Here is a 138,444-nt window from a genome sequence, read left to right as displayed (position 1 = left end):
GAGTCGGTGGCAGCACTGCTCATGACGAAGAGAACACCAAAGGGGTGAGGTTGATGTGGGGAGCATGGCAGAGACAGCACAGGAAGCAGATGACCCTGCCTGGAGGGAGTCAGCAAACCCTCCACCGAGGAGGTGCAGAGATTCTGGGCCTTGAAGAAGGAACCGAAGAAGGAACCCACTTTTCTTCGTTTACACTTTCCCACTTTCTCAGCCGAAGAAGGGAAAGGGCATGTTCCCTAGTCTTAGGGAACAGCATATGCAAAGATTCGGATCAAAGTTAAGAGACAGCATAAACGGGTGAAGATGAGAACAAGGGCCACTTATTTTTAGAGCACTTATTTTATTTGTGCTCTGTTCCAAAAATTATCTTTCTTTTAAAATATATACCAGATTTAAAAAAAAATAAGTGAGTGTCTTAATCCATTCAGGCTGCTGTAACAAATCCCTCCAGAATGGGTGGCTCATAAACAACAGAAATTTCTTTCTCAGGGTCCTGGAAGTGAGGAAATCCAAAACCAAGGTGCCAGCAAACTTGGTGTCTGGCAAAGTCTGCTTCCTGGTTCATGGATGGCTGTCTTCTTGCTGTGTCCTTACGCGACAGGAGGGATGAAGGAGCTCTCTGGGCTCTCTCTTATAAAGTTACTAATCTAATTCACGAAGGCTCTGCCCTCATCACCTAATCACCCCCAAAGGCCTCACTTCCACATACCATCACTTTGGAGACTGGGTTTCAACATGTGAATTTGGGGGACACAGACTTTCAGTCTATAGCACCAACGTATCACCAAGCCCCCCTCCGATGAAGAATTTGGTGCTCCAGCTGCAAGGAGTGCTTTAGGTAGACACCCTTGCGCTGTCACTCCCTTCAAGGATTGCCTCAGGAGGGTCAATGTCACAACTCTTCCTGAAGCATCTAACATCTAATGATTGGTTGCTGGAGGAATATAAAGACCTGGCTCTTCATGCCCAACCTAGGACTGAGCTTGAGGGGCCATTCTAGCTCCAGAGCTCCCCTTGAGATCAGCTGAGGCTGTCATTGGAACTGCATCAAGTCCAACTTCTCCCCCTCCCCAATCTTGATTGCTCTTCACTCGCTTCCATAGTGTTGATTATAAAGTTACTCCTTAAGAAACGTTCTGCACCTTAAGTTGTCTCAGAGTCTACTTCCCAGGAAGTCCAACCATATTGAAAGTAAGTAAAGGCATAGGGAAAGAAGAAAACAAGACAGGAGGAATAGTCACCAGGATGAGGTGAGTAGGCAAAATCCATGCCACGAGGTTCTATTCACTAGCAAAAGGTAGGCAAGGTTCAGAGCGGACTCCGTGCTTTCCTGCGAGCAAATTTAAGAGAGATGCTCAGTCAGATTCATGAGTCAGTTTCCCAGACTAAATATAAACCAGGTACCCAGAGGAAGAAAATACCCCCAATACTGACACCCTAGAAAATTTTCCCATAGGTCCTAACAGAGAGAAGCCTGCAATATGTCAACAATGACCACTGCAGCAATTTCTTGCTGGACATGTCTCCAGAGGCAAAAGAAACAAAAGGAAAAATGAACTATTGGGACCTCATCAGGATAAAAAAGCTTGTACACATCCAAGGATACAATTAACAAAACTAAAAGCCAACCTACTGAATGGGAGAAGATAGTCACAAGCGATACATCAGATAAAGGGCTAGTACCTCAGATCGATAAAGAACGTATCAAACTCAACACCCAAAAAACAAACAATTGAGTCAAGAACTGGGCAGAAGACATGAACAGACATTTCTCCAAAGAAGACCTACTACACAGGCCAACAGACACATGAGAAAATGCTCCGCATCACTGGCCATCAGGGAAATACACATCAAAACCACCGTGAGATCCCACCTCACCCCAGTGAGAATGCGGAAAATTAGTAAGACGGGAAACAACACATGTTGGAGAGGATGTGGAGCAAGGGGAACCCTCTGCACTGTTGGTGGGAATGTGAACTGGTGCAGCCACTCTGGAACGGTATGGAGGTTCCTCAAAGAGTTAAAAATAGACCTGCCCTACGACCCAGCAATTGTAGCACTAGGTATCTATTCAAAGGATACAAAAATGGTGATTCAAAGGGGCACCTGCACCCCAGTGTTTATAGCAGCAATGTCCACAACAGCCCAAATATGGAAAGAATGGATGGATAAAGATAGATAAAGAAGATGCAGTGTGTGTGTGTGTGTGTGTGTGTGTGTGTGTGTATGAGGGAATATTACTTAGTAATCAAAAAATGAAATCTTGCCATTTGCAGTGATGTGGATGGAGGAAGAGGGTATTATGCTAAGCAAAATAAGTCAGCCTGAGAAAGACAAATACCATGATTTCTTTCATATGTGAAACTTAGGAAACAAAACAGATGAACATACGGGAAGGGCAAGAAAAATAAGATAAAAAGAGAGAGGGAAGCAAACCATAGGAGACTCTTCAGTATAGGGAACAGACTGAGGGCTGCTGGAGGGGAGGTGGGCGGGGGGATGGGGTAACAGGGTATGCATAGCCTGTCATTTATCGTGAAATTCTGCAAAAGAGAGCCAGCCATAAGCAATAATACAATACGCTTCTTTAAAAAAAAAAAAGGCTCAGTGGGGAGTCTGCTGGTCTCCTTCCTTCTCTTCCCCTCCCCCTGCTCATGCTCACCTGCTCCTTCTTGATGAAATAAATAAATAAATAAATAATAAATATAAATATACATATATATATTTTTTAAGAAATCGCTACTTGTTGAGTTTTGAGAACCATACCAAAGAAAGACAGAAGAAGTTGTTGAAACGTTCCTCCCTTCTTGGGTTCCATAGCTGTGTGAGTGGGTTTTCTTCACCTGCTTCCGTCAAAACAATGCACCGCAAAAATAATAATAATAATAATATAAATAAATAAATAAATAAAAATTTAAAAAAAAAAAAAAAAAACACTGCACTGCAATACACCGAAGGCAGAAACAGACTCCAGCTGTCTTCCGTTCAGCCAGCCTTACAGATGTTTGCAGAAATAGAAGACAATTCCACTTTTCTCACTGAAATTTTTTGTTTGGAAAAATATATTTTATAAAAAGTATGTTTCTTTGTGTTAACATGTAGCAGGCTTATCAGGCTTCTGAAAGGAGTTAATAAATGCATTTTTAATTTCTCGGTTTTCTGGAAGAGTACATGTTGACGGATATAACCCGCATAAACAAAAGCTCTTCAGCATCCTCGGTAATTTCTAAAGGTTTACAGGGTCCTGGGAACTGAATGCTTAAGCACCGGTGATGTTGACTATACCCGAGAGTGGAATTGCCGGGTTGTAATTAATCTTTGCTAAGTATTTCCAAACTATTCTTCAAAATGATTGCATCTAACTTCCCATTCGCACTATATGAGAATACCCCTTGCCTACATGCTTACCAGCATTTTGGAATTGTTTCAAGCTTAAATCTTTTTATATCTCATAGGTGTCAAACTGTTGTTTTGATTATATTTCTCCGATTATTGGTGAAACTATGCATTTTCCCTGTATTGTCTCTACAGATTTTTCTTTTCTTTGAAAATCCTGCTTATGGTTTGTGTTTTTGTTTTTGTTTTTTGCACGTTCCTCTATTGAATTGTCTTTTCACGTTAATTATGGGGGGAAAAATCACATTTTCCAGACACATATCCTAGTTGGTTTCTCTCCTTTTTTCACCTTTAAGTTTTTAATTTTGTGTTGAGATGTAAACTGCATGTAATAAAGTGCACGTATTGTAAGTGTTGAGGTCATGAGTTTTGAGAATTATATAAGCTCATGTTATCAACACCCAACACAAGATACAGAATATTGCTCTCATTTCAGAAATTTCCTCATGCTTCTCTGCAGAGGCAACCACCATAGATTAGCTTAGTCTTTTCTATGAATTCAGATAAACAGGGTAATATCTGATGAGTTCCTTCGTGTCTGGCTTCTTTCTCTCAGCATGTTCTGACATTCCTCCATGTGGTTATGTGTATCAGGAGCTCCCTCCTTGCTATTGCCTGATACGGTTATCATATAAATTTACGCAACTTCATTTATCCATCATTCAGCAGATATATATTTGGGTTGTTTCCAGTCTTGGGCTATTATAAGTAAAGCTGCCATGAACATTCTTGTATATGTTTTTTGTTTTGTTTCATTTTGTATTTTTGGGTAAAATAACAAGGAATGGAACAAAACACTTTCTAAATGTGTATTTGAGCTACAAATGTTATCTTCCATGTGCTTTAATTTTTCTTTTCTTTTTTTCCTTCTCTTTGGAGATGTCATACATATGCTCTTTGTCATACATAAGCTCTTTGAATTTATCTCCTGGCTGCTTATCACATATACCAAGTTTTCATTTCAATGATTGTATTTTCATTTCTAGGGCTTCTCTTTCACTTCTTTTTTGAATCTTCTAGATATTTTAAAGTAGTATCTTATTCCTTTCTCTTACTGGTTAGTTCATTATTTAGTTATTTATTTATTATTTAAAATAATTTGTTTAAAATATCTTGTACTCAATATTTTCATTTCCTGACTTGGGAGGAGCTTTAATCACATTGTTACTGTTTCTATTAACTCTCAGTCTTAGTAGGTTATTTCCTCATGGTTTATAAGCTCATGTTGGTAAAGTTTATCTGTAGGATTTAAGCTGTTATTTTGATCATGTAGGTATATGTGTGTGTGTGTGTGTGTACATATCTATCTATTTTTTTTTAATTTACTGTTTTCCATCCCATTCTGAAACTGGAGATGCACAGTGATGCTTGGAGCCTGCCATAGGCAAGACTCAATCCGAGCAACGGGTAGGATTTCCTAGAGGTTCTCTACATCCTGGAAGCTTTGTCCCTGGTAGTCAGGGAGAGGGGGACAGCGGGGAGACCCAGCTGTCTCTTTGACAATGCTGGTACCCATCATAGTAGCTGACCCCCATTCTGCGCACTAACCTGGATTCCCTGAGAACCTGAGAGATTTCTTTGTTGAGAGAAGGGAAGCTTGGGATCCGGCCCCTTTTGAGGGTGGAGGTGCCCCTATATTTGAGTTTGGGGATGAGAAGCCCATTGCACTCCTTCTCCCCTTTGCCTCTATCCACAATGTGGGGTCACCACACTCCACTCTTCATGGGGCTGCATCAGGGTGAGAGGTGACCAGAATAGCCTTATGGGGGAGTCTTAGGGGAGAGCAGAGAAGGGAACCCTTAGCGAGCATGTATGGCTGCCAGAAGAAATTTTTTTCACTTTCAAGTTCTACCAATTAGCAGAGGAGCTAACAAACAAGAACCACTTTATTTTAATATCTTAACTTAGGATTTCTGACCACTCAGTGTATATAAATTCAAATCTCAAAATCATGTATAGGCACATCTGAATTCTTTTTTTTTCTTTTTTTGACCCAGAGCCCAGGTAAAGCAGGTAAGGTCTCTTGTGTTTTTTCTTTGCCTGGACATCTTTTTTCCGGTGGTATAGGTGTTTGAGAGTCCTAGAAATTATGTAGAGCCTCAATTCTACCTCCCTTCCAGCTTCAAGGCCTTGTCGTTTGTCCCCACGTGTCAGAAACCCAAAAGGTCACCAAATGTCCCCAAAGTAGGGTTGGGGCTAGAATGACCACCACCTCATCACTTTTGGTGTTTGGAAGTTTCTCCTGTTTTCCTAAGAGCTTGATAATGTTTTTATTTAAATTTAAGTCAGTTAACATACAGTGTATTATCTGAGAGGCTGATACTTTAAAGATCATCAGTTACATTTGCTCCATCATTTCTAGGCATTTTGTTTGGATTGATTCTGCAGGGTACCGAGTCTGTTATGATGACAGAAACAGAAGTGTGGGAGTTGTTTCCGCCCCCAAAGTCATCAGTGAACAATGACCACTATTATTTCTGCAAGTCAGAAATCAACTGCTTTATGATTAGGAAAGGGACACTATCCAGATAACAGAGACATACATCTTCCCCAAATCTGAGAAGCTCCTTCCTAATTCCTTTACTTTATCAGGCTCTAAGGGTTCCTGGATTACTGAAAAAGTTGATAAATATGGAAAGCATCCTGTGGGAACATTCCAGGAAGCTTAATTGGGAACAGCACAACATGGGGCCATTTGAAGTGATCCCAGATCTCAAGCAAATCCCATGTTCTTTCAATGTAAGAACACACTTGCACAAAGGTATACTCCCATGGCTTTTTGTTTTGAGTCAAAGGAGCAGCTGAGCCAAAAAGAAAAAGGAGAAAAGATTAAATCCTAGACTTACCAAAAAAGTCATAATTTTCCTAATAGCTCTCATAAGACAGAATTTGGGAAAGAGAATAATATTAGTTTGGAGAAAGAGTGCTCTGCTGAACTTAATCATCTAGCAACATGCTGAGGATGAAGACTGTGCCATTTGCCTATAATCCGCACCCCCACATGACATGTTTCTTTCCTAATTATTGTTTCAAAATCAAAACTTCTGTGTTAAAGGCCTTTTATGAAATGGCAAAATAAGAGAACAAGCATAAACAAGTGGTCAGAGAAGAATAATTTTTGAAAGTCTCATTTACATAGTTCTAGAGAAAAAGATCAAGCCATTTGTGGCACAAAAATAAAAAACAAAAACAAACAAACAAACAAAAAAACCCAAAACCCTGTGATAGTGGCTACTTATTGATAGGAAGGAAGATTCCCTATGATGACCAAACACTGAGTTAGACCTGAAGAATTTTCAGGGGTGGGAGATGAAATGGGAGGAAGGAGAGTAATGTCATGAAAAAGAGTCACTCGCTACAGAGTACATCAAAGCAGTGGTCCGCCAGGAATCACACGCTGCCCCAGGCTCAGCTGGGCAACATTATGATGCTTTGTTCCTGGCGAGCCACCTCTGCCCATGCAGCCTTTCTTGCAGTAATTCTCCTTGGGGCCCTCCTCACATACTACTTCCTGCCCCACCCACCCCACATGCCTGCCTCCTACACTAGAACACTCTGTGTGCCCCCCGGGGTCAGGCAGAGAGGCTGGGCAATGGGGGAGGTAATCTGGGAAGATCCAGCAGCTGCAACAGGAGGCGGATGGAGAACTTTATCAGCAGGATCCCAGAACAGAGAATAGGCAAAGGTTTGAAAGGTAGACAGCTCTGCAGTCAAAACGATGGCCCCGCCAAAGAGAGTGGATTCTGAGACTCTGATCCCTGGGAGGAGCGGTGGTGAGGGAAGCCTGGTGGGACCCCAGTTCAGAAAACAGCAGGATGAAGCAAGAGCAGAGGAAAGGAACCAGGAGGACCAGAAGGCCGTTAACTGAAGTAGATCCCCTAATGAGTAGAGTGATCACAAGGATGGAGACAGCAGTCTAGACGCCAGATCAAGGATTCGTGTTGCAGGGAACTCTCTGAGACGTTAACAAAGGCTCCTCCGGAGCATCCTTCCCCAGGGCTTCTTTCTGCCCATTACTCTTTATGATTCAGCAAGAACAAAGAATCAGATTCTTGTCCATGAGTTCCAAAATAGGCTTTTAAAATTCACAAGAGAAATGATCTTATTAAAAGCCAAGATATTTTCACTTGTATGAATCGGACTTCTGAGAGACAAAAGATTGTTTTGGTTCCAAAAGCTTGGCTTTGAATATCAGGACCCAGTGGTCTGAACAAAAAGTTTATACTATAGTCAAAGTTTGTACTGTAAACAATAGAGCTGGAGAGATTGTGGGATGATGACTAAGCCATTTCCTCCTCCCACTGCAGCCACTGCCTCCACCCCCAAGACGGGGGGGGAAATCTCACAGGTTGGAGGAAAGAAGATACTTGGGGAAAGCGAGCAAGACATGAGTCGTCAATATGAATTCCTGCGAAAGGGGCCTCTGTGTCTTGCACATCCCAGGTTCAAACCCACGGTGCTGTAGTCAGGACCTCTAAAAGAAGTCCCAGATGGGTTTTTAGGAGCGCCTGAGAGCCCAAGAAACTTCTGCCTCACTTTTCAGGTAGCAGCCCAGGGACATGGAGCAAATGAAGGCCCATGGCAGGATCACAAGCAGCCGCCAGTGCACAAGGATAAGGACCGGGCGGATGGAGTTGTCTGTGGATGCCAGCGGAAGACGGATGAAGAGGGCTGTCCAAAAACTCACTCTCTTCCCCAGGGCCAGGATGAAAGAGAAACCATTGTCACCCCAGCACTCAGCTTAGATCACCTGGGGGAGACAGAGATACCACGAATTGGTTAAATCCTTTGTCCTGCCACAGGGTGGACATGGCGTGCAAGGGTGAAACTAGATTTAGGTACATCTTTGTCCCCTGATTTTTATGACCAGTATTTATACCTGTTAAAAGATCTAGATACAAAGTAACACTGATTTAACGCTGGGTCTCAAAAAAATAAAATGAAATAAAAACATTTAAAAAATTGCTGGGTCTCCTAGAGTTTAGGGAACTACACATGGTGTCTAAACTGTACAGGGTCCAGACATAGACCTAACCATACACCAGAATTTAACATAAAAGCTACAGTTCAGGGGCGCCTGGGGGGGTCAGCAGTGGAGCGCCTGACTCTGGCCCAAGGTGTGACCCCGGGTCCCAGGATCCAGTCCCACGTCGGGCTCCCTGCAGGGAGCTTGCTCCTCCCTCTGCCTGGGTCTCTGCCTCTCTCTCTCTCTATGTCTCTCATGAATAAATAAATAAAATCTTTAAAAAAAAATAAGCTACAGTTCAGACCAGTGAGGAAAAGATTATTCAGTAAGTGGAATTGGCATAACTAGGAACCATTTAGAAAATAATTAAGGAAGATCTCCATCTTGCTCTTTATAACAAAGTAAATTTCATAAAGATCAAAGATTTAAACTCTGCAAAAAAAAAAAAAAAACACCCCACAAAATAACTATGATAACACTTGAAAACTGGGTATATTTATTTATAATATTAGAATGGGGAAGACTTTTCTGAGAATGACACAAAGATTGAAGTTTAAGGATTGATAAATTTGACTGCATTTTTAAAAATTTCCGTACAATAAAACATAATGAACAAAATCAAAAGGTAATTGGTAAATGTGGGATATTATTTACAACCCATATTGCAGGGCTAATTTCCTACATTTACAAAGAACAGCTATAATCAGTTAAGAAAAAGATGACCATAGAGCATTAAACAAAGGACATGAACAAGAAAGGCAGAAAAAGATACAAATGGCTAATGCATATTTAAAAGAGGCTCAACCCCATTAATGATTAAAGAAACGTAAACCAAAATAACGTTTTTTTTTTTGGCAACAGTGATCATTTTATTCTTTGTAGGTACAAATGAGTATAGGCGCACTTAGAGGAAATGGAGAAATCAGAAGTTTTTATTGCTAATTTTCGTAACTGAGGCATTCTAGCCAAGCAAGCTTACAAACACAAATGATGATAAAAACTGAGGAAAGATTTACGAATCTTCTAATTAAAGGTAATTTAATTACCTTTTTTGACCAAAAAATGTTACACTAAAAAAAAAAATTTTTTGACCAAAAATTTTGGTCACATTTTTTGACCAAAAAAATGTTACACTAAAAACAAAAAAAGTTACACTTCATTTTCACATTTTTTGACCAAAAAATGTTACACTAAAAAAAAAAAAGTTACACTTCATTTTCAAAAAAGCATATTGTGGGGATCCCTGGGTGGCGCAGCGGTTTGGCGCCTGCCTTTGGCCCAGGGCGCGATCCTGGAGACCCGGGATCGAATCCCATGTTGGGCTTCCGGTGCATGGAGCCTGCTTCTCCCTCTGCCTGTGTCTCTGCCTCTCTCTCTCTCTGTGACTATCATAAATAAATAAAAAATTAAAAAAAAAAAACATTTAAAAAAAAAAAAAGCATATTGTGAATGCATTCGTATTTGAAAATAACCTGCTTACTCTGAATTTCACAATGTTACTAAGGAATCAGTGCAGGGCTCCCCGGTTTTGCTGCTCTGCCACAGCTCCCAGCAGTTCTCTCAGGAATCCCTCCTGCCTTCTTTTTTGTGTCTATGCAAATTATCAGAGTCTTGCTCCTGGGTCATTGATATTTCCTTCTGAAAGACGTACAGAAAAAAAGCTCAATTCTAATGAGCCAAAATAACCTTTTCTAATCAATGTAATTGGCAAAAAATCTAAGCTTGATAATACTTTTGCTAAGGCCACGGACCCCAGACATCTTCATACACCTTTGATCTAAGAGTGGTTGCTATGATCTGTCAACGTGTATCCAACGATTTAATCCATGATCCTTTTTATTCAGCAATTGCAGTGCTAGGAACCTACACTACAGATACACGTGGAAAAGGTCACAAAATAGGTTCATTGCAGTATTGCTTTCAGTTAAAAAAAAAAAAAGAAAAAACAAAAAGAAAATTCTCTTTAAGTGGGGATCTAGGGAAGGGATTGGTCAGGACAGGCCACGCCATTGCAGGAACCTGGGGGGAGGAGAGGGGTCACATCACGGACAGTAAACTTGACTCACATCAAAGTCAAATTCATTTTTTTTAATATTTTATTTATTTATTCATAGAGATGCAGAGACAGAGAGCGGCAGAGACACAGGAGGAGGGAGAAGCAGGTTCCATGCAGGAGCCCGACGTGGGACTCGATTCAGGGTCTCCAGGATCAGGCCCTGGGCTGCACGCGCCACTAAACCGCTGAGCCACCCGGGCTGCCCCAAAGTCAAATTCAATTCTGCTTCTCATCTAACAAAATGACCCCCCCACCATCTTTTATTTGTGCCATGAGGTTTTTGTGTTTTCTTTTTCACTTACTCAGCCCCAAAAATATGTATTAGAATCCTACTACGTTCTACACCTATTTTATTGTGTCTGTCGTGGAGCTGGAGTTTGAGGGATTGGTATAATCTGAACAAGGAGAAAAGGCAGGAAGGTGATTATAGGAGGGGAAACAAACAGGAGGCCGTGGAAGTTTATGATGCGCTTGACGAGCGAAATATGGCACATCTGAAATACAGCCTGGGAGGAGGAGGGGTAAGATGAGAGATCAGCCTGTGGCCAGACTGTGCGACAGGAGCCGTTGCCTTAGCAGCAGGTGATCGTGGTCATCCCTGCAGCCAAAGGCAGAGGGGAATGAAGAAGGAAGGAGGCAAGGAGGCTAACTAGCTGGTTGATGCAAGAGGTCATGAGGTCAGAACAAGGTCAACAGTCATCGGAATGGAGGAGGTCAGCAGGGTTGGAAACCATTTAGAGATGGGAGAGAGGAAGATGCCTGCTTCTCAGATGTGGAAAGGGGGGCAGGTGAAGTCAGTTGAGGCAGCGCTCGCAGAAGCTTGGGGTTGATAGAGGTGGGAGGCCCATCGCAGAGGGCGTGAGCCGCTCTACTAGCGTAGGCTGCGAAGGGTGGATGTGGTTAAGCTACAGAAGGAGCCTGGGAAGGAGGCACTTGGGCTGCAATCCGGGAGGCCCGCTAGGCTGGGCAGCCCCACAGCTGCTCCTCGAGTTCAAGGCCCGACAGTCCCCGCAGCCCAGGTCGCTTCCTGAGGTCAGCAAGCAGGTCACCCTTCCAGCGTCCTTTGCCTCCTTTCGTGTCCCCACGAGGGCACGTTGTCCTCTCGCAGCATCAGAAGAGGGTGAGTATGGAGAGAGCACCTCCACGGGGCTGTGCTCCCCGTGTGTGGCCATAATCCTTTATCACCCTCTCGTTCGTCTCTGTGCCTAATTTATGAATTCAGCGTTATCATGGGTACGTGTGCATGGCGGGGGAGAAACGTAGTCCATAGAGAGTTCAGGGCCGTCTCTGGTTTCAGGCATCCACTGGGGGTCTTGGGGTGTTTCCCACGCAATGAGGGGGACTACTGTATTGTTCATCTTTTTATATAAAAACTCTCAAACGTTTTCTAAAAAAAATAAGCGCTATAACCCCCTTTGTCCCAGGATTCACAAATACAAAAAGTTGCAATTTCCTTACACCCCTTGGCGAGTCCAGGGCAACGGAGCTCGCAGTTCTTCGGGCCTTCGTCCAAGGCCCCGGCAGCCAAAACCTTCCAAGCAGATAAACAAACAAAAGCAACAAAATACACCAGAGTTGACAGAAAGTCATGCAAATCGAATTACGTTTCTTTTTCCATATGAGAAAACTTGCTTCTGACAAGAATATTGAGTTCCTTTCCTCCGTTTCACAGCAAAATGTTCCTGTTCTTTTTTAAATGTCCTAAGAGTTTCCCAGCAATTTTTGTGCTCCCTAAATCCTGACAAAGCCAAGGACATTCCTCAAGGCTGGCTTTAGTTAGAACACCGAGGGGATGGTTTCTAGACATTTCACTGATATTTTTTGGGGGGAGGAGGGAGTCCCTAAATGTTTAAGCATGCAATTAATCCTAAAGCCCCTCTGATTATTTGCTCGAGGGGAAAAGAAATGATTTAGATTGCAGTGAGACTCGTAGACACGCCTTGGAATTTCTATAAGAAGCCAACAAGTTATTACAAAAATGATATAAACCTGTGTATTGTGACTTAAAGTGGCCAAAACCAATAAACTTAAGATGCAAAGATGTTCTTAACGAAGAATGTTTTTAAAAACCGCTGCACGAGATGTATCCAAAACAAGAGTGTTGTATTAAAGAGTAGTTTTTTTTTGTTGTTTTTTTTTAAAGAGTAGTTTTTAAAGTCAGAAGGCAAACCAGGTCAGCAGGTGAAGGAAATGGTTGTTTCCTGAAATAAAGTACTGAGGACCCTAGAGCCTAACTCGGGGAACTTTTATCATTTTGCTTTAGAGATCCAACTTTATAAGGAACAGTTCTCACATTTTCACAAGCTGTCGGATATCTTAATAACCAGAAAATTTAATTCTGAGCTGATCTAACTTAGAATTGGCTCCATTTGGTGTCGGTGTAATAAGGGAGACTCTGGGAAATTTAAATAAATTGAACGACCCGTTCACTCAGCTGCTCTGTCTGGAGGGAGCCGCTGTCGTCCTCCCCACGGGTCCCAGGCTCTGGGGCGAGTGTCTCCAGCTGCCCCCTCCCTTGGCGCCTTTGGGTGGCCCCTTCCTTCTCTGGCTCACCCGGAAACTTCAGTTCTGTCTGTGTGGGGTCTCTCTGTCTTGGAACCCAATGCACCTGCTCGTGTCGCCCCAGATCCGCCTCTGGGATCTCCTTTCCCCCGTTCCCTTCAGCAGACCCCCCCGGCCCCACTCTGTCCGGCCACCCCCCCCAGGCTGTGTCCACCACCACCCTGCTCACCGACCCGCCAGTCACATCCTGGACCTCTGAATGCTCGCTCCCCCTGAGCTCCGCAGGTCTGGCCGGCCCTCCCGGGACCACAGCTGCCACGTGTGGACCTTGGAATTAGATCCACGATCTGGGGGAGCACTAGATCCCCTGCGTTTCCGAGATGGTGAGGACAGGTGGTGCTGCCAGGGAGGCCTGGCGTCGCCCGTCATAGCTCTCGATCCTCGGGGGCTGCTCTTAAGGTTCTCAGCCTCCGCTTGCTCACCTGGAGAATTGTCCTGCTCCAGGTAAGGCGTGAGGACTAAATAAGAAAATACCTGTCGGGTTCTCAGGAACCGTTACCTCCGCCCCTTATCCCAGCTTCCCAATGACCCCCTGGTCTCCTTGCTGCCTCCTCTTCATTTCTCTGCCCTAAATGCGGGTTTCTCCCAAAGCTTCCTGCCACCTCCTCTCTCCAGGCTCTCCCTGAGACACCCCATCTCCTCACGGTTTCCAGTGTGACCACTGCATTCCCCCCCTCTAGTGCAGGTAGGACTTCACCAGGCTCCCCTGGCCCTACTGCACGCCCTGCCGTGAAGCACCTTCCTCCCCGAGTGGGCCGTCTTGTCTTCCTCAGATTCAACTCCTAACCAAAGGACTTGGTCTGCTCCGTCCTCCGACTCCTATCAGTGCATCACAGATGTGGGACCTCAGAGTCCTTAAATCGTTCCTCTTCCACTCCTCCCCGCCCTTGATACACCCAATATCCCGCTTTTATTTTCTAATCTCTCTTGCTTCTGCTTATGCCTTTGGCTTATGCCACTCTGGCCTAGGCCCTAATCTCCTCGCAGCTCAATTGCCTTTCAGATGGTCTTCCTCCACCATGGACAGATTCACTTCCCTGAAATGACATTCCCTGAAATGACAATTTAATCATCTCCACTACTCAAAACCCGCTGACCCTCTCCCCCCACCCACCCACACACACCATGGTCTACAAGATGAAATAAAATTCTTTAGTCTTGAATTCAAAGTCCTCCACATGCAACAAAAATCAACCTTTCCAATTTTGCCTTCCAACTGAAATCCTCCAGGTTAGAAGGTATGTCTCATTCATCTTTGCAGCCCCCACGTAAGTCATAGTCCCAGTCAATAAATGTTTGCTGAACCGAGCTAATATGGCTGATGTCTTCCCCCAATGACAGGCAGTTGTTGATTGACTGTTAAATTCATTCTTCACCCAATTCATTTAATACTTATTGTCAGAGTGCCTGAAACTACTCAAGCACTATAATTATATGATATTTATAATAAGTAGGCATATTGATCAAGATAGGCCACTTTATGCTGTGGTAACAAAGAATCCCAAACCCACAGTGACTTCACAAACAGTATGTTTATTGCTCCCACAAAGGTGGGCAGGTGACCTTCAGTGAAACTGCCTTCCCTATGGTGTCCTGGGATTTCTGCCTAGTTTCATCCAGTGATGTCCGTATCGAAGTATCCTTCCTCAATCACCATGGCCAGAAACAACACAAGGAAAATCATGTGTTGGCTCTCACATACCTCTACCTGGGAGGGACACACTGCATCTCCATTCACATTTCATTAATTAAAGCAAATCTTATGCCTAATGTCAATGAAAGGAAGAAGAGAGATCCTTCCATTTGTCCAGGAAGGGGAGAAGAACCAGAGGACTAATGAATGTATTAGGAATGAGGACAGTGGGCCGGTCGATGAATCAGAGTTTAATACGGCTGCTGTCCATCTTCTGTGTGTGTCTGAATCACTGCAGTTTGTCAAATCAGAGATCACTAGGCCTCATCCTCAGAGTCTCTGATTCAGTAAGTCTGGGTTGGGACTGGAAATGTTGCATTTCTAGCAAGTTTCCAGGAAATGCTGATGCTGCTAGGCTAGGGCCTCCCATTGAGAGCCACTGGGTCAGAATAGATCTAAGCAATCTTTTCCTATTTTAAGTGGTCCCTGCTTTCAAAGAGCCCACAATTTAAATTGAGTTTGAATGAGAAGAAAATGTTCCTAGTGAACAGACCTAAATATTGGCTTGAAATGTTCAGGATCGTCCTAGAACAGTAAAAGCAACAGCTAGAGCTGTTGCACTCCACACCTTCTTCCACTTTCTGGGCTTCCACCCTCTTTTTCACTTCTCCTTCCCCATGCTCCCCTCTGACAGGGCATTTCTCCCTGCCCTTCTTGTTCCGCCCTCCCACGGATCCATTTCTAGAGTCCTAACTTCCTTCCCAACTGATCCCCTTTTTCTCTCAGTCATCATGAGCTTGTGTTTTTGACATTTATTCCCACCAATGACCATTTGTAAAGTGTTTGCTGTTATCGTTGAAAATCTAAAAGAGGACATCAGCCACTCTGATCAGTACAGCCTGAGGCCCAACTGGGCGCTTCTGCATGAGTTTCTATGAGTCACTTTTTCCAAAATATTAATCCCTTCCAACCAGTGTGGCTCTCCTTTGGGAAAGGTGGGTCCAAGATGGAGGAAATATGAGAGCATACAAAACTCCGGACCTGGTGGCAGGGTGGGTCGGAGACCACTCAAGTGAATAGGCCATCACTGCTGCTCCCATGACACGATCCAACACTAATCTGGTGGACCAGATATTCTGTGGTCTTGTTGGGGGTTTTCCCTAGTCTCCCTGGCAGGCATGACTCTCCAGTATCAGCCCAAGCTCTGGTCCTCTTTGCAGGACACAGGTAGTCCAGGTAGCAATGAAAACTTTCCCCACATCATCAATGAGGCATCATCCATGTGCCTCAACACTGACCTGGAGGACCTACCTCTGGGCTTGACCAACCTGCACCAAATGGAAATGCAAGTCTTCTTTCCCCGTGTTATGTGACTGAACTGGATTCTGTGGAGCCTGATGCAGCCCACCAGAGATAAAAAGCTTTTGAGTCTAATTGAATCATTCCACATTTGAGTTCCCATGAACTTGCTTTTCCAAAATATTTAGTTGGCTGCAAAATCAGGAGTCAAATTTTCAAAGTTTGATGAGAGCTGTCAAATACCTAAGGTAGAGTTTCAAATTAAATCTGCCAACAGGGGCACCTGGGCGGCTCAGGTTGTTAAGCTTCCGACTCCTGGTTTCAGCTCAGGTCATGATCTCAGGGTCCTGGGAAGGAGCCTTGTGTCCAGCTCCATGCTCACGGGGGTGTCTGCTTGGAGATTGTCTTCCTTGGCCCCTCTCCCCACTCATGTGGGCGTTCTCTCTCTCTCTCAAAAGAAATGAATAAATCCTTTTAAAAATAAATAAACAAATCCACTGCCAATATCGACCTGATCCATAAGGAACACCCCAAACCCTTTCTGCTGCTAGCCACTCAAAATCTATCTGTAGAGTTGTTGAAGAGTCAGCAATTCCAAATTTTAAGCAATTTGTAAATTTTAGGTTTCCACATTATTATCAACTTTTGATTTTTTTAATTGTAAAAGCTTTTTTATGTTCAGATGTCAACATTTACTTACCTTTTTTCTGTTTTGTCATAAAAAGATAATAAGGGACTACTAATGTATTTTGCTTTGGTTCTGCAATCTCAAGAATTTCTTTTAAAAAATGTAAAATATGGGCTAGAAAAGAAATTGAGGGGAAAGTATATGTAAATCAACACTTTTATGATCTTAAAAAATAATATTCTCCAAGCCAACAAGTAAAATTTTACCATTGTATTTTCAAAATGGTGACACATGAGAGAAAATCTATCCTGGTGCTAGTGGCTTGTGTTTACCTTATGGCACGTGGATGGCTTTTTCTGATTTGCCCAAAAACTTCATATACAGCTCCAGTAGTCCTTCCTCTTTCTACAGATTCAAGCAATAAGGATACATACAACCAGGAAACCAGACCCTGTCCTCCACTCCCGGAAGTAACCCCTATTAATACTTTTGTGCAAAGGCCTCCAGATCTTTTTACTACCCAATTATTATATCTGAATGGGTCTATTTTTTTTTTGAACCATACTGAAATAGTCTCCTTCAACTTTTTAAAAAAATATGTCAGGAACATCTTCCCTAGAAACATGTTTCCAGGAAACTCTAGACCAGGCATTCTTCTGGCAGCGAGGGACATAAAAGTGAAAGTTAAAGGAGAGCCACTGGAAAGTGTAGTTTTTGGAGCAGGGGGCAAAAAAAAAAAAAAAGCAAAACAATAGTAATAATGATAAATTGCAGTTAATAGTACGTGTTATGAAAAAAATAGTTAAAGGAATAAAAAAATGGAGAGGAATGGTTTTTTAGATAGCATGGTGTGTTGATCAGCCAGCAGGAAAAAGAACTTTACCCTCAGACGATTCAAATGAAAAGATTTTGACAAAGGGACTGTGTACTGAGGCATGAAGAGGAGCACAAGGCCAAAGAGGGAAGAGGATACTACCCCAAGAGCTTAAGGGATAAGACAAGGAAGGAACAGAGCCACAGGACATCCCAGTGCAACTGGGGCATGAAGGAGGGGCCCCTGGAGTTGTGGGGATACAGATACTACTAGAAATATAGGCCTGAAGCAGAGGGGGAGTGGGGAAGAAATACCCTAGCCTTTTCTGCTTCCCACTCACTGCCATCCTGCTGGGGCCACTCAATAGTGCAGGAACCTGGAGAGCATAGGAGATGCTGAGAAGTGATCCAATTTCAGATAATTTGAAGGTAGAGCCAATAGCTGGTTGGATAGGGGGAGTAAAGGAAAGAAAAGTACTAGAGGTGACACTAAGGTTTTTGGCCCAAGCTACTGACTGAATAGAGATACTACTGTTGAGGTGAGGGGGGCTGGGGAAGAAGCAGATTATGGAAGTTAAAAGTTTGGTTTTGGACAGGTCTGATTTGAGGTGCCTATTAGATGTATAGTGGAGATGGCCAGTAGGCAGATGGTGTATGAGTTCAGAGCTCAGAAAATATATAAATTGGGGGTTTATCTGCAAGCGGGTAACCATGGGGCTGGTTAAGATTGTCTAAGAAAGGGGGCGCCCAGGTGTGTCAGTCGGTTAAGCATCTGCCTTCGGCTCAGGTCATCATCCCAGGATCCTGGGATCGAGTCCCACATGGGGCTCTCTGCTCCGTGGAGAGCCTGCTTCTCCTCCCTCTCCCTCTGCCTGCTTCTCATCTTGCCTGTGCTTTCTCTGTGTCAAATAAATAAATAAAATCTTCAAAAAAAATGGTCTAGACAGGATAAGACAGATCTTATCTAAGCAAAGAGAATCAAGGATGCTGTCCCTAGGGCCCGCCAACATGTAGAGGTCCAGGAGATCAGATGGAACCAGCAGAGATGGGGAAGTGTCCAGTAAAGTGGGAAGAAGCTGGGAGAGAACAGTGAACTGGAACCTCAGTGAAGAGAGTATTTCAAGGTGAAAGGAGTAGTCAGCAGGGGACAAGTGACCTGGTAAGGTCCGGTGACCTTGAAGAGAATATTTTCATGGAAGCAGTAGGGATGAAAGCCAGATTGGGGGCAGCCCAGGTGGCTCAACAGTTTAGCACCGTCTTCAGCTCAGGGCATGATCCTGGAGACCCGGGATCGAGTCCCACGTCGGGCTCCCCGCATGGAGCCTGCTTCTCCCTCTGCCTGTGTCTCTGCCTCTCTCTCTCTCTCTCAAGTAAAATCTTTTAAAAAGCCAGATTGGAGTGAGTTTTAGGGAGAATGGAGGTGAGGAAGTGAAGACAGCAACTACAGGCAACTGTTTGAAAGAAGTTTTACAATGCAAGAACCATAATGGAGGAGAACCTGGGTGGAGAGAAGGTTTTTTAACGGGAGAGATCACACATTTGTATGCTGAATGATCTACTGAGGAGGTAAAAATTGATAGTGCGGAAAAGAGAGGGCATGATTGCAGAGGCAAAGCTGTCAAGGAGGCAGGACAGTGACTGTGTACATGGTGAACAGGTGGTCCTCGCAGGCACAGAGATGACTAGACCATAGGACAAGAGGGAAGATGGTATAGACATAGAGGGAAGCAGAGTTGGAGGTGGGAAGAGAAGTTAGACCTCTCCTGACTGCCTCTGTTTGTACAGTGAGCTAAAAAGAACATCAGCAGCTGGGGAGGAGGTGTTGGAGGTCTGAGAAAGAAGGATCCATGAAAACGAGCTGAAATGCTCAAGTCCTATTAATCATAACAATCTAAGATTCAATTATATGTTTGTATTTGGAGGATTTGAGAATTCATTTTGAGAGAGCATGCAAAATATGGGGGGGTGATGACATCATTATTATGTCATTTGATTTTTAAGATTTATACTAAGAAGTAAACTTTTAAGTTTTAAAAATTTAATTCCGGGATCCCTGGGTGGCGCAGCGGTTTGGCGCCTGCCTTTGGCCCAGGGCCCGATCCTGGAGACCCGGGATCGAATTCCACGTCGGGCTCCTGGTGCATGGAGCCTGCTTATCCCTCTGCCTGTCTCTCTCTCTCTCTCTCTCTCTCTCTCTCTCTCTCTCTCTCTCTCTGACTATCATAAATAAATAAAAAAATTTTTAAAAAGTTTAATTCCAGTGGAGTCACCATACAGTGCTCTATCGGTTTCAGGTGCACATTGTAGTGGGTCAACACGTCCATATTAGGACGTATATGTCAGAGGTAGAGGTCAGTGATTCATCAGCTGCATACAACACCCAGTGCTCATCCCATCACGTGCCCTCCTTAATGCCTGTTCCCCAGTTACCCCATCCCCCCTCCCCTCCAGCAACCCCCAGTTTGTTTCCTAGAGTTAAAAGTCTCTTATGGTTTGCTTCCCTCTCTGTTTTCTTCTTTTTCCTTCCCTTCCTCTACTTTCATCAGTTTTGTTTCTTAAATTCCACAGATGAGTGAAACCCTATGGCATTTGTCTTTCTCCGACTGGCTTATTTCGCTTAGCATGACACCCTCTAGCTCCAACCACGTTGTTGTAAATGAAAAGACTTCATTCTTTTTGATGGCTGCGTAATATTCCAGTGGATATGCATACCCCGCCTTCCTTACCCATTTATTCTTCTCTTCCCACATTCTGTTGGCTAAAAGAAGTCACATGACCAAGCCCAACATGAATAGGCGTGAAAATATAATCTGTGGGAAGCACTTCAAATCTCGATGGCAGATCACATGGATATATCATGATGTTATAGGAGACGGTGAAGAATGGAGAACAACTCTCCTGACCATTGCTTATAGGATGACTTCTTGTCATTGGGAACCACAGAGTTCATAGACAAATGACCTGAGTTTCACACGTATGAGAATTTGATATTATTTGTGATACAGTCTATCTGAAATCTCCTTCTGAGTTCAGAATGACTAGTTAGTGGTCTGCACCCCCATCCATCCCTTTTCAGCCTCCTACACTGATATTGAGTCATTATCGAATGGGCCCCAGTGGTTCCATATTAAGGAACTGAACACAGGTTGGCCCTCACAAAGGCTACCCTTCTTTCCTAATCTGGTTTTGTGCTTGGAAACATTCCCTGTTTAAGATCCTTAAGCTCTATAAATTTAAAAGAACTCAGTTTCCTCGAGCAAGCATTTTTAATTCAGATACAGTTTCAGAAGGGGGTCTGCCTGGAAATGGTCCAGGAGGTGAAGGGGGGCGTGGGGAACAGGGCCTGACGGGGAACGTTGCAGATGACTTCAGTCCCGAGCATGAGGCGGTGGCTCCCAAAGTCCATTAAGCCATCATCAGGTACAGCTCTGTCACCAGGTTCCTAAAGACTCAAAAAGAAATGAAAGAGGAAGAAAGAAAGAAAATGTTTCTTTGACTTCTCAGAGGTGTTTGCTTCTGCAAGCCAAAGTGTTACTCTCGTCTCTTAGCAAAGAACTCTTTCGATCCGTTCATCACTTTAGTGCTTTTCTGTTTCCCCAGAACTCGAATGGGGGCCTCATTCAGTGGGTAGTAATCTTTTTTCTTGACTGTTTCCAGAGACTGCGATCTTTTCATCCTTGTGCATAGTTTCCTTCAGTTCATTCGCTTTGATCCTATTATTTGTTGCTTTTCAAGGATTGTTGGATCCTTGAAACTGTACTCTGACTCTGTTTAATGTTTCTAAATACACACATTCATATGCAAAGAAAAGTGAGATGTATTTTGGTGATGAATCACTAAAGTTATCGTTGGTATTTTTGGTCGTTTTCCTTTTCAGGGAGCAACTGTAGCCTCCTAGATGCTGCGTATTCTCCAGAAGCACTTACTTGGGATAACATCTCCAACTTTCTCGTTGCATTACCAAGTATAAGACCTCTCACTTCTCTTTTGGTCTGTGAATTTACGAGATGACAATTCCAGAGCCATGTCTTTCATTAAGGCCCTACAAGTCTTCCATATTATGGTTAGTAGGAGTCCTCAGCCAGAATCCTAAAACAGTGCAAGGCTAAGCCAGTCACAGACAGAAAGCCTGTATTTTCTGCTGTGATTATTTAGGAAATTGCTTGGCTTCTTGAGTTTTAAAAGAAAAAGAAAGTAATGGGCTTGTGGCCATTGTCAAGCCTTTTGACTTGAGGGTATTCAACTTAATTTAATCTGACCTTGTTACTACTTTTTTTTTTTAATCTATGAAAATAGACCTTGGGTATATAGATACATTTTTGAAAATCCAGTTTAGTAGCTAGATATTAAAATTCTCAGACAAGGCATTGGATTTACCAACATTTTAAAAATTAACTTGAGATGTTTGCCATATTAAGAATTTTCATCAGTAAAATTGTTATTTAGTAACCCTAAGGCAGCCTAGCTCCCAAGTATTAGAAAAACATTTTATTTAAGGAACGCTTAGTGTCTTTTTACTTAAGTGGAAAGGATTATTCCTCCTCCAATATCTCCCTCCAGATATAATTTCTTGAAGGTAGATATTTATATACTATTCAATTAACATCCAGTATAATATCCTAGGACAGTTTTATTAACTCAGTGTTTATTCAATTAATAATTAGTAAATGCATTTTTTAGACTCAATCACTGATCACTTGATAGTGCTTACCCCAATAAAATTGCAAAATGGAGTCAGAAATAACTGTTTGACTTCATCTGGATTAAATCAATAGGGTTTACAATGCATTTCAATGGACAAAGTCAAGGATAAATGCCTTTGGGGAAAACAGCAGGAGGGTTTAAAGGGAGCAGTGTTGACCCTTATTTTAAACTATAATAGCTTTACAATCTAGTCTCTTCACCAATAATTGTTAATTCCCAATATTTTCCAATCCTTCTGGGCATATTAAAAAAGGGGAGGCTGTATATTGAAAGATACTTCCCTTCTGGCCCCAAGTAAGAATATAAATAAGGAACCTAAGTCTAATTACCCAGAGTTACATGAGTCCCCAGAAAAAAATAAATGTAAAGCTTAAAAACATTTTAATCTCTTAATCGTTTTAGAAGACCTAGAGAAAACCTCACTTCTTTTTGGCATGGAAAACAGTGTTTGTTGTTTTATTTCCTTCAAATTTCAGAATTTAAAATAGAACTTACTCTTCCTTTTCCTCCTTGCCCCCTCCCTTGCATGACAACTCAGCCTCAAAGCCATGAAGTGAGGCAGAGTCAAGTGGGCATCGGCCCCTGACAGGGGGAGCCACAGCGCCCCAGACCAGGGTGCCAGAGATCAAACCCAACAAGAGGTCGACCACACAGGATGACTGCCCCATGTGGGTGTCAGAGTCAGAGCTGGGGAAGAGGTGGTCCACAGAAAGGGGGTAGCCTGGTGTAGGCGGTCAGAGGATGAGCAGGGTGAGGAAGGCATGCAGGCCTGAGGGCTGCCCAGCACGGAGCGCTGGAGCCCAAGCAGAGGAAACACATGAAACACGTGTCCTCGAGTGAGGTGACTGCCCATGTGGGCAACAGTATGGCAGTGGAGGTGGGGTGACATAGGAGGAGATGGATGGAATAATAAAATAAGGATATTAAGAGTCAGCTTCCTCATTGTCAGAGAAGGGAGAAAACTAGAATGAAACCTGCGGTGTTGGATTGGAACTGAAGGGTTTTAGTGTGAACTTATAATTTTCAATATATATGGGTATAGAGCTACAGAAGAGCATATAGATGCATGCAAAGGTGTCTTTATGTAAAGATACAAATGCATCTTTATGCTTTATATATACTTTATCGAACCTAGAAGTCTAATCATAGCAACTTAAACAGTCTTAAAAGACGTATATCTAACGTATCGTATGTGCTCAAAAATGCTTGTGTACGTATGTATGTATACACACATATACACATATTTACATATATATATATATATTCTCTAGCTCTGTCTACTGAGAGGCCCTGGGAAATAACCAAATTCCAATAGCAATGAGCACACCCAGCAACCAGATCTTGGTTATAAATATGATTCCCCACTAACAGCAACCTATATTTCTTGGGGATATGGATGATTCGAGAACTGGAGCATGGAGACGATATGATGAACTGATAATATCTTATTATATCAGAAAGCAAAGAAGTATGCAAAGAATGACGGGGAAATGACAAAAGGATACAGAAGCCAGTGTGGAGGAGCTGCCACTGCCCAAATCAGGGATAATTTGAGCATCAAAATAAAAATCATAACCTATTGATTAAAATAGGAAACCGTGAATCTAAACATATTAAAATAATGAATGAATTGAAAGTCTGATGAGAAACATAGTTTCAAATGCCAAAGGGAGTAAGAGTGACTTTCGGTGGAAAAGCCAGGCGGGCACCATCTTAACCAGGTGATGGAAGTGAAATTCATTAGTAATGGGACAAACCTAAATTGTACGTCACAGACGCAGAGAGAGGTTTCTGCTGAAGATGCAAAACCTGAGTGTAATCATGAAGAGACATCAGATAACATTAGGGGACCTTTAATAAAACAATTGGACTATGATCCCTAAAAGGTTAATGCTGTGCAAGTGAAAAGAAAAAAGAAAAACCTGAGGGCCTTGTCAAGGCTGGAGGAGACTAACGTGACAGCTAAAAACGACGTCAGATTCTGAACCAGATCCTCTTGCTCTAAAGTACATCATTAGGACAATTGGTAAACCTTACATGGGGCCTGAGGATTAGAAGTTCATGATGACTTAGTGTTCGTTTCCCAATTTTGATGGTTATTTTGCGGTTATGTAGGATTATGTGCTCGTAGGGAAATGCACACAAAGTATTTGGGGATGATGAAACATCAGGTCAGCAGCTTCCTCTCACATTACTCAGGAAAATGAAGAGTTTTCTGTCCTGCATTCTGCTTGCAATTTTTCTAAAAGTTTATCACTTCTTGTCCCAAATTTTTAAATATGTATACAACTTTATAAAATAGTTATTTAAAAAACGTGGGCTCTTTACACGTTTTATTTTTTTTACCCTCAGTATTATGCACAAGGCACCTGGAACTTCTCATTGGTAAAGACTGCATCTCCATCAACATCACCCCCAAAGTGCCCAGAACGTAGTAGGCACTCAATGGCGTTGCCCAGACTGAGAATGAAGAGCTCTCTGTTGGCCACTTTAATTTATGCTTTCTTTCAATTGTTACTTTTTCCTGTCAACTTTAATGATGCTTCAGGAAAAATATATTAAAATGGCAATGTTCCAAAAAATATTTCTCACTTTTCTCCTATTGCCTCAATACATGTCTCTTACCCCAAATAAAATTAAATTAGGGAATAGCAGCCCGTATCCTAAATAATGAAAATATCCTTACAACTTAATCATTTTGTTGTAGTGGTGGCTTAGACTTCATCTTTAGGCTCTTACCGCTGTCCCTAATCCATCTTCTTGAACGCATAGTCCTCTACTTTCTTAAATTCAACTTCCATATAACTCACATTTTTTAACATACTTTATACACTAGGGCCCTCAAACTAGGGATTGTTGGCCACATTCTGAATTTTTTTCTTGGCTTCCAGACAAACATTTTGAACCATGATATGGGGAGCTGCCTGAGGCCAGCCAGCCACTCACTTTGACCAGCATTTGTCAGTGGATAGTGCTGTCAAAAGAGTTTGACCGTTCTATTATATTTTGCCATTAGCATTTTGTAAAAAGTAGTGGAGAATGAGAAAATGGAATGGTTGATATTAGTGAGAAATATAGGCTTCATAGAAGTAATGCTATTGAGACAAAGATGGAAATCAGTGAACATGCCAAACGCTGTAGATTTCAACCTTATTCAGATGTTCATTGGACTCAACCCAGTGTGTTCTCCTATAAGAGGAAAACAAGATAAAAATTTGAGGATACACATGCTGTATTAAAAATATACTTTTTTTAGAAATATACTTTTGAAGGTTGTGTTTAAGTTGCTGTAATTAGACATATATTGTATGGTTGATAATCCGTTTATTTTCCTACTCTTAGGATGGCTCTATATGCAAAAGTAGCAGCAGATTCATGAGGAAAAAATGTCCACTTGTCATAAAATTCAGACAACTTTCCATGGCTGTAATTGTTAGCAGCCACGGCCTGGGAACGGAAGGACAGTTGCGAGCAATCATGGAGGTGGCCAAGATGATCACTCCCACCCTCAGCAGTGACACGGAATTATAAACCACCTACCCATAAATCTTGTATGTAAGTGACCAGGAAAAAGGACATTTTTTTTAAATTTTTAGCTTTGGCCCTCAAGTCAAGATTGCCATAGATTTTATATAACTTTTTCACTGGGATTCAAAACTCAAACTCCACTCTAGAGGCTGTATCCTACCTTCGTTTCCCCATTTTAACATGTCTAGAATGTAGGACACATAAAGGTAGAGAAGGAGCAGAGGGAGGGAGGAGAAGAGGAAGAAAGAGAGGAGGGAGATGAGGAGAGGAAAAGACAGAAAACAAAAAGTAGAGAAAGAGGAGGGACATGCTGATAAGGATAGAAAAGAAGACTCCGAGGAGTACAGATTTGACTTCTTAATGTCTAGATTTTGTTGCCACTTTGGTGTGTTCCTTCTAATTTCTCCTCTTTTTTCCTCCTTTTCCCCTCAGTATTAAAGGGTCGAGAGTACATAGTCAAGACCCTGGTCTTTGGGTTCTCATCCAATTTTTAAGCCACTGTGTTAGTTAACGAGGATAGTAGCACTTGCGTTTGTACAGTGCATCCTTCTTTCTGAAGCACCGTCACTTTGGTACCATTCGAACTTTGTGGAAAACCAAGACCTAAAAGGTTTTGATTTTAAAAATGGGGGAGGAGGAAATGCCAGTTGTGAATGTCAAGTCTCTGGCCTCATATGCAAAGCTTTATTTTCGTGTTTTTCTTACCATTCCACAGTATCTTAGGAGAGTTCTGTGTTTTCAAAGTAAATCAGTTTCAGAGAAAATTAATAGTTTTACTTAATCGTAAGTAGAGAAACTGTGGTGCTAGTTTCTAGGTCTGTGGTTAGGTGACCCTCATAAAATTAAGAAACTAAGCCAATGTATACACTGCATAAATAAAGACACATTATATATGCACTTCAAAGTTATTGCTAGATGGTGAGATTTGAGGCCATTTATTTCCATATTCTCTATATCTTCTGTACTGAGCGTGGATCACTTTCATAATTTTTTTAAGATTCTAAAGCAAACACAGGAAAGAAATTTTTTAAAAACCTCTACTACCCTCTTTCCTTTATACACATACTAGATAGTGTAAGATATTCAAATAACACCGAGTAATAAGCAAAAATAGCTACTCACTAAAAGAAAAATTATATTTCTGGGATTCCAAATATATATGCAATTTTTCAGTTATACATTGGCTATACATCAGCTGGCAAAGTATTATTACCTATTCTAATCTAAAAAGACAATATGTGGCCATCCTCCTCCTTCAAAGATTCCCCAGTCATGGTAAACTTAAGCAGCTCCACAAAGGGAAAACAGCTACCCGTGGAGGCGTACCAGGCAGCCTCATGTGGGACAATCGCACGAAACCTGTCACCGTGCTTCCTCAGGGGACACTGCAGAGGGCTTTGTGATTACTTTACAACACCCTCTTTATGAGAAATTCCTCACCGTTCTTAGAATTAGGAGTGGTTTTTCTCCTGCTAAGTCTCCTATTAACTGCTGAGAAGTTCAGAGCAGAATTTGTAGCCCAGCAGGAGCAGAGACCCATCATTATGACAGCACAGGTTGTGCATACTGACCACGCTCATCTTTAGCCACATTGTTCCCACCCTCAACGGGGGCTGATACCCTCATTATTTGCTTTGTTTTTTTTCTTTCAATCTCTCAGTATTGTGTATATTTTGGAGAATCCGAAATCCTTTCTGAGATAAGAAAGGCCATGAATAAACATATGTACACATTCGGATTCATATTTTAATTGTGAATATGTGAAGCATTGATCTTGGCTGTGTCAGTCATGTTTTTCGCACTATGTCTACCTGCTGTAGATAATGATCAACGATTCAAATACGCTACCCTAAATTCTTGTTATTTATCATCTTTGCAGCCCATAAGCCTTAATATGTCATAAACAATTAGTGGCAAAGTCATTTTATATCTAGGGTAACTGCTTCAAGATCTGAATTCAACCATATGATGATCCCTTTGTCTTTGCTGGACTGATTCATACCTCTTAGAGTGTTAGAATTTGCTAGATTGCCCTCAAGAGGAAATAGAACTATTTCCTCCCTCAAGGTACTCCTTGACTATAAACATCCATGGTTTGTTTTCAAAGTTGGAGGTAGGGGAAGAGAGGGAGCAAGAGCAAGAGGGAAACAGGGAGAAAGAGTAATTTTGGTATGATTCTATCTAATCATAGAAAGACATGTGTAACTATTTCCAGTTTTTGAAAAAGAAAATCAGATGCTAGTTAGGTAATAGTAAAATTACAAACCATGTTTACCATATTAGTGAGTCAGTAAGCGTTGACATGGGGACTGACCGCAGGAGACAGCATTTTCTTGCAATATTCCAAACAGAAACGAACAACAACAAAAGTGTGTGTGTGTGTGTGTGTGTGTGTGTGTAATAGGGCAGGACCAGCCAGGGGAAATGAGGACCAGAGGACCAGTCAAAACTTGTTGTAACACAAAGCCCTTTTTTGACTATAAACAAAATAAGGAAGATCCTCGGCTTGATATTCATGAAGAAAATGTTTTCCAAGAAAAATATGGTTTTGATTTTTTAAGCTCTGATGATGACTCCTACATGGAGCTAGATTTATTTCTAACCAGTCTTCATTTAAAATGAATGTTTTTGAAATGCTTCAGCTCACAGGGAATATAAAATTGCGATCTTAAACCACCTTCTTGAGATGTGGCTAAGGAAAGATTCCAAGAGAAACTGCTGACATTGCAGGTAGTGGCATTTGCTTCTACTTCCAAAGCCTCGAAAGCTGTCCTGTTTTGTTTTGTGTTGTTTTTTTGGTGGAATCTGCCCCTGACATCAGGGCTCAAGGACAGGTAGTACAAAATGAAATCTCCGCGCTTAGCGTGAGAAGGTAAACCTTGAATAGGCACAACTAAATCGCGTTTCCTAGAATCATAAAAACAGGGTGCAGAGGGAAATTGGAATCCCAGAATTCCCACTCAGACATTCAAAGAAAATGTTAAAATATTCCAAGAAAATGTCTAAAGATATCTTACAGAAAAATGTCACAATCTGTTCTGCGAAGCAGAGAATGAAATGAGCTTAAATTTCCTCTAGCAATTAGAGGCCACAGGCTATATACATAAAGAAGGTGTTGGGGTGATTAGTATCACCTGGCCTAGCACACAGCCCTAGGCACCCCCATCTGCTCTGAGGGTTAGCTAATATTCACTGTACTGTTACTATGGGCCTGGCCATAGTAGGGTTTGAGGGACACAGAGATAAGTAAAACTCTATCCTCAAGGCCCTCATAGTCTAGAGAGAGGGGGAAAAAAAAGACAACCATAATTAATGCAACAGGCAACAAACATAGTGACAAAGAGTGTAGATGTAGAAGTCAGATAACCAAGTTCAAATCCTAACTTTGGTCTATGGCTTATATTGACTGTGTGACTTCGAAAAAGTTAATTTCTTTGCATCAGTGTTTTATGCACACACACTCACGTGCATTATGCATTCAGCTACACACACGTCAATACTTCTGTGGTGGTTGTGAGAATTAAAATACGTTCATTGCTGGAAACAATAAAACAAAAAGCCTACGAATGGGAGAAGATATTTGCAAATGGCATCCAATAAAGGGTTAGTATTCAAAACATACAAAGAACTTATACAACTCAACACCAAAAAAACAGATAATCCAATCAAAAATGGGCAGAAGACATGAACAGACATTTCTCCCAAGAGACCTCCAGATGGCCAACAGACACATGAAAAGATACTCAACATCGCTCATCATCAGGGAAAGGCAAATAAAAACCACAATGAGATGACACCTCACTCCTGTCAGAATGGCTAAAATCAAAAACAAGAAACAAGTATTGGCTAGGATGCAGAGTAAAAGGAAACTCTCGTACCTTGTTGGTGGGAATGCAAACTGGTGCAGCTGCTGTGGAACACAGTTTGAAGATTCCTCAAAAAATTAGAAATCAAACTACCATCTTATTCAGTAATCTCACTACTGGGTATTTACCCAAATAATATGAAAACAATTCTAAGGGATATATGCACCCCTGTGTTTATTGCAGCATTATTTACAATAACCAGCCCAAGTATTCACCAATAGATGGATAAAGAAGTGAGAGGTATATGTACATATGCACACATGATGGAATATTATTCAGCCACAAAAAATGAGATCTTGCCATTTGCAACAACATGGATACATCTAGAGAGTATCATGCTAACTGAAATAAATCAGAGAAAGACGAATACCACATGATTTCACTCATATGGGAAATTTAAGAAACATAAAAAAGGAAGAAAAAAAGATAAACCAAACAAGAGACTCTTAACTATAAAGAACAAACAGGGGGTTACCAGAAGGGAGGTGGTAGGGAGATGGGTGAAATAGGTGAAGGGGATTAAGAGTATACTTACCTTGATGAACCCTGAGTAATGTATGGAATTGTTGAATCACTATACTGTGCACAAATATAACACTGTGTGTTAACTATACTGAATTTAAAAATTTTTTAAATAAAATGTGTTCACTCTAAGAAGATCGCCTTGCCCTTAGTAACTGCTATATTTGTTAAATAACTAAGTCATAAAATTTAAACAAGGTACATAAGAGAACCATGCGTGGCTCTAAGAATGAAAAAGGGATATCTCCACCCTTTCTGAATCTCCATTCAGAAATGGCCTCTCAGAAGATGCCAGGCTGGATCAGAGTCTATATTAACCTCAATAAGAACAAGTCCGAGTTAAATGAGACACATGGACCTTCTTAAATCTTCCTCCAGCATATCTGAGACAGCAAAGGAAGCCAAACTAGAAACAGAGCAACAGTCCCACCCAATTTACAGAAGAAATTTTCTTGTGGTTATAGGCCTAAAATTTAAGGGGATCTTACATCCTCTTCCCTCACATATTCATGTTTGTTCCAAAATAAAAATAATGAAAAAAAATAAAAATAAAAATAATGGCCTTTATGTCTTCCTACTGAGTAAAATTGATGTTGAGGCCGATGTGCCATGCCTTTCCTGGGGATAGATGTGCCCGGATCTGAGAAGCAAGTGGCAGAAAGATTAGAAGATGGAACAGTGTGGAATTATTAGAAAGGATGACATATTCAGAGTCAGTATTAGAGGGAAGCCAGCTGAGTATTTGTGGTTATGGAGCGAATGGAGGACCTCCAAGCCAACGCCATTGGCTATACCAGAAGGAAACTCCATGGCAGGCATGCTCCAAAAAGCTCAGGAACTGCTGTGGGGCAGGGACAGGGAGCCTGCTAGAGACAACTTAGGATGATTTGAAAAATCCATGTAAATAGATTCTCTGTACCTTGGCTCTTAGTTTTGAAAGCCCGGCTAAGACTAGAAAGAAAAATTATACTACAGAATTTGGTGCAATTCTAAAAAAGTTAGCAGTCGTGACAGAGCAATTGGATGATGTTTCTCAGTGGTTTCTAGATGATCTTCATACAAACACAGAAACATCGTTTTATTAATACTCTGGGTATGAGGTGTCCTCTCCGACTTTGGCTTGCATTAACCATGCTTACAGAAATATCTAAATACAAATTGGAATGCTAGTTCATCAACTTACCATGAGAAAAAACACTTTGCTCAGATTGGAGTACAAAATAATTACTGAGAAAATGATCTACCAAGCTTTACAAATTTTATTGTTTTTAATTCTCAATCTTACAAGGTAGTTATTGAGGAAACTGTTAATGCTCATCACTATCTTCGTACCTCTCTATACTCCTGCCTCCCTTGCAGCTCTACTGGACAATAGAATGTGAGCAATTTTGTGAGTCACTTCTGAGCAGGGTGGGTAAGTACATGATGTACCTTCCCCATGCTCTCTCTTTCCCAAACGTGCAGCTGGAAGCAAAGGAAATGGTGGCCCAACAGACTCTAAGAAGAGGAAGGTGTTAAGGAAAAGGACATCACAATGAGATCCAGCCTGTTTGTTACTCTAAATTCACATTCTTAAGGACCAAGTGTGGCCCAGACAGGATTCTGGACCCCCAGTGAGCAGAGAGAGAGAAGAAAAAGCAGCAGCTAGAACAGACTTTCCACAGGCTACACAGAGAAGTGCCAGAGGTGGAATGGAAAGAAGAACCATTTTGGAGGGGTTGAGAAATGGGGGAGAGGGTGGTTGAAGGAGAAGAGGTCATGTGGCTAAAGGGAAAAAAATGCAGGGGGTGGGAAGTATTTCCAGGTGATGACAAGGTCTAAGATATGAGGATACCAAGAGTTGGCAGAAATGGAGTAGAGGCTTTTGGAATAGTCAAAGAATGATGAATAAAGGGTTTGGATGGTAATTAAAATATCAAAATCTTAAACCCAAGCCAAGGCCTTAGGCTTATGAAATCACAAATCCATTCTTTAACATGTAACATACACAAACACGGACATCTGAGACACTTGGAATCCTGCCTTAATTTCATTAGTGACTTTCTGCATCATACCCATGTGTCATCCAGGCTGGTTTGTTTTAAATCCTATAGGACATAGGTTTGATACAAAACTTTAATTCAATATACTTGCCCTTGTCAGCAAGAATAAATCATATGGAAACTGACAAATCTTTGGAACAAATTTAATGACTTGATATTTTGACTTTGAGATATGCAATCGTGAAAACAAAAACTGTGCTATTGTCTTCATCCCAGTGTTTCCTTTTTAATTTTACCAAGGAATAAGGTGATGTTTCACAAATATAATAAAGCCATTCATTCTTTCAAAACAATGTTCTTAACTAGTCCAGACGTTTAGCATACTCTATTTTCCAAGTTTGCTACTTTTTTTTTTCTTAAATGCCTCTCCCAGTATTGTTGAGATGGAGATACTGAGGAGGAGCTATGTTACTAACTCAGTAACATATGCTCTGCAATATTGCCAGAAAACATGCTAGTGGAGACTTCTTGGCTTATGTCATGGAGCAGACAAAAATTCTATTAATAGCTGACCATCTCAAAGTAAATGGATGAATTTCCACTTGATCAACTGAAACGCTTCACTTTTTTTGTGCCTAACTTACATAAAGATATATTTACAGACAAAAACCATCAACACTTCCAGATGAAGCAAGCAGAACTATACTAGAAAGGACTATTTCCAAAAAAAAAAAAAAAAAAAAAAAAAGTTCTTCTTTATCCTCTTTTGACTTTGAAATTCCTTTTACTAAGGACAGAAATTATCTTTCATAAAGAAAGGGAAGGCTTAAAAATACTTCTGGAAGAGGTAATATATTGGCTGAAAATTACAAATTTTATTCTAGAACATTCTAAAGAACAGGTTTAAAAAAAAACACAAAAATTTTGAGCTGGTAGGAAGGGAAAAGAGACCAAAAATATGAAATAAGGTAAAGCCTTGTTGGAGTCACATTTCTAGAGTTATTTATTTTGACTAATATCTTTATATTTACATACATTTCTCCTTGATTTCTGTATCTCTTACCACCTACCAGTCCCATCTATCACTCAATAATGCTCCTCAAAGTCACTGCGGTTCACTATTCCCACTTACATAAAACAGCACTCTAATAGCAATGCTATTTCTTGAAAAATTTCTAAGATACTTAGACCAAAATCGCTATGAAAATGTTAAAATATTATAGTGGCAGATATGCTGTGGTAAGATTTATTGCAAGGTCAAGTCCCCCCAAAGAGGTGCTCCATTTGAAACTCCTTTCTTTTGTGTTTTTAAGATTGCTGCCCCATGACCTCAGGTCCAGTTCCCCAGAACCGTCTGACGTGCCCTACCTCAGTGCTGACCAATCCTGTTGGTGACACTTTAATGTGATGTAAAAGAGACAAAAGATACAATCACATGCCAGAAGAGAAAGGAGGATTCTGGGTAGGCGAACTGTGCCCTACTTTTTCGGATGTAACTTATTGTTCATGTGAGTTAATGAACGTGTGGGGTGGGTGTTGGCAAAGGTATGCGACTAGATGCGTGTGACCTGGGCACAGGCATGTTGAGGTGGCTCTGAGTCTAATACCACCACAGCACACTAGAGACTGAATCCGCCCAGTCTTCCTTCTGGGTCCTCCTCTTTTTATTTCCTTTCACGATGCGTAACTCTGGTTCTCTCTCAAGGACTGTCTTATAATTAGCGAATTCACTGATGATCTGGTAATAAGTAGGCGACCTTGAGAACTAAAGCACACCCTGACCATTCTCTTTCAATTTTGAATATGAGGAGTAATGGAAAGGAAGAAGGCAAAAGACAAATTAAAATGACTAAAGTGCGTATCCAGAGAAAACATTTCCTAATGGTGAGGTACTCCTCAACTAAGTCAAATAATCTACCAAAATGATGCGCGTGCGCGCGCGCGCACACACACACACACACACACACACACACACAGTCCTACCCCTTCCCAGTGTTGAGACTGGTCCTCCGTGGGTGAAGTCACCTCAGTAAAGGATTCATCCTAATTCACTTGTGCCTCTAAACGAATGTTTCAGACTTCTATATTTGAATTACCCAGATAATCAGCTCACGTTTTCACTTTACTTTGCACCTATAACACATTCTAACGCATGATTTTACTTTTCTATTCTTTTGGTCACAATAAAATAATGTACGTGATATTTCAGAGTACCTTTGACTTTGTCCAAAGAATTTTTGACACAGCCTCCAGAAAGCCTTCTAAACTACTTCTATGACTCCGTGCCTGGGATCATGAGTCCTAAAGTATTTGATACTCTTCCTGAACATCCCTAGATAGTCTTTAACTGTGAAAGATGCCCTCAGTGTGGCTGCAAATCCTCTGTTCAAGCTTTAGAGTGAACCACAGAACCTACCCTAAGACGTAAAGACAATGCATTTTATAAGTTCTGGAGCTCTTTCTCCTACTTTTGTACACAGAACAAAAGATTGTCTTTATCCCCCCAGAAACTATAAATTTACCATTTCCTTCTTCCTCCTCTTCTCTTTTAACCATATGGAATTTTATAATTTTCTTATGCTGATATTTAATCCTTCAGAATTCCCAGTCTGTCTCACGCGGTTGAGCAGAACGTTCAGCATTTTTGTATATTATGCCTCATTGGGCAAGTAATCAACCAAAATAGGCATTTATGATAGATTTAAAGTTCGCTTGTTTTAAGTAAACACACACTCTCAACTTTGTTGTAAGCCAGACTTCTAAATGTTCACTAAGAGTTTTACACTAAAAATAGACCATCAGAATAAAAAAGAAAATCTTGTGACCCCCGTGTCCTCTAGCCAGGGCTGTCACAAAAGGCAGTGAGATCAAACTCGAAGGGAGTCAGAGCCACACAGCAGAGAGCTTGAAATCACCGGGACCATCATACGTAAAATTGGACCTTCTAGGTAACTGAGCAAATCGTCTGAAGAAAGAACTGTGAACTCATTGAGGGAGTTAGAGCACGGCCCCCACCCTGCACCCAGCACCGTGTGGCTGGCCCAGTGCAGGCTGGCCGGCGGCGGAGGGGGCGGGGGCACCCAGTAGGGGCCCAGGTACCTTGAGGCTCCGAAGGAGACTCCATGCCAGTAGGAGAAACAGCTGGGGAACCTGGAGGCAGTGCGGCAAGTGCAGCACCCAGAAGTGTCACGGCAAAGGCACAGCGGGGAGGGGGGCAAAGGGGGGTCTGACAGCAGCGTCCAGGGAGACCGGGGGGGCGCCATGCCAGATGCCACAGGAGACCATCCAAGATGCTCTCTAGTTACAGCCCCCTCACCCCAGGCTGCAGCCCTCCTGGCAAACCACCGTGCCCTCCTCCCCGCCCCTGAGCCCTCTTCATTCCTCCTCCTCTTCTCTCCTTCCAGCCTCTTGGCTCTTCCTCCTGCCCCCTCCCCTGCCTTCTCGTTTCTTTCTCTGCCCGCACACATGGTCCCCGGGCCTGGAGATGGGGGCAACTGGAGGCACCTGGGGTAGGGTCAGCCTTCTCACGGCCGCTGTCACTCGTGCACCCGAGAGATTGTGGCATCGGGCCTTCCTGCGAGTGACAGACGCATCCCCGCAAGCCCCCTGCTCTGGACTTGGGTGTCCCCACCGCCATCCATGTACTGAAGCCCCGACGCTCGAGCCAATGCTGGTTAGGAAGTGAGACCCTCAGGAGGTGATTGGGTTTAGACGGGGTCTTGGCGGGGCTCCACCCTTGTGAGCGCCTCTAAACTTAAAAGGATCCTTATGAAAAGGGGAAGAGATGCCAGAGTGTTCTCTCTCTCTCTCTCTCTCTCTCTCTCTCTCTCTCTCTCCAAACGAAGACCCAGTCAGGAGGAGGCAGCCTAAAGTCAGGAGGAGGTTCCCACCAGGAGCCAAGCCTGCTGGTCCCTTGAGCTTGGACTTCGAGTCTCTAGAGTCCTAAGAAACTAGATTCCCGTGGTCAAGCGCCCGGCCCGTGGCACTTTGTTAGGCACCCGGACCTGACCAACACCTCTGGCCCCCGCCTCTCGAGGCTGCAGGCTGGGCCGGGGCGAGGGGAGGCACAAGCTTGCCGGTTAGGAGCCGGTCAGCTGCTCGGCTTCAGTCTCTTCCAGCCAAGTGAGCAGCCAGCTGGAGGTTCAAACTCCCTCTGAGGTGGGTCTCTCCTCCCTCGCGCCTCTCTCTTCCCTCCCAAGGTGGGGGCGTGGGCGTAGGGCAAAGGTCACATATCTCCAAGGGCAAGGGGAAGGGAAGGGTGAGCCCAAGGCTGGCCTCCTCAGAGGTGCCCCCTGTACCTCCCGGTCACACCCTGCTGGTGACACTCAGGGTCAGGTGTTCTGGCAAAGTGGGAGCCCCAGGGGTCTCTCCCCCCGTCAGCTGGCTCTGCGCTAGCTCAGGCTGGCCCTGTAACCCTCTGCGGTCTCCACCTCCTCCTCCCACGGTGCCTGAGAGAGGCCTGAGCTCGGGGTCCTCCCTCCCGGCTGCCACAGCCTTAGCGGACCTACGCTTTTTTGTTTTTCATTTTTTTTTTGTTGTTTTTTAATTGAAGCATAATTGACGTACAAGATCCTACTAGTCTCAGGTGGTTCAATATCTGTACGTAACTAAGTGATCCCCGTGACACCTCTTGCTACGCAAAATGGTCACAACGCTGTTGACAGCGTTCCCCGTGCTGTACTTTATACCCTCATGACAGTCCCCTTCACCGATCCCGCCTGCCCCTCCGATCCCTCCTCCCCCTGGTAACCAACGGTTGGTTTCCTGAATCTATGACTGTTTCTGTTCCGTTTTGTTTGTTCATTTATTTTGTTTTTTTTTTATTTTTTTTATTTTATTTTATTTTTTATTTTTTTATTTTGTTTTTTAGATTTCACATGTAAGTGAAATCACATGGTATTGTCATTGTCTGACTCATTTCACTTAGTTTAATGCCCTTTAGGTCCATCCACGTTGCCACAAATGGCAAAATTTCGTTCTTTTTTGTGGCTGAACAATATCCCGTCTTTATTCCTGTCTATCAGTGGACACTTGGGCTGCTCCCATATCTTGGCTGTTGTAAATAATGCTGCACTGAACATCAGGGTGTATGTATTTCTTTCAACTGGTGTTTTCGTTTTCTTTGGGTAAATACCTAGAATTGGAATTGCTGGATCTTATGTTGGTTTTATTTTTAACCTTTTGAGGAACCTCCACGCTGTTTTCCAGAGTGGCTGCGCCAACTGCCGTTCCCACTAACAGTGTAGGAGGGATCCCTTTTCTCTACACCTTCTTCACCAACACATGTTACTTGTTTTTGTCTTTTTGCTAATAGCCATTCTGACGGGTGTGAAGTAATATTTCGTCGTGGTTTCCGTTTCCCTTTCCTGGATGATCAGTGACGTCGAGCATCTTTTCATGTACCTCTTATCCATCTGTACGTCGCCCTTAGAAAAATATCTATTCAGATCTTCTGTCCATTTTTTAGCTGGATTTTTGTTGTTGTAGTAAATTGTGTAAGTGCAGGCCTCTGGTTTCAATTGCTGCATCAAGGCATGGAAGAACTTCTGGAACTTTCCAAATCCTACACAAACTAAAGGATTCTAGGGATTCTCTATTTCACCCTCTCTGTGCTTAAATGCTCCATCTTTGGCCATTTCTACTTTGCTGCCTGGATGGTTCCATATTGGATGTGATGATTCTTTTAGAAGGCTTGACATTTTCCCAGTCGTATCTAGGGAAACTAGAAACAAAACTCTCTGTTCTGGGAAATACCACCCTCCCCCAGTAAAAAAGGTGGGGTTATTTCTAACTTGCTCTCTCCTTTGGACATGAAGGTATGAGGAAAAACTCAGAGCCCACTTATTTGACCGTTATCTCCCTTCCTCCTCCTGTGCTCTCTCTCTTTGTCCGGGGTGTGTGAGTGTGTGCACATGCGTGTGTCTGTCTGTCTCTCCTCCCACCTCCCCCCACTCACAGCTTCCTAGAAATGAGAAGTATTATCTACTTTCTCTTCCCGTTGGGTGGGAAACACTGTCACAGTTTCCTTCAGAACTTCTTTGACACTGTCTTTTCCAGCCCTGGGAAATAAGCCGTAATGGTGAAGGGTGGAAAAATTTAAATTATATCAGTTCTTTAAAGACATTCCCATTGATTATATACTTATGAGGTAAATTTCTCTCTACTCAGTGGTGCATAAATATGAAATGATCTTTTTCCTAATCCCTGCTGTGATATTGCAATTTATAATAAGAAATATATAATTTCGTCTTGTCTAATTCCTGGCACGGAGTTCCTAAAACCCTTGGAGTTTCTTGAGTGATGGGAGCCATAAAGATGGTTTTTATTACATTAATGGTGACTTTGGGAAAGCACGTCTGGATGGGGCTAGTTACTAGGGGAACCAACCGTGTGATTAGAAGATTGGAACTTTTAGCACCCACGCCCTACTTGCAGAGAGGGGAGAGGGACTGGAGGTTGAATCTATCACCAATGGCCAATGATTTAATCAACCGTGCCTATGTAAGGAAGCCTCCATAAAAACTCAAAAGAATGGAGTCGAGAGCTTCCAGAAACAGAATGCTTCTGTGTGCCGCTGTGCTGGGCTCCAGAGTCTACAGAAGTTCTTTTGTCTAGGACTCCACCCTATGTCTCTCTTCATCTTTTAACTCATATGTTTTAATATCCTTTGCAGTAGACCAGTAATCTAGTGAGCAAACAGGTTTCCTGAGTTCCGTGGTCCATGCTAGCACATTATCTGAACCCAAGGAGGGGCTTGTGGAAAACTCTGATTTATAGCCGTTGGTCAGAAGCACGGAGGACAATCTGGACTTGTGATTACCATCTGAAGTGGGGACAGCCTTGTAGGACTGAGCCTGTGGAATCTGATGTCATCTCCAGGTAGATAGTGCTAGAATTGAGTCGAATCGTAGGACACCCAACTGGTGTCCAGAGCATTGCCCGCTGGTGTCAAGAAAACCCACACACACAAAAAAAAAAAAAAAGAAAAAGAAAAAAAGAAAAAAGAAAACCCACACACTGGAATTAGCGATCAGAATTGTCCCTGCCTTCACCTTGAGAGTTTCCTTCGCTATCACTCCATTGCATCCCGGGCAGATTGTATCACTTCCTATAAACTTTTGGTTATTAAAAAGGGTTCATCTAAAACTTCAATTTTGAGCTCTATATAAATTTCATCTCCTCCATAGCCCACCTCTCCAGAGAAGGTATGAGTTGGGACCTTGACTATTTGAAGTGAGATGGGGTTGGAAGGGGTCTTGGCTCTGAAACACCCCTTCTTTCCTGCCCCAGGCCTGGGTCCTCTCAAGTATGGGAATCAGGAAGAAGGGGAAGGAAAGGGAGAGCTGTAACCCTCCCTCTGTTGGCTACTCTGCTTCTCCAATGAAGCTGAGTGTGCACGCCAGGATCTGAAGTCTCTTGGGGAGGACATTTGAGATTTAGTCATAGAGGTATCCCCACAACACAGCACCCCATAGGAAGGATTCAGCTCTAACTGGACCCCTCCCACTTACCCCCTCAACTACCTCAGTAATATACCCCATGTCACAGTGCACTGTTGTGCAGGGGGTGGGTGGTGTGTGGAAGGGGCAGTGGGGAAGGGGATTGTACAGTAAGGTAACTAAAGAACAGCTGTCTTCCATATGTCCTCTTGTCCTAAGGGATTTCGCGCACCCTGGCCATGATACATAATGGACGGGCAAACTGTTCCATTGTCATCTCTTCCACCTTGCCAGCCAGCTCTCCCCAGTTTCTGTCTTCCCTGCTCTGGAAGGAATGGGCAGCCCAGTAAGTCTGCTCTCTAAGCAGAAGTCCCCAGAGGCAGCCCCTAAAAGCCATTGTCTTGCATCCTCTTTATTCTCTTGGCAATGCCAGTCAGGAGACTCTCACCAATGGAAAGAGGAGAAATTGCCCGGCTCAGTCCTTGCCCGGCTTTTTTTATAGACCAGTAAGTGGGTACTAAGGACCTATACTCGAGGACTGATGCTCAGTGCTTTAGCCCCTTCAGAAAATTTGGAGAAAAATTGTCAGACCCCAATTACTGCTTTTAGTTCTGGGCCTTACTGCCAAACAGAGGTCACCCCATCGTCCATATAATTGGATTTCCCCTATCATGCTGGAATCTATTTCTTCCTAATTCCTTGAAAGCAGATAGATTCACTTCCCTAGATGGATGCAATGGGTTCTGGCCTGCAGTCCCTGAGCTGTGTCACATGATATTGCAAGGTCCCTTCTAAAGACCATGTGCTTGCATGAAAACAAGGAAAGAAACAAGTTACATTTACAATAATTGAATCATGCATTTCACCCTTCTTGTACTCTCCTCTCCAACTCTGTATTTTGATCAGTGTCTTTCCTGCCAAAACAGTTCCTACCAATTTGGCAACCATATATGCTATTTTTCATTTTAGATGCATTTGATCGGAGGAGGATTTCGATTTTATGACTATTCCAATATGCAAAGCTCTGGTGACATCTAGGAATCTGTGCCCTGAAAGGTTTTTGGATGTGTATGATTAGGTAACCTACATTTTTAAAGGAGAAAGAAAAAAAAAAAAAAGTACTTGTTAGAACTTTGCAGAAGCATCAATTTAATAGTAAAATGCTGCCTCCTTCTGGATACATTGTATTAGGCACGATAAGCCTGTAAGACTGCTACAGACATACACCGTTGTACGAGCAAAAATTCTTTTAAAGAATTAGGGCACTACATTTTTAAATTAAAAAATGAAATTAGAGGACTCGAGTAGACCTTGAAAGACCACCTAGAGTCTGCCTTTGGGGCTGTAATACACCTAAACTACTTATCCTAACTAGCTGATTTGGTCACTGACTTTCTTTTAAAGATCTCTGAACAGTAGCTGAGAAAGCACAGAATAGATGACAAACTTGCAAGTAGAATAATTTTCACTTTTACATTAGGCTACCTTATCTAACATTCCGTTGGCATGGTCCTTTATGCATGCACAAATTCTCGTACTACATACTTGGGAAGGTGTGCGTGTGCGCACGCGTACGCAGGCCTGTGTGCATGTGTGGATGTGAATGGATGCGATGACAGGCCTAAGTGTTCTCGTCTTAATCCTACAGCCTGTAGTCATGGGACTTTTGCCACCTACCCTGAATCCTAGTCTTCTTATCGTTCCACCGAGGATAATAAACTCATTGTTCCCAACCTCAAAAACACTTTGTGAGGCCCAGTGAAATCCACCAAGCCCCTGTGAGGTATTAAACCCATTTGTTATCTTTAAGGTTTTAAATGGTCACATGCCCGAAGTGAAAGAATAGAACCAGATTTCTGATCAACGAGAAGAAAAACATGTAACGATGTCCTATTTATTACATCACCACAGCTAGTTTGGTGACACTCAAATCAATCCACTCTCTACTATCTGGAGTGCAGACTGGAAAACAAGGTTAGAGATAACCCCAGGCCACACTGTTACAAAAGTGAATTCTACTGTCCGTTCTCCAGGGTCTACCCAAAGATGATACGCTCAGGAACCCAGAGCTCAGTGTCACCCTTGGGTCAACTCCACCCGCAACCCTAGCCCAAGATGATCAAGGGTTACCTGTGCCCTGGTTCTATTAAAGGGACTTGCATGATTCTCCAAGGATGCTTCAACCGAAACAGTGTTAACCAAAACCCAACCCAACTGTGAGACCAAAGGGCACTAAACATTCTGATTCCTAGTCAGCCTCTCAGTAGTGGGTATATGAGTTAGCCACTCTGTGCCTCAATTCTGTCTCTAAAATGGGTATTAAAATAGCATCTACTTCATCAGGTTGTTGTGAAGGTCAAATGGGTTAATACAAGCAGCGCACTCGACCCCTGTTAGCCCAATACATGTCAGAAGCTGTTACTGCCACCACCGTGATGAACGTCACACCAATGTGCAATGTGCATGTCCGTGCCATTCACTCATTAATAAATGCTGTGTCTCTCTCCTAGCTCTTCAACTTTCTAGACTGAAGATTGATCTTTTAAATTCTCTGGCCGTCAATATTTAGAATTTTGTTCTTCTATCGGTCATTACAGATATACTTTTTATTTCTCAATTACAAAGTAATAAATTATAATTACCGGTGCTATTTAATCACGTAGTAGCGTAACTGGGCCACAACTCCGTTTCACAGCCATACAAACAGAGAAAGCCGGCATAAGAGTTGGGACTTGGGCACGTTTCAAGCTGTGAAACCTTTTTTTTTTTTATGATGTGGAAATATTCTAGTTCCATTTCAGTCCAAGAGCAGAAGCAGCTATAATATCTCCGACTCAAACACTATTTAGTAAATCGCCCTAAGAAAAATATTCAAAGGCACCAGAACCATCTTGATTGAAGACTAAAAAGACACTTGGCCACTAGATGGCATTTGAATTACCTAAGCCGTTCCAGCTCACACTTGATCTATGTGAGACCTTAATCGGTTTGCACTTGGCTCAAGCACTGGCGATTCATATATTTTGACACTGTGGAAACTCTCAGGAGTTGGCCAAGTCAACGTTTAGGAGCATCTCCAGTAGGTTCTTCAGATACAGATATAAAATCCTTTTGGGGTTAAGAAAAGAGGAGTAAGTTTAAATTTCTGCCTAAAATATTTAGATCGGGTTGTTGTTGTTTTTGGTTGGGTTTTTTTTTTTTTTTTTTGTAAATTATTGAGGGTAAGATTGAGAGACTGGATGACTATGTCTTTTCAATTCACCTCTGTGACACGATGTATTAATAACGACAGAGCAGCATAATCCACGGGCCGCTTGCCTCAGCTGGCCACAGGAACCTCCCAGCCTGGCCTCTACCACTTGACCAGCTCTAGCAGCCTCATCATATCTGTCATTTCCTTTTCAGTTAATTCCTAGGAAAGGCCAGCCATGGAGAGCGAAACATCCCAGAGGAGGAAGAAATAGAACCTAATCTTCACTGAATAAAAAGGCTGTTAAAAGAAAGGAGAACAGGTCAGTTATTTTTTCATCTCTCATGAGGATATTAGTAGAGAAACCTTTCAAATTTCAACTGCTGAGACTTCTAGATAAGCATGAAGATGAAATAAAATAGGCACTAAAATAAACTACAACCTAAATGTGTGCAGGTCCTTTCCATGTGACAGAGGAGAGACCCTTCTAGGTGGGGAGGTTTTGCATAGAGACACCGAGGAGGTGGTAAAGGATGGTCTCTAGCTCTCCTGGGTTTCAGAAAGCACCGGGTCAGATTTCCAGCCGACGGCTCGAATTCAAGCTGTCCGCTAGATGGCCCTAGGACCTACCGGGGTCCTTTAAGCCGAGGACCGTTTGTTCCGGCAAAGCAATAAAGTACTGCGGATTCAACTACAGGTGTGATTGAAGGAGGCCTCTTCTAAGGGAAAACTGTGCAGTGATTGTCTAAAAAGTCTAATAACAAATTATTAACTTACCTAAAGAGATGGAGGGTTGAACGCCTGCTCTCTATCTTTACTGTCTCCCAACCTACACTCCCTTTAAAGACCAAGAACAAAAGCAGAATTGTAAATCCATAAGGAAGTGAAGAAGAGGGAAGATAAGAACAGCAGACCAAGGCACATTCCTAGGAAGGTGACAACCCAATGGCTTAATGTGGCTGGTCCGGGAAAAAGCTGAAACTCAAGCACCAACAGAGGGGGAAACCAGTGAGAAGGAAGTCTATCCCACCTAAAGGGGTGGGGGGTGCTCAGAAATCAAATGTGTTCCCCTGCCCTGGGCAGGGGCAGGGGCAAGGAGTGAACGGAAAACAAAATAAAATTTGGGGAACTATGCATCTTGGTCTGCAGACCTCTCAGCCCCTTTGCCTACTCATTTCCCAGATAGGTCATCAGTCCAGGCTGCTGTGCTCTCTCCACGGCTAGAGAGTGGTGGGTCCTTCTGTGGTCCAACACTGGGGAAAGGCCTCTACAAACTGATTCACTCCAGGCTTGTTAAACCTCCAGTGAAGCTCACCACCCATCAGGCTTTCCCCTTCCCATCAAAATCAGTTTTTTCCATCCTGGCTCTTAGATACAGATAGACAGCCAAGAATCACCACACATTTTAGGAAAGTTTCCAACAGAAGGGCCATAGACCAGACAGGTGAGGGGAAGGGAGCAGAACTTAGAAGAAATAGAGATAATGGAGACAACAGAAGAAAATTTCAAAGAAACTAGTATCCTTGTAAAAAAGAAGAAAAGTTATTGGACCCATAACATAAAAAGAGGTGACATTAAAAGTCTTTTTTTTTTTTCAAAGAGAAAGAAGCAATCAGAGAAAAAGAAGGTTTTGGAAGTTAAAAGTATAATAACCAGGATGAAAACCATTTCAATAGAAAGGTTAGAAGAGAATCTTAAGGAAACTGCCCATTAAATAAAACAAAAAGCGAAGAAAGAAGAAGAAGAAGAAGAAGAAGAAGAAGAAGAAGAAGAAGAAGAAGAAGAAGAAGAAGAAGAAAGAAGAAGAAGAAGAAAGAAGAAGAAAGAAGAAGAAGAAGAAGGGGGAGGGGGAGGGGGAGGATGGAAAAAATAATAAGGCAAAATAATAGGAACATTAGGAGGTAAATCTAGTCTAACATGAGACTAATGGAAGTCCTAGAATGAGAAATGAGAATAAGCCAAAAGGAAGAAATTATTGAATAAATATGAAAGAAATGGGTAAAAGGAATGATTTTCCTTATTGAAAGCATCTACTTAGGACCCAGTTATTGAATTAGAAAAAAAAATCTACAGGCACCTGCGTGGCTCAGTCAGTTAAGTGTCCAACTCTTGTTTCTACTCAGGTCATGATCTCAGGGTCCTGGGTTCGAGCCCTGCATCAGGCTCTGCACAAAGCACGGAGTCTGCTTGAGATTCTCTCTCTCCCTCCGCCCCTCCCTCCTCTCTCTCCCTCTCCCTCTTTAAATAAGTCTTTTTTAAAAATCTAAGGCATATCACTGTACAACTTTAGAACATAAGGGATGAAGAGTTAATCCTAAAAGCCTTGGGGCAATAGTTACAAAGAACAAGTAACCAGAACATGCTGGGTACCTCTACCACAGTGGAAACTAGAAGCTAATAGAACAATGCCTTGGAATACCAAGGATAAATCATTTTTACACCTAGAATTCTATACCCAACCAAACTCTCAATAGAGTTTGAAGGTGGAAGATAGGTCTTTTCAGACATGTAAGTCCTTAAAGAACCTACCTCCAATGCACCCTTCCACAAGAAGCTACTGGAAGATGTTTTCTACCAAAACAAGGGAGTAAATCAAGACAGAGGGAACCTGATATCTAGGTTCTCATGGAACCCAACCTAGGAGAAAATTGATGAGAATTCTTGGGTGGTGGTGACAGGAAGCGCCAGGAGAAAGCTGTGTGGTCAGGCTCTAATAGCATCTAGAAGAAAAAAATATGGCATTAAGAGATTTTCTCATTTATTTGACCTTGCTGAGAGGCACTTTTCTCTTGAAAATTATGGACATGGATTAGTAATAGAAACATTGAAAACTAAGCAAATTTTTAAAACAAGGTAATGTGTGGTCCTTCATTAAATCATTGATTTAAATTTTTTAAGTTTTTTTTAAGGTTTATTTATTTATTTATGATAGACAGAGAGAGAGAGACAGAGAGACAGAGACACAGGAGGAGGGAGAAGCAGGCTCCATGCCAGGAGCCCAATGCCGGACTCAATCCCGGGACTCCAGGATCATGCCCTGGGCCAAAGGCAGGCGCTAAACCACTGAGCCACCCAGGGATCCCTTTTTTACAGATTTTATTTATTCATGAGAGACACACACAGAGAGAGGCAGAGACACAGAGGGAGATGCAGTTTCCCTGTGGGGAGCCCGATGTGGGACTCGATCCCAAGACCCCAGGGTCACAACCTGAGCCAAAGGCAGATGCTCAACCATTGAGCCACCCAGATGCCCCTAAGTTTTTTTTTTAAGATTTTTATTTATTTATTCATTAGAGACAGAGAGAGGCAGAGGAAGAAGAAGGCTCCATGCAGGGAGCCTGACGTGGGTGGGACTCGATCCTGGGTCTCCAGGATCACACCCTGGGCTGGAGGGTGCACTAAACCACTGAGCCACCCGGGCTGCCTGCCCCTAAGTTTTTTTTTTTTTAAAGACATAAAGCCATTACTAGAATGGTTGGGGAAATTTGAATAGGAAATACATATTAGAAAATACTGTGTCGATGTCAAAATTTTTAAGTATGCTAAAGGCTGTGTTATTGTGGTTACGTGTATGTAAAATCACCAGTATGAGTGATAGAGAAAAGAGGCTACCTAAGGAAAAAGACTTTTCACCAAAAAAAAAAAAAAAGTGAATGAACATTTCTAGGTGGAAGGAAGAGCACTCCTGGCCAATGTCATTTGCTGGAAGGCCCAGGGCCAAGATGAAGCATGACTGTCTTGCAGTCATTCAACAAACATTGGGTGAGGGCCTCCTGTGTGTTCAGCACAGTTCTTAGTGAAATTACAGCAGGAAATGAAGAGACCAACTTCCCGGCCTTTGAGGGGTGACATTGTAGAGGCAGATATGGAAGAAGGGAGAAAAGGACGGAACAGATAATAACAGAACCCTCCAGGCACAGCAAAATCCCTGCAAAAATGTTCCGAGGAGAAGCACATCCAGGTCTGTTGAAAGAACAACTGGAAAGCCAGAGTGGCCAAGGAGAGAGCAGCAGGAGAAGCTTCCAGAGCTCTAGAGATGTCAATCCAGGGAGGTTCTGAGGACATGGTATGGATTTTGGCTTCTAATCAGAATTTATTGTGTATAGGAATTAAATAATACGCTTCAGGTCTTAAAAAGATCACTGTGGCTTCTGTGTTGAGAATAGACTATAGGAGGCCACGGGTTCAAGCAGGGAAACCAGTTAGGAGCCACTGCGTCCCCGCGGCTGTGATGGGTCAAGGGAGGTGAGATGTGAGAATTAACCAGTAAGCGCAGGTTATTATGACCTTGACGTGAACACATTTGGTACGTGGCGGGGTGAAACGTGGTTTGAGTTGGGCCCATGAAAGAATGGAAAAGGAGGAGCTAAAGGGATGTTGAGGTATTTGCTAGAAGGAGAGCGGGGGGGGGGGGGGGCTTGGGAACGAAGCAGCAGCTGGAGGAGATGTAAAATCAAAGGACAGATTTGTTTCGTTTTCAATTGGACAAAGTATAAATGGATGAAAATAATCCATCAGCTGATCATTGATAATTGTTGACCGTGGGCACGGGCAAAGCCCTGTCCTCAGCTGGGAGCAGGTCAGTCACCCACACGCAGAGGGCAGCGCATCCCCTGAGGCACACGGTGAGCAGCTGTGGGGCCGAAACCTCGGTGTCCTATTCCGGTTGCTTCTCTTTGCTTAAGAACATGGAAAAGCTTAAGGGTGGGAGGGGCCCTGGAGGTTGGAAAGAGGGAGGGTGCAGCAACCAGTCATGCAGGAGAGTCTGCCCTTCGTCCAGAGGGTGTGGGAGGGGGAGAACATTCCCGAAGGATGTGTGGTTGTCCAACAGGATCCCGGTTGTCCTGGGGCTGGAGCCCTGCGCATAGAGGAGGGCGGCCTGCAGGTGGGCAGGTGGCCAGAGTTCTGCAAGGCAGATCCTTGGTGACTAACCATGGACGTGGAGGCGGGACGGAAGGGCCCCAGGAGCCGGTGTGAGGGCGCGCAGAGATGGGGGAGGCTGAGGTGGGTCGGGGTGGGCCCAGGGCCCTGCTGGCCACTGGGGGCGGCGCCACCTGCCTGGGGAGGCCAGTGGGGCGCACCTCAGGGGGCGCAGGACGCGGGGGACTTGGCACAGGGCAAGCGTGGCCACAGGTCAGCACAACAGAGCAGGTACAGGAAGCACCTGGGCACCCCACAGGTGCCCGCAACCCCCCGGGTGGCAGAGCTGGGGACCTGGGGGCCGCCTCCTGGGGGAGGGTACCCCTGGAGCTCTGCTGGCCCACACCTGGGGCCCGTCAGGCCACTGGCCTAAACGGGGATTGGCAGGTGCCCTTCGGAAGGGCTGTCTAGAAAGCTTCAGGGCGCCGGCTCTCCGCACTGAGCCCAGTCGGGCCAGATCCAGGGTGACTCTGCAGCCCAAGGCCCAGGGACGGAGCGTGACCTGCAGGTGCATGAGACGCAGGGGTCGGGGTGCCGCAGGGACCTGGGGTGCAGGGTCGTCAGGAACACCTGCCGGCTGCCCGACTGCAAGCCCAACCTGCCCAAATACCCCCTGATGGCAGAGCTGGAAGCCGCGAGGGTCGGGGCGCCCTGGGCAGGGTCCCTGCCCCCTGGTAATGAACCCGGGACACGGCTGCAGACGCCTGCAGCTCCGGCCCACGGGCTGCGTCCTCAGGGACTGACTGGCGCCGGGTTCAGCTGCTGCCACAGAGCAGTTTTCCAGGGTGCACCCCTGAGGTGGGGGGGGTAGGCCCGCGCTCCACACACCGAGGGGCCCAGCTGCCCCAGGGTACCAGTGGGCACCTGCAGCTCCTGGCGGGCTGCTGAGGTCAGGGCGGCGGGGACCGGGGCAGGGCCCAGGGGCGCAGGCCGGCGTGTGGGGTACCCTGCACCTGCCTCTCCTACCCACACCTGCAGGCGGAGCTGGGGGATGGAGCTGGGGGACAGAGCGGTGCCCTGCAGGACGCAGCTGAGCAAGAGGCACCTGGGCCCCACCCGGTGTCGGGGCACAGTGTGGACTCCCCAGGGCCCGCGATGCTGCCTGCCCCTGAGGTCACGGGGACAGGCCAGAGCCCGCAGGCCTGCTGAGAAGGTGCAAGCCGCGCAGGCATCGGCCTCCTTGCGGGCGGGTCTCCCCACCGTGACACTGCGAGCGGGCCAGGCTACAGTGTAACAAGGCCTTCCTGGGGGACCCTGGGGGTTGCTTAAGCATCAGACTCTTGATTGTGACTCAGGTCTCGGCCTCAGGGTCTCAGGGTTGTGAGATCGAGCCCTGCCCTGGCCGAGGAGCCTGCTAAGGATCCTCCCTCCTCTCCCGCCCCCTCTCTCCAGAGTGCTCTGCTCTCTCAAAAAAATTGCTGGGACCCCTGGTGGCCAGAGAGCCCCAGACCCAATGGGGACCAATAGTGGCCCCTTGTAGCTGCTGCCTCAGGGCGCTTTCTGGAAGTGGCCCCTCTGTAGGAACCCCAGGCAGGTGCCCGGGGGGACCCCAGGTGCATGCATCCACCATGGGTGGGGGGAGCCGGCTGCTGAGGCCCTGGAGCCTTTGGGGGGCGGCCTGCAGCTCCTGCTCCGGGTGACTGTCGCGGCTGGGCCGCCTGCACCCTGGAGCCCGGCAGCTGCTGGAGCTAAGCCTCCACTTCCCCGGGCCCGCAGGCGGGGCGGCCGGCACAGGGCAGGGCACCAGGGGCCTGGCACAGGCCTTGGCCCTAAGAGGCCGCCCAGAGGAGCCGCCGGCCGGATGCCAGCCCTTAGACAGCCGGCTCTCTTACTTGAAAAAACACATTTATTTGGAAATAGGGGAATGGCAAATCCGGCCACCCAACCTATGGCAAGCGACAGGCAAGACTGAAGAGGCCAAGGAAAGGCCCGCTTGGGTGGGTTTTAGGAGGAAGTGGGGAGGGAGACCAACAGGACTGAGCTGTGACGGTTCCCCGCTGGCCGTCCGCGGTGCGTGTGGGGAGCTGCGGCAGGGAGACCGCCTCGTGCTCCTTCATAAAAGCAGGAGATGAAATTCTCGTGTGGACGTGTCCTCCCTCGTGGAGACAAGATTTGTCTTGCGCTGGTTAGGCAGGCCGTGAGGAGCGCCTCCCCCCACCCCCCGCCGCCTCCGGCCTCTGAAATGAGGTTCTCTTTACTCACTTTCCCACCTCCCCCTCTTGGTTCAGATCTTTTCTTGAACGCATTGCTGATCAAGAGTCAGGCTCTCCGCAGTTAGTGGTTTGTCCCACCCCCACCCCCACCCCCACCCCGGTGCCAGGAACAACCTTCCCTGGTTGTCCTATCCTCCTCTGGAGGGAAAGTGCACTGATTGGAAACCATCAAGGCCACGTTTGAGTACCACGGACGGGAAGGAGGGAGAACTTGCAGGCATCTTCCACCTACAGGCTCTCTTCTCAGGGGCGTAGGCCTTAAAAGTCATCTCCAAGCACTGAGCCAGCGTCACCCTATTTGGTGCATGGCTTCTGCCGAGATCTGACAGGCGACAGGTACGAAGTTTAAAACTGATGATACAAAAGAAGACAAAGAGCAGCACAATGACTCTAGTTAAATAATAATCCAAAACCAAGAGCCCAAAGCCAAAGAGGTAAGCAGCTACCTAAAGGACCACGGATCCTTAGGTGGAGCTTGTTGGAGCCAATATGCTTATTCTCTAATTTTATGCGATAAAGGTTCTCCTTCCCGGGGGAATTTATCCAGGCGCAACACACAGGTACTTAATGTTGCCCAACACCCTGTTGAGCAAGTAAATCAAGGGCTGTGCGATTATACAAAATTACTTTAACCAGTTGAGTCAAGCGATCCTTGTTGGGCTGTTACTGCTTTGGTTGTGGGGTCAGCGAGCTGTCTGGAATGTAGGAAGAGATCTCTGATCACGCATCCATTGGCATTTATTCAGATCCCTGGGTGGGAGAAAAGCTCCCCAGATGCAGAATCATGTGAGCCTCCTGGAAAATCCTGCTTGCGACAGACAGGAAGTCTCAAGGGGGCGGACCTGTAGGAAGCTTCTGACGTGGGACTCCAGGATTACACCCTGAGCCGAAGGCAGACCTTAACCGCTGAGCCACCCAGGTGTCCCAAAAAGGTCTAAATTCCATCGTATTTTCTTAGGTTGTAGGCGGACAGATTATATTTAAAAAAGGAAAAATAGGGGAGCCAGGGTTGTGCACTTGATAAATGTGGAAATGTTTAGTTAGTGCAGTTATGACTGGGGAAAGGTTGAAACAAGAAATAGAAACGCCTGGTCCTAACCACGTAGGTAAAATCTATAGGCTTGTAGTGGTATTTTGGACTGAAGGGAAATTAGGTACGAGTAAGACCAAATGGTCTCTGACTTTGGAAGCAAAATGGAGTCTCTGGCGACAGATCCAACAGTCAGAGAGGCTTAACGCTTTGGCAATAGACCAAGAAATGTGCATAAGACCATTACCTTTCCAAGGGAAAGGGGGGTGAAAAACAAAGTGAGAAGCAACAGGAGGAAAGGGGTATAAAGGTCTGGTCTTGTTATTCTAGAAAAGCTGTCACTTGCTCCAATTCCTGGAAATCTTTACTTTCAGGTCACGGGACATATGCAGGGAGGTCCAGGATGGGTTTGGTGCGTTCTTGAGATGTAACACATGAATCCAAGTGTCGATTCCTTCGTGTCTGGCTGCACAAGGGTCAGTTAACAGTACCTGATGGGATCTTCCCAAAGGGGTGGAAGAGTGTCTTTGTAGAGATGTTTTTTCCAATAGATGGAGTCCCCAGGTTGCAAGGTGTGACGTTTAAGGTCTTCATCTCCTGGGAGTACTCCGAAAAGAATGCTCTACCAGCATGGATATTTTGATAGAAGCAATTAGGCCTTTACGGTATTTGAGTAAATCTCTTCTTGTCAGCTGTGGATCAAAGAAGCAGGGGCAAGGTACATTGAGAGTTTTATTACGAGGAAAAGAGGTTCTTACTGAACCTATGCAAATAGGCACATTGTCATGCATATAAATAAAATAAATAAAATAGAATTAATAAAATAAATCAATAAATAAAATAAAAATATTTAATAAGAGTTTCAGAATTCTGGGGAAATCAGGAAGGGGGAAAAAAAAAGATAAATGCTTCAACCTTTGTGGTAAAGATACATTTCACCAAACTGCATGCTCGTTTTGGCAGCGCATGTACTAGAATTGGAACATTTTACCAAACTGCTGTAAGTTATGGGTAACTTAAAGGAGAGGAGAGAAGGGGGTTTTGAAGTCTGGAAAGCAAAACATTAAAGCAACTAGTTTTCTATTAAGAGCTTTAGAAATTCTTCCGTTTGGTGTCATGATCTTAAATTTATCAAACCTGCATCCTAGAGTACTTGTCAAGGTCTTTCTCATGAATGTCTTTGAAGATGAAGCACTTAATAGCTGGGCATAAATGACAAAAGATGTAAAAATAGCAATGGTTAAAGAGCTGATGAGAGTTCATTATGATTTTGACAAGGAAATTTCGTTATTTGTGGCACACAACATCTCAAGATAGTAATTAGAATTATGACTGATAACATCATACCAGGGCATATCAGAATTTTAGGGATTTTTTTGAATTCCTAGAACACTTATGATGTACACCCATGCAGACATAACACAATGCATAACATTACGTCTCATTTGACGTGCTTCCCATGTCATTTAACATATCAACTAATCCTAAACAGTAAAGCCCGTCCCTTTTTATAAGGAAAGGGAACAAATCTTTTGAAAAGTTTCAGGGACCCTTTGGGATTTATCAAAGTTACTTTCAGACCAAAAAGACTACATTTAGAATTAGCCTTGGGGAAATTCATAAACAAAAACCAATAGGTTTCGGACACTTGATCGAACAGGATCATAGATCATTATGAAACAATAGTTAATTATCTTCTCAAGCAAAGCAACAGTAAAAGGTGTCAAAGGCAAGAACAAAGGGTCATGTGGTTGTAAGCAAAACTTAGCTTTCTTAATCTCCAGAAGATTCCATTTACTTGACAATAAAGATAACGAAGTATAAGAAATTATTTTTGATAAAACACAAAATCTTGGGTGCCTGGGTGACTCAGTCAATTAACCATCTGCCTTCAGCTTAGGTCATGATCCCAGGGTCCTGCTTCTCCCTCTCCCTCTGCCTGCTGCTCCCCTTGCTTGTGCTCCCGGTCTCTCTCTCTGTCAAATAAATGAAATCTTTAAAAAAATACACACATAAGATCTTTACTTTCCAAGTAGATTGCCTTAAAAGGCAAAGAAAAATTTTTAGCCAACTTGACCATACATAAAATTTCTTTTTCAAAATTTTTTTCCATAAACCTTCAATAATTTTCTATATCTATTTAGATTTCTTTTTTTTTAATTTTGATTTATTTATGATAGTCACAGAGAGAGAGAGAGAGAGGCAGAGACACAGGCAGAGGGAGAAGCAGGCTCCATGCACCGGGAGCCCGACGTGGGACTCGATCCCGGGTCTCCAGGATCGCGCCCTGGGCCAAAGGCAGGCGCTAAACCGCTGCGCCACCCAGGGATCCCTCTATTTAGATTTCAATGGTCTTTTTCCTTATTCCAGAACAATCATTTTACTTGAGGACAAAATTCTTTTTTTCATATACTAAAACAACCAGCCAACCATGTTCTTTATAAACTTCCTTACTCCCCCAAAAAACCCAACCACGTTCTCTTTTCCTTATGTATTTTTCATATAGTACTTTTATTTTGTTATTGTTTCTGGTAGTTCTGTGGAACAAAACTTTTTTGCTGATAATTTTCTTCTTTTTTTTTTTTTGCTGATAATTTTCATCTTTTAGTTTAAATGTTACTTTCTCACTTTCAAAAGCATATAAAGCTTATCTAAAAAGAAATGTAAGGCAGTTGTTACAAAATAATTCCAGACTTACTCTTAGAAGATAGTGCAATTGCTTGTGCATTATATTTAACGAATGTAAACTCCTATATAATAGAGTTAAACCACACACTTCTTGGAAGTTACAGAATGAGGTTTACTCATGTCTATAGGCTCATCCTGACCTATCGCGGTTAGACTGGGAACCACAGAACAGGCAGGGCCAACAGCATCCCCTCATTATTGATGAAGAGCGTTGCTCTAAGTGAAGTAGGGAGAATAAAGATTTGAAAAGGGATTTCTAAACTGGCGGCACAGTTATCAATCCCTGGGAAGCCCCACCCCCACCCCCCTCCAACCAGAATTAACAGCTTTGCGAGTAGTTCTAAGAAATGGAGGAAGTTCTTTCAAATAGATTGCTGCCTGGATGCAAATCTGAAAAGGCAATGAAGTATGAGCCTATCAGACAGTGATGACACCTTGGTCTTGAGGAGTAATCACTGGGTATGCGCACACACACACACGCACACACACAAAAAAAAAAAATAGTGGTTGTTCTTATGCTGGCCTTTTGAGCTGCCCACACAGACTTTTGTTGCACAATTTACTGTAATATAAAAGCAATGGCCTTCAAACATGCTGGGTCATTCTTCAGTAAGAGAGTGTGTTTTATGGCCCAGTACGTATACATATATATGCATGTTTATATATATATAATATATTATTTATAAATATATATATTTATTATGATATATTCATATATATAAACATATATGTGTATATATATATACACACACATATATATATAACATACCCATATAAGTAACTGAAATAAGTTTAATTAACAAGTATTTCTTATTTCCAGTATATTCCATGTATTACTCTTTTGCATTTTATGAAATTACTTTTTTGTTTATATGTCATCTGTAGTGAATCCATTTATAAATTGTAGGTAACATTGAAGGTAGTATCTATGTATCTATGTAGACCTAGACAAGACATATATTTTCTATTTGTGTTAATGTCAATCATGACTCATCAAGGGTCTGTGACTATACTTTGAAAAACAAGAAGTTGATAAATTTGGAATATAGAGAGAGTCTGGACTGCCTGGTAAACTCAGGTACAGAATGTTGTTTATTTAATGCTGAGAACTTTGAAGACTTGCCTTCTTAAAAATTAACCCAACAAACTACCAATTCATCGGAGGTTATCTCAGATCATATGAACTGGAAAAACTTGAATTAGTTTCTATGTTTCTGAAAGTATATTTGATTTATATGAATGCTTAATTTTCTTTAAGCCATTAAATTGAGCTCTTTATGAATTAACTTTGATAATACCATTGGGAGGAAAATCTGACATATCTGTAAGGTATACATGCAGACATAGATAACACATAGATTCAGATATATGGTAGCTTTTGTTTAGAAATTTTAGCCATGTCTCAGGTACAAAACTCCAGAGAAAGTAAAGCTGACCTTGAATAATGTGGGTTGGAACTGTGCAGATTCCCTTTCATGTAGATTTTTTTTCCCCAATAAATACCAAACAGTTCTATAAATATAGTTTCTCCTCTTTGTGACTTATGTAATGGTATTTTCTTTTCTCTGACTTTCTTTTTGTAAGGATATAGTATGTAATCCACATAACGCGTACAAAATGTTGATTGATGGTTCCTGTTATGGGTAAGGCTTACTGTCCGTGATGTGGGAAACAAACGCAAAAGAAAAATCAAATTTCCTCACTACCTGCAGCCCACTGACAAGTCCTTGAAACAGGCAGAGGGACATTCCTCTAGGAACTCAGCTGCCTCAGTGTTCATACTTTGCTATGGGCAAAAAGCCATCTTAGCCCAACCCCCAGGATCCTGTGAGTCTACTTTAACATCTAAAAATTATTTTGTCTCTCATGAATAAATAAATAAAATCTTTAAAGATAATAATAAGAAATAAAAATTCCTTTGGAAACTTGCTTTATCTCTACCCCTCAAGATAGATGTTGGCGACCATCCCCCAAGCCTACGACCCACCGATACACATCTAAAGGGTCTCATGACTAGGGTTTTATTCTGCAGTAATATGACCTTTTCCTAACAACAGCTAGCCCCTCAAGATCCTGGAAACCTTGCTTCCAAAATTCCTTAGAGTCATATGCCATCTCCAACCCACTCTCAACTTGAAGATATATTATTAGTCACTCTTCCTGACCCGAGGGCAGCTCTTTCTGCCGAAATCCAAGCCCTAGCCTTCACAAATGCACACTCTACACTACACTGCATTACCTGTACCCGTGCTTTCATAAATAGAACCACCTTTTTGCACCAAAGATGTCTCCAGAATTCCTTCTTGGCCCTGGGCTCCAAACCCCAAAATCTTTCCTACACCATCAACAGCAGCCTATTAGTTCTGGGGGAGTAAAATGTCACGCGGGGCTTTTGGACCGGGTGGAGGTGGGTGTCCCTAACCTCTGCATTAGTCAAGAGTTCAACTTAATGGGATCCAAATTGTGCAGGTGGACTAAGTTAATGTTTCCTGCTCAGATGGCCAAAGTCCTTCATTACAGTCTGTATTTATATGCACACTGTAAGGATCCGATTAGATCTGTTTTTAAACTCATTTTCTCTTTAGAAGATTCTGCGCTTCAATCACAGACTGCCTGCCGTTGTCTCCCTGAGGTTTGAAACCCTCTCTTTTAAGGAGGCTCCTTAAAGTGGATTTATCTAAAAACTTCACCAGAACGGCCATTAAAGAATTCCAAATTCTTCAAAAGTTTATGCATTTTTCAAGAAAGGCGCCAAGATGCTGGTTAAAGAGCCAGGTGGAGCCTGACTTGCCTTCGGATTCCCTGAGACGTCTTAACAATGAGAGGCCTTATTTTTGAACAACTATTCCAAAACCCTGTGCATCATGTGTTTTCCTTCCTTACCAAGAAGCTTCAGACAACAGACACAAAAGAGTAGTCACCAGGGAAGGGTGATGCCTTCAAAAAAAAAAAACAAAACACCCCGATCCCGATCCCAAATAAACCCAGAGAGTTCACAGTACTAAGAGAGCAGCCCTCAAAACCTAAAGGAGACTCAGAGCCAGTTATTTCGCTAACAAAATGAGTTTATTCAGGAATCGCAGAGGAATGGCAATCTGGGACAAGCAACCTATGGCAAGATGATGGCAAGTCTGAAGAAATGAAAGGAAGGTCGGCTTTTCTCAGGTTTTAGGAGAGAAGTGCGGAGAGTTGTTTTTTGAACTAAAGTTCAATGGAGAAGAACAAGAGCTTGAGGTGGCGGCAGTTTCCCGCCGGCTACAGGCCATGGTTAGTTCCTGGTGCTGGCCTGTAAGAGATCTTCCTTCTTTCTCTTAAAACCAGGAGATAAAATTCCTCGGAGGATGTCTTGTCTCTTCGAGGTAAGAATTATCTTCCTCCTGCTGCTGGTCATGGGGCCGCCAGGTGTGGTGTGTGCAGGAGCGCTCCCCCGTCGGGGCTCCCGACACCCCTTCAGATGGTTTCCTTTACTCACTTTCATGGGGGAAAGGTGGATGGGTCCTCGCAAGCCCTAAGCCCACCCCCGCCCCCCGCAATAACCCCTTCGGGAGCAGAGCTCCAGGTAAGGGGACGGCCTTGGCAGGGCGGGCCAGGGGATGCTCCGAGAAGAGACCCCTGGGAGCTCTGTTCTCTGGAAAAGCTCTGGAAGCCCACAGGCTACAAGTCCAAATGGTAAGGGACTGTCTCCACTTTGCAGCTGCTGCCCCAAAGGCGAGGTTTGGGGGTTCCACCTCTAAGTAAGCCCGTGGGGGTGCTTGGGGTCAGGACCACACTAGGCTAGCTGCTGGTAGGACCAGCTGCAGGACCTCCAGCCCCGGGTGCCTTGGCAGCACCTGGCGGATGCGAACTGGGCGGGAGTCGGGAGAGGCTGGGGCCCGGGTGTGGGCTCCTGGAGGTTCAGGGCACCTGCCTACACGCACGCCCTCACCTTCCCAGATCCACGCGTGGGGTCAAGCGCCGGCTGCCACAGGAGCTGCCACTTCAGCACGTTGGCTGTTCCGAATTAAAGCTACTTGTAAACCAGTGGGTGCGGGGGTTCTAGCCCGGCCTCACTCGTGTCCACAGGGCAGAGCGTGACCCCCGCGTGGAACGTGCCTTCCCTGTACCTGGTGGTCGGGAGACCTCAGCGGCCCGGGGGCTGCGCGGACGGACCCTGTCCTGCTTCCGCGGCTCGGCTTCTGCGAGGCTGGGCCTGGGCTCGGCCGGCGGGGCCCGTCCAGGTCGGTGGTGCTTCCTGGCCCAAGGCCGGGCGCTCGTGGAGGCCGTCGGTTTGGCGGATCCCTTGCCACCCAGACGTGCTCCGGGTTTCCTTTTGTCTTTTAATGTCCCAAGCTTGGCTTTGCAACTAGTGAGAATATTGTCTCTGGGATACAACTTGGGGGCCTGTCACGTAGAGTGGGGCCCCGAGCCCCCCGCTCACGCGCTGCCCCTCTCGAGGGAGTGAGCCATCAGAGGCCCCGGCCCCTACAGGATGTTTGTCATCTTATTTTTTGTTCTAGAAAAATCTCTTGGCAGTGGTGCCTGCCCCTAGTCACAGATTTGTGGGGCTGGGGCTGAAGACATCTCACATTTTTGTGGGAGACGTGAAGGTACCATTTTGTCTACACCATCTTTCCTGCCTGTGCAATGAAGGCCTTTGCTGCCTTAGACTATTTGGGGGAGTGACATTTTGGGCCATAGGGGACACATTATTTACTCCCTCTCTTGCATCAATGGTCTAAGCCTGAAAGTTGCGTCCGCGTCTTCCCATAAAAATGATTCTTGGCTGAGTCACTGTTGAGATGAAAAGATCCTATTCATCATTTCCAGATGATGGATCCTTTAAATTGATTATATTTTAATGAAAAAAAATTGATAGGGTGTTCTCAATGACTACTATAGTGGCTAGCTTTGGGGACTCCTTTGAAAAGACTTAAAAAAACAACACAGAGATTAGACTTAGGAAATTAATGTCCACATCCAGTGGACACATCCCCTGCTCAAAACCTGGCCCCATTGGCCTATTCTAATTCTCCTTTCCCAACAAGATTACAGGGAGCCCTGTGGTCTAATCTCAGGGTTTAAAGTATGCAGGTGTTAACCTTAGAAATAAATTGCAAAACAAAAAAATTGTTTTAAATAAAAATAATTAATACATTGCCAGTTATTTTACTATCAAAAGATGGGTTTATTGGGAGTAGCCAAAAATCCAATCCGGGGCAAGCCTATGGCAAGTCCTTGGAACAAAGGCAAAGAATGACCTTTTGTAGAGGAAAGTGGGGAATTGGGACAACGATCAGAAGCTAAACGTCTATTGGAGTAGATCCTACGCGGGAAGTCTGGTGGCTTCTCGTTGGCCGAGCGGTGACTGTGTCTCATCGGCTGGGCTGTGGCTGCGGGAGGGGACGCCTTCCCTCCTCCTGCTCGGGATGTGAGGTCAGAACCCTGAGCAAGGCCTAGTGGCTTCTTGTTGGTTCTGCAGCGGATGAGCGGGAGTGGCAGGACCAGAGAGCTCTCCTCGCCGGGCCTCCTAACTCCATCCTGGGGACGTTTCCCTGTGTTCACGTCCACGCGGGTCCCTCATGTAGATGTTGAACGGAACCGCCCACGACTGGCAGTAAAGCCTGCTTTGCTCCGAGCTCCCAGGGCTCTGCAGCCAGGCTTGGCCAGCTTCAGGCCTTCCTAGCGGTGCCTTGTGTGGGCGCGTCCTAGGACCCTCCGCCACACCCACGGACGGACAGACCCTGTCCCCTGGACAGCAGCGGATACTTTGAATCATAAAGCTCCTTTATCTCCATTTTCAGAAGTTCTACCAAATTCAGACAAAAACTAGAAGGATAAGTGGGCGTGCACCACATCCTTCTTCACAGAGAAGACCGGAGGCCAGAATGTCTCCTAGGCCCTCTTGCCAACGAGCCGCAGCAGGTCAATGTGCGGGCTCGTGGACACTGTGGTTGAATTGTGTCCTCAGAGCAATTTTGGTAAAAACACTTCGTACAGACAGCCTTGACGAAGGCATGAATATTTTGATACTCATTTTAGCTAGAAATCTCCCTAATATAAAGAAGCAAGTTTAAAAAGGTGGCTCAGTCCCTTTGATAGGTTGTAATGCCGCTCTTTGTGAGAATTAAAAATAACTGTCCTTGTCTTGCGAATCTCTACAAAATCAGAAATGCAACTGTGAAAACTAGCTGGAGCCCACCTATTTTACCAATCGCAAATGCTTGTAGTTATTTCTTTTTTAAGATTTTATTTATTCGGGATCCCTGTGTGGTGCAGAGGTTTGGCGCCTGCCTTTGGCCCAGGGTGCGATCCTGGAGACCCGGGATCGAATCCCACGTCAGGCTCCCGGTGCATGGAGCCTGCTTCTCCCTCTGCCTGTGTCTCTGCCTCTCTCTCTCTCTCTCTGTGTGACTATCATAAATAAAAAAATTTAAAAAAAATAAAAAAATAAAAGATTTTATTTATTCATGAGAGACACACAGAGAGAGGCAGACACAGGTAGAGGGAGGAGCAGGCTCCCTGCAGGGACTCGATCCCAGGACCCCAGGGTCACAGCCTGGGCTGGAGGCAGACGCTCAACTGCTGAGCCCCCTGGGTGCCCCTGTAGGTATGTTTTTTTAAGATTTATTTATTTATTTGAGAACGAGCAAGCAAGCATGGGGGGGGGGGTAGGGCAGAGGATTTCAAGCAGGCTCCCCGCTGATGTGGAGCCTGAGGCAGGGCTCAGTCCCGGGACCCCAAGGTCACACAGTGGCAGCTCCGTGTGTCACCGTACAACACTATCACAGTACCACTGACTTCATCCTCTGTGCCGCGCCTTTTATGCCCGTGACATATTTATTCCACGATTTCCGTCGGCCCATCCTCTCACCGCCTTCCCCTCTGGCCTCCACCAGTTTGTTCTATGGTTTTATGGACCTAATTTTGTTTGGTCACTTGTTCCTTCTGTTTTCTAAGGTTCCACGTGTGAGTGAAAGCATGTGGTCTTAGTCTGTCGCTCGGATTGCCATTCAGCACACGGTCCAGGAGCATTCGGGTTGTTCCAAGGGGCAAAGTGAAAGTCTCTTCTTTCATGTGGCCTCTTCCCTCTGCTTAAAGAGTTCTCCTTAACATGTCTTGTGAGGCTGGTGGAGAGGGGACGGACTCCTTTCACTTTGCCCGGGAAACTGCTCACTCCCCTTAGACTCTGGGTCACGCGCTCTCTGGGCCTGCGTACTGGGGGCCTGGTGGTGGCAGGCCGCTTCCTTCCAGCACCCTGAGCGCCCCCACCCCTCCCTTCGACCTGCAGAGGGGCTGCTGAGAAGTAGCCTTCCGGGGCTTCACCTGTATGTCACTGCTTGCTTTGCTGGCGCTGCTTTTACAATTCTCTCCTTATGGGTACTTTTTGCCCTTTTAGTTACTATGTGCCACTGAGTTATTATCTTGGTGTGGACCTCCTGGTTTTATCATTTAGGAGGCCTTTTCTGCTTCCTGCAGCTAGATATTTGTTTTCTTCCCCACATTAGGAAAGTTTTCCATTACTACTACTTCAAACACGTTTTCTGCCAACTTCTCTCACTCTTTTCCTTCCGGGATCCCTAGAACACGAATGTTGTTATGCTTGATGATATAGCAGAGGTCCCCCAGCCTGTTCTCATTTATTATTTATTATTTTTCTTCTTACTGTTCAGCTTGTTTTCCATTACCCTGTCCTCCAGATTAATGATCCATTCTTCTGCATAATCTAAACTGACTGGTTGGTTGATTTTCAGTGATTCTTCAGCTCTCATCTTTTTTAAAAAATACTTTTTTAAAAATCTCCTTATTGATATTCTTAGTGAGTTCAATCTCTCAAATCCAGCGAGTATCTCTATGCCCATCCTGTGTTCTCTTGATCAGGCCTATTGCTTCTGTTTGTTTTGTTTTGTTCTTTTCCTGTAGTTGTATTTTGCTCTTTCATTTGGGAGATCTTTGTTTCCTCGTTTTGTCTGTGTTTGCCTCTATGCTGCAGGTAGATCAGCTATGTCCCCTACATAATGACCTTGTGTAGAAGCGATTCTGCGGTTCCCTGTTGTGCAGTCCCCCTGGTCACCAGAATCAGGTGCCCCTGGGTATTCCCGGCGTGGACTGCATGCCCCCTCTAAGTGGCTGCTCTGACTGCTGCGGGCATGCTGGTGGGTGGGGCTGTCAGCCCAGCCAGCTGGAATAACCCTGTTTACTCACTGCAGCTGCAGTGCTCAGGGTTGGTTCCCTGTGCAGCTGAGCGGCCTAGCTGCAGCGGCGGTGGGGTTCCCATGGGGTGGGGCTGGCATTCAGTCTAACCGTCTGCAGTGAGCCCCTGTGGGAGCTGCAGGTGCACCAACCGCCCTTCCTGCCCCCGTGAGGCCAACTATGCTGTGGGAACTGGGGGGGTAAGGGTATGTGTGGTCATCTCCCCCCCTTCCCGCAGGGCAGGAGTCCCTGTAGAGGGTCGCGGGCCCCAGCCAGTGTTGTCTGCCAGCGGTGGCAGCAGGGCAGGAGTCAGCTTGGATGGGCAGCTACCAAAGCCAGGGGATTGGGTGGGGAAGGTCTGCAGGAGAATGCCGAGGCGGGGCACGCAGTGCAGGCAGATAGATGCAGGGGTCAGTACTGGCTCCTGCAAGTGCCTAGCTGTCTAGGCCCAAGGAAGCCAAGAAAGATGGCACCGCCCACACTTTTGTTTCCAGAGAAGTCTACTACAGCCCCCTGCCCCTCCAGCACATGTTCTAACATTAATGAATGAAACTCCTTCATATACACCCCAGGCACTTTTTGCACCACTGCCTTGGTGCTATGTCAGGTTCTTGAAGGGCAGAGACTGGGTTTCCCATCATTCTCCAGCTCTCCCAGAATTAAGCAACTACGGATTCTTAAAGCCCCTGGTGTTAGCCCTGTAGGTTTTTTTTTTTAAGATTTTATTTATTCATGAGAGACACACAGAGAGGCAGAGACATAGGCAGAGGGAGAAGCAGGCTCCATGCAGGGAGCCCAATGTGGGACTCGATCCCAGGTCTCCAGGATCACACCCCAAGCCGAAGGTGGCGCTAAACCGCTGAGTCACTGGGGCTGCCCCAGCCTTGTAGGTTTTAAAAGCCAGAAATTATGGGGTGTCATTGTCCCAGGGCAGGTCCCCAGAGGGTGGGGATGCCCAGCGTGGATTGTGACACCCTCACTCCCCGGTGCCTGTGCTGTCCCTCCTGTTTGTGGTTGGTCCTGCTGGGGTTTGGTGCCCCTCTTACACTTTCTCGTGTGGCCCTCTCTCCACGACTAACAGTGGAGGATCTTTTCTGCCTGTCATCGGGGCATTTCCAGATTTGGTTGTAACCGATGCATTTGCTGCCTCAGTGGGTCCATGGCACAGGGCAAGCTTGGGCTCTTCCTACTTTGCCATCTCCCCCCACACACCCTCCCACACCTTTTGATATGTTTTGACAAACTTTCCCAAATCAAATTCTCAGATGAAGTCCTACTGACTACAAACCAACTTTGAAATTCATCGGAGGGCCCATGAAAACATTTAGAAAAATCTGTCCTCCCCAGAAAAGAATGACTAAACTAATTAGGCTTCTTTGGTGTATTAAGCGACATGGGAAGCATTGTCAAATAAACCGGGATAAGAAACCTTCTTTGATTATATTTGTGTAGACATATGTTGTTAAAACAAAGGTTGTAGAAATTGTATAAAATTCCTAAAAATCTGATACATCCTGGTATATTATCACTTGCAATGTTACTCATCTTGAAGTGTTGCATGTCACAAATAACCAAATTTTCTTTTCAATTGTGTTATAATTAACTCTCAGATAATTGACCACTGTCCTTTTTACGACTTGTTATTTGCAGGTAGCTATACTTTCACTCAAAAACTTTTACAAAAGTGTTCTTTCAAAAATGCATCATTTTCAAGAACATTCATGAAAAATCTCTAGAATACAGATTTCCGATCATCTTAAGATCATAAAAGTGAACTAGTAAAGATTTCCAGATTTAATTAAAATACAGGATTCAAGCCAAGCAAAAATTAATTACATGGGACTGAATATACTGACGAAGACTATAAGTTGTATGACTTTTGGTGTGAAATGTTGCTGAACCTTTTATTCTTTTTGTTTTTTAAAGATTTTATTTATTTATTCATGAGAGACATGAATAAATATCTTCTCTTGGCTTCAAATAATATCTTTTTCTTTCTGTTGTCGCACCCATTACCTGTTCTAGTTTTACACATCCCATCATGTCATATTCTGTATTTTTCCCCTGACTCCAATAGGTTAAGGTTAGGTGAGGTTTGGCTTAGAGTACACAATGCTGGTCCAGTTTCCCATATTATTTGTAACTAGTCGAGGAGGCCTCAAGGCCATAGTCCTCAGTACTTGCACGATAACTACGTCCAAAGGTCGAGCGCTACTAGAGTTATTTTGGATCCGTTCCACCCGCACATCCTTAGGTACGTGTTTTCCTTCTATCCTAAGGCAGCGCTCTGTGGTACTTTGATACTGAGAAGCCACCAAAGGGTGGTGGTACCTCAATGTCACGTTTCCTCCTCCAAGAGCCAATACTGTATTTTTACAGTCGCCCATTGAGTCACAGCCCTGGGAACGTGCGGTATCTACTTCACTTCTGCTTGGATTGTCTGTTATCTCAGGTGGCCACTCCTGCCCCAAGACTATAGCCGTCCCAAGAACATTCCACATATCATCCGATCTTAATGGCAACCATTTTTAATCTACATTCCAAGAAACGCATCTTTCAGGGCGCCCGGGGGGCTCAGTTAAGTGTCTGCTTTCAGCTCAGGTCATGATCCCCAGGTCCTGGGATTGAGCCCCGAGTCTGCTTCCCCCTCCACCCGTCCCCCGTGCTCATGCGCTCTCTCCCTCTCTCAAAAAGTCTTTTAAAAAATATTTTATGTCCTTTTTAGTATTATATTAGTATTAGCATTTTCTGCTTTATATCGAATTTCCATTGCTCTACTTCGGTGTGAAATTCGTTTGTTTTTTAATATATTGCTAATGTTATCCAGTTATGTGCCCAACAGTGACAAAGCTGCCCTTGTGAGTGTGTCAGATTCAGATTGTTTGGTCTCAAAATTTCTGAAACAATGCGATTTGATCACGTTGGAATTGAGAAAAAGCAGCAACTGTTGTTCTTCAGGTAAACTTCCTGCCAGTCCAATAAGGAATTGTAAGGGTTTCTTTGCTTTTTAGTGAACCTTTTATTGCATAGTTATAAACGGCGCGGTAATAGGGAAGGATGTCTAAAACTGAGGACAATTTGGTGATCTGTACCTGGTTGAAAGTCCTGAACATAAAATTTCAAGTTATAGGAAATTATGTCAGTTCGCATCACCATGGGCTCCCATATCCTTGGGGCAGAAGTCTGTGGTGGGACAGAGAAGCCGGATGTGTGCCACCGAAGACAATGATACGTGATATATGCTAAGTTTCCTATGTGTCCTCCACATTCCTTACAAGCTGTCACTTTTTTCGAAGTCCGGAAATGGTGCCCATGGATCTGTTCTTGATTCTCTAATAGTTGACAATGGATTAAACAGTGTAAGTGGAGAGTGTTGTAAATGGTCATTTTCTTGGCCTATTCATAGTTGAATATGTAGTAGCCCCTTCAGGGTATTCAGATGCTGCTCTTTTAGGATAAACTGCTCCCACACAAAGTAAATCAGATATTAAGAAGGCGTCGTTTTCAGTGTCTTCCATGAGCCCAGTATTGCACTCAACTCAGTAAGCTAAGGGAAGAGTGCGGTCCACACGCCTGGACTTGGCCTAGGCACTGGGTCATGTTACCCAGAGACAGTTACTGGGTCACATCAGTCTTTATGATCCACGTCAGCGTCAAACGGGAAGCGTTGATCAGGATCCTCACGGACTCTCGTGGAGATTGAGTGGAGGTTACCACTGCCTCATCAGCTTTTCTTAGTATTTGGTTTCTCCATTGATTGAAGTTTTCCCAACAACTAGATGGTGCTGAATAGTGAAGGGAGGGGTGGAAAGGCTGAGCTTGGTGACGCCAGCCATGCAGTTAAGTCACCAGTCACAGTGAGGGTGACCAAAATGGTGATCCATGGAAGACGAAGAGGATAGCATGGACTTGAGGTGTATCTGGAGGAGAATGTTCCAATTTGGAACAGGGGCATGACTGCTTTGCTGGAGAGATCAGAGAAGTATTCAGCGCTTTGCGGAGTCTGGTATACAAAGTGAGCGTCAGAAAGCAAGAATTCCTGTCCCCTCCAAGGTCCTTCGAGCTGAACTAACAATCAAAAGGACATGAGACAGATTAACAGGAGAACGTGGGATCTAATAATGTATGTATGGGAACGCACATAGACATGGCAGTTCCAAAGACCGGCAAAATAGGTGTCATTCAGAACTGAGAAGGGGGCGGGGACCTGGGATTTTGGAGGAGAGGAGTGCAGGTCACAGAGGGCAATATGAAGGTGGCTGTTTGGCAATTAGATGTTTGCCCTTCCATGCAGATGAGCATTCACATAAAATTACTTCCGTTAATAACCCTTATTCTAGGAAAGACCACCAATTTAGATTCTTCTGGGTGCTTAAGGGAGGGACAAAAGTTTCCTGACCCTACATGAGCTCCGGTGCCTTCAGAAGAAAATAATATGTATGCCAACGTGCTGCATTCTGGGGTGACCGTCCTGAACCCCTTCTTGAAATAGGCAAAAAGTATGGCCGGCAGGCAGCAGGCTATACCGACCCATTTAATATTTATAGGGTTAAAGAGGCACAGCAGATTCATGACTGCAAATATAGTACCCTACAAATTTCTAATTCTTTTTTTTTTTTTTCAAATTTGTAATTCTTCTTGCCATCTAAGGAAATCTCTCGTTGATATGGCCATCGTTGACCATCTTCGTGCAAACATATTTGCTCTGCATTATACTATGCTAGATGTTAGTCTAGTTCTGATACTACACAGAATGATGTTCTACGTGGCTGAAAATTTTATAGACTCATCATATTATGGTCTTTATTTTGATGTAATAACCTTCTCCTTTGGTCACCAAGTATGTTTTACTATGGCAGGCCTATGGTCTTCTCAGTACTATAGAGACTGTGTTTCGTAATTAGTATTATTACAAATTTCCTTTTACTTTAGATTCTGGAGTGGGGTTAATGCTAATTCCTATCTCTATCTGCGGCAATACTAATTCAGTAGGAGTTGCTTTCATCTTCTCTAGATCTGTAGGATGGAGATTGCAAGATTTCATGCCTAATTGTCAGTAAGCAACCTAAGGTTTGCTTACACAAACCACGACACCTTTCAATCGACCCAGAGGCAGTTGGGCTGTACAATAAGAGGAGTTCCATAGTAGGCCTCGTTCCTCAGCCCATCCTTACATTAGTTTTTCTGTGAAGTAGGTGCCCGGGGAATACCGAAGCGAGCAATCCAGATTTCTAAGTCTCAAATAGTGGATTTCTTTTTTTTGGATTATTTTTTTATTATTTCTTCTGCAAAGAGAGAGTAATCTATGTGTCTATAATGGTGCATGCTTATAGCTTATTCTCTGCAACGGGTCAGGGTTCCATGGAATTGGTTTGTATAATTTGGAAAGGTTTGTTACCTTTGGCCTTACCTGGATGACTCCATGTCCTGCTGAATGAATGAATGAGTCCTCTAAGCTTCAACATGTTGATAATCCTCACGTTTCCTAATTTAAAATTGAGGCTACTTGGTAGTTATATCCGGGTTTCTTTTGTCCAACCACGTTCCAGTGCCACGTCCGCCAGCATGACCTCCTTGGTGAGGGGCCCACCCAATGATCCCGTCAGTCGGGATGCTGTGTGTCCGTGTTTTGTGTCTCGTTGCCCTTCTTGTTTAGATATGGCTATGCTTTGACTTGGTTTCCTCCGTAGCCACGAATCCTTGTGTTTTTTCAGATAAATTATAGGAGTCTTGGCTGCTTGGGCTTTCTAGTGCGTTTGTCTACCTGGTTATCAAACTTGGCTACTTCAGACTTGACCTTCTGACATGCACACACCTGCTTAATCACCATGGAGATGTCGTCCAGCGCTATTCCCTGCCAGATGTCCTTACTAGGCCTTCTATCCTATGTCGCAGTCCTTTCCTGCCACGGGCTGACCAAAGAGCTACTCATGTACCCACTGTCCTGGGCCCAATCTGCACATAGACGCCTCCTTCTGATTTTCCGAGCAGACTGTCCAGTGGCCAGTTGTGTGGCTACCAACTCAGTCTATCGCACTGATCGTCCTGAGCCTGCGTCTGTCCGACCAGCCCCAGTTCCCGAGGCCACCGAGTGGCAGCACACGCTGGACGCCAGCGGGGAGCCCTGTGCCCTGAAACCCTGCGTGTGGACTGCTGTGGACCAGGGAGTCCTCCGGCCACTGCCCAGGCTACGGCTGGAAATCCAGCTGGCATGGTTGGGGCTATTCGGGTCACACAGTGGACCCCCGGCTGCAGGCCCCACGCAGGTGGGTACCAGGTTGAGCTAACGGTTAATGCTCCAGAACGGGTCTCCTTTATTTGTCAGGGCTGTTTTCCCTGCTGCCGAAGGCCTGGTTGGAGTTTTCGTCTAAGTGGTTTCTCTCCTGTCCGTGGCCCTGTAGTTCCCGGGGCCCCTGGACGCCCAGGTGAGCCCCTCAACCGGCCCATATGTGTTGGCAGAACGTGGGACCTTCAGGGTAGAGCCCAGGTGGGTAAACCTGGAGGTTCTGTGGTGGTTCAGGCCACAGTGCTGCTGCTGCAACCTGGGGAGAGCAGGGCGCTGGGTTATACTCAGAGTCCTCGCTAGCTGGTGCCAACGTCTTACACGTTCTTACAGCATTTTTGAAATACATAGAGGCTGGGTCTCGAGTCTCTATCCATCTAAATTCCCTGCTCTTCCTCTTTAGTCCATAAATGCATTTTTTTATTTTTTTAAAGATTTTATTCATTTATTCATGAGAGAGAGAGAGAGAGAGAGAGAGATGCATAGATAGAGGCAGAGGGAGAAGCAGGCTCCACGCAGGGAGCCTGACGTGGGACTCGATCCCTGGTCTCCAGGATCAGGCCCTGGGCCGAAGGCAACACTAAACCGCTGAGCCACCCGGGCTGCCCTAAATGTGTTTGAAGATTGCCCCCCAGGGTGGTTGTGCTGTAGCCAATAGCCAAACAGGCCTATCGGTCTCTGAGCTGCTGCTCTCGCGGTAGGAGCTGACCTGCAGCCATGCAGCTGACGACTGCGTGTGCTGTCCTCATGCCCCCAGAGGCCCGGATGGTGCCTGCAACGCCTACTGTGGCGTGGGGCTCTCTGGACCTCGCCTGGGTCAAGTTTCCATTTTCTGAGTGTAAGGAATCCAGTTAACCCTATTTTTCCCCGAGCCTGTTCCTTTTCCCCCGTTATCTGCATAGGTAAGGATGTCCTCAGCATAGGGAACAGTGGTCTGTCATCACAGGCCTGGGTGTCCGTGTTAGGAGGCGGTGGCTCTTCCCGGGCTGCTGAGGTGAGCCCGTGGTGGCCCAGCACACGGTATCGTCCGCCCTCCCGCGGGAACGCACTCGGGGGTTGGCTCTGCTCATCGCTGGACCAGCAGGGACCGTGTCCCGTAGTGTGTCACCGTGTCATGAAGTGTGCGTCCAGGGGTGATCGGGTTATGACCCTGCTATATCCCAGAGTGCTCCCTCGGTTGGGGACAGTGTGGAAGTCCCTACACCATCCTGGAAATCTCCATGGCCCGTCGGGCTTTAGCGGTGCACACTGGGTTACCAGGCAGTGCACTAGCAGGCACGCTCATTTGTTCCTTCGGGGGTTCCCGGAGGTTTCCCTGACTTGAGCACGTTCCATGACCTCCACGCCAGGAAGGTCTTCTGTGTGGGGGAACTATAAGGCGTTTAACCCCAGTGGGTGCTCTCTCATCTCTTGTTAGGAATCTGCACACCCATGTCCCGGAGGTTAATGCTCGTCCTGATCCCTCAGCTAGCACCCTTCCGGTGTTAGCTTTCCTTAGGTTCGTGGCCTGGCCTGGCCTCATCGTCGGGAGCCTCCATCTAACGACGTAGGAGCGTCTGTAGTCTTTTCACTTACAAAGGGGTTTCTATGGACTTGGCCAGAGTCACCCATGCGCCACTGTGGCCAGTGCGGGCCCGGAGGGCTCAGGGCTGTGTTCCACTTTAGCCATCAGTGACTTGTCTAGTCCTAGGATTAGGCTTTATCAAGGGGTTGGTGTTGACGGTTCGTGGGTTAATGGGTCTAGGTGTTTGTGTTCTCTTGGTCTATTTACACTGTTGGCTCTTTCCATTTCTCTGTGCTGTTGTAGTTTCCGGGGTGTCTATTTGGGTTTCTAGCTTTATAATGTTGTTCAAGTGACGTGGTCTGAATGGTTTATGTGCCCAGAGGGGCTCTAGCTGCAGGGCTCCATGGTCTGTCTATACTCGCAGAGGCCCGTCTGTCTACACACATGACTCTTCAGGGTAGAGCTCGTCTCCTGACTTCGTTCCTCAGCTGGTTTTACCAAGCCAGTCGGTTCTCCAGGGTCTCTGGCACCTGCACACGCTGTAATAACGGCTGCCTGCTGGGGTTGGGGGGGCAGCTTTTAGGATGACTTAAAATCTGGCCTGTGCCCCTGCCTGGCTGGGGGCGGGGGGGCGTCTCCTTTGAGTCCGAGCCAGTGCCCTGCTTTCGTTAGTGTGGCCGTTCCCCGAAGGGCCGTGCAAGGAAGGGCCGTGCCACACAGGCCGCTTAGTGTCCCCGTGGCTGCTGCCCCGGCCACCAGGGGCCCTTGTGATTGAGGAGCAGCCCCTGCAGATGCTCAGAGGTCGCGAGCCCAACCTGCACAGTCTCTGCTCCGGTGAGGGTCGGGCCTGTCCTCCTTCGGGCCCTCACTCTCAGAGCCACTCGAGCGGGGTCCGGGTCCACTTCTGCTTTCGTCACTTCTTGCCCGTTTCGTGTCTCCCTTCAGTCACTCTGATTGGTTCCATGGTAGCGTTTGTTGTGGTTTTGTCTATTTTTGTGGGCCTAGCGCGTGGTAAGTTAGCTCCCGGGTGAGAAGGCTTAAAGTAGTCCTTGTCCTTAAGGCGTGGACGGTGCCCTCAGGAGCAGAGGGATCCGGGGTTCCTCCTACACTGGAGACACCACTTCTTGTGCTGGTACCTTTCTGCCTGTTGGCAGGGTACTTTGTGCTTCTAATAAGTGCACTGAAAAGGGGTTTTTATTGCTTTTTAAGAATATCGAGGCTGTAACTCACTGGGTTGGGGAATAGGCCAACATCTGGAGTCACCTTAATTATAAGTTTTATCTGCACCAGGTCTTCCATAGGTCCCCAGGGACCCTCAGGAAGTGTATCGTAATCCAGTCTACCTCTCTGCCACCTCTTGGGCCATTTTGTTCAGGAGAGCGAGTGAGGCCACATCTGCCACCGCCCCCCTGTATTTGTTCAGTGTGCAAGAACAGGCGTTACTAGTCACCTCATAGAGCATTACAAGCGGTTTTGTGGTAAAGCAATATTAACTGCTGCGGCCAGTACTAGATCCAAACTGAACAGTTTGATAAACTTTGTCCATCAGAAGCTGTTCGTAACTTCAGTAGAATGCCGTAAGTGGTAAACAGTGTGTTAAAAATTTGTGAGTCTGGTTTGGGCTGTACCATAGTTTGGTCAATTATACATTTAGTGTAATTTGTCGACCTGTTTCGAATTCGGCATGGAGTGAGGTACGGCGTGGAGTGCTAACCGGGGAAGTTTGATTGCTGGGAAGCCCAGGACCCCACTGGTACTGTCACCAGCTTAAACTTGCTGCCACGGAAAGATTTTTAGGAGGTTTCCTTTGCTCTGGCGGCTGTGCAAGTAGCTGGGGACTGGCCTGGCTCTCCAGCCCTGGAGGGTCTCGGCTCCCCTAGCCCGGCTGAGGGGGTGCGTACGGGCCACGTAGAGTCATGCACGTCAGGGAAGCCAAGGACCTGAAACTAGACGTGTCAGGAGAACACAGGTTTCAAGAGTGGGTTCTTGGGGGACATAACCTCTGCCTAATTTCAAGTCCTTACTTAAAGAATGAACGTTTCCTCTGGGTCTTTTCATAAAAAGGCTTATTTGAGTTGCTACGGAGACTTAAGATCCTACTCATAAATGATGGATCCTTTAACTATATTTGAGGGTAAAAATGTTTTACGTTGAGTTCTTAATTGTCATCTTGTAGCCACACCCACGTTCACGGGCCCGATGTTCATCAAAGTCCAGCAGTGAGGCCCTGAGCATGTATGTGGCAAGAGTTTATTGGGAAGGCAGCCAAATGGGACGGGAGAACAGGTTTCAAAACCATCTCTCTGAGATCTCGGGGATTTTTATTTATTTTTTTTTTTAAGGGAAGCAGGAAAGAGCGTCTGGGCAGATGGAGGCGAGCTCTGCGACTCCAAATCAGACAACGGAAGTAACCAAGTCCAGGACGGTTAATGTCGTTAATGTCGGTCAGTTGGTCCCGACTGGTTCCGGCCGGCGTCTTGACGAAAACCTGAGTGCCTGCAAAACCACTAAATTAGCACTTAGCTGTCACGCACCAGGCAGGAATATTACAGGAACGTGGGGGCCGACAGCATTCCAAGAGCAAGCCGACTTGGGGAGGAGTTGCCCCTTCGCTTGGGTGCCGGTTGCCTCCGGGTTCCCGTCCTAGTAGTGGAACCGGCTACCCCGAGGGACTCTCCCTATGAGCTGGAAACCGAGATTACGTGGACTTAAGACAAGAAATTAATTTCTACATGCAAAGTAAATTCTCCTTCTCAAGATCTGGCTCCCAACTGCCTGTTTTTAAGAACTTGCCTTTCCTCACACACACTGTCTGGCCTCATCTATAGGCCCCAAATAGACCAGTAATAGGTAAATGCTTAAAAGCCGGGAAGAAAATTTAGCAGAACCTGTTCCTTACCATTTTATTTATTTTTTCGACTTTTCAGGGCTCTGTGATCACAGGCTGTCCGCCTCAGACGTCTTTATGCAATGTCTTTTGCAAGATATACCTCTCGGGAAAGAAAAAAAAAATATGCCCTGAACAGCAACCGATCTTTAAAATGATAAGACCCTTTTACCTCCACTTTAAGAAGATCCTACCAAATTTAGAGAGAAATTGGATGGATTAGTAACCATTCACAACCCCTTCCTCACAAAGGAAACCGATGACCAAAATTTCTTAGTCCCTCCTCCCTTAATCTGCTAAAGACCAATATTGAGGGGCTGATAGAAACCAAAGTTGAAATTTATACTCAGAAAGAAGGCTTTTGTTAAAATGCTTTATACAGACTTTACAAAGACCTAAATCTTTTTATTCTAATTTTAGTTAAAGATTTCCCAGATATAAAGCAGCAAACTAAAGAAAAGTAGGTGAGTCCCTTATTTTTCAGGATGTAATACAGTTCTTCAGGGAAATTAGAAACAATGGTTCTTATCTTGCCAATCTTTACAGAGCAGAAATGCAACTCTAGAAACCACTCAAAGCCCATCTGTCTTTACTAATCCCAAAGCTTGCCTATTCCTTTCAAATGTTTCTAGGTATTATAGAAGATCATGATGTAGGATGAAAATTATGCTATACTTTGAGGGGGGGGAGGAAATTAAATAACAAATACCTCAAAACTCTTGGAACAAAAATTATAATTTTTAAGTGTTTATTTCTTTTAAATTCTTAAAATTTTTAAATTCTTTTAATTTAATTAGAGATTCTTCTAATTCTTAAGAATTTTTAATTCCAGCTAACATACAGTGTTTCAGGTGTACAATTTAGTGATTCGACACTTCCATATAACACCCAGTGCTCATCACAAGTGCCCTTCTTAATCCCTACCACCTGTTTAACCCATGCGCCCCGGCCCCCCAACCATCTCTTTGATCTGTAAAGAGTCCATTCCTGATTTGTTTCTCCCCTCCCTCATTTTTCACTTTGCTCATTTCTTTTATTTTTTAAATTCCACATATTGGTGAAATCCTATGGTATTTGTCTTTTTCTATTTCACTTAGCATTATACTCTATAGCTTCCTCTATGTTGTTGGAAATGGCAAGATTTCATTTTTTTATGGCTGAAAAATACTCCATTATATATATATATACACACACACATGTATTATATGTATATATACTCCATTATGTATAAATTCCATTATAAATATATATATTCCATGTGTGTATATATATGTGTGTATATATATATATAAAATGAAGCCACCTCCTCTTTATCTATTCATCAACTGATGGACACCAGGGCTGCTTCCATATCTTGGCTATTAAAAATAATGTCGCTATACAGACGGGGGGTGCATATATTCCTTTGAATTAGTGTTCTTGTATTCTTTGGGTAAACATACGGTAGTGAGATTAATGAGTCATAAGGTAGTTCTATTTTTAACTTTTTGAGGAACCGTAGTGACTATACCAGCTTGCATTCCCACCAACGGTGCAGGAGGGTTCCTTTTTCTCCACATCCTCCCCAACACCTGTTGTTTCTACTGTTGTTGATTTAAGCCATTCTGATAGGTGTGAGGTGATATCTCCTTGTATTTTTAATTTGCATTTCCCTGGTGGTAAGTGATGTTGAGCATCTTTTTATTTGTCCGTTTGGCATCTGTAGGTTTTCTTTGAAGAAGTAAGTGCCCATTTTTCATTGCATTATTTGTTTTTTTTTTTGGTGTCGAGTTATAGAAATTCTTTATATATTTTGGGTACTGAGCCTTTATCAAATCTGTCATTTGCAAGTATCTTCTCCCATTCGGTAGGTTAGCTCTTAGCTTTATCTGGTTTTGGTATCAGGGTAATGCTGGCCTCACAGAATGAAGTTGGAAGCTTTCCCTTCCTCTTCTATTTTCTGGAAGGGTTTGAGAATAGATATTAACTCTTCTTTAAATGTTTGATAGATTTCACCTGTGAAGCCATCTCGTCCTGGATTTTTGTTTATTGGGAGTTTTTTGATTACTGATTCAATTTCATTACTAGTAATCAATATGATCAAATGTTCTGTTTCTTTCTGATTCAGTTTAGAGAGGTTATGTTTTTAGGAATTTATTTCTTATAGGATGTCCAATTTCTTAGCATATAATTTTCCATGACCTTCTCTTATAATCCTTTGTATTTCTGTGGTGGTATTTTTCCTCTTTCATTTTTAACTTTGAGTCCCCCCTTCTCTTTTATGAGTCTAGCTAAAGGTTTATTAATTTTGTTGATCTTTTTAAAGAACTATCTTTTGGTTCCATTGATCTGTTCAATTGCTTTTTAATCTATTTCATTTATTTCTGTTATAATCCTTATTATTTCCTTCCTTCTGCTAGTTTTGGGGTTTGCTTGTTCCTCTTTTCCCAGCTTCTTTAGGTATAAAATTAGGTTGTTTGAGATTTTTCTTGTTTCTTGATGTAGGCCTGTATGGCTGTAGACTTCCCTCTTAGAATAGCTTTTGCTGCATCTTAAAGATTTTGGACCATTGTGTTTTCATGTTCACTTGTCTCCATGTATTTTTTTAAAAGTTCTTCTTTGATGTCTTCATTGACACAGTTGCTGTTTAGTAGCATTTTAATTTCCATGTATTTGTATGATTTCCAGAATTTTGGTTGCATAGAATTGTGATCAGAAAAGATGCATGTTATGATTTCATTTTTTTTTAATTTCTTGAGACTTGTTTTGTGGCCTAATGTGATTTATTCTGGAGCATTTTCCATGTTCACTGGAAGTGTGTGTATTTTGCTGAGTATTTTGTTAAATCCTTCTGGTCCAATTTGTCATTCAAAGCCACTGTTTCCTTGTTGATTTTTGGTCTGGGTGACCTATCCATTGATGAAAGTGTGGTGTTAAAACCCACTACTATTATTACATCACTATTAATTTCTTCCATTATGTTTGTTATTAGCTGTTTTATGTATTTGGGTACTCCCATGTTGGGTGCATAAATATTTGCAATTGTTATACCTTTTTTTTTTAAAGATTTTATTTTAGAGATGGGGCGAGATAGAGGGAGAGAATCCTCAAACAGACTCCTCATTGAGTGCAGAGCCTGATGCAGGGCTCGATCCCAGGACCCTGAGATCATGACCTGAGCCAAAACTGAGTCATCTGCCTAACCAACTGAGCCACCTAGGCTCTCCTACTATTGTTATACCTTCTTGTTGAACTGTTCCTTTTATGATTATGTGGTATCCTTCTTTGTCTCTTGTTACAGTCTTTGTTTTAAAGCCTATTTTGTTTGATGTAAGTATTGTTATTCCAGCTTTCTTTTCGCTTCCATTTGCATGATAAGTGCTCTCCATCCCTTCCGTTCCAATCTGTATATGTCTTTAGGTCTGAAATGAGTCTCTTGTAGGCAGCATATAGATGGGTCTTCCCATGTAATCAATTTATCACCCAATTTTTCTGATTAGGTAGCTTAGTCCTATATTCAAAATAATTATCAAGAAGTATTGCCATTTTGTTACTTGTTTTATGGTTGTTTTTGTAGTTCCTGTTTTTTCCTTGCTTTCTTGTGGTTTCATGATATGCTTGAATTCCTTTCTTTTTAGTTTTTGCATATCTGACAGATTACCATTAGGTCTGTGGTTTGATTTGTGGTTACCATTAGGTTTATATATAATATCCTATGCATATGGCAGTCTATATTAACTTGATGGTTGCTAAAGTTTGAACCCATTCTAAAAGCACTAAATTTTTTATTCCCTCCAGCCCACATTTTAGGTATGTTTTCATACTTTACATCCTTTTATTTTGTGAATGCCTTGACTGATTTTCATGGATATATTTGATTGTACTGCTGTAATGCTTTAACCTCCATACTGGTTTTTTAAGGGATTAATATACTATTTTTATCATATTTATATGTACCTGTGAAAAATTTCCCTTATTTCTTATTCTTCCTATGTTCTTTCCTTTCCACTCAAAGAATCCCCCTTAACGTTTCTTGTAGGTCTGGTTTAGTGTTCATGAATTTAACTTTTTTTTTTTTTGTCAGGGAAACTTCTATACTTATATGCTATCCAGCAAAGCTATCATTTTTTGGCTACAGATGTTTCCCTTTTAGCATTTTGAGTATATCATGCCTGAAGTCAGTGGATAGTCTTGTGGGGTTTCCATTGTATGTAACTGTTTTCTCTTGCTAATTCTAAAATTCTTCATCAGAATTTTTTGCCATTTTTAACTATTATGTCCTGGTGTGGACCAAATGAGGTTGTATTTGTTGGGGGCTTTCTGTGCCTCCTGGATCTGGATTTCTGTTTTCTTCTCCAGATTAGGGAAGTTTTCAGCTCTTATTTCTTAAAATAAACTTTTTGCCCCCTTTTCTCTCTCTTCTTCTGGAATCTCTATAATGTGAATGTTATTATACTTGATGGTGTCACTGTGTTGCTTCAACCTATTCTCATTTTCTAATATTCTTTTTTCTCTTTCCCATTCTATTTAGTTGCTTTCTATTACTCTGTCCTTCAGGTCACTGATCAATTCTTCTGCATCCTCTTGTCTACTAGTTAATTTCAGTTGAGTTCATCTCTGAGTGGTTCTTTCTAATATTTTTTTTTGAAATCCTCTACTCTTTTCTCAAATCCAGTGGGTATCTTTAGGACAATTACTTTAAATTTTCTGTTTGGCTTATTGCTTATCTCCATTTTGTTTAGCTCTCTTGCTGTGAGTTTGTTCTGTTCTTTCATTTGGGACATATTCCTCTGTCTTCACATTTTGTCTAACTTTCCGTGTCTATGTGTTAGGAAAGTCAGCTATGTTTGCTTTTGAAATTAGTGGCCTCTGAAGAAGAGGTCCTATAAGTGCCCTGCAATGTGATGTCTCCTATGCAGCAGAACCTAATGCTTCAGGGTTATTGGCTATGTGTGTTGTGTGTAGCCTTCTTTTGTAGGTGAGATGTGTTTGACTTCAGTCCAGTTGTCTTCAATGGCTCTTTGCCTTTTATGGGCAGGTTTTGGTCACTATATGGTTAAGGGGCCAGTCTGGGGCCACCAAGACCAGATGCCGCCCTCAGCTCATTTGCAAGAACTGTGGTTGCACTGAACTGCAGCATGTTCTCCCAGCATGGTCCCCGGAGAGGTTTTGTTGGTGAGTAGGGCCTGCAGTCAGACCATATGTCTGCTCCAAGCCCACTGCTGGGGCTGCAAACTAATGTGTGTGGTTATTTTCACTTTCCCCAGAGCAGGAGTCACTGTGGAGTGGTGCTGGCCACAATCAGGTCTGCTTGCACAATGCTTTGCTTGTGGTGCCACTTTGGATGGACTCTTGCCAAGTGGAGCAGATTGGATGGGAGAGTTTGCAGGATAAGATAAGGGTGGGAATCACAATGTAAGCAAGATTTGCACCCATCTGCCTATGGGAAAATACCTGGAGCCATTTTGGAGGAACTCCTGCCCAGTATGGCTAGATGGGGCATATTCATAGGAAAGAGTGCGGGTGGGGTTTGGGCTGGAACCTACAGAGGTCCATGTACTTAGGCATTCTCGATGTGGCTTCTTCTCTGAGATTAACTATGAAAAGTCTGTTCTTTCAGTCCTTGGGTGGTTTTCTGGGACACTTACAGGGAGGTGGGTATAATCTAGGTGTATCCATGGGATGAGGTAAACCTAGGATCTTCCTACTCTGACATCTTTCCTGTAAGTTTGATTAGGTTACAGAATTTTCCTACAACAAAACAGTTGAGAGTGGCTGACTGATATCTTGTGAAGTTTTTGTGGAGAAACTATTTTAAAAGTTTTACCTACAGTGTTTTTGGTAACCTGAAACCTTTGCTAAGTGAGGAGTTAATCTAGATATTCAATGAACTTATCTCCCAATAAAATAAACTTAATCTCTAGTAAAGTTTTTTTTTGTGGAAAAAAAACTATTGGAAGATTATGATTTTATTTATTGGAAGATTATGTTATGAAGAAGCACATATTTCTAGAGATTGGCCAATTCTGAATGTATTCATCAATCTAAAGATGCATTAAGTAAATTAATTGCTCATTATTTTTCAGTATAAAGTTTCTAAGGGTTAAAATTATAATTAATATGTGATATTATGTAATAAAAAGAAAAGTAGGACATGTGTTTTTTTAATCCTAAAATGAGACTAATTATTTAAAAAGGAAAAAAAACAGGTAAGAATCTAAATGTAGGGGGAAAAAAAGCCTTGAAAGGTTTGTAAAACAGGGAATCTTTAAAATGAATTTTAATGTGTGGTTATGCTGGATTTGAGTTTTAATATAAAAAGGTAGAACAAAACTAAAATTCATTTTTTGTCTCTGTTTCTTAAAGGTTTTTAACTTTTAATATAATCTATTTAGAAAAACAAAAGGTGTGTTTTGTCTTCAAGTCCTTGATTACTTAGAAAAAAATTTGCCTGTGAAGTCTTTGCCACTTTAGTTAAATGGATAACCAAGCATTGTTTTATAATCTGTGATTCTGTTTAATGAAAAGTCTGAACTTTTTTTTTTGACAAACCTCCCAAAATCAAATTCTAAAATCAAGTGTTTTTGAGTTTGAAATTTCCCACAGGATCCCTGCAAGATTTCAAGGATTAATTCTCCTCATAAAAGAAAGATGTTAATTATGCTTATTTGGTACGTTAAATTACGTGGGAATCATTGTCAAATAGGTGATGCCTAACCTTCTTAGATTATATTTCCATAAATATGATTAAGATAAGTAAGCTAGAAGTTACATGAAACTCCTAGAAAGCTGATATATCCTGGATTATAGTATAATTCTATGTTATATAATTCTAATTATTATCTTGAAGTGCTGAGCATCATAGAAATTACCCAGTTTCTTTGTCAATTGCATTGTAATGAATTCTAATCAGATCTTTAACCATTACCATTTCTAAGTCTTTTTGTCATTTACAGACAGTTGTTTTACCTTGATGCTTCTGCAAAAGTGCTTCATCATCAAGGAGATTCAAGGAAAAGACTGATGACTGTAGAATACAGGTCTCTAATAACTTAGATTATACCATTGAACTGAGTAAGAATTTAGAGAACGAATGGAGAAACTCATGGCTTCATAAAACTAACAGAAGATCAAGATCAACAGAAACTACAAACAGGACTCGATAAACTGAAAATTATAATCTTTATGACTTTTTGTTTGACATCCTGCTCTTTTTTAAATCTTTTTTCCAGATATAGGAAAGCCTTTCCACAGAAATTTGATAAATTATACATCTGTAAGCAAAATGAAAACATCTGTCTTCTACCTGATTCCCCCAGAATTTGGAAACTCTCAGTGAGTAGTCATAATTACTCACAGAGATACATCACTCATGGTCAGTAAGAATCTGTTTTCCTTAGGACATAGTTGGGAGCACTATGTCCCAAGGTTTTTAAACCCAAAGGTCTTAAAAACCTGAAGGTTTTTAATAAAAACCTTTTATTACTAAGGTTTTGACTGGAATGTCATAGTTAAGAGAGATCTGCAAAGGCTCACATGTGACCAGACAGCTTTAAGGAGCCAATAAAGTACCTTAGAAATCTCAGTGTGATACCTTGCTTATGGGGTTTCAACATCCTTCCCAGGTAGGTAAAGAAGGTCATTTCCAGGCAGGTGTGGGAACCTCAGGACATTTTGGGGACTCTGATAAGAAAAAAGGTAACCCAAATCAGAAGGTATTGAGGGCAAAGCATGATGATTTTATTTCTTAGCCTCAAGAGACTCTTAAAAATTCAGTCTGTGCTGCCTTATGAAAAGTTCCAGCAAAGCAGACTTAAAAGAGCCTATATGACCACTTACTACTCACTGCACTTACATAATCAAGCTAAATTCACTGAAACCGGCCTTATTTGCAAACAAACCAGTCTTCCTGTGGTTATAATTGGTAGAAATGGGAGTGATTATAGAAAAATTGTTTTAAGTGAAACTAAGTGAACTCTTAGATACTGGATTCCAGTTCTTGTTACTTGTATTTGAGGTTTTGTTTCCTACCTGGAAAGTAGAGCCTGAAATCTTACAGATTTTCAAATGTCTGGTTACATCTTTCCAAAGTAACACTTCTGATGAACTCCCATTGTTTGGACTTGAAATCATTGAGAAATAAAATGTCCCCCCTTTTTTTGAAGCATTGAAAGCTGAATATGAATGACATCATGGGACCAGAGAAATCAGCACAACAGCCTCTGTATGGATAATCTTTGGGTGACCACGCAGAGGCCAGTACAAAGATCGCCAGGACATTTACACTGCAACCAGAGAGATCTGACTGTGGCTGCCTGCCCTTGTCCAGAGCTGCTTAGAAACCAACGTCTAGAAACCTCCACTGGTTACCCTCAGAACTGAGAACCTGGTTTATACTTTGCTCCAATTAGTAACCATTATTTTCCCTTTATCTCTGTAGAAATGACTTAATACTTGATTACTTGAACCATAGACCTAACTTAGGGAACGTAACTGTGAGACCATCTCCTGAATTGAGTTTAATGAACTGTGTCCTTGTCAGGACTGAGACCGATTCAACAAGATGAAAAATTCTCCAGGCTCAGTATGTGAACCTTCCAGTAAAGTTCCAGAAGAGGGAACCATCAGGACCCAGGGCTGGCCTGACTCTTGCTTTTGGCTTGGGTCATGATCTCAGGGTCATGAGATCGAACCTCTGTATAGTCTCCTGGAGATTACCTTCCTCCCCCACACCCGCCCCCCACGGGCACACACATGCTCATTCTCTCTCGAAAATTAAAAATAAAGGGGGGGGGGAGTGGGGAGGAAAGAAAAAAAAGAGGTACCATCCTGCACCAAGAGGTAGACATTCTTAATCAGAGCCCGGGAATTCAGGGCCAGAGAAGCCTATAATATACAAATCTTTGTTACTTTTACTGCTTTATTACCCCAGCCCAGGTTCTGTCTAGAATTCCTTACTAATATAAGTTTTCTTCATCCTCTAAATTCCTCGCAGATTTAGGTTTCTTTGTCTAAAACATATGAAACCTGCCTGCATTGGTCATTGCTTTGGGTCTCAATTTTGTGTTTGAGCTTCTGTATGCACATCATAAAACTTTTTTTTTTTCTCATGTTTTCTTTTCCCAAACCAGTAACCAAGGCTCCCAGGCCTCTCCTAATGGCCACATCCTGACAAGGCAGGCCAGAGTCCTGCAGGCAGATGCCACTGTAAACACCTGGACTCTCCTGACACCCTGCTCCAGCTCTCTGGCTACCCTGATCTCCAGGGCCTGTGCTGCATAGCATGGGCCTGGATTGGCCAGTGAAGCTCTGGCTGGTCCCCAGCCACCTGCATCACCTCCTGCCCAGTGGGCGTCCATCACTTAAAGCCGACACTTTGGGAATATTTTAAACTAGTGCCTCTAGTCCGCATTTGGACTGGTTGCCTGATGAGGACCGTGGCATCACCAGTAATCCGGGATCTCAGAGGTATCTCCCTGGAGGATACCTACCCCAGTCAGACTGGCCTAACCCCAGCAATAGTCGGTCCAGTTTCCTCCACTTCTGCCTTCAGGGGGAGTGACTTGTGTAACTTGTGGCTTGGAACTGGGCAAATGCCAGGTATCCCCAATAGTGCCTCCTGTGACCTGGGCTTGCCCTGCTCTAGATTCCTGGCTATCCCCAGCACGCTCCCCTGCAGGAGCAGCGTGCACCCTGTCAGCTGTACATGGCGGCTTGGGCCATCCAGGCCTATGGAGCTAGGGCCTCTCCCCAACCACCAAAATTTTTAGGGTAAAGGGAGCCCACTGTCCCAAAACCACTGAGGCAGCCACTGCAATGTGGACCCCATTGTACTTACTGTGTGTAGGGTTCCTAGGCCTCTGTGGCTGTGAAAGGTACCTCCTCCGTTCACCCAATTTAGCGCTGGTAAGACAGGCCACATTCCCCTGGCCCTGCCTTGAGGGAGAACACGAACATTGAAATAGGTTAGATCTTGTAATTAGGCAGATGCCTTCTACCCTCAAACCCCACTCCTGCGACCAGGCTTCTCTCGACACTTTCTGTGTAACAGGGAAACTCTATGCTACTCTCACCACTGTGGCCTGATCTGCACTAGATGAACCCCATCATCAGGCCTCCATTAGAAACATTTTGAAAAACACTGAAAGGCAGGAGAGGTCACCTGTAAATATACCTTAATTACTAACCTGACAAAATTGACCAGAGGTGGTTGAGGGGTAAAATAGTTTATAATAAATTTTTCTGAGGATCCCTAGGGACCTATTGAAGGTCCAGACTGGACTTAGGTCAACATCTGGAGTCTCCTTAATTATAAGTTATGTTGGCCTATCCCCCAACCCAGTGAGTTACAGCCTCGATATTCTTAAAAAGCAATAAAAACCCCTTTTCAGTGCACTTATTAGAAGCACAAAGTACCCTGCCAACAGGCAGAAAGGTACCAGCACAAGAAGTGGTGTCTCCAGTGTAGGAGGAACCCCGGATCCCTCTGCTCCTGAGGGCACCGTCCACGCCTTAAGGACAAGGACTACTTTAAGCCTTCTCACCCGGGAGCTAACTTACCACGCGCTAGGCCCACAAAAATAGACAAAACCATAACAAACGCTCCCATGGAACCAATCAGAGTGACTGAAGGGAGACACGTAACGGGCAAGAAGTGACGAAAGCAGAAGTGGACCCGGACCCCGCTCGAGTGGCTCTGAGAGTGAGGGCCCGAAGGAGGACAGGCCCGACCCTCACCGGAGCAGAGACTGTGCAGGTTGGGCTCGCGACCTCTGAGCATCTGCAGGGGCTGCTCCTCAATCACAAGGGCCCCTGGTGGCCGGGGCAGCAGCCACGGGGACACTAAGCGGCCTGTGTGGCACGGCCCTTCCTTGCACGGCCCTTCGGGGAACGGCCACACTAACGAAAGCAGGGCACTGGCTCGGACTCAAAGGAGACGCCCCCCCCCCCCCCCGCCAGGCAGGGGCACAGGCCAGATTTTAAGTCATCCTAAAAGCTGCCCCCCACCCCCAGCAGGCAGCCGTTATTACAGTGTGTGCAGGTGCCAGAGACCCTGGAGAGCCGACTGGCTTGGTAAAACCAGCTGAGGAACGAAGTCAGGAGACGAGCTCTACCCTGAAGAGTCATGTGTGTAGACAGACGGGCCTCTGCGAGTATAGACAGACCATGGAGCCCTGCAGCTAGAGCCCCTCTGGGCACATAAACCATTCAGACCACGTCACTTGAACAACATTATAAAGCTAGAAACCCAAATAGACACCCCGGAAACTACAACAGCACAGAGAAATGGAAAGAGCCAACAGTGTAAATAGACCAAGAGAACACAAACACCTAGACCCATTAACCCACGAACCGTCAACACCAACCCCTTGATAAAGCCTAATCCTAGGACTAGACAAGTCACTGATGGCTAAAGTGGAACACAGCCCTGAGCCCTCCGGGCCCGCACTGGCCACAGTGGCGCATGGGTGACTCTGGCCAAGTCCATAGAAACCCCTTTGTAAGTGAAAAGACTACAGACGCTCCTACGTCGTTAGATGGAGGCTCCCGACGATGAGGCCAGGCCAGGCCACGAACCTAAGGAAAGCTAACACCGGAAGGGTGCTAGCTGAGGGATCAGGACGAGCATTAACCTCCGGGACATGGGTGTGCAGATTCCTAACAAGAGATGAGAGAGCACCCACTGGGGTTAAACGCCTTATAGTTCCCCCACACAGAAGACCTTCCTGGCGTGGAGGTCATGGAACGTGCTCAAGTCAGGGAAACCTCCGGGAACCCCCGAAGGAACAAATGAGCGTGCCTGCTAGTGCACTGCCTGGTAACCCAGTGTGCACCGCTAAAGCCCGACGGGCCATGGAGATTTCCAGGATGGTGTAGGGACTTCCACACTGTCCCCAACCGAGGGAGCACTCTGGGATATAGCAGGGTCATAACCCGATCACCCCTGGACGCACACTTCATGACACGGTGACACACTACGGGACACGGTCCCTGCTGGTCCAGCGATGAGCAGAGCCAACCCCCGAGTGCGTTCCCGCGGGAGGGCGGACGATACCGTGTGCTGGGCCACCACGGGCTCACCTCAGCAGCCCGGGAAGAGCCACCGCCTCCTAACACGGACACCCAGGCCTGTGATGACAGACCACTGTTCCCTATGCTGAGGACATCCTTACCTATGCAGATAACGGGGGAAAAGGAACAGGCTCGGGGAAAAATAGGGTTAACTGGATTCCTTACACTCAGAAAATGGAAACTTGACCCAGGCGAGGTCCAGAGAGCCCCACGCCACAGTAGGCGTTGCAGGCACCATCCGGGCCTCTGGGGGCATGAGGACAGCACACGCAGTCGTCAGCTGCATGGCTGCAGGTCAGCTCCTACCGCGAGAGCAGCAGCTCAGAGACAGATAGGCCTGTTTGGATATTGGCTACAGCACAACCACCCTGGGGGGCAATCTTCAAACACATTTAGGGCAGCCCGGGTGGCTCAGCGGTTTAGTGTTGCCTTCGGCCCAGGGCCTGATCCTGGAGACCAGGGATCGAGTCCCACGTCAGGCTCCCTGCGTGGAGCCTGCTTCTCCCTCTGCCTCTATCTATGCATCTCTCTCTCTCTCTCTCTCTCTCATGAATAAATGAATAAAATCTTTAAAAAAATAAAAAAATGCATTTATGGACTAAAGAGGAAGAGCAGGGAATTTAGATGGATAGAGACTCGAGACCCAGCCTCTATGTATTTCAAAAATGCTGTAAGAACGTGTAAGACGTTGGCACCAGCTAGCGAGGACTCTGAGTATAACCCAGCGCCCGGCTCTCCCCAGGTTGCAGCAGCAGCACTGTGGCCTGAACCACCACAGAACCTCCAGGTTTACGCACCTGGGCTCTACCCTGAAGGTCCCACGTTCTGCCAACACGTATGGGCCGGTTGAGGGGCTCACCTGGGCGTCCAGAGGCCCCGGGAACTACAGAGCCACGGACAGGAGAGAAACCACTTAGACGAAAACTCCAACCAGGCCTTCAGCAGCAGGGAAAACAGCCCTGACAAATAAAGGAGACCCGTTCTGGAGCATTAACCGTTACCTCAACCCGGTACCCACCTGCGTGGGGCCTGCAGCCGGGGGTCCACTGTGTGACCCGAATAGCCCCAACCATGCCAGCTGGATTTCCAGCCGTAGCCTGGGCAGTGGCCGGAGGACTCCCTGGTCCACAGCAGTCCACACGCAGGGTTTCAGGGCACAGGGCTCCCCGCTGGCGTCCAGCGTGTGCTGCCACTCGGTGGCCTCGGGAACTGGGGCTGGTCGGACAGACGCAGGCTCAGGACGATCAGTGCGATAGACTGAGTTGGTAGCCACACAACTGGCCACTGGACAGTCTGCTCGGAAAATCAGAAGGAGGCGTCTATGTGCAGATTGGGCCCAGGACAGTGGGTACATGAGTAGCTCTTTGGTCAGCCCATGGCAGGAAAGGACTGCGACATAGAAGGCCTAGTAAGGACATCTGGCAGGGAATAGCGCTGGACGACATCTCCATGGTGATTAAGCAGGTGTGTGCACGTCAGAAGGTCAAGTCTGAAGTAGCCAAGTTTGATAACCAGGTAGACAAACGCACTAGAAAGCCCAAGAAGCCAAGACTCCTATAATTTATCTGAAAAAAACACAAGGATTCGTGGCTACAGAGGAAACCAAGTCAAAGCATAGCCATATCTAAACAAGAAGGGCAACGAGACACAAAACACGGACACACAGCATCCCGACTGACGGGATCATTGGGTGGGCCCCTCACCAAGCAGGTCATGCTGGCGGACGTGGCACTGGAACGTGGTTGGACAAAAGAAACCCGGATATAACTACCAAGTAGCCTCAATTTTAAATTAGGAAACGTGAGGATTATCAACATGTTGAAGCTTAGAGGACTCATTCATTCATTCAGCAGGACATGGAGTCATCCAGGTAAGGCCAAAGGTAACAAACCTTTCCAAATTATACAAACCAATTCCATGGAACCCTGACCCGTTGCAGAGAATAAGCTATAAGCATGCACCATTATAGACACATAGATTACTCTCTCTTTGCAGAAGAAATAATAAAAAAATAATCCAAAAAAAAAATCCACTATTTGAGACTTAGAAATCTGGATTGCTCGCTTCGGTATTCCCCGGGCACCTACTTCACAGAAAAACTAATGTAAGGATGGGCTGAGGAACGAGGCCTACTATGGAACTCCTCTTATTGTACAGCCCAACTGCCTCTGGGTCGATTGAAAGGTGTCGTGGGGGGATCCCTGGGTGGCGCAGCGGTTTGGCGCCTGCCTTTGGCCCAGGGCGCGATCCTGGAGACCCGGGATCGAATCCCACGTCAGGCTCCCAGTGCATGGAGCCTGCTTCTCCTTCTGCCTATGTCTCTGCCTCTCTCTCTCTCTCTCTCTCTCTGTGTGTGACTATCATAAATAAAAATAAAAAATAAAAAAAAAGAAAGGTGTCGTGGTTTGTGTAAGCAAAAGCTTAGGTTGCTTACTGACAATTAGGCATGAAATCTTGGACTAAAATGATCCAGGAGGTGGCAAGTTCTATCCTACAGATATGGAGAAGATGAAAGGAACTCCTACTGAATTAGTATTGCCGCAGATACAGAGATAAGAATTAGGGCAGCCCGGGTAGCTCAGTGGTTTAGCGCCGCCTTCAGCCCAGGGAGTGATCCTGGAGACCCGGGATCGAGTTCCACGTTGGGCTCCCTGCATGGAGCCTGCTTCTCCCTCTGCCTGTGTCTCTGCCTTTCTCTCTGTGTTCTCTCATGAATAATAAAATCTTTTTTTAAAAAAAGAATTAGCCTTAACCCCACTCCAGAATCCAAAATAAAAGGAAATCTGTAATAATACTTACAAAACATAAGAATATCTATAGTACTGGGGAAATCATAGCCCTGCCATAATAAAACAGTACTTGGTGACCAAAGGAAAAAGTATATTATGACAAATTAAAGACCATAATATGATTCATCTATAAAAATTTGAGGTTTGTGGAACACCACCTTGTATCAATACTAGATGCCCAATATTAGCTTAGTATGATGCAGAGTGATAATACTTGGGACAAGAGTGTCAATGATGCCATAACACCTACAGATTTCCAGGAGTGGCAGGAACAAGAAAGAATTGCAGATTTATAGGACACTATATTTTATAGGCAGGAATCTGCTATGCATGTCTAACCCTATTAATCTTACTAAGTAGGTCAGTGCAGCATGCTGCCTATCAGCCTCACTCCTTTGCCTATTGCTCACTTTGGATGTCATACTCAGTAAAGCCATACACACTCCTCCAATACCTTCAATAGTGGTCATGCCACTGTTCAAAAAATGGAACATTACCTTCTGTTCCAAATATAACTTGAGTCTGTGACATCCTGTTCATCAATCACCATTTTTGGTTACCTTATTGCAACTGATGACATAACTGCATTATTGGCATCACCAAGCTCAACTTTCCGCCTCTCTCTTCACTATAAGCACCATCTATCTACTTGTTGAGAAAACTTTAATCAATGGAGATAACAAATGCTTAGGGAAGCTGATGAAGCAGTGGAAACTTGCACGTCAATCTCTACATGAATCCACAAGGATCTGAATGACACTAGGGTAGAGTGTTGTGAATTGGTAGAATATGATTTCAAATGCACTAATATAGGACATAGACCCCCAAGAAAGTTGTTTTTAGAAGTAAAGTTGTGTTGAGGGCAGCCCGGGTCGCTCAGCAGTTTAGCGCCGCCTTCAGCCCAGGGTGTGATCCTGGAGATCTGGGATTGAGTCCTGCTTCAGGCTCCCTGCATGGAGCCTGCTTCTCCCTCTGCCTGTGTCTCTGCCTCTCTCTCTGTCTTTCATGAATGAATAAATAAAATTTAAAAATAAAAATAAAATAAAGTTGTGTTGATATCACAATTAAGTTGTATCAGGATGTCTTCACCTCCTCTGTTCTCACCCACAAGAACTAATGTCATAGCTTCTGAGGGCCCCTGCTGGGAGCTTATCCAGAAAAACATATAAAGATGCAACTACAGCAAGAGGAAATTTAAACCATAAATACTGAGAGTTTGTAAGGAGTATCCAAGAGTGATCAGTCTGCATAAGGCTGTATTTTCTAATGTAAATAGCCAGTTTTAACATTCTCCATCTACCTTGCTAGCACTGTGCCCCACTCTGGCATTCTCCAGTAGACCAACTCCACCCAAGCCCTTAACTTTGGCAGGCATCTCTCCAAAACAGCTCCTACCAGGTCACACCTGGCAGGTAGTCCTGGCTTGGACCAGGGCCCCCCTCAAAGGAATTTCTGCCCTGAAGCAGATGAGAGAACCCCACACACCAGAACACTTCCAGTTCCAGCTGGGCCTCTTTGTTGGCTGTGTAGGATGAAGCCGTGCCCTTTGGTACACCTGCAGCTGTTGCAGAGGCAAATTATAGACTGGCTGAGTGTCAGCCCCACCAGACATATCCCACAGTGGCTACAGTCAGGCCTCTCATCAGCACAAGGAGCAAGCCCTGCCTACTATCCCCACAGCATAGGATTTGAATCATTGCAGCCATCTGGCTTGAAGGCCAGCCCCAGCCACTGGCAGGCCCACAGCAATCACACAGCAGAGCCACAACAAGATGGTGCATGCCATTCACACAGGGGACACTTCTAGGTTGCCTGATTCTCATGACCAAAGGGGATTGCACTACAGGGCACCATACAACTTCTACACAAGGTCACAAAATTAAGACCAGAGGTAGCTACCCAACCTAATACACAGAAACAAAGTTAGAAAAAAATGGAAAATAGGATATCTTCCAAAAAAATAAGAAAAAATCACAGAAAAAGAGTGAAAGCAAATGAAGATAAGCAATATGCCTGATAAAGAGATCAAAGTCACAGTCATAAAAATACTCACCAGACTTGAGAGTAGATGAGCTCTGAGAACTTCAACAAAGAAAAAAAAATAAAGAACTTCAACAAAGAGATAAAAATTTAAAAAAAAAAGCTTAGAGCTAAAGAATAAATGAAATGAAATAAAACTTAATTAGAGGGAATTAACCACAGATTAGAATATGTAGAAGAATGGATCATTAATCTGGAAGATGGAGTAATGGAAACAACCAAGCTAAACAGAAAAAAAAATTATAATAAATAAAAGTAGGTTGAGGGGCCTCTATAACATCATCAAGCACAATAACATTCATGTTATAGAGATCCCAAAAGGAGAAGAGAGAAGTGGACAGAAAACTCACTTGAATAAATCATAACTGAATACTTTCCTAATCTGGGGAAGGAAACAGATATCCAGGTCCAGGAAGCAGAGTGAGACAGCCCCAAACAAGATGAACCCAAGGAAGTCCACATGAAGACATATAATTAAAATGGCAAAAATTAATGACAAAGAGAGAATCTTAAAAGCAGTAAGAGGAAAACAAACATTAACTTGCAAGTGATACAAGTGAAACAAACATTAACTTGCAAGTGATACAAGTGAAACCCCTTGCAAGTGATACAAGGGCTATTTTTCAACAGAAACTTTGTAGGCCAAAAAGGAACGGTATGATATATTCAATGTGCTGAAAGGAAAAAAAAAAAAAAGCAAAACAAAACAAAACACAAAACTACAACCAAGTACTCTAGCCAGCAAGGTTATCATTCAGAATTGGAGAAATAAGGGGTTTCTCAAACAAAAGCTAAAGGTGTTAATCACCACTAAACCAGCCTTACAAGAAATGCTAAAAGGAGTTCTCAAGGTGGAAAGAAAGGGCCACAACTAGAAGAATGAGAATTATGAAAGGAAAAAAAAAATCACTAATAAAAACAAACACAGTAAAGGTAGTAATCACTTCACTTATAAAGCCAGTATGGAGTTAAAACATAAAAGTGGTAAAATCAATTATATGTGCTAAAGTTAGATAAGGGATACACAAAATAAAAGGATGTAAAATATAACTTCATTTACATGAAATATTGAGGGGGTAATAAAAATTTAGTGCTCTTAATTTTTGTTAGAGCTTATACACCATCAACTTAATATAGACTGCTGGATACATGCAATGTTATATATGATCTCATGGTAACCACAAATCAAAAGCCTACCATAGATACACAAAAACATAAAAAGAATGGATTCAAGGCATAACACTAAAGAAAGCCATCAAACCACAAAAAGGAGAACAAGAAAAGAAGGAACAGAAAAGAACTACAAAAATCATTCAGAAAACGATTACCCAAATGATAAGAAGTACACAAATATCCATGATCACATTAAAATTAAATGGACTAAATGTTCCAATCAAAAGAAATAGGGTAACTGAATGGATTAAAAAAAAAAAAGACCCATCTATATGCTGTCTACAAGGGACTCACTTCAAACCTAAAAATACATACAGTCTGAAAGTGAAGGCATGGAAAATAATACTGCATTCAAATAGAAGGAAAAAAAATCTAGGGTAACAATGCTTTTGGACAAAATAGACAATAAAACAAAGACTGTAGCAAAGGACAAAGAAGGACATTGCATAATGATAAAATGATCAATAAAACAAGGGAATATAAAAATTGTAAATATGTATGTATCCAACATAGGAGTACCTAAAAAATTAAAGTGATATTAAGAGACAAAGGGAGAAACTGTCAGCAATATAGTAACAGTAGGAGAATTTAGCACTCAACAATGGATAGATCATCCAGACAGAAAATTCCACAGAAAATTAAGCCAACAGTGGCTTTGAAACACATTATCCTAGAAAGGCTTAACAGGTATATTCAGAACATCCCATCCAAAAACAACAGATCGCATATTTTTTTTTCAAATGCACATGGTAACGTTCTCCATATAAATGACATATTAGGACGCAAAACAAGCCTCAAGACATTGAGGAAGACTAAAATCCTATCAAGCATCTTTTCTGATCACAGCAGTAGGACTAGAAGTTGATTACAAGAAAACAACTGCATAAAACACAAACACATGTAAGTTAAACAACATAATACTAAAACAAAAGGAGGTCAATGAAGAAATCAAAACAAGAAACTAAAAATTACATAAAGACTAAAGAAAATGGAAACAAAATGATACAAATATTTTCAACAGAGCAAAAGCAGTTCTAAGAGGAAAGTTAATACAACCCTCAAGAAACAAAAAAATCTCACAGTTGAACCATATACCTAAAGGAACTAGAAAAACAATAAAAAAAAAAAAACAAAGTTAGTGGAAAAAAGAAAATAAAGATTAGAGCAGAAACAAAAAGACGCCTTAAAAAAAAAAAGTTCGATAAAAAGGGGAGCTATTTGAAAAGACGAAATTGATAAATCTTTAGCAAGAATCATCAAGGAAAGAAGGAAGATAGGAAAAATAACATCAGACAACACAAAGACAAAAAGGGTTATAAGAAGATAGGCAAAATTGGGGCGTCTGGATGGCTCAGTCAATAGTGTATCTGCCTTCAACTCAGGTCATGATCCTGCAGTCCGGGGATCAAGCCCTACATCCAGCTCCCTGCTCGGCAGGAAGTCTGCCTGCCTGCCTCTCTCTCTCTCTCAAATAAATAAAGAAATAAAATCATTAAAAAAAAGAAAATATGAAAAATCAAATCCCAACAATATTGACAATTTAGAAGAAATAGATACCTAGAAACACACACTCTTCCAAAATTGAATTAGAAGAAATAGAAAATTCAACAAATTACAAAAAAGGAAATACAATCAGCAGGAAAAAATTAAAAAAAAAAAAAAACCCTCCCAGAAGCAAAAGTCCAGGACCGATAACTTCACAGGTGAATTTTTCCAGCACCTAAAAAAGAGTTAATATATACTTTCATCAAGCTATTCAAAAACTTTTAAAACGAAAAAAAAAAAAAAAAAAAAAACAGAAGAGGAAGTAAAGTTTTAAATTCACTCTGCGAGATGAGGATTGCCCTAATACCTAAATAAGACAAACACACTAGAAAAAGAGTAGTTCTGGCCAATACCCCTAATGACCACAAGTGCAAATATATTACCAAACTGAATTCAAAATCAGATCAAAGAAATGATTCCCTATGATCAAATGGTATATATTACCAGGACACAAAAGATTCAATATTCCAAAATCAATCTAATATGATACATTAACACAAAAGCAAGGATAAAGACCATATGGTTATCTCACAAGATGCATAAAAATATGACAAAATTCAACATTTGTTCTAGATAAAAATTCTCAGAAAAGTGCATATAAACATAACTCAATATAATAAAGGCCATATAAGAAAAACACACAACATAATACCAAATGAAGAAAAGCTGATTTTTCTCTATAATCAGAAACAAGTATATCCATATTCACAACTTTAATTCCGTAGAGTATGAACTCTTATCCACAGTAAGCATACAATTAAAAAAAAAAAAACAGACTTATAAGAAAGAAGTAAAGCCATCATATTTACAGGAGACACAATATTTATATACATATAAATATTTAAAAAAATACATATATATAAAACACTAAAGACTCCACCAAAACACTATGAGAATGAAAAAAATGCATAGTTTCAGGAGACAAAATTAATATACATAGATTAGTTGCGTTTCAAAAGATACTAAGAACAAAGTAGGAGGAAGCAGAAATTACATACACACAAAAATTATAATTGCACCAAAAAAGACAAAAATACCTAGAAATGAACTTAACCATGAAGGTCTCCACTCTGAAAACTATAAAATACTGATGAAAGGAATTCAAGGGAGCACAACTAATGGAGATCGATACAACATGCCCACAGTTGACAAGTACCAATAATTTTTAAATTCCACATCACAGAAAGCAAACTTACAGATTCAGAGCAATCTCTATCAAAATGACAATAGTGTTTTTCAAAGAACTGGACTAGATTACAAATGTGTACGTTAATTGCAAAACACTCTGAAGAGGCAAAGCGATTTTAGGAAAAACAAAGCTAGAGATAACACAATCACTGATTATAAAACGTATGACAAATGCAGAGCCACCACGGGAGTGTGGTACAGGAACAAAAACAGACACACAGAACGATGGAACCGGAGAGGGAGCCCAGAAGTAAACCCACAACTAGAAGATCAGTTAACCTACAACAAATGAGGCATGAATGGCCAATGGGAAAAGACCGTCCCTTCAATAAATTGTGCAAGGAAGACCAGACAGCTGTATGCAAAAGAATCAAATAGAACCAGCTATTAATATCATAAGCAAATATAAGCACAAAATGGATTAAAGACCTAAATATGAGACCTGGAGTCATTAAACTCCCAAAAGAAAACATGGATAGCAATCCCGAGGACATTGGCCTTAGCCACATTTTTCTACATAGGTCTCATTAGGCAGAAGAAACAAAACAAAATATGAATAAATTATTGGGAGTATGCTTAAAAAAAAAAACTTTTTACACAGCAAATGATAGCTCGACAATAGCCACAGGTAACCTACTGAATGGCAAAAGATATTTGCAAATGACATACCAGAGAAGATTAATATTTGAAATCTGTAAAGACGTTATACAACTCAACACACACACAAAAAAAAAAAGAAAAAAAAAACTCCAATTTAAAAGTGGGCAGAAGACCTGAATAGGCATTAATCCAAAGAACTCATCCAGCTGGCCCATAGAAACATGCAAAGATGCTCAATATCATTAATCATCAAGGGAATGCAAAATGAAACCAAAATCGGTTTAGAGCAGGTATAGGGCAGCCCGGGTGGCTCAGCGGTTTAGCGCCGCTGTCAGCCCAGGGCGTGACCCCGGGGTCCTGGGATCGAGTCCCACGTCGGGCTCCCTGCACGGAGCCTGCTTCTCCCTCTGCCTGGGTCTCTGCCTCTCTCTCTTTCTGTGTGTGTCTCTCATGAATAAATAAATAAAATCTTTAAAAAAAAAAATCAGGTATCATCTGACACCGGTCACACCAGCTAGGTTCAAAGAGAAATACTAAGTGCTGGCCGGGATGCATGAAAAGGCCTCGTGCACATTTAATAGGAATGTACATTATGAAATGCCATAAAAAAAGTATGATGATTCCCCCAGGACATCAAAAATGGAAACAGCATGTGATTAGGAGCCCCACTACTAGGTATTTACAGAAAGAAAACAGAAACACACAATCAGAAAGATACAGGCAGGTCTGGGTGGATTGCCACACTGTTTACTAACCACCACATGGAAGCTACATGAGTGTCCACTCAATGGATAAGTGGATAAGAAGGTGGCGTGTGCGTGTGCACACAGGAATGGGACTCGGCCCTAAGAGCATGAGAATGTCCCAGCCGTAACACGGACGCACCCGTAGGATATTACGCCAAGTGAGGTCCACCTGACGAAGCCCAACGCCACGTGGCCTTCCTTACACGTGGAATCTCCCCATCGAAACAAGCGGACAAGAAAGCAAAGGAACGGAAGGAAACGCGTGAACATGAAGAACAAGTAGGGGCGGACTGCAGCGGGGAGAAAGGACGGAACAAGGAGGGAGGAAAATGCGAAGGAAGAACTTCTGGTGTGAGGCAAAAAGTCATGGAAACTCAAGTACCGCCTGAGCAACAGGGTCAGTGGTCCTGAAAGAGCGATTCTCGGGGGACAGACGGCAGGTGGAAAAGAATCCCGTTTACATTAGAATGAAAAAAAAAAAAACAGAGAAAAAGGCAGAAATGCAACCAAGCAGGTGAAAGAACCCTATTCCAAAAGCCACGACCCCGCCGACCCGGGGACCCCGCCGACCCGGGGAGACCGAGGGCCGGCGGCGCCAAGGCACTGCTCCTCCCGAGGCCGTCGGCGTGTTCCGTGGGATCCGCGTCAGCAGGACAGTCCTGCTTCGCACAGAACTAGAATGCAGAGGCCAAGGGCGAGCACGAAAGCCCCCGAGACCCCAAAGGGCCAAGGCAACCTTGAGGAGGAAGGACGGAGCGGGGGCCGTCGCCGTCCTGGATTTCTGGAGGCGCCAGGAGTCTGTAGAGCCCAGGAGGCCATGGTCTTGGCACAAACAAGCGGGCCCACCCAGGGTCCCACAAGCCAAGCCCCCATAGGCTGCCCGTTGGTCTAGGACAAAACTGACAAGAACAGACGAGGGGGTAAGGGCAGCACGGTCAGGGCGGCGGGGGGCTCGGGGTTCAGCGCCGCCTCGGGCCCAGGGCCTGGTCCTGGCACCCGGGATCGAGTCCCACATCGGGCTCCCTGCACGGAGCCTGCTTCTCCCTCGGCCTGGGTCTCTGCCTCTCTCTGTGTGTCTCTCATGAATAAATAAATAAAATCTTAAAAAAAAAAAGGTAGCATGTCCAACATGCGGGGCTGGGGCAACTGGACAGCTGCATGTGAAAGGTCAGGGGACAGCGTGCTTACGACACGTGTGAGAACAAACCCAAAGTGGAAAGGAGACCCGAAGGTGACCCCTGACGCCTCAAACTCACTCAAGCGGACATGGGTAGTAACCTGCAGCGCACGGTTTCACTGCCCCCCGCAGTCGTCACTGCCCCCCGCCCCGACCCGGGAGAGACGCAGCGAGCCAACGGGAAGGGATGCTCGACGGCACTTGCCCTTGCAGAGAGCCGCCACCTCCCACCAGGCAGGGACCCCCCTGGACGGGGCCCACCGCACACCGGGGAGACAGCCTTTGCCGTGCTGCCCACGGGGGATCCTTGGCCTCTGCCGGCAGGTAAGCGAGTCGACCCGACTGCCGTGGAAAACACTACGGCCGCTGCGCGCCAAATGAGAAGCCACATCCTGCAGGATCCGGGGTCCCCCCTCCTGGGTATTTGGCCATAGGAACGGGAACACGACCTCAGGAGGACGCGCGCGCGCCGAGGCTTGTGGCCACTTCGTTTGCTTTTGCAACATCCAAGATACGGGGGCACCTGAAGCGCCCGTCCGCGGAGGCACAGGCAGGAAGGGGTCACGTTCGGCTTTAGGGAGGAGGGGTACCCGGCCCGGAGCAGGAGGGCGTCCTGCCGTCGATGACAACGGCCTGGGTCAAGAGGCTGTTCTGCTAAGTGAAGCTTCACAGTGGAGGAACAACAGGTTACCCCTGTTACGTGTGGCTCTACAGAAGCAAAAAATAAAAATAAAAAAATTGAATATTTACGGAGCCCTTGAAAGTAGGAGCAAAGCAAGCCTCACTGCCAGCCCCTCTCTGCGCTCCCCCTGCTTGTGCTCTTGCTCTCTCTCTCTCTCTCTCTCCAATAAGTAATTTAAAAAGAATTAGGGCGGCCCGGGGGGGGGGGGGGCTCCGCGGTTTAGCTCCGTCAGCAGCCCAGGGCATGATCCTAGAGACCCAGGATCAAGTCCGTGCTGGGTTCCCTGCATGGAGCCTGCTCCTCCCTCTTCTATGCCTCTCATGACAAATGATGCTCATGACAAATGACGCACAAGGACAAAGAAAACCTGGGGCATCTCTGGGTGCAAACGGATCCCCCAAGCCGACAGACCCTCGGGCCAGGAAGCGACCGCCAACCTGGAGGGGCCCGCGGGCCGAGCCGAGGCCGAGCCTCTCGCAGAATCTGAGCCGCGGTAGTAGGACAGGGTCTGTCCACGCAGCCCCCGCGGCTCTGAATTCTGCATCTGGTGATTAAAATTCACCTTTACATCCCCGCCCAGGCGGGTACCTCTCCCGCGGGAGATTTACTTCCCGCTTTCTAGAGACAGAGGAGTCATAGTGTGATTCTTACGCTGGAGGCTTCTTAAGGGGCTTTAACCAAAAATAATATGCTGGGGTGGCGCGTTTGGGGGCGGCCTGCCCTTGCCTCCACCTGCGTATTTGTGTAGGTCGGGGCTTGGAACCCACGGCGGCCCTCACCGGTCACCTGGCTTCTCCCAGCAGGCCGGGCCCCCCACCCCCGGCCCGTCCCATCCCACCCACACCAGACTGCACCTTGTCAGCCGGCCTTGGGCTGCAGGTGGCAGTCCAGGCTTCCTTGTTCCAGGACGACCCCGACCGCCTGAAAGGGTGGCAGGAGCCACTCAGGGAAAATTTTTCTGAGGCGGAAGATTTAAGTTGGAAACAGTCCCCGTGTGGATGGGCTGCCCGATGCTGTCGTCGGTTCTCCAGCAATCCAGGCCCACAGGCATCTGGAGCGGGAGGCTCCTGGAGCATCCTGCCTGGCCTGCCCTGGCCTTGGACACCCAGCAGCGTGCTCCCACGCTCCGGCCTCCCCCCCGCTCCAGGCTCCGGCCCACCCAGACCTGAGCAGTGCACACACCTGGCTGCCGGCCGAGGGCAGCCAGGGCCCTCCAGGCCAGCAGGGCTGGGGTGAGTCTGAACCACCTGCACTCCCGTCGGGGCCGAGGATGCCCACCTCCCCAAAATCCTTCTGGGATGGCGGCTTTAAACTGGTGACCCTCCGCCTCCATTTGGACCGGCTGCTTGATGGGAGTCCTGAGCCCACCAGTGATCGAGGCTTCCAGGTGCCTCATAATGGAGGAGACCCTGACCCGGGGGCCCAGGCCCCCTTGGGAAGAAGTTCACTTTCCTCCAGCTGGCCACAGGCCACAGAGCTGCAGTCCAGGCCCCTCGAGCCCTGGAAAAACCCCAGGCACCGGCATGGCCTCATGGTGGAGGGAGTCCACAGCAGGGAAAGCTTTCAGATTTAAAGTGGTGACAGCCGGTCCCCATTTGGTCTGCCTGCCTGATGGGGGGGGGCGGGTCCTGGAGTTCCCCAGCAATCAAGACTCGCAGCTAGCTCTTCTTGGAGGGTACCCCAACCGGCCTATGCGGACTCACCCCTGCGAGGCAGCCCAGGTTCCTGCAGCCCTGCCTCCAGGGCTAATTGGGAAAATCACGATTGCAGTCAGGTGCAAGCACCCACAGTGGCTGCTTCAGGGCCCGGCCCCTCCGGACAGCCGCCCGCTGCCCTGCTCCAGGCCCCTGGCTCCCTGGCCCGCCCGGCCTCCCCCTGTCGGAGGGCCTTGGGCTGCTGCCCGCCTCCCTTCGGCCTGTAGGGTTCAGGCCGCTCTCCAAAGGGGCGCCCCCCAAGCGTGTCCAGGCTGCAGCTCTCACCCGGCGCGCCCCCGGGCCCTGCTTCTCCAGCCCGCCGGGGTCCCGGAGGCCGCTCCCACTCCTCCAGCTCTGCCTTCAGGGGGACCACGCAGCTTCGTGAGCGAGCCTTGCACCTAGGCGGACGCCGGGCCTGCCGGGAGCCCCTCCCCGAGCCGGGGCCCTCGCTGCCTGGCCGGCAGTGCGCTGCGGGCCCCCAGCTCCGGGGTGAGCGGCCTCGGGCTGATCAGTTCCCCGCTGCACTTGAAGCTGGGCCTGCCGTCCCCGAGTGGACCGCTGCCCGAGGGCACCTGGCGTCCCGCGCCCTCATGGGAGGGTACCCAGGGTCTCGCATGGCCTCGCTGGTGCGACTGCTCGGCTCTGCCCCAGGGAGCCCACGCACACCTGTGCAAGCTCACAGCGAGCCCGGGGCCCTGGGACCCCAACAGACCCCCCACCCCGTGCCTCCCAGCACCTGCCTGTTCCGGCCCGGCTCCCCGGTCCGCGCTGTTGGCACATGGGCCGTGCCCGCTCCGCCAGCCGCCGGGTGCGTCCCGGGTCCCCCAGACCCATGAGGCTCCGGGGCAGAGGGAGCCCACCCCCCAGGCGGCTTCACGAGGCAGCGGCCCTTCTGGCCTGGCCCCCAAGACGCCGCGGCTCTGTGGCCAACCCGGCTGGAGGCCGCCCGTGCAGCCCCACCCCCTCCCCCGGCCCCACCTGGCCCCATTCAGGTGGATCGTGCGCGCACACCTGCGGCCCTTGCACTTGCAGCGAGGCTCATCCTTGCACCACCGCCAGGTCAGCCCAGGACCCCGCCTCTCGAGACTCCTGCCTGGCCCCTGGCCTTGCCCACATGTGTGACGGACGCCTGTCATCAGCCTCCCAGGCCAGCAGGTGCCCCCAGGCCAGGGGGACTGTTAGCCGGAGAGATGCTGCCCACCCCCCGAGTTCGTTCCCTCTGAGGTGGAGCCCAAAACCCGGGGCCCCTCTCCCGGGGCCCTCCTCCTGCCTCTCCTCACAGGGGACCCCACCCGGGCACCCACACCCCCTGCAGGGCAGTCGGCCCACTGTCCTTCCGCCTGGCCTGGGGGCTGAGAGCTCAGCAGATTCCAGGGACCCCAAAGGGCCCGCTCCTGCCACCCAGCTCCCCCCGACAGCTGGCTGGCGCCCAGTCCCAGGCTACCCGCACCTGTGCGGCCTACACAGGCCAGGTAGGCCTTCTTGGAGGGCACCCAACCCTCCTATGTGGACCCACCCACATGCCTCCAGACCTGCCTTTGAAGGAAGCAAGCACATCGGTGAAGGCTGGCCCTCGGAATCGGATGCACGTACCCCCAGTGGCCCGGCCCTAGGGCACAGCCTCCTGCCGCTCTCTCCTGGCCTTGGCTCCCCTGACCCGCGCCACCTTCACGGGCGCCGTCTGTGCCTTGTCGGCTGGCCTCCGGCTGCCCGCGCCCTCCGGGCCCGCTGGGCTCGGGCTGTTCTCAAACTTCCACAGGCTCCCAAGTGGAACTCACTCCTCATAAATCTTCTGAGGCTGCAGTTTTAACCGGCAACAGACAGTCCGATTAGGAGTGGATTGCCCCACACGGTCCTGGGCTCTCCCTGGAGGGTACCCAGGTGGCTCCCAGTGGAGGGTACCCAGGGGGCTCTCATGGGAGGGTACCCAGGGGGCTCTCATGGGAGGGTACCCCAACCACCCCACACCAACTCACCTTGACAGGTTAGTCCAGATCCCCCAGCTCTGGCCTCAGGTAGAACAGGAGCAAATTCCCCTACACTAGGTGAGCCCTGCAGATGGGGTGGATGGTGGCCACCCCGTGCTTCACACTGGGAAAGGCCTTGTCTATATGGCCCTTTCTGGGACCCTCGCCACCCTGAGCCGGACCGACCGGGCATGTGCAGTCTGCACACGGTCAGCGTCTCTCAGATCGAGGGGCGCTCCAGGTCCATCTGGTAGGATACCAACTACCTACACGGCCCTAGGGGGTACAGAGCCCACCAGCTCCCAGGATTTCTGAGTCTCATTTTACGTTGACTACTCGGTGCACACTTGGGAGGGCTGCTCGGCGGTGTCCTGGGCCCTTGAGAAAACAAGGCTCCAGGGTGACTGGTATGGGAGGTGCCCTGACCGACCCACCCGGTGAGGCAGCCCAGAGCCCTCCGCTTCTGCCCTGAACACGCAGATGTGTGTGTTAGAGCCTGGAATTCACCAGAAGCGTCAGACCCCAGTAGCCCGCACCTGTGACTTGGCTTCCTCCCACACGTGTCCCTGGCTACCAGTCCCTGCGGGGCCCACGTACACGTAGGATGCTCCCGTCGGCCTGCCCGGCCAGCCAGCACCCCCAGGCCTGGCATCGCACACCATCCCTGATGCCCCGTGGAGCACTGAGCAGATGTAGCTCATCCACGAGTCTCCCGGAGGACACAGCTTTGAACCATCTGCCGTCAGCCCATGTGGCTCGGCTGCTGATGGGGTGAGGCCTCGGCAGCGATCACGACTCCCAGGTGTCTCCTAGCGCAGGGTACCGTGGCGGGTCACAGTAGCCAGGAACCTGGGACAGGGCACTGTCATGTGAGGCCCAGGCACAGGAGGGGACTATGGGAGGTGACAGTCCTAATTCTGAGCCCCCTGGTGCACCCGAAGGCAGAGTGGAGTGAACCCGGACTGCTTTGCAAAGTCTGTACGGGTTCGGCTGACCGAGGTATCTTCAAAGGGAGACACCCAGGAGCACCACCCCCACCCCCCACCCCTCGCTTGCAAGCAGTCCCCTGGGGAACTCACAGTCTCTCATTTCAGCTGACACCTTAGAGCTATTCTGGGTGGCGGAGGGTGGGCTCCCTCCCCTTTCGGCAGGGCAGGTGGTTAGGGGCGGGCTTAGCTCCGCAGGCCTGGAGGACCCTTCTGCACAAGGGTGGCTAACAGTGTGGGTGCTGCGCGTGTACCAGACTCACGGATCCCGGTGGCTGGGAGAGGCCGGGTCACAGGAGTGGGTTCCTGGGGGCACAAAACAGTAGCCTAATCACAAGGCCTACCTAACGTGGTGTGATATCGTCCCCGTCCAAGGCAAAGCTGGAAGCTTCTCAACCTCCTTGCCAGGAAGGGGCCAGGCAGGCAGGCAGGACAGGGTAGCCTGCCCTGGGCAACACCTGGGAGGACTAGTCTCTGGCGGGATAAGGAAGCAAGGCCATACAAACACCGTCAGTCATTTTCGGTGGCCAGCTCACACTGAGGGGGGCACTTGATGGGATGAGCACTGGGTGTTATGCTATATGTTGGTAAATTGAACTCCAATAAAAAAAAGAGAAAGCGAAAAAAAAAATTTTTTTTAAATAAATAAATAAATAAATAAATAAATAAATAAATAAATAAATAAATAATAAAAACTTTATATCTAAAAAATGCTAACCATCATCTGAGTGTGGGACCCAGGAAATTTAACAAAAATCCCCTACCCCTGGACAAGCAGAGCAGGGGTACTAACTCCATTTTGTGCTGCACCCGCCACCTCCCCTATGATCCCCACATGACCTGCTTATTGCTCAGGGCGCTGCCCCACCCTAGTCAAGCCGCTGGGCACACCCTAATCGGAAATCGGCTCATAACAATGTAACCCCGCCTTGTGCCCGCCAAAACTGCGCTCCGATTCCAACCAGAGTGATAGGCCAGTTTGAATGGATACTATAGGGTAAAATGTAATTCAATCAGCCACCTGCGTGTGGACCCACATGACTGTGCAACTTTCTGCGGATCCCATTGGCCACTGGCCCCTATAAAGCTGCTGCGCCTCTTAGTCTCGGGGTCCAAGTCCCTACTCTGCTGTGTCGGGTGCGCTTGGACCCAAGCCCGAGCTTGTAAATAAACCCTCGTGTGTTTGCATCGGTGTCGGCTCCTCGGTGCTTTCTCGGATTCACGATCTTGGGCACAACACGAGCTTTCAGCAACTACCAACTGCTGATCTCAGATCACTGTGACAAATATAATAATTATGAAAAGGTTGGAAATATTGCAAGAATTACCAAAACATGACACAGAAACACGAAACGAGCCAACACTGTTGGGAAAACGACACTGACGGACTTGTTCAAGGCAGGGTCGCCAGAAAACTTCAATTTGTAAAGAGCCTGATACCTGTGAAGCACAATGAGGGGAAGCACACAAAATGAGAAGTGCCTGCCTTTCCTTTGAGGAAATATCTAAAGGAATTCCTTCGGAGGGATCCCTGGGTGGCGCAGAGGTTTAGCGCCTGCCTTTGGCCCAGGGCGCGATCCTGGAGACCTGGGATCGAATCCCACGTCAGGCTCCCGGTGCATGGAACCTGCTTCTCCCTCTGCCTATGTCTCTGCCTCTCTCTATCTCTCTGTGACTATCATAAATAAATAAAAATTTAAAAAAAAAGGAATTCCTTTGGAGTTGAATATGAGGATGAGAGAGCCGGGATACAGAGTGAACGGCAGTATTGAAGTGTGCCCATCTCCTGACTCCTTCCTTCCATGGCGGTCAAAAGTTCATCCTACAAGTGGGTGGGCTTGTGGGTCCTTCGACCAGCACCCTGCGGTGGACACACTAGTGAAGCTGTGTCATAAAAGGCGAAGCAGCACCGCCTTCTGCACTAGAACCCTTGAGGTTGGAGCCCTGAGCTGCCACATACAAGTCCAGTTGCCCAGGGGACACTAGTCATAGAGAAGCCAACCCACACACAGCAGCCAAGGGCAGCTCCTCCCATCTGCGGGTCTAGTCTTTGAGCCAGACCAGCCCCAAGGGACTTCAAGGAGAAGAATCAACCGGTCTGTTCTTGGTCTGAATTTCCGACCCACGAAAACTATGAACATAATAAAAGGGTTGTTTCAAGGTGCTAAATTTAGATCAGTTTGTCATGCAGCAAAAGTAACTGCAACCAGATAGGAGGGCCAAAGACATACCGATATGAATGGATAGGTTCAAAAACATCCAAATATATTCCAACCATCTGCAGAGCGGAAGTCGTTTTCCCAAATAATTCAAAGAAAATTTTGTTTTACATATGTGTTGTCCTACTTGAAGGCTTCAGAGGCATGAAACGTATAAAGCCTTGTCCCTCGGTAATGCTTCCTGTTCAAACTACTTGCTCATTGTGAGAGCTTCCATCTTAGTTCTAAGAAGAATAAAGTTAGTAAACCTTGCTCTTCGAGCCCCCATTTCAAATTGTATCCCACGAATGCAGATGTCAGTGAAAGGCATCCTCGAGTTTGCCAATAAGAGAATCGATCAGCATAACTTCTCAGGTGATGTCATTATTTCATGTCGATATGTTTCACAGCTCTAGCCCTAAAAGTGTCAACACCATTGCGGACACACTACAGACGAATGTAATAATTTTATTTGTATTTTAAAGCCACATAAATAAAATTATTTCTGTGGGAGAGAGTCCAAGATGGAGGAGGAGTAGGTCTACACGAGTAGACCTAGTGTCTCTGGTCGCAGGAATTCAGCTAGACAGCAATTAAATCGTTCTGAACACCCGCAGACTCAACAGGAACTCTAAGAAGAGAACACTTGCAACCCTACAAGGAGAAAGGCGACCACTTTCTGCAAGGCGGGAGAGGTGAGGAAGTGAATCCCAGGCCATATACGGGAAGCTAGGCCAAGGGGCGGGCAGGGAGACTCAGCAGCCAGTACCAGAAAGTGAGAGAGCAGCGGAGCACACAACACACTGGAACTTTTAGAAGTCTGCTCCATGAGGGATGTCCCTGCCTGGAAGGTGGCCAGGCAGCGAAGTAGGGCAGGACCCTGGATGGGACAGTGTGGTCTCAGGGAGACCCTGGATGGACAGTGAGGTCCCAGGGAGACCCTGGATGGACAGTGTGGTCCCAGGGAGACCCTGGATGGACAGTGTGGTCACAGGGAGACCCTGGATGGACAGTGTGGTCTCAGGGAGACCCTGGATGGACAGTGTGGTCTCAGGAAGACCCTGGAAAGGACAGTGTGGTCTCACTCAGGAAGACCCTGGATGGACAGTGTGGTCTCAGGGAGACCCTGGATGGACAGTGTGGTCTCAGGGAGACCCTGGATGGACAGTGTGGTCTCAGGGAGACCCTGGATGGACAGTGTGGTCTCAGGGAGACCCTGGATGGACAGTGGGTCACAGGAAGACCCTGGATGGGACAGTGTGTCCTGGTCCCAGGTGCCTGAGTGCCCCAGAGCCCCCAGGCATGGGAGCGGGGAAATTGGCTGCCGTCAGCAGCCCAGGAGTGGGCTCTCAGCTCAGGGTTGCTGTTACCCATGAGCCCCAGCACAGTTGCGGTGACCGCCCTCCAAGCAGGTGCCTGGCAGGCAGCAGAATGGGGGCACAGGCCCAATCCCCCCCCCGCCCCAGGGGGAACAGCAGCATGGGAACAGGCCGTGAGCCAGATAAAAAAATAAAAAAAGATTATTAATGAGATGCAATAAAATAATGGAGGCTCTATTCCAGGATAATTGAGGCAGAAAAAAGGATCAGAAATCTGGAAGACAAAATGATGTAGAATAAAGAAGCTGAGAAAAAAGAGACCTAAACAACTACTGGATCAGCTAAACTACTGGATTCAAAGGGAGAATTCAAGAGGTAAATGATGATACCATAACGCAACATTAGGATAATTGGGATCCCTGAAGAAGAGGAGAGAGAGAGGAGCAGAAGGTATATTGGAGCAAATTACAGCAGAGAACTTCCCTAATCTGGGAAAGGAAATAGGCATCCAAGTTCAGGAGGCACAGAGAAACCCCCTCAAATCAATAAAATAGGTCAACAACCCAACATATAATAGTGACATTTGGAAATCTCAGAGACAGAGAGAAAATTCTGAAGGCAGCTCCGGAAAAGAGGTCATAACCTACAAGGGTAGAAACACTAGATTGGCAGCAGACCCACCCACAGAGACCTGGCAGGCCAGAAACAACTGGCATCATATATTCAGGGGGCTAAATGAGAAAAATATGCAGCAAAAGATACTTTAGCCAGCTAGGATCTCATTCAAAATAAGAGGAGAGATAAAATGCTTCCAAGACAAACAGAAACTAAAAGAATTTTTGATCACCAAATTCTTACAAGAAATGCAAGCCCTTTGTAGGGCTTTACAAAGCCTTACAAGAAATATTAAAAGGGACCCTTTAAATGAAGAGAGAGCCCAAAAGTAACATAGACTAGAAAAAAAAAACAGAGACAATATGCAGAAAGTGACTTTACAGGCAATACAATGGCACAAAATTTGTATCTTTCAATAGTTATTCTGAATGTAAATGGGCTAAATTCCCCCATCAAAAGACACAGGGTATCAGATTGGATTAAAAAGCAACAATATACTGTCTACAAGAGATTCATTTTAGACCCAAAGATACCTCCAGATTTAAAGTGAGGGAGTAGAGAACCATTTATCATGCTAATGGGCATCAAAAGAAAGCTGGGGGTGGTAATCCTTACATTAGACAAATTAGATTTTAAGCCAAAGACTGTAATAAGAGATGAGGAAGGACACTATATCATAATTAAGGGGTCTGTGCAACAATTGTAAATATTTATGCCCCTAACATGGGAACAGGTAGTTATATAAGCCAATTAATAACAAAACTTAAAAAACACATCAATAATAATAAAGTCTCCTAATAGTAGGAGACTTTAACACCCCACTTACTGCAATGGACAGATCATCCAAGTGAAAGATCAATGAGGAAAGAAGAGCTTTGAATGATACACTGGGCCAGATGGACTTCACAGATATATTCAGAACATTCCATCCTAAAGCAGCAGAATACACATTCTTCTCGAGTACACATGGAACATTCTCCAGAACAGACCACATACTGGGTCACAAATCAGGTCTCAACAGTACCAAAAGATTGGGATCATTCCCTGCATATTTTCAGAACTACAGTGCTTTGAAACTGGAACTCAATCATAAGAGGAAATTTGGAAAGAATTCAAATACATAGAGGCTAAAGAGCATCCTACTAAAGAATTAATGAGTCAACTAGGAAATTAAAGAAGAATTTTTTAAATTCATGGAAACAAATGAAAATGAAAACACAACTGTTCAAAACCTTTGGGATATAGCAAAGGTGGTCCGAAGAGGGAAGTATATAGCAACACAAGCCTTTCTCAATAAACAAGAAGGGTCTCAAATACACAACCTAACCTTATACCTAAAGGAGCTGGAGAAAGAACAGCAACGAAATCCTAAACCTAGCAGGAGAAGAGAACTAAGAAAGATTAGAGCAGAAATCAATGAAATAGAAACCAAAAGAACAGTAGAACAGATCAACTAAACCAAGAGCTAGCTCTTTGGAAGATTAAGTCTGGCCAGGGGTTTATCTATCTTCTTATCAAAAAGAAAAAAAAGACTCAAATAAATAAAATCATGAATGAAAGAGGAGAGATCACAACCAACAATGAAGAAATGCAAACAATTTTAAGAACATATTATGAGCAACTACATGCCAACACATTAGGAAATCTGGAAGAAATGGATGCATTCCTAGAGATGTATAAACTACCAACACTGAAACAGGAAGAAATAAAAAATCTGAACAGACCCATAACCAGCAAGGAAATTGAAATAGTAATGAAAAATCTCCCAACAAAGAAGATTCCAGGGCCAGGTGGCTTCCCAGGAGAATTCTACCAAACATTTAAAGAAGAATTAATACCTATTTTTCTGAAACTATTTCAAAAAATAGAAATGAAAACCTCCAAACCCATCCTATGAGGCCAGCATCACCTTGATCCCAAAACCAAAGATCCCACCAAAAAGGAGAATTACAGACCAATATCCCTGATGAACACAGATGCCAAAATTCTCACCAAAATATTAGCCAATATGATCCAAGAGTACATTAAAAAGCTTACTCACCATGACCAAGTGGGATTTATTCCTGGGATGCAAGGGTGGTTCAACATCCACAAAGCAATCAATGTGATACACTACATTAATAAAAAAGACAAGAAACATATGATCCTCTCAATTAGTGCAGAAAAAGCATTTGACAAAGTGCAGCGTCCTTTCTTGATTAAAATGCTCCATAGTGTAGGGATGGAGGGAACATACCTCAATATCATAAAAGCCATATATGAAAAGTCCACAGAGAATAATCATTCTCAATGGGGAAAAACTGAGAGCTTTTTCTCTAAGGTCAGGAACATGACAGGGATGTCCACTCTCACCACTGTTATTCAACATAGTAATAGAACTCCTAGCCTCAGCAGTCAGACAACAAAAACAAATAAAACTCATCCAAATTGGCAAAGTCAAACTCTCACTCTTTTGCAGATGACATGATACTGTATATAGAAAACCCAAAAGACTCCACCCCAAGATTGCTAGAACTCATATAGGAATTCAGCAATGTGGCAGGATATAAAATCAATGCACAGAAGTCAGTTGCATTTCTATACATTTACAATGAGATAGAAGAAAGAGAAATTAAGGAGTCAATCCCATTTACAATTACATTACAATTGCCTAAGATACCTAGGAATAAACCTAACCAAAGAGGCAAAACATCTGTACTCAGAAAACTATAGAACACTCAAAAAGAAGTTGAGGAAGACACAAAAAATGGAAAACACATTCCATGCTCATGGATTGGAAGAACAAACATTGCTAAAATGTCTATGCTACCCAGAGCAATTTATACATTCAATGCAATCCCTATAAAAATACCATCAACTTATTTCACGGAGCTGGAACAAAATAATCCTTAAATTTGTGTGGAACCAGAAAAGACCCCGAACAACCAGAGGAATGGTGGCATCACAATGCAGGGCTTCAAGATCTATTATAAAGCTGTGATCATCAAGACAGTGTGGTACCAGCACAAAAATACACACATAGATCAATGGGACAGAATAGAGAACCCAGAAATGGGCCCTCAATCTATGGTCAAGTCATCTTTGACAAAGCAGGAAAGAATATCCACTGGAAAAAGACAATTCCTTCAATGAATGGTGTTGGGAAAACTGGACAGCCACATGCAGAAGAATGAAACGGGATCATTTTTCTCACACCAGACACAAAAACAGATTCAAAATAAATGAAAGACCTAAATGTGAGATAGGAATCCACCAAAATCCTATAGGAGAACCCAGGAAGCAACCTCTTTGATCTCGGCCACAGTGACTCCTTGCTGAATATGTCTTTAAAGGTGAGGGGGGAAAAGGCAAAAAAGGAACTATTGGGACTTCATCAAAATCAATGCTTTTGCACAGCAAAGGGGACAATCGATGAAGCCAAAAGACAACCGACAGAATGGGAGAAGATATTTGGAAATGCCTTATCAGATAAAGGGCTAGTATCCAAGATCTATAAAGAACTTATCAAACTCAGCACCCAAAAAAACAAACAATCCAGTCATGAAATGGGTCAGAGGACATGGACAGACATTTATCCCAAGAAGACCTACAAATAAATGGTCAATAGGCACATGAAAAAAATGCTCCACATCCCTCGTCATCAGGGAAATACAAATCAAAACCACAATGAGATCCCACCTCACACCAGTGAGAATGGAGAAAATGAGTAAGTCAGGAAATGACAGATGTTGGCGAGGATGCAGAGGTGGGACGTCATGCACGTTGGTGGGAATGCAAGCTGGTGCAGCCACTGCGGAAAGCAGTGTGGAGGGTCCTCAAGAAGGTGAAAATAGAGCTACCCTATGACCCAGCAATTGCACTACTGGGTATTCACCCCAAAGATACAGATGCAGTGATCCGAAGGGGCACCTGCACCCCAATGTTCGTAGTAGCAGTGTCCACAAGAGCCCAACTGTGGAAGGAGCCTCAGTGTCCACTGACAGATGATGGATACAGAAGCTGTGGTCTGTGTGTACAATGGGTATTACTCAGCCGTCAGAAAGGACGAAATCTTGACATCTGCAACAACAGGGATAAAACTAGAGGATATTACGCGGAGTGAAATAAGTCAATCAGAGAAAGACAATTACCACATGATCTCATTCATATGTGGAAATCAAGAAACAAAACAGAGGATCATAGGGGAAGAGAGGGGAAAATAAAATGAGAAGAAATCAGAGAGGGAGACAAACCATAAAAGACTCTTATTCATAGGAAATAAACTGAGGGTCACTGGAGCGGGCGGGAAGTGGGGGAGAGGGTACCTGGGTGATGGACATGAAGGAGGGCATGTGATGTAACAAGCACTGTGTATTTTATAAGACTAATGCGTAACTGACCTCTACCTCTGAAACCAATAATACATTATATGTTAATTGGATTTAAATATGATTTTTAAACGCTTTTAAAAATCATATAAAAATTAGTTTGTACAAAAGTTTGATCAAATCTTGATCAGCTGGATTCTGGTTAAGGAAAATGTTATATATATATATATTTTTGGAAAATGTTATATTTTTATTTTTTTTATTTTTGGAAAATGTTATATTTTTCAACAAACCCTTTTAACACTGGGAAAAAATCTAAAGATTTTAAAAATCAGAATTTATTCTTTAATTCAAATAAACTGTTAACACATTTTGAGTAATAGAGTAAAAAGCACTGAGACATAAATAATGCAAATCTTGTAAAAAGCAGTTAAGATTAAAACGCTGCTGTGCTAACAGAAACTTTTCATTATGTAAATTTTACTCATTTACTTACGCAGTATAATGTGGGGGTACAATTTTAAGTTATTCATGAAGCAAAGGTGATGCTAAAAGGAATGGCACTCCTTTGGTACATGGTGTGCATATGTATGCTGAACTCTGGTGTTTGGAAATTAATACAAATCATGTATAAAAAATAGTGAAAAAATAGTGTAGATAGTAAGGATAATAATAAAGTCCTATATGTAGAACAAATATATAAAAAGTTTTTTGGAATAAGCAAGTTTTGTGTTTCCACCCTCCTGGGATCCAGGCTCCTAAATTTATGACATGCTGTAAGATATAAAAGTTAAAGAATCACTACTCCGGAAGGTAGAATTTTGGAGAAAAAAAATAATACAGGATGACAGTGCTTCTGTGAATTGTGAACTTCAGGAAACATGCATAACATCACACAGGTATTATGGAAATAATTTATTCTAATGTAAACGTTTGGGCTGAATATCATAGATCATACTTTTTTTTTCTGTTTTTACTCTTCATTTTTATTTTCTTTTTCTCCCCAGATGTACTGAGATACAGTTGGTAGATGCTCTCATGTAAGTTGAAGATGCACAACGTGATGATTCAGTACACCGTGTATATTACGAGATGTTTACACAGCACGGGTAGTCAACGTATCCCTCCCCTCACAGGATATCCCCTCATACCTGTTAGAATGACTGTCATCGAAGAGACAAGAGGTAACAGGTGTTGGTGAGGTCGTGGAGAAAAGGGACTCCTCATGCACCGTTGGTGGGAATGTAAACTGTGGAGAACAGTATGGAGGTTCCTTAAAAAAAAAATCAAAAATAGTATTACCGTATGATCCAACAGTCCCATTTCTGGAATGTACATCCTAAGGAATTTAAATCGGGATCCCCTGGAGCTGCCCGCACCCCCATGTTCACTGCGGCATCCCTCACAACAGCGGAAACAACGTGGGCATCCATCACTGGAGGATGGATAAATGCCATTTGAGACAACTTGGGTGAACTTGGAGGGCACGATGCTACGTGAAATAAATCAGACAGAGACAAATCCTGTATGATCTCACTTACGTGTGGAGTCTAAAGAAGCCAAACTCGAGAGACACAGCAGGGTAGCGATTACCGGTGGCTGGTGGGACCGGGTGGGAAATGGGGAGATATTGGTCAAAGGGCACAAGCTTCTAGTTATAAGAGCGATAAGCTCCGGGTACAGCATGGTGACTATGCTACAGTATTTGTCCTCTGTTTCACTCCACTTAATGCACTCAACTTTCCAGTTATTTCTAAAGTATGGAATGCAGAGCAGTGCATTTCCTTTCAATATAGGGAACTAAGACATAAACCAAACTTCGGGACTAGTCTCAAAGTTCCCTAGCAATACACAAAATAGGGTTCCCATCGATTTCTGTAGAGCACTACTGGCCGAGCACAACGAGGGACCCCAAAGAAACAAATCGGTAACGGGAGCACCTACTTCATCAGTTTGGTAGATTTTGTGGATTCTGCTGTTCATTCAAAATTAGGTATTATTGCTAGACGTGTTCACCCCGAGGCTAGAGAATTGGGAAAACCAGCAGCAGCGCTGCCCCGTGGGAGGCCTGCAACATTAGGCAAGTGATGCTGGGCTTTGGGTTCCCCAAGTGGGCGGCTGGGGCAGTGGCACCGAAACAGGTGCGGGCGAGAAGCCGCAGGGCGGCCAGGTGGTCCAGCAGCATCGGTATGTTACGTCATTACTTGGGAGATGAATGCATAGACACGCCTGGGGCTTCTGGGGCTCCTGATTTTCGGGGGGGAGGCACAGATCATCTAAGGAAATGCGTTAGTGGGGCGGCTGCAGGGACTGGTCGGACTTGACGGGGTCCTGGTTTCACAGAACCCCCAGCTAGGGCAGCCCGGGGCCCAGCGATGGAGCGCCCGCCTCCGGCCCAGGCCGTGACCCCGGGGTCCCGGGATCGAGTCCCAGGCTGGGCTCCTTGCAGGGGGCCTGCTGCTCCCTTGGCCTGGGTCTCTGCCTCTCTCTCTCTAGGTCTATCATAAATAAATCTTAAAAAAAAATAAAAAGAAATAAAAATAAAGTGTCTGTCTAGAAAGAACCCAGAGCTCTGTCGTTTTGAATTCAGTAGAGCACCTGTGCACCTGTGTATATTCCTGCTTCTGCCAGGAGACGTCACTCCCCTCCCCGCCCCCCCCCCCCATCTGCACACTCCCACCTCCACTGTGCTGCTATGGAAGAGAGCAGGAGGAAATGTCAAATTTTACATCCCTACGTAGTAGCCAGCCATCCCCCCCCCAAAAAAAAACCTCCCTTAAAACAAGAACAGACACTTGAAAAATGCTTCTGTGCCTCTCTCTCTCTGTGTCTCTCGTGGATAAATAAATCTTTTTAAAAAAATAAAATAAATAAAAATGCTTGTGCGGCCTTTGACAGGTATTTTTTTTGTTTTTTTTGTTTTTTTTTAATAAATTAATTTTTATTGGTGTTCAATTTACCAACATACAGAATAACACCCAGTGCTCATCCCGTCAAGTGACAGGTATTTTTAAAGCAGAGGAAAGGAGAGGCTGGCTCGACCCCCGACAACGAGGTGAGTCAGAGAGAGCCCGGGAGGAGGGGCGAGGCGAGCGGGGCCCGGAACGCGGGCACAGGTGCGCGGGGGCGGAGGGGGCGGGGCCTCGGGAAAGGGGCGGGGCCTCGGGGAGGGGGCCGCCAGGCGGCGAGGGGGCGGGGCCTCGGGAAAGGGGCGGGCCCTCGGGTTGGGAGGGGGCGGGGCATCGGGATGGGAGGGAAGCAGGGAGGCGGGGCCGCGAAACGGGGCCCTCCGGGCGGCGGGGCTGGGCGGGGCTGGGCGGGGCTGGGCGGGGGGGTCCCCGACCGCTTCAGGCCGGGTGAGGTCCCCGCCTTCGGCTGAGGCGCCCTGACCTTCACGCCGGGTCCCGGGAGTGAGCCGGCCGCCCCCCGCCCCGCCCCGCCCCGCCCCCGTCCCCCGCCGCCCGGACGTGGAGCCGGACCACCCGCGGCTCGGCCTGCCTCCGCCACAAGGTCGCGGCTCCCGGGCGGGCGCCCGCCGAGCCCCGCCTCCGGCGCCGAGCGAGCAGAGGCTGCGGGCCCAGCCGGGCGGCGACGCGGGCTCGCTCCCACCCCGCCCCTGCTAGGAACCCGGAAGGGCGTGAAGACCCGGGAAATGACCAGACGCTTCCTTTACCGCTCGAGGCCCGGCCACGCCCGGTCCCCGCCCGGACCCCGCCGCTGACGTCACAAGCGGCCGGCGCCGCGGGGGGCGCTGGGAGGCCGGCGGCTACGTCACGGCCGCTCCGGACCGGAAGTTAGATCCGGCCCCTGGCGGAGGGAGCCGCCGCCGCGCGAAGGCAGAGCGCGCTGCGCATGCGCGCGGCGGCCCCGGCTGTCGGGGCGGGCTGCGGGGCGGGACGCAGCTCCCCGGGCGCGCCCTGCCCCTCCGGCGGCGGTGGAGCCGTTCCTCCCCGGCGCCTCCGGCGGCCCAGCCCGGCCGGCCTCCTTGCGTGAGCTCGGCGCACGTCGAGGGCCGACCGGGAGGCCGGCCGGGTCACGGGGTGTGGACACGCACGCTTTCACCGAGTGCAAGCACGGGGGGAGGGGCTTTGCCGTCGGCCCCCACGGTGGAGCCCTCGTGTGCGGATTGCGACTGCCGCGCTACCGGTGTGTGATGCCTTCTCGCCGGCTCGCGGCATGTTAGGGGGCTGCGTGCTGGCAAGAGCGAGCAGAGGGCCGCGCACCGCGCAGTGCATCGTGCAGCTCACCGTGCATCGTGCAGCTCACCGTGCAGCTCACCGCGCAGCGCATCGTGCATCGTGCAGCTCACCGTGCAGCTCACCGTGCATCATGCAGCGCATCGTGGCCTGCACGCCTAGAACCAGTTCCTGAAGCTGCGGGGCGGGGGATCGGAGCCTCTCCAGCCTGTGTGCTCTCCGTGGCCACGCTCCTCCCCAAACTTCCCCACCCCAGGGAAGAGGCCAGCGTGGGACGTCGGGGTCTAGAGATGCAGAATCGAGCTCAAAAAAAGTGTCGTGCCTAAAGCAGCGCAGCTCCAGAAGTAGCTTTGAAGTTTGACGCCCAGGTGGTCCCGAAGGAACGAATGAATGACATACATACATACATGAATAAATGAACGTACAGTTTCCCCCTTAGGTCTCCATCCCGAAAATTAAGTATATGCTAGAGATTCTTAAATGTGCGGGCAAAGCAGCGACCCAGCACACACCTGCCGGCCCGCGCTTCCCACCGGAGACCCTAACGGAGTTGTTTTTGGGGTTCCGGTGACCTACATGCAAACGTGCCGCATTGCATAAAGCGATTGCGTGTCACCTGTGATTGCTCCCGACGTGTAGGATTCAAATACCTCTGCATTCTTTCCTGACTTGTGAATAGAAAAATCATGTTCTGCGGATGTTTTAAGGAACCGCAGACGAGCAACAGTGTGTCACTGGCACTAGGAGGAAACATTTCCCTCGGTTGAAACTAGACTAAGTCTCCAAGGACGTTAATGTCACAATGTACATGATTTAAGTGAATCTAAGTAACATTTATTCTAAAGCACCTTGGGGCTGGGGGGTAGCGGGGTGGAGCTGGAGAAAAGTTTGTTCTCTTAGTTACACAGTGTCCTGAGCTGCTTTCACTGAGAACAACTGTTACACTGTCCTGGAGAATGAGCTTCACAATGCGCTCTTCAGATGCTGTCATGGAAAGAACACTGGACTGGGCCTCAGAAAAACCGCAGTCCTTTTTTTTTTTTTTAAAGCTTTTTATTCATTAAAAGAAAAAGATTTTTATTTATTTATCCACGAGAGACACACACACGCACACAGAGGCAGAGACACAGGCAGAGGGAGAAGCAGGCTCCATGCAGGGGCCGGATGCAGGACTTGATCCTGGGACCCCTGGCTCACGGCCTGGGCCAAAGGCAGAGACGCTCCACCCTCCACCTCTGAGCACCCCCAGAGGCCCCAGAAAAACCAGAGTTCTCATCTCACTGCTAACACTCCATCTAACGTCTGGGGCACTTCAGATCTCTGAACTTTCCTTTCTTCACTTTTAATGTGATCTTTGTCCTTCTCCTGAATTCTCCTGTGGTATTTTGCTCTCTGTTTTCCTCTGGTGAACTCACTACTTGTGCTCTTTGTACCTAGCAATGCTACAGTTTACTGGATACTAACTGGAAATTTGTTGAAATAATCCTTTCCAACTCTTAAGGTTTCAACTGGGCCATTTTTCTTCTTTGAAACAATGTACATAAGATGATATTAGGAATGCTATTGCCCAAGAATCATCCCACAGGTTACTTATTACAAAGGTGTTAAGGTATGTTTACAGTGGATTAATCTGGTGGATACCACCTTTAACCGAATCATCAAAATTAACCAAAAATTGGACAATAGTTTGACATTCTAGGCCCCTTGCAGTGAAACTTGGAGGACACATCATCTATAGAGCATTCCTGGAAAAATGTTCAATCTGAACCTAATCATAATCTAATCACAATCCGACAGACAAATCCAGACTGAGGGACATGTTGCAAAACCATTGGCCTGGAATCATGAAAAATCTAATAAAAGACAAAAACCCCAAGGGAATTATTCTAGATTAAAAAGGCATGACAATTATATATAGAGAACTTGACAGAGAAGCTCATTTATTTTTGTTATAATATCCAAAACAGCCAAAGTGCTCCTCGGATTGATTCCTAGAGTTACTTCTTGTTCCTGCTAAGAAAACTAATTAAGCTAACTAAAACTAATTAAATGAGTAGTGCTTCATAAAAGTTGATTCTTAATATTATTAATATTTGTATTAGTGATTTATATAATTTATATTATTAATAATAAATTCTTAATTCCTAAATGTTTTTTCAGTGAAAGTCTGCTTATGCTGAATGCTTATTGGAAATAGAAAACACTAGTAAATGGAGTCAGCTACTTCATTGCTCAAAATAAAATTATAACTCTCACAATCCTTAAAAGAAAAACAGTATTTTTTTAATGTAATTTTCAGGGACTCACTAGGTCCTTTCTAGTTTTAATTCCTAACCCCAGCAAGAGGGAAAGAAACAGAATAATAAAGTAAAAATGAAACTTCTAGAAAAATTTGAGAAAGTAAGTGTCCTTAATATTACTTTCTGACTTATAGCTCTTCATTCTCTTGAGGTAATCACTGCTGTTCAATAAAAACTCAACTAAGTGGGGATCCCTGGGTGGCGCAGCGGTTTAGCGCCTGCCTTTGGCCCAGGGTGCGATCCTGGAGACTCGGGATCGGATCCCATGTCGGGCTCCCGGTGCATGGAGCCTGCTTCTCCCTCTGCCTATGTCTCTGCCTCTCTCTCTCTCTCATTCTGTGTGACTATCATAAATTAAAAAAAAAAAAAAAAAAAAAAAAACTCAACTAAGTGAAAAAAATTCACCTGAGTACATTTTAAAGATCTAATTGGCTTTATTGAATGATTTATCAATTGGGCAGTATTCCATCTAGCAAATAGAAGGAAAGATCCAAAGAGCTACAGAAAAGGAAAGACTTTCAAGCCAGAGAAGGAATGAGACAAGGAAGTCATAGGTAGGGAAAAAAAAAAAAAAAAAAAAAGGATTATCTCAGGTAAGGTCAGCTTCCTTTGAGGCAAAGAGGCCTATTAGACAAATTACCTCACTACTGCCAACCAAGAAATTCCAGACTGATGAGTTAAGATTACATTCCTGGAGGAGGCTGAAACTGCAATTAAGTTAGATGTTAGTTTTGGCTTGGTGATGTGGACTTAGCACTAGTGACTCCACTTTACATTGCTTTAGATCCTCTGGAGCTCCCGGGAGCCCCCATAAATGAAGGCCTGTTCCTCAGCCCTTCTAGACCCTCCTCACCCCTGCAGCATCTTAGTCCCTGGCGTACACGCACAACACACATGCCATATTCTAGCACACCATAACATTCCCTGTGTTGGTCTTTCAGTTAAGAGAGGTTTAAGCTTACGTGAAAAAAAGGAAGTTGTTTGTTCACGTAATTGAAAATGCCAGGGCTAGAAGACAGGGTAGGGCTACAGGCAAGTCTTAAATGAAGTCTTTGGGTTGGGTTTCCATCTCTGGTCTCTGCTCTTTGGCTCTGCTGGCTCCATTCTCAAGTGGATTCCCCAGTATTAAGATGGCACTCTGTAGGTCTGGGCTTACGTCTCCGCTCTTGACAATCCCAGAAGGGACAAATACTTCCTTCTTCTCCCCTAGCCAGGGTTACAGCAGAAGTCCTGGATTTAAATGACATCCTGAACCAAACACTGGGAGGAAGTGAAGGGGGTGGGGTGGGAGGGTCAGAAATGCTGATTGGTTTGTAAACTAGGGAAGAGGGCAGCCCTACCCAAACCACCTACACTGAGAATGGAGAAGTTGTGGGTCCCCAAGGGAAAATGGAAGGAGGAGACTAAATGCTAGGCAGGCTGAAACAACAGACGTCCACTATCTTTCTCAGCTCACCTAGCAATTTCAAAATACTCGTCCGCACTTTTCCTTCTGACAAATGCCTTTGTAGCCTTTAAAATCCAGATCACATATCGCCTCCTTTTTGCCACCTTCTTTGTTGTTTGTCCATAAAACTACCTCAACCCCGGAACCACTTCTCTATCTTGTATCTGTATGTCTATTATCAGACTGAAATTTTTTAGACAATTGCAATTATACAAGAAATGATTTTTCACTATTTTAAAAAATTCAAAGAATACCAAAGAATGGCCTATGGGCTGGCCACAAACTCTGAACTCTTTGTTATGGGTATTTAATGAGGTAAGTACGGGAATTGAGAGTGTCTAGAAATTGTTGTGACAATTTGACAAATTAACTTTACATTTGTTGAATCTAATAATAATTCAGATTTGCATTTTCAAAATCCTAAAAATTCATTTCACTAGTAACTCATATATGTAGTTGATTTCATATAAAAAGGATCACATTACACACATGGTGATGGAATGTTCTTTTCTTCACTTAGTAATGTGTCAAGGAGACTTCCGTCTAACAAAAAAATTCATCAAAATTATCACACTTGTATATCTGCGTATCGTCTGCAAGCTCCTTGAAGCCAGAATCTACCTTCTTATTTATCACCATATCCCCCAATGCTTAGAATAGAGCCAGTACTTAGTTCTCAACAAATAAGTAAGAGATTAATGATGAATGAAAGAATGAATGGGTACAATCTGTTGACAGCTGCTAGATCTTACAGGCATTAACCATTGTCCAACACCAGGTAAGTAATCTGCATTTCCAAGGACTGGAAAATGAACTAACATAGAACCATTTCATCTAACAAACTATTTTGTGGTAGGCGTTATCAGTATCGTTTTATTGGTGAGAAACTGCCTAAAGGATTTAAGCAAATGAAGTAATTTGCCAAAAGTTGCACATCTGTATGGCTATTGAGCAACAGGATTTTTTTCCCCCCAGTGAGTTAACCCTAGAACCTCCAGTACTCTCAATCACTGAATTCCACTTCCTCCATACCGGGGAGTTTTAACAGACATAAAATCATCTCGTGTGCTTTAAAGCCTTCCTGCTCAGTACAGCCCTTGGCCTAGCAGTTTCAGCATTACTCATGAGTTTTTTTAGAATTGGGACTCACAGGCTCCACCCGGGTGGAGCATCTTAAAAGTCTGAGGAGCATTTCTTAAATAATATCAGGAAATAGCTAATCTTGCTGTGTTGGTTTTCTATAATTGCTATAAAGAATTACAACAAATCTAGTGGCTTACATCATCGAAAACTATTACCTTATCGTTCTATAGTCAGAAGCCCCAAATTAGTTCCAGTGGGCCAAAACCCAGGTGCTGGCAGGGCCACAATCCCGCGATGTAGTCTGTTTGGAGGTCACACCAACAAGCTCTTACTACTGTTGGACAGATGACTAAAACCAAGACTAGTTGGCCAATTTCTGACACTAAATACCATACAGAATGAACCCATCCAAGGATGGCCTTCACTGAATTCTTCAGAATCAGCAAATACTAATGAGCAGCTACTACTTGCAGCCTCCTCCTTGGATCTTAGTTTCTTTATGTGAAAAAGAGATCAGACCAAGTACTAACTAATATTAGTCTAGCTCCAGAAGCAAACTTGTGGTTTTGGTGGCTTTACCGTTGTTTATCTAATGGCCACTGGCCTTAACTCTTAGTCGCACATGACCGATTTCTGGACACACCTCCAAAAACTGCTCCAGAGCCTCTGTCTACACTCAAACATCAAACTACTCCACTGTGAGCTCCTGTCCCTACACCACAACTCTGGTTACAACTGTGACAACTGGCCTCCTGCTCTGCAGCTCATGCCTACATAGAACAGAGCTTGTGGGTGAGGTAAGTAACCCCCCATAAGGACACAGAATGGAGAAGTGGGAACATGGCTGAGCGCTGCGAAGAGAACAGGACAAATGGGGACCTCCAATAGGGAGTGCAGCAGCTCTCTATCAGGGTGAGATGGCTACGGTGGGAGCACAGACACTTGAGGACGGAACTGGCTGCTGGACAGAAGGGAAAAGGCAAGACCAGGCCTTCCTATGCCAGGCAATAGGAAAAAAGGCAATTCAGTTCCAGGAGTTCTGATTAACTGCCTCCCATAGGGACAGTGTCTGTGGACAATGAAAAATCAAAACTGGTCCTATTTTTAAGGAGTCAAGAAACACATCCATGAAGTTACCAAGTAACAATGCGTAACAGTGTCAAAATGTGTCAAAATGTATATTAGAGACCATGAATGCTAGGAGGGGACTTAAAGAAGGGGGGAAGCTTGCTCAGGTAGGGAAGGCTTCTGGCAAGAGGTACAGCTTCATTTAGATCTCAAAAAAAAACAAACAAACAAAGAAACAAAAAAGGAAGGATTTGCTAACAGAGAGGAAGAGTAAGAATGTTGCAGGCTTGAGAAACAGAGTAAGACAAAATGTGAAATCAGGAAGGTAAACTGCATGCCTGTTAGGAGACACACGCAGCTGGTCTCGGTTCAGGCAGAGACGCGGAAGGGAACAAGGCAAGGTGGTAATTTGATAAGGAAATGAGTGACAAGGCAAGTTTAAACTTTTTTTTTTTAAGGTTTATTAATATTTAAGTAATCTCTACAACAACATGGGGCTCCAGCTAAGGACCCCACCATCAAGAGTCATAAGCTCTTCCAATCCAGCCAGGCAGAGGCCTGGGCAAGTTTATACCATACAAAGCCCCAACTGCCAAGAGGTGTTTGATCTCTATTCTTTATTTCCAAAGATTCTGAGAAAGCGTGGGGAGGAAACTGATATTTCAAAGATTAATTTAGAAATTTCCCTGGATGAATGAGGAATGGGTGAGAATGGACTCAAGGAGACCACTTAGAAAGATACGATAATGGTCCGGGCACGAGGAACAGCAGATTCAAGAACAATTTCCTTTCTTGAAGGAGTAACAGGACTAGGTGACTAAAATAAAGAAGAAATTAAGAACCAAAGATGAGTCTGAGGTTCAAGATGTTTGCATGAGCAGAGTCACAGAAGTTTAGCCTTGCAAGGGGTCCCGTTTGACTCCCTCCCTGTTAAGAAATGAGACAACTGTACAATTGCTTAAAATCTCAGAACTAGTCCCCAGCAGAGCCAGCAGCGGAATGCCCCGGCCAGGGCTATCGTGAGATTTACCAAGCAGCATAAGCCTAAGGGGTAATTACATATAGATCTTTTCAGAATAACTATTTAATGACGAGAGCAACCAGACCAGGATCTATTGTGGTATAACCACAAGACTAAATTAAAAAAAAAAAAAATCCTGTAGCCCCATTAATAGTTCATGTGCAAAGTTGAACATTCTAAGATCTCTGCTATAAACAGAAACTTGATGAGTGACTTCCTAAGGTTGTAAGTTCTCCATGAGCACACTGACCATCGGGACCTATCCCTCCTCTGCCTGCTTTTTGCACCACTGACTGGTCATCTTAGCATTTATCGCTTTGTGTACCATTCCCTTTATTAAATGTGTGGCTTCTTGGGGCAGCGGGGTGGCTCGGTCAGCTGAGCATCGGACCGTTGGTTTTGGCTCAGGTTACAATCTCAAGGGTCGTCAGGCTCCGCACTCAGTGGGGAGTCTGCCTGAGATTCTCTCCTCTGCTCTTTCCCTACCCATCTCTCTCTCTCAAATAAATAAAAATAAATCTTAAAAAAAAAAAAAAGAAAAGAAAGAAAGTATAGCTTCTTCTGGTGGGGACTTATCCTTTATTTTCCTTTAACCTAAATTAGTGTCGGAATTAAACTCTGATGAACACCGATTACTGAAGGAATTAGTGAGATTCTATCCATTAAGGTTTTAGGATTAAGGAAGCTGAAAGTTTAAATAACAATGAAAAACATGATCCCCAGAGAGGCTACAGAGTTTAATGGAACAAGAACTGATCAAAGCATCCAGAACGTGATTCTTCAGTAGTAACAGGAAGGCCACTGATAATTCCAATTGTCCTTTTTAAGCCCTGAAGCCTGTGGGGCTAAAATAGTAAAAACTGCAACTTTAGTTATCACTGATTCCCTTTTAGACGTGGGTGAACTCAGGGCCTACTAACAGGACCCGTTTGATGAGAAAGAATATATGAAATGTATTACAGACGCACCATTCCATCTTTTCTTTCGAAAGACAAAGAACTCAAACATTGACCTTCCTAAGGGAACTCTCTCGCTTGCCTGAATGCACTTCTGGCGCTTGCATACAATTAAAACGTATGCTTTACTCTTCCCAGTTCTGCAACCTTTATAACTTGGAATAGGTCTTAGTCTTTCTACATTTTCACATTGATGTTTTGGATGTAGGTATATGGAAAAACAACTTTTTTCTGAAATAACTTAGAAACAATGTAACGGTGTTCTAAACCATGATTTTTCTGGAATTTGACCCTGAAAACAATCAATTTTTTTTTTAACCCCTGTCCTTAGACAACCTTGTGGAGCAGAACCACTAGACCTATTGCATTCCATCCTCTGAATTAGTCATTTTTTTTTAAGTCAAAATTAAAAGTAACATCAGTTTGATGAGTTAATGATAAACAAAACGTTGGCCCACTTCCTCTACCAACTTTGCTGAAACTGCAGGGATGAACGGTGAAGATATTCACGTCTGTTGAATAGAAGATGGGGAACGGTCAGAAGAGGAGGAAATAGGCCTGAAGCAAAGAGTAGTTGGGGTGTTTCTGCTCTCCTGGAATGAATGTCAGGCACAGGAGGTGGGGAGCAGGGAGATAAAATATCGGGGAGAGCAAGGAACCCCTCTTCCTCCCAGAACTCCCTCCTATGCTTGTGAACTTTTAAATATCATGGACCTAGAGACTATAAAAATACATTATAAAATATATCAAGATAGCACCATGTCAGCGCGTATTGGAGCGGCAGGGTGGGAAGAGCTTCCAAAGAGGAAAACAATTCCATTAAAATATCTTTAAAATAAATTAAACTGGGCAGCCCAGGTGGCTCAGTGGTTTAGCGCCGCCTTCACCCCAGGGCGTGTTCCTCCCGGGATCAAGTCCCAGGTGGGGCTCCCGGCATGGAGCCTGCTCCTCCTTCTGCCTGTGTCTCTGCCTCTCTCTCTCTCTCTCTCTACATCTTTCAAGAATAAATAAATAAAATCTTTAAAAAAAAACTAATTAAACTACTCTCAGGTCATTACAAACACAGGTGATTTAATTGAAACTCAGCGATTCGGCGAAACATATTACCAATCACACCTTTTCTTGTCTGAAATAATGGAAGACTCCCAAGCAATTGCAAGAATAGCGGAGTGTCATTGATCCAGGTCTCCCCAACACTGCTATCTTACGTGACCACGGCAGGTTATCAGAAGCGCATCATCAATTAGTTTTTGAAGATCCTGAAGTTTTCTTTTTCTTTTTCTTTTTTTTTTTTTTTTTGATCCTGAAGTTTTCGAAGTTAGTAGTATTTTTAAGATCCCTTTCGGATACTGGGAAGGGAGGTTTCCTTGGAAACAGCCGGGTCAGAAAGGTCAAGGAGATAATGGTCAGAGAGGTTAAGTGCTTGAGCCAGCGCCAGAATTGCACTCTCTTGGAATACTACCTTTTTTTTTTTTTTTTAAAGATTTTATTTATTCATGAGAGACAGAGAGAGAGAGAGAGAGAGAGAGAGAGAGAGAGGCAGAGACACGGGCACAGGGTGATGTGGGACTCGATCCCGGGATCCTGGGGTCACGACCTGGGCCCAAGGCAGGCTCTAAACCGCTGAGCCACCCGAGGATCCCCTCTTGGGCTACTACTTCTTAACCCTGCCTGAGCCCTCGAGGCCCTGGAGGATGGGAAAATCCAAACACTGGCTGGGCCCACCCTCAGTTAACCACACCAGCCTCCGCAGGTAAGGCTCAAGCGTCGGTAGGTCTTCAGACCTCCACAGACTGCAACTCGAAGTCAAGCTTTCAGAACCGCTCGTGCAAGGATTTACCAAATAGAACGGATTTAACGCTTAAAAAAAAAAAAAAAAAAAAAGGAAGAAAATAAAGAAAAAAGAGGGCTCTGAGTATGTGTTGCTTCCGTGACGTCACTGACAAATACCAGAATGCATGGACTTCCTTTGCTCTGGAGATGCCAGGGTGGGTGCGCCTGTCGGCCGAGGCAGGTGGGAGTCCAGGTGAGAGTCCGCGGGGCGTCTCATCCCGCGCCCCCCAAGCCTCTCCGGGGGTCAAGCCTGGGACAGAACGATGGAGAGTTGGAGCCAACGCAGCCCTACTCACTGTCTCCCAACGCTAGACCCCAGGAGACTTCATCCGTGGGGTCACTTTCACCTCGAACTTGGGGACATTCCGGGAGTCGCTAGCCAACATCCCAGGGGACCAACAACAACAACAACAACAACAAAACAACAAAACAAAATACAAAAACCAAAACACCACCTTAGGAGGTGGACGTCTCCCACCCTGCCTAAGCGCGCGGAGCCCGAGGAGCCCCTCGATCCCCGGGCCGCGCAGCACCTGGCGAGTCGCCGCCGTCCTCCTGGAGCCCGGGCTGCTCCAGGCCGCGGGCACCGAGTCTCGCAGGCGGACGGGCGGCGGGCGCCCCGCGGGAGCCCAGGACCCTGTCCCGCCGAGCGGGCCGGCCCGGACCGCAGCGACCCCGCAGAGCCCACCGCCCGCAGAGCCCGACGCCCGCAGAGCTCGAGGCCCCGCAGAACCCGATGCCCGCAGAGCTCAAGGCCCTGCAGCCCCCCCGCAGTGCCCAACGCCCCGCAGAGCCCGACGCCCCGCAGCGCCCCCCGCAGGGCCCGACTCCCGCAGAATCCGACGCCCTGCAGAGCTCAAGGCCCCGCAGAACCCGACGCCCTCAGAGCTCAAGGCCCTGCAGCGCCCCAAGCCCGCAGAGCCCGACGCCCCGCAGCCCCTCCGCATTGCCCAACGCCCCGCAGAGCCCGACGCCCCGCAGCGCCCCCCGCAGTGCCCAACGCCCGCAGAGCCCGACGCCCCGCAGCCCACCCGCAGGGCCCGACGCCCCGCAGAGCTCAAGGCCCCGCAGCGACCGACGCCCCGCAGCGCCCCCCGCAGTGCCCAACGCCCGCAGAGCCCGCCCCCCGCCCCGCAGCCCACCCGCAGAGCCCGACGCCCGCAGAGCCCGACGCCCCGCAGCGCCCCCCGCAGTGCCCGACGCCCGCAGAGCCCGCCCCCCGCCCCCCGCCCCGCAGCGCCCCCCGCAGTGCCCAACGCCCGCAGAGCCCGCCCCCCGCCCCGCAGCCCACCCGCAGGGCCCGACGCCCCGCAGAGCTCAAGGCCCCGCAGCGCCCCCCGCAGAGCCCGCCCCCCGCCCCCCGCCCCGCAGGGACTAGCTGGCGCGCGCCGGCGCGGTGACGTCAGGGCGGAAGCGCACGCGGCGTGAGGCGGCCCGGGCGGTCGCGGGCACGTCGGTCGCGCCGAGGACGCTGGTTAGTCTCGCCCGGGTTCCGGCTGCGTCGGGCGTGCGTGCAGCTCGCCCACACCATGGCGTCCGGGCCTCACCCGACCGCCGCCGCCGCCGCCGCCGCCGCTGCCGCCGCCGCCGCCGCCGCCGCGTCCGCCGCCCCGAGCGCGGGCGGCCCCAGCTCGGGGACGGCGGCCGCGACGACGCCCGCGGCGGGCGGGATCCTGATCGGCGACCGCCTGTACTCGGAGGTGTCGCTCACCATCGACCACTCTCTGATCCCGGAGGAGCGGCTGTCGCCGACGCCGTCCATGCAGGACGGGCTGGACCTGCCCAGCGAGACGGACCTGCGCATCCTGGGCTGCGAGCTCATCCAGGCGGCCGGCATCCTCCTCCGCCTGCCGCAGGTCGGGGCGGCGGGCCGGGGGGGGGGGGGGGAGGGGCGCGCGGCGGCCCAAGATGGCGGCGGCGGCGCCGCTCGGCCCGCCTGACCCCTGCGCTTGCGTTCTCCTCTCGGGCTGCAGGTGGCGATGGCGACGGGGCAGGTGCTGTTCCACCGATTCTTCTACTCCAAGTCCTTCGTCAAGCACAGTTTCGAGGTGAGCCCCGCGGGGGCGGGGGCGGGGGCGCGGGGATTTCTCCACCCGGAAGCGGGCCGGGGAGGGGAGGGGAGGGGAGGGGAGGGGGGGAGGGGGCGGCCGCCGCGGGCGCTTCCAGGGAGGGAGTGGTTAGCCGAGGCCTTTGTACCGCGCGGGGGACGTGCCCGGAGCGCGCACCGCTCCGCCCCGCAGCCTCCCCGACCCGGCCGTGCGGCTGCCGCCGGAAGGCCGAGCTGGCCCGTTAAGCAATAAAAAATCCAAAAATAAAAAATAAAAAAAAAAATTAAAAAAAAAAGCCGCATCGGTAGCCTGCTGGTGAGGTGACGGCCTAGGAATGCCCATCACGCTTCTGTTTCACCCCAAATCCCAGCTGCGTCCTGAGATCTGCAAATCAGAACGAGTCGGTTAAACTTGCCGGCAGGGGTGGGGGGGGATGGGATGGGATGGGATGGGGGGAGCCCTTTTTCCCCGATTCTGCTTCCTCGATCGTGCCACCCCCGCCGGGTGTAACCACGTCGCATTCGCTTGTGGGCTCTTGCAGATCGTCGCCATGGCCTGTATTAACCTCGCGTCGAAAATCGAAGAAGCGCCCCGAAGAATAAGAGATGTGATCAACGTGTTCCACCACCTCCGCCAGTTGAGAGGAAAAAGGTAAGATGGGCGTTACTGAGCGCAGTGTTGCTTGCCGCTACCGTCTCGTGCACCAACCATCCAACCAAAGCATTTCCCTTTTCTCTTCGAAACTGGTGGCAAAGGATAAAACCGGCCGTAATTCAGGTGTTGAAATGCACGTAGGAGCTCACTGATAAAACCCAAACCCATTGGAAACCAGCCACAATTAACCAGCTATCTAAAGTTTGTAGAGGCAGTTGCATTTATGGACAATCCTAACAGTGCTGTGAAGCCAGTCCTGGGGCTTAAGATTAAACAAGAAAGGGAATACGTTTGGCTCAAGTGTGAGTGTCTTCTGTAAGTTATTCCCCCACCCCACCCCCACCCCCTCCCCTCTCTTGGAAGACGGAAGGCTGGAAGCGTAAACCCTGCAGTGCAAGTTAATAACTGCGGCACAGTTTTGCGTAGAGTCTGTCTTTCTACTCGGAGTCCCAGTGAATTCTTTTTATCAATTGAGGTTGGCTCTTGTTAGAATACTTCTCAACATTGAACTACGCTATATGGCGCATAATACCGGATCTGAAAGGACTGCAGGATGATGATACAGGTTGAAGTTTGAAGTCAAAGGGATTGAACAGGTATTTTGTTTTGGTCAGATACAGTATCAGTGAGTGGGGTAGAGAGATAACCGATTGGGTTACATCTAGATAAGGGCCGTTTTATTCGATCTTGTAAGAAGTAGGAAAGCAGAGACCAAGTGCTGTGTCGTATTACAGGTTTTTGTGGCTACGCGACAACACTTTACGTGGACTTACGTGTTCCTGTGAGGCAGTGCCAAAAAAGTTAGCGGCGCAGGGCTTCCTGCATCTAGAGGGGACTTGCAGTGCACGCTCCAGGAGGATATCCTTGGCGTAGATTTAGTTTCTGTGTTAGCTCTTTAAGGAACCGTGATGTTGGACCAGCTTACCCTGTGGGAGTCCGTTATAAGAGGATTTTGAGTTGCAGGGGGTTGGGTGTCAGTTAGTGTCAAATTAGTATCCTGTGCGAGTGGTCGTTCTTGGCTGAGTCTAAGCTGGCAGGGATGGAACCATCCACAGACAAACAGTAGAGTAACCTTTAGTCTACTTACAAAGTCTGAGACGTTGTTACCCACGTAGTTTTCACGGCATTTTCAGCTTTCTTACAGTCTTTTTCCGCCATCTTTTCTCCTTCATCCTAACCATGTCCAGGGGCAGACTGATTTTTTTATTTCACTTCACAATATCTTTTAGCTTCTTGGTGAGGAATCCCTGGAAATTGGGAAGATTTCAAATTGGTATTTAGTCTGGTCTGAGCTAAACTTTGTTTTTAGGTATCTAGCTGATTCTTCAGGGTGTTTAAAACATGACAGTAATAAAAAGGCTTTCCATCCTTAGTAAAAGGATTCTGTGTTTGCCTAAGGGAGTTTTCTGTCCGTATTCTTTGAACCATTGAGCCAACTATTGTATTATCGCTTAACAATGATTATCTACTTTCCGTTTTTCTGTGAGACTTAGAGCATTCTTCCTTGATGTTAGAATAGGTCTTAACCATAAAGACCTTGGAATTTAAAACATCTCACTTGACTGACTGTTGTGTCTCATGTAATAGCGTGTTTTTGGTCATTATTACAGAGAAATTGACTTTGTCTCAATCTTACAAGTCTGATTATAGCATGAAGTTTAAAAGGAGTTAAATGCATGGAAGCCTTTTTTTAAAGCAGGATGTAAAAGTGTTTCTATGCATATTACAAGTTTACTCAGACACGTAGCTTGTATATGTTATTAACTTCAACTCTTTTTTCCCTTGCAACCGACTATACAGCGACCAGCTACATTTACCAAAGCCTGGGTGATGTGGAGTGGTACATAGAGATGAAGCTGTCGTCATGGCAACAGTGAGTGAAGTATCGAAAATCCCCAAGGAGAAGCCAGTGCTCTGAGAATAGGTCACTGGAATCGGGGACTAACAGGTTGGCCACTGGTGAACCATTTAGAAAAACTCCTGTTTCTTGTTATAAGCTTTTGTCTTTGCTGTCCAAGTTATTAGAACTATAGCTTCACGTTTTTTTTTTTTTTATGTTACGTCACTAGAAAGTACTGCCAGCGTTACACTTGAGTTAGATAAATAGCATATCAGTTTATCTTAATGATGCTGTTGTAATTTGATTTATGCATAGCTTTAAATCGTAGTATGATCTTGGTAATTTCAGAGGAGGCATCATTTTTGTAGCCTTTAGTAGGTCATTTTTTAGTCCTGATTATGCATTTAGAATCTCCAGAGGAGCTTTTAGAGAGTACCACTGCCCCACGTTCTGTCATGGGTTATTTGAACTCTCCCTTCAGTTTTTTGTAGTTATGTAATTATCATCTAAGCTCAGAATAAACGGCTACATTGAAAGGGAAGAGAGCCTTTTCGTTTCAGTAGTTTCCAACTTAATTTGCTTTAGCGATGCAGCTCATTTCCAGAAAATTCAGCATTTTCTGTAATTATAAGGAGTCCACACATGCATCCTTGACGGCTTGTCTAAAAGAAGACAATGAAATCTTCAGACTCATGGCACCCACTCATTGGTGAATGTGGTGTGGTATTTTCAATATGTATGTAGATAGGAAGTTGGAAAGGTATTAAGTGATCTTGTCGTTTAGTCCAACCTACCCCAGTTTATTTTGGTGGCTCTAAAGGTGGTGGCCTTCGGTTTGTTTAAAGACTGATAACGAAGGAACGTTCCTTTGGAGTAGGCATTACACATTTCTGTGTATTGAACAGCAGTCTGGCTCCCTGTAAAACTACTTAATCTCCTTTTAGTTTATAGTCTCTTGAAGAACTAGTTGAAAATTTTCTAGGTCTTTCTAGCACATGAATGAGACTTACCATGTTTGGGTGTATTCCTATTTTTTCATTTTTTTTTTTAAGTTGTATTTCAACTAATTATACTAAAGGAAAAGTTACTCTGAGGGATCAGATAAACTTCAGTGACCAAAGCCCAAGATTTCCTATTTGAAAATTTCCAGTTTGAAAATTGTTCTTTTCATGTAAATTTAATCTGACAAACTTAAAAGCAGAGGAGAGGTAGAGTTAGGTTTGGTTGGTTATTGATAATGAAAATTATTTTTTCTCTGAATAGATGGCAAGTTTTCTTTTTAAGAGGTTTAAGAGTGTCACCTCCTAAAACTTACTGGGAGGTTTGCCAAAATGAAGAAGAAATTCTAGCGAGCCTCCATTCAGTTTTATGTTCTTGCTGCCATAGGCAGTGCTGATTGATACTTTGTTAACATAAGTAAGGAAACCACTTGCTTACACAGTTTTCTCTTCTTACTGCTGAGGCAGGGGACACATTTTTCTATTTCTGATACAAAGTAATCTTTATAAGGTAGTTATAAATACATGCTCACTGAGCCTTCCTTGGTTTAAAACCCATTCTTAACAAAATGAAGACAGCAGTTTACATGGCTGCAAAGTTAACTTTCAAAACTAGGTTAGGTAATAGAAGGCCCAAGCAAGAAGTTGACTACATAGTTGAATTGTAGTAAATGGGTTTGGTTTCCTTAATTGGGTTTTGGTGTTCCTGGGCTTTTGATACCCAAGGAAGGGAAAGTGAAGATTGTGGCAGAATGAATGGAAAATAACAATTGACTTAAGCAGAATTAGTGACTGAGTAAGCCTGATTTGGGATCAGATAGCCATTATTCAAACAAGTGGTTAGTTAATTGCAGGAAAAATGAATTTTAACAGAATTTGAAGGCAACTCTTAAACCACGCTTCGTAAAAGATGTAGAGGAGTTTGCTCAATATAAATAGGGGAGAACAAAACTGATTTTATAAAATTTTATTTTTAGGATTGTAGTGGTGCAGATTACAGTCTGAATTGCCAGGGGTAAAGGGTTAATAGTAGAGTATCTCCAGCATTGGAGATGCCTGTCCTAATACTTGTCGAGGGAGGGCCATCAGATCACTAGCTAGGAAAGTCTAAGGTTTGGACTTGACCTTTTTCCAAGTTTTCTGTTATGATGATAAACCGTGAAAATTTACAAGTCTTAAGATTTTTGGGTTACATTTTCATGTATACATTGATTGCTCCGAAGTTAAATTAATTTTCTCTCAAAGAGCAATTAACTTGTAGCCTATCGTCCTGATAAAGAAGATTCGTTGTTATATTTTTATGTTTGAAATCAGTCCCCTGTCCGGTTGGTGGCCTCATTCCTCACACTTTGCATGGCTGTAATGGGAATTGAACTGCGGGAAGGCCATTTTCAGCATTGTTAATTTAAGTAAGCTAGTTTCCATCTTGTCAAATTTGCCAACCTTTTTCTTGTTTTTAGTGTATTTTATAAAAATCGTAGTATGAAATGATTTGAAGTAGTCTTAACAAGCGTTCCAGTTGCTGTGATTTAGAATGGGAGTAAGCAGGTCTTTAGAAAGCAGATTTTTTAGATATATGTCACTAATTCATTTAACTGTAGCTCATTTCAGATTGTTGTCTAATATTCAAGTGAATGTATTTAAATATATATGAGCTTACGTTTTTCTGCATTTGGTATGTAAGGTAAAATGAGTTGTGAATTGGAGTACTGTTCAGAATGACTATCTTTTAAAAACAGGTGTTCTGCCCAGGGCAAAAACTTGAATATTCTGGCTGAAAATGAATTCAGTATGGGGAAAAATATTTACATGTTCTCCCCATATACATATTCTATAACCACGCCTTAATGAAAACGTACTTTCTTGGTAGTTGGATCTAATAATGTAGCAAATGAAGGACATTGGGAAAATGAAAATCCACTAGTCCTGACTAAAAACAAACTTCTCAGTAAGAAACCAATTTTCAGTTCAAGACTTAGTCTTTTAACTGAACATGCTGTTTCCAAAGCACTGAACCATTGATAGCTTTCTGCGTTACAGCTTTTGGAGCTGTCGGAATTTAGTCTGGCACAGAGAAGCTTGAGCATTCTTCTGGTTCCCTCATTACAGTCCCCAGTCTCTTCTTCATCACATTCTAAAGAAAGTTATTCTGCCTAATAACAACTCAGACCTAGTGTAAACTTACTTTTTATCAACTTTCGGGTTTGAATCTAATTTTCAAAACATTTCTTTCTGTAATTGAGGTCAATCTTTAGTTACCAGATTTTCTTTGACAGTGGTGGATTCTTAGAACAATTTGTTCAAGCAAAGCACCCATTTAGGGAATCTGGATTATCTGCCTACCATTTTTTTCCTCTCCAATTTTTACTTTGGTCCTAAACTAGCCAAGAGTTGATATTTTAGAAAAACAAGTAAAATCATTATAATCTATGAAGTCTTTATGGTAAGTATTTTCAAGAGTCCATTAGCTTTGTCATTGGAAAGTCTAGACTGATGGGGTTTGTGATGATAAATCAGTAATCACTTAAGTTTATTTATGTATAAATGCATACATACCTATAAGGTAATCCTATGAAAAAGATCAACAAAGGCTAGATAAAGCATAGAGTGAATTTTTCACTACAGGATCGAGTTAGTTTCTATAGAAACTTAGTTAAGTATATGTTTAATTAGCATAACTTGGACAGCACAAGATTAATGCTTTAACTTGTTTGCAGGAGTTTAAAAAGCTGGTTTCTGTTGCCAATAGTTGGTTGGAAGGGAAAATGGAGATGCCACAAATAAAATTTTTTGGATGTGCAAAACAGTTTTGATTTTATTTCTTACAAACTATAGGACTCCAAGCCCCCTGATCCTTGATCAGAACTACATTAACACCAAAAATCAAGTTATCAAGGCAGAGAGGAGGGTGCTAAAGGAGTTGGGATTTTGTGTGCATGTCAAGCATCCCCATAAGGTGAGTTGTAGAGTGCAGAAATTACGTTCGTAAGTATTAGGGTTTTTCTTAAAATTGTATCTTACATGAATTTGTTACAGTTATTTTGAGAGTTAACCTTGGTTTTAAACAGCATCCTTTAGGATATTGAAATTTATCAGTAAAATAGGAGTCAAAAAGACCTGGGTTCAGACCTTCACTCTTCACTGTGTGGACATAGATAAGTTCTTTTTGCCTCTGTGGTTAACCCAGCTTCCCTACCTAGAAAACAGACTGTGTGTGAAGTACCTTATTCTAAGAGTAAATAATAATACACATCTGCAGAAGTACCTGGCATGCTACTGGTTGCTCAGTAAAATGTTCAAATCATGGTGGCTGCTCACTCTTCCTGTTCTTGTACGTTTGTAGATTTCTCCAGTGTCTCTTTGCTTACATATGATCACTGCAGTGGTTACCATGAGGGTGCTCTGGGGACAGGACTGTCTGTGATAGAAACTTGTCTCTGCCCTTAGCTGTGTGACTTGGGCAAACATATCTGTTCCTCAGGTTCCACATCTTTAAGATTGTAGAATGGGAATGATTGATTCTACAGGTCCAGAAAGCTCTGACCTGAACTCTCGTGGAGCTATTTATATAAGCTTCACTGCAGAAAGAGTAGTGTTTATTTACTATAATACCCACTGTGTGTATTAAATAATGTGGTCATACTCGTTGTATGACTTTAAAAACATAGTCTAGGGTTTTTGGACATGAAGAATTGTATCTTGGGAAATTAAGTGACATAATTTCTTACCACAGCATCTGTCACATAGTAATGTGTTCATGAGATGCTAGGTATTGTTTTTAATTGACTTAATTCTTTTTTTTTTCCTGTGAATTTTGGATCATATTTTAAAATTTTTATAGACTGTAGTAGCATAATAACCCACGTTGCCTATAATGTGCATTTTAGGTTGGTCTGTATTATCTATGCAGTTTGTAGAAGCGTTAAAACTTGTACCTAACATTTCAGTTACTTATATATTCATTGAACTCTGAAAGACCCACTGATATGCTAAATTGAGTTTTTTTCCCTTGTCCTTCAGATCATTGTTATGTATTTACAAGTCTTAGAATGTGAACGTAATCAAACCCTGGTTCAAACTGCCTGGTAAGTTGCTTTTTTACATTTCTTTCCTAGCCAGGAAAACAGAAGCAGAAATAAAGTAAGTTTCGTTTTCCCTTTCCAAAATAATGAGAGGAGTTTGTTTTGGTGCTTTTTGTTTTTTTTGTTTTTTAACCAAAAGGTAAATAATGCTTATTTCTGCTTCCTGTTTTCTTGGCTTGACTAATTGCTTTCAATGGAGAACTCAATTTAACTTTGTTCTTTTTTCTACTCTTTAATTAAAGGGTAGTCCATGATGGTAAGTCATAGAACTCTGCCCTCTGCACTTCAGCCCATGACCTCAGGATGGCCTGATTGGCTGCCCTGCTCTCCAGCCAATCCAGTGCAAGCTCTCATCCGAGATTCACTGAAGTGGTCCATATCCATCTGGCAGCATCTTCTAGTTCTGTCGGGGTGTCAAAAGGATTTGTATATTTGCTTCTAGAAGTAACTATTCAACATGCCTGTGTATTTAATGTATACCTGTAACTATCAAAATGAGTAGTTCATTTTTGATAGATTTGTTGTCCAGCCAGTATGAATAAAATGATTTTTTTTTTTTTTTTTTGGTTAGGAGTTTGACTTAGATTTCTAATTTTAGTATGTATAGCATGGATTCTGTCAAAGGAGACTACAGCTTGCAGCTTAAAATGGGTGCCATTCCCATACTGGATGCATTGCAGCTGCTGGACTACTGAGGCAATAATAATAGTACATTTTTAAGAGAGATGTTAATATTAACATAAGCACTTTAGAACTTGGACTTTTGACATGAAGATGTTTGATTTAGAGGGCTAGCTTATTTTAAGGTAAAACAATTTGGTCCAGCTACAATTACTTTTTTAAGACTCTTTGATATGCAGGACTTAAGTAAATTTTGTGTTCTGGACTTAATGACTACCATGCTTCTTTAGGACTAAGTATATACTAGTGGTATTAGAAAAGTCTAATTGCTTTTATAAAATGCATGACATTTTTATATATGCTCTATAAAACATTTAAGCAGTTTTCGTGGGTAAGGATTTTTAAGAAATAGTCTTCTTGGTTTAACCTTTTAAACAATTTGTGAAGTTTCTTTAATACTTTAGGGATATTGCGGGGAGGGTTCACTAATAAAGTCCAGCATTTTATTAACTGAAGTAGTTTATTGCTTTTGTTTATACTTAGTCACAAAAAAGGTATGTAAACAAGGCTGTTTTGTATATTTACTGCTCTTCCCTATCTAAATTTTCTGAAGTAGCTTACTTAGTTGTCTTAATATAACTTGGTGAGTGCTTACTGAAAATGCCTTTTTACCCCTGTCACAATATTTTGAGATTTTGAAAGAACTTGGTTGACACTGCTTTTTATTGTGGATAAAGGAGAGATGGTCAATGATTAATGGCTTGAAGTATTGTTGGAGTGGTTTATCATTTCTGAAACTTAGTTATGTCAAAATTGACTTTCACAGTATTGCCTTTTATAGAAATATATAAAAATAAGTTTTATTTGGAATAATATGGGATTATTTTAAAGGACTTTGGTCATTTATAGGAAAACTAGAGAATGGTTCTAGTGTTAAATTCTTATCTCTTACTGATTTTTGAGTTTAAGAATTGTCATATGCTAGAATATGAGGATATGAATATAAATATGAGAAGAAAAAAGAATAAAGTAGATTGAGTCTCCAATTTTATGTAAGCTTCAGACTGGCTGTTTTATTTATGTACAAAGCTTATGGTTGAAATATTTTTCAGGAATTATATGAATGACAGTCTTCGAACCAATGTATTTGTTCGATTTCAACCAGAGACTATAGCATGTGCTTGTATCTACCTTGCAGCTAGAGCTCTTCAGGTAGGTATATATAGCCTGTTTCTTCTATAGGATAAATCACAAGACTTAGCAGTCCTCCTAATAAAAACAAGTTTGATCTAAACCATTCTGTTTTTATGGTTTAGATTCCATTACCAACTCGTCCCCATTGGTTTCTTCTTTTTGGTACTACGGAAGAGGAGATCCAGGAAATCTGCATAGAAACACTTAGGCTTTATACCAGAAAAAAGGTAGTTGTTTATGCATGTTTAAGTGCTAAGAGTCTAAACTAGTATAAGGGGAAAATACTTACTTCATTTTCTTCCATTAGCCAAACTATGAATTGCTGGAAAAAGAAGTAGAGAAAAGAAAAGTAGCCTTACAAGAAGCCAAATTAAAAGCAAAGGGTTTGAATCCCGATGGAACTCCAGCCCTTTCAACCCTTGGTGGATTTTCTCCAGCCTCTAAACCATGTAAGATATATTCAGAATTGAAATGACTGGGCACTGAAGGTGTCTGGTTATTAGAAAGCTTTAGCATTTAGGGGCACCTGGGTGGTTCAGTCAGTTGAGCGTCCGACTCTTGATTTTGGCTCAAGGTATGATCTCAGCCTGACAGGCTCTGTTCTTAGTGCTGAATCTGCTTGAGATTTTTTTCTCCACCTTCCCCTCTCTTCCTGTCCCCTCCCCCCTAAATAAAGAAGTAGATAAATCTTCTTAAAAAGAAAGCTTTAGCAGTGGCACAGAAACAATGTTAAAAGAAGCTGTTACTGTTTTTTCTCATGTTAGTCAACTCAAGATCATACTTGAAAGCAGGGTACTTGAGTTATATTTAGAAACAACTTTTTGGCCCTCTGTTAAATCCAATAGGTAACATGACTTTGTGTTATTGGGTTGTTTTTGTTTTTTTAAGCATCACCAAGAGAAGTGAAAGCTGAAGAGAAGTCACCAGTGTCTGTCAATGTGAAGACAGTCAAGAAAGAACCTGAAGACCGACAACAGGCTTCCAAAAGCCCTTATAATGGGTGAGTGTCCTTGAGTTAGAAAACTGGTCTAAGGAATCTTTTATGTTTTTAATTTCTAACACACTAAACATGTACCTAAAATAATGGGTTTGTGTGTGTGTGTGTTTTGTTTTTGTGGTTTTTTTTTTTTTTTTTTTTTTTTTTGAAGAGTAAGAAAAGACAGCAAAAGAAGTAGAAATAGCAGAAGTGCTAGTCGGTCAAGATCAAGAACGCGATCACGTTCTAGATCACATACTCCAAGAAGACAGTAAGTAAATATTCTCCTAGAGAAAGGAGTCTTATTTGGAGTTAGGTTCCTACTTTTTTAAAAATTGAATGTAGATGTCACAGTTGGGCTACATTTAATAATTTAACATGAGGTAAATTACGAGAAAGGAGTTTGGAAGTATGTCCTGCCTATACATGGCTTTTTGTGTTTTGGGGTGGTGTAGCTTATGAGCTATTCTGTTTTTGCCCATATTTTGGAGAGGTGTAGGGGCTGGCCACAAAGTGCTATGGAAAGCTGTTAATACCTTGTTTATAATGTGAAAATAGTTTTGTTCAATTTCAGTTAGAAAATATTAATATTTTATTAACTGTTAACCAATACTCAAGTTGGCCAAAGAGTCTTCCCAAGTTAGCTTTGTAATTAGTTTCCTAGCTGCTTATGTCTATTCAGTGGCTCTTTTGAGCATGTGTGAGATATTCAACAAAAAGCATAGTTTTGTTTTGAAGCTATTCTAAGCACCACCAAAATAATTTGGTCCCAGTAGAAACTGAATCTAAACCTCAAATTTTTATTATCTAAGTTATAACAATAGGCGGAGCCGGTCTGGAACATACAGCTCAAGATCAAGAAGCAGGTCCCGCAGTCACAGTGAAAGCCCAAGAAGACATCATAATCATGGTTCTCCTCACCTTAAGGCCAAGCATACCAGAGATGATTTAAAAAGTTCAAATAGACATGGTCATAAAAGGAAAAAATCTCGTTCTCGATCTCAGAGCAAGTCTCGGGATCACTCAGATGCTGCCAAGAAACACAGGCATGAAAGGGGACATCATAGGGACAGGCGTGAAAGATCCCGCTCCTTTGAGAGGTCCCATAAAGGCAAGCACCATGGTGGCAGCCGCTCAGGACATGGCAGGCACAGGCGCTGACTTTCTTCTTTGAGCCTGCATCAGTTCCTGGCTTTGCCTATCTATGGTGTGATGTATGGACTCATAATCAAAAACATTAAAAGCAAACTGATTAGGATATGATTTCTTAAAACCCTCTAGGTCTCTAGAAACACTGAAGACATTTTGTTTTGGAAAAACTATGGTTGTTTTTTTTTTTTTTTCCCTTGGGTTTTTTTTTTTGTTTTGTTTTCTTGGTTTTTTTTTTTTTTTTTTTTTCCTTTTTGGTTTTTGTTTTGGTTTTTGTTTTTGTTTTTTTTTGCACATTAAAATGCCCTAGCAGTATCTAATTGAAAACCATGGTCAGGTTCAATTGTACTTATTATAGTTGTGTATTGTTTATTGCTATAAGAACTGGAGCGTGAATTCTGTAAAAATGTATCTTATTTTTATACAGATAAAATTGCAGACACTGTTCTATTTAAGTGGTTATTTGTTTAAATGATGGTGAATACTTTCTTAACACTGGTTTGTCTGCATGTGTAAAGATTTTTACAAGGAAATAAAATACAAATCTTGTTTTTCTAAACTGCTTCAAATATCTTATTTAAATAAATTATTTAAAAAAGTAAAATTTTAATAGTAAAGTGCTTGTACTGATTTTCTGACAAATTTACTCTTTTCCTCCGTTAGCTATGGTTTGAGATTATTAAATGCAGTTTTTACCTGCAGTGGGAACTATTGTAAAAGTCTTAGCCTTATATATGGAAAAAAAGATGGGGTGTGTGCAGCAATGTAAGATTAGATGTTACATTGTAGCACTAAGCCAGTCTTATAATGAAATCTATTTGCACATAAATAGTATTTATGGTACCATTTCTTAAATGAGCTGCCCTCTTGATCAAATGAAAACTTAACATGACAAATCAGACCCAATTGTTGACTTTTAAGGTTTTTCTTTAAATTAGATATTTAATGAGGATTTTTATCTAAGCTAGGAAGATTCAGTAATAAAAGGAGCTCTCCCCATCCCCCTACTTGGCTGGGGCTGATAAAGTCTGACCACAAAGAAAATGAAGTTTTGTTGTAAAAGCCAGAAGTCCTATATCCAAATGAATACTTTTTAAGTTATTCATGTTGAGAGTTATTTTCCCAATAATTTGGAAGTGAATTTAGAAATCTTTTTTATTTAAAGATTTTATTTAGCAGGGTACAGGGCAGGTGGTGACAAAGACAGGACACACACACAAAGGGAGAGAGAACCTCAAACGGATTCCACATGGAACCAAAAGCTGGGCAGACCCACAACCCGTAGATCCTGACCTGAGTAGATGTTCAACTGACTGAGCCACTCAGGAGCCCCTGAATTTAGAAATCTTAAAGGACATATTTTATAGTTAAAATATTTAGTTTTCCACTATTTTTTTAATACAGCTTGATACTTTATTTGTCCACTGGACTTGGCTCCAAATGATTTTTTGCTGTATCAATAGATGAAATACACGCAGAAAGATACAAAGATTCACTGCCACTTAAGATGTTTAAAAGAAAAAAACTGAAGATTATTTCAAAAACCTATAAAGCATGGTCACCAGTGGTGGGCAATGGGGCTGGAAAAAGCAAGCCAACTAAGGCAACTACATTGAAGGAGAC

The 138,444-nt window shown here is 44.7% G+C and overlaps 1 protein-coding gene and 1 long non-coding RNA gene across 6 annotated transcripts; one reads left to right on the top strand and one right to left on the bottom strand.

Annotated features, from left to right (window-relative positions):
* Positions 1-51,172: 51,172 nt before the first annotated feature.
* Positions 51,173-125,085, bottom strand: LOC129507028 (uncharacterized). The gene is made up of 5 exons (XR_008663915.1): positions 124,971-125,085; positions 110,507-110,628; positions 82,096-82,193; positions 79,852-79,940; positions 51,173-51,439 (listed from the first exon to the last, which is right to left on the bottom strand). It is a non-coding gene; the product is annotated as an uncharacterized LOC129507028 (long non-coding RNA).
* CCNL1 (cyclin L1) lies at positions 124,760-137,380 on the top strand. Of its 5 annotated transcripts, XM_055321152.1 has the most exons (11): positions 124,760-125,115; positions 125,233-125,307; positions 125,849-125,958; positions 131,635-131,755; positions 132,820-132,884; positions 134,615-134,714; positions 134,819-134,923; positions 135,004-135,145; positions 135,585-135,696; positions 135,845-135,943; positions 136,485-137,380. In XM_055321152.1, the coding sequence occupies exons 1-11, from the start codon at positions 124,789-124,791 to the stop codon at positions 136,831-136,833; spliced, it is 1,605 nt and encodes a 534-aa protein (XP_055177127.1). In that variant the 5' UTR covers positions 124,760-124,788; the 3' UTR covers positions 136,834-137,380. The 5 variants fall into 5 exon arrangements, with proteins under 5 accessions (XP_055177127.1, XP_055177128.1, XP_055177129.1 ...); XM_055321153.1 differs by lacking the exon at positions 135,845-135,943; XM_055321154.1 differs by lacking the exon at positions 136,485-137,380 and having other exon boundaries at positions 135,845-135,947.
* The last annotated feature ends 1,064 nt before the right edge of the window (positions 137,381-138,444 follow it).

Source organism: Nyctereutes procyonoides, unplaced genomic scaffold (assembly GCF_905146905.1).
Source record: "Nyctereutes procyonoides isolate TBG_1078 unplaced genomic scaffold, NYPRO_anot_genome, whole genome shotgun sequence".
Taxonomy (NCBI): domain Eukaryota; kingdom Metazoa; phylum Chordata; class Mammalia; order Carnivora; family Canidae; genus Nyctereutes; species Nyctereutes procyonoides.
This window is presented reverse-complemented; position numbering and strand designations above follow the sequence as displayed.

Bases quoted from the DNA above. Each gene is read 5' to 3' on its own strand.
- CCNL1 (XM_055321152.1), top strand. From the start codon at position 124,789: ATGGCGTCCGGGCCTCACCCGACCGCCGCCGCCGCCGCCGCCGCCGCT. The intron at 132,885-134,614 runs GTAAGTTGCTTT...AATATTTTTCAG, and splicing joins ACCCTGGTTCAAACTGCCTG to GAATTATATGAATGACAGTC. The intron at 135,944-136,484 runs GTAAGTAAATAT...TTATTATCTAAG, and splicing joins TCACATACTCCAAGAAGACA to TTATAACAATAGGCGGAGCC.